The 104351-nt window shown below is 43.6% G+C and overlaps 1 protein-coding gene and 2 long non-coding RNA genes across 4 annotated transcripts; 1 reads left to right on the top strand and 2 right to left on the bottom strand.

Moving 5' to 3' along the window:
- Positions 1-7211: 7211 nt before the first annotated feature.
- LOC131274575 (uncharacterized) lies at positions 7212-9926 on the bottom strand. The gene is made up of 2 exons (XR_009181839.1): positions 9682-9926; positions 7212-7401 (listed from the first exon to the last, which is right to left on the bottom strand). It is a non-coding gene; the product is annotated as an uncharacterized lncRNA (long non-coding RNA).
- Positions 9927-11814: 1888 nt separating this feature from the next.
- Positions 11815-15639, top strand: LOC131274573 (proline-rich protein 36-like). The gene is made up of 5 exons (XM_058281437.2): positions 11815-12077; positions 12813-12858; positions 13464-13524; positions 13802-14826; positions 15143-15639. The coding sequence occupies exons 1-5, from the start codon at positions 11892-11894 to the stop codon at positions 15604-15606; spliced, it is 1782 nt and encodes a 593-aa protein (XP_058137420.1). The 5' UTR covers positions 11815-11891; the 3' UTR covers positions 15607-15639.
- A 9138-nt stretch (positions 15640-24777) lies between these two features.
- On the bottom strand, positions 24778-94210 carry LOC131274577 (uncharacterized). 2 transcript variants are annotated; one of them, XR_009181844.2, is made up of 5 exons: positions 94018-94210; positions 93171-93265; positions 87469-87527; positions 50688-50808; positions 24778-26389 (listed from the first exon to the last, which is right to left on the bottom strand). It is a non-coding gene; the product is annotated as an uncharacterized lncRNA (long non-coding RNA). The 2 variants fall into 2 exon arrangements; XR_011646509.1 differs by lacking the exon at positions 24778-26389 and having other exon boundaries at positions 48568-50808.
- Positions 94211-104351: the final 10141 nt, after the last annotated feature.

Here is a 104351-nt window from a genome sequence, read left to right as displayed (position 1 = left end):
GGATCCCCCCACAGCGGGGTTTCCCCACACTCAATTCACCTGGAGGCCGCCTGGGTCGGGCGTGTTTGTGTCCCTGATGCCGGGCTGCCTTTGGGGGAAGCGCGATCTGAAGGGGCTCTGGCCGGTTGCAGCCCGACCTAGGCCCTCAGCGGGACCAGGGCCCCCCTTCCTCCTCAGACTTGGCAGCTTGGCTTTTCTCAGGACAGTCCTCAGGATTGATTTCCCCTGGCGGGCGTTCTGAGAACTTTGTTTCTCCCAAAATGATTCTATTGATAAATATTAATAAATCCTACCATACGTCCAAAGAATTCAGTCAGTGCTTTGGTAACTCACCTAGTTGTGCATGCATCACTTCTATCATTAGTAGTGTATGTTCATTATTTCAATAATAATAAAGAAACGTAAAAACAAGAAACTTCACCCCTCAATCTGAGTCCCCTGCTGTACAGAGCTGCTAGTTCTGGCTATGATAATACTATTATTGATTTATTAAATGGTTTTATTCAGAAGTATTCACATATGATACTAAGGTGTATATTCAGTGACTTTTATTATACTGGCAAAGTTGTGCATTCATCATAACAAAAACCTTTAGAATTATTTCTTTACTCCAAGAAGAAACACTCCACACCTCTTAGCATGCCTTTGCTAGCCTAAGGTAACCATTAATCAAAGCTCATCTTTATAAATTGATTTATATTTATTTTATATAAATGGAATGATACAAGATCTCTTTAACTTTCTTTTGTACATTTCATAATTGAAATATAAACAATTAAAAAGGAAAAGGAAAACAATTGAATAAAAACATCCATTTCTCAATTAAATTTATCAGATACATATGGTTTTTTTTCAATCACACAACATGTTCCACAATAAATTGGGTTCATAGTATCACAATCATAGAGTATTTCTCCACTGGTGTCTGGCTTGCTTCGTTCAACATGTCCTGCAGTTTCATGCATGTTGGAAATGTTTTACTTCATTTCTTCTTACACCTGCATATTATCCAAATGTTTCACTCTACCCCAGGATGTTTACCCATCCTTCTGTTGATGGACACCTGGGTCGTTTCCAACTTTTGGCAAACCACTATAAATACAGGTGTGCAGGTGTCAGTTCTTGTCACTGCTCTCAGTTCTTCTGGCTATATGCCCAGTAGTGGCATTGCACGGTCACAGGGCAAATCTGTAGTCAACTTCTTTAGGAACTGCCAAAGGGACCTCCACAGTGGCTATATCATTAAGTGTTTCTCTCTCTCCACAGCCTCTCCAACACATGTAGTTCTCTGTCTTCTTAATAGTGACAATTCTGGTAGGTGTGAAATGATATCTCATTGCAGTTTTTAAAAATTTATTGTCTTTGTTTTGTTGTTTTATTACTTCATTGTTGCTTTGATTTGCATTTCCCTAATTATTAGTGATGTTGAGCATTTTTTCATATTTTATTGGTTGCCGTTTGTATTTCTTCCTTGGACAAATGTCTGTTCAAGTCTTTTGTCCATTTTTTATATTTTTTTATTAATTTATTGAAGTATAACACTCATACGTAAACATACGTAAACAATAAGTGTATAATAATCATTGTGAACTTACAAAACAAGCATATATAACATCTTACAAGACTCTCACAACTCACCCTACCACCAATAACTGCATTGTTGTTAAAACTTTTAACTAATAATTAAAGAGCATTCTCCTAATATTACTACTAATCAAAGGATTTTCCCCAAACCAATCCTATTATTGTCTTCATATCATATATAGATGAACATACATAAACAATTAAGTGTGTGGTAAAAGTTGTGAGCTGACAAAGCCAACATGCGTAACATCATACAGGGATCCCATACATCAAGCCTCCACCAACACCTAGCATTGTCGTGAGGCATTTATGACAAATTATGAAAGAATATTGATAAGATCTTACTACTAATCGTAGTCCTTATCTTACATTTGGTGAATTTTTCTCCCAAACCACCCTAGTATTATTTTTTAATATATTTTTTATGACAGAAGTTGTAAACTTATAAAACAAGCATGCACGTGTGCACAATTAACAAACAACAACCCTCCATCAACACACCACACTGTGGTGGAACATTTGCTACAGATGAGATAACATCATCTGATTGTTGCCATGACCATAGTGTACATTGGGCTCTCATTTTCCATCCTGACTCATTATCAACACAGTACATCTTTCACATAAGTGCTAGATTATTATTACTGCTAACCACAGTCCATAGGTCACTCCAGCTGTATTTTCCCATGCTTCTCCACCTTCCCAGTACCCTGCCGTACTGATGGCCATTGCTCTAGCTCACAAAGGACACCCTTGCATCTGTTCCCATCAACCATGATTCTTATCCACCTCTTGGATTACTATGCTATTCAGTTCCTAGATTATTCTCTAGCATTCTGTCAATTGGTATTTACATCCCTACATGACCATTTCAGCCATGTCCCCATTTAGACACTAGCTGTTACTCACTATGTGTTACCATCCACTCTATATATTTCTACACTTTTACAGTTATGCTAATTAAAAATTCTACATACATTAAACATCAGTAGTCCATCTCAGTCCTCCTCTTATCTCCTTTAAGGACCCACCACATACCACCAGGTCTTGAGGATATTTTCCTACAATTTCTTCCAGAAATTTTATGGTTCTTGCTTTTATTTTTAGGTTTTTGTTCCATTTTTTAATTAATTTTTGGATGAGGTGTGAGATAGGGGTCCTCTTTCCTTCTTTCTACTATGGATATCCAATTCTTTCAGCACCATCTGTTGAACGCACTGTTCTCCCCGAGCTGTTTGGGTTTGACAGGCTAGTCAAAAAAAAGACTTGACCATACATGTGAGCATCTGTTTCTGAACCATAAATTGGGTTGCGTTGATCTTTGTGTCTGTCTTTATACCAATACCATACTGTTTTTAACACTATACCTAGGTAATAAGCCCATATACCCTGTGGATCTCCATAGCCTTCAGACGAACCAGTACCTAGGGTTGTATCTACTTTGGCTTTTTCTGGGGTCTTGCTGTGGTGTGAGGACAACACCATCCCAGTGTCCACAGAATGGAGAAATAAAATATGGACTACACTGGACTTACTGATATTCCACTATAGAACTATTGTGATGAGTAATAGAAGAAATTTTAGCATTGAGGTGGAGAAAATGGCCACAGTATTTGCTGAGGGCAGGAAGAGGGAAAAATGATCACATCTGAGTCCAGCTCCATCACACAGAAACACCAGCTCCAAAGAAGGGCCAACTGAGATGGCACTGAACTCCATCTGCCATGACCACAGAACCTGTGGGTCTCTGTAGCCCTCAGAAGAACCAATACCCGGGGTTGTATCTACTTTATCTGTCTCTGGGACTCTGCTGAGGTGTGCATAAGGGCAACCCCTCTGATAACCTCCCTGCTCTTTTTTGGAGACTCATAGCCATATAAACTAATTCATCCTTTCCATTTCCCCCTTTTATTCAGGTCAAAAATCACTTTTAACTCCTGGTATTATATGTAGACTGACCCTTTTATTCGGGTCATTTTCTAGTTGATGATGTAACTAGAAAATGATTCTTACTTCTTGATAGATTTTTCCCTTTATTAATGTAGGGTTTTTTTTTATTCTCATCATAGTTTTGCATTCAAAGTCTCTTTTATCTGATATTTTTATGGCTAGTCTCACCCTTTTCTGATTATTGTTTGCATATAAAATAGTTTTTTTAATCGTTCACTTTTAGTCTTGTTGCAATTTTAGTCTAAGGTGAGATTCTTTTAGGAAGTATATAGATGGGTCCTATTTCTTTATTATTCTGCCAATCTGTATCTCTTGTTTGGAGAATTAAGCCTTTAACATTCAGGGTTATTTCTGTGAAGGAAATACTTATCTTAGTCAAATTTTCTTTAGTTTTGTGTATGCCATATGTTTTTATTTCTCTCTTTATCTTTTCAGTTGTTCTTATACTTCCTCCACCTTTTTTCTCCTGTTTTTCCTTTCATCCTCCCAAACTCCCTTTAGTATATCTTGAAGGCCAAGTTTCTTATTGGCATACTCTATTAATTTCTGTTAATCCATTAATATAGTGAAACCTCCCTCATTTTTAAATGCCAGCTTTGTTGGATAGAGAATTCTTGGCTGGAAGATTTTTTGTCTTAGAACCTTAACTCTGTCATATCACAGCCTTCTTGCCTCCATGGCTTCCAATAAGAAATCAGCACATAATCTTATCGAGCTTCCCTTGTATGTGATGGATATCCAGTCTCTTGTTTTTAGTATTCTGTCTTTGTCTTGAGTTTTGTACTACTTGACAAGTACATGTCTTGCCGTAGGCCTGTTAGGATTTGTACTGTTTGGGTGTGCTGCGCTTTCTGGACATGTACATCCATGTTCCTCAATAGAGTTGGGAAAGTTTCAACCATTATTCCCTCCAATACTCCTTCAGTTCTTTCTCCCTTCTCTTCTCTCTTTGGGATGCCTGTAACAGGTATGCTTGTGAATTTTGTGTTGTCATTCAAATCCGTAAGTCGTTGCTGGAGTTGTAATAAATATTTATCTTCCTGCCTAATTCTTTTACAACCACTAAGCCATGAAGTCAGAATTCTTTCTTTCCAGGTAGCCCTGTCTCACCCTTTAAAAGCCACTGCAAAGCCTCCACCTCTCAACTAGAGCAGGTCTTCCCTGCTTGTGGATGCTTGTGCTTCTCATGCTCCCAGGTCCTTCTGAGACTCAGTGGCTTCCCTCTGCTTCTCCTTGCACAAACATGAAGAGCAGGAACTGCTGGGAGTTACTGGTACTTTGTCCACTTTCTTGAATTTTGGAAATTCTTCATAATGCTTTGTCATCTCTTTTGGTCAGAATGTCATATGTTTTTTAAAAAATTCTCTCCTAGGGAAATGAACTTGGCCCATTGGTTAGGGCGTCTGTCTACCACATGGGAGGTCCGCAGTTCAAACCCCGGGCCTCCTTTTTTTTTTTTTTTTTTTGCTTCAAGCAAGAAACTTTATTTTTTTATTTTTAATTTTTTTATTTTTTATTGACTTTGTAATAATATTACATTAAAAATATATATGTGAGGTCCCATTCAACCCCGCCCCCCCCACCCCCCCTCTCCCCCCCCCCCAACAACACTCGTTCCCATCATCATGACACATCCATTGGATTTGGTAAGTACATCTTTGGGCACCTCTGCACCTCATATACATTGGTTCACATCATGGCCCATACTCTCCTCTATTCCCGGGCCTCCTTGACCCATGTGGAGCTGGCCCATGCGCAGTGCTGTTGCGCGCCAAGGGTGCCGTGCCACGCAGGGGTGTCCCCTGCGTAGGGGAGCCCCACGCGAAAGGAGTGCACCCCGTAAGGAGAGCCGCCCAGCATGAAAGAAAGTGCAGCCTGCCCAGGAATGGCACCGCCCACACTTCCCGTGCCGCTGATGACAACAGAAGTGGACAAAGAAACAAGACACAGCAAATAGACACAGAGAACAGACAACCGGAGGGGGGGGGATTAAATAAATAAATAAATCTTGAAAAAAAAATTTCTCTGCCTTTTCCCCTCCCTCCAGTTGTCTGCTCTCTGTGTCCATTCGCTGTGTATTCTTCTGTGACCTCTTCTATCCTTTTCAGCGGCACCGGGAATCTCTGTTTCTTTTTGTTGCGTCATCGTATTGTGTCAGCTATTCGTGTGTGCAGTGCCATTCTTGGGCAGGCTGCACTTTCTTTCATGCTGGGTGGCTCTCCTTACAGGGAACACTCCTTGTGCATGGGGCTCCTCTAGGCGGTAGACACCTTGCGTGAGGTGGCACTCCTTGTGTGCATCAGCACTGTGCATGGGCCAGCCCACACAGGTCAAGGAGGCCCAGGGTTTGAACCGTGGATCTCCCATGGGATAGCCAGAGGCCCAATCCATTGGACCAAGTCCGCTTCCATCATATGCTTTCTACTGCTATTGCTTCCTGTTCCTGTTAATTTCTAATTTATGAGGAAATTCTTAAACTATGCCACGATTTCTACCAATTTTTCAGAATTCATCATTCATCTTTGAAAGATAGTTGTTTGTTAAACAATTTTAATTGAAAATTTCCTTATTGTTAGCTTTTGAAAGAAATCATACATCTCAATTTAAATGTTGGCAATGCTTCAGTCTTCTCTTTCACTTTCTTATGTTTTGGTTCCACTATGATGTGAATAGAAATAAAGTTTTGAACTCATTTTGCTTCTGAAAACTGAGAATTCTTTTAATTTTTTTACACTTCTAAAAGTTAATAGATTACAAAGAATGTTATATTTAAAAAGATATAAAAACATGAGGTTCCCATATACCCCACTCCTCACCTCCCCCACTCCATCATTTTTTAAATTGTGTGTTTTTGAAGCTGTATACCTCACGAAAAAAGTTACATTAAAAAATATGAGTGCGGCAGACTTGATCCAGTGGTTAGGGTGTCTGTCTACCACATGGGAGGACCACAGTTCAAACCCCAGGCCTCCTTGACCCATGTGGAGCTGGCCCATGTGCAGTGCTGATGCAGGCAATGAGTGCCCTGCCTTGCAGGGTTGTCCCCCACATAGGGGAGCTCCTCGCTAAGCAGTGCACCACGTAAGGACAGCCACCCAGCGGGAAAGAAAGGGAGGCCTGCCCAGCAATGGTGCGGCACACAGGGAGAGCTGATGGGACAAGATGACTCAACAAAAGAAGCACACATTCCCATGCCATTGACAACAACAGAAGAGGACAAAGACGACGCAGTAAATAGACACAGAGAACAACCGGGGTGGGGGGGGTGGGGGAAGAAGAGAGAAATAAAAAAATAAATAAATCTTCAAAAAAAAATGAGGTTTCCGGATACCCCTCAACCCCCCCACGCCACTCCTCCCACACCAACAACCTCCTCCATCATTGTGGCACAGTCATTGCACTTGGTGAATACATGGTGAAGCAATGCTGCACTATATAGACAATAGTTTACCCTGTCGTTCACACTCTCCCCTAGTATGTTCACTGGGTTATGGCAGGATACATGAAGTCCAGCACTTGACCCTGCAATATCATTTAGGACAACTCAAAGTCCCAAAAATGCCCCCACATTACATCTCTCCTTCCCTCGCCCTGCCCTCAGCAACTACTGTGGCCACTTTCTACACCTCAATGCTACGATTTCTTTTATTACTAGTCACGACAGTTTTACAGTAGAATATCAGTAAGTACACTCTAATCCATCTTTTATTCCTCCATTCTGTGGACCCTAGGATGGTGATATCCACCCCACCTCTAGATCAAGAGGAGGCTTAGATTCCACGTGGATGATGGATGCAATTCCTCTGCTTGCAGTTGTTGGCACTCTTGGTTACCTGGTTGGCCATCTTCCCCTTCCTCTTAGCTGACCTGGTAAGTCCAAAGAACCAGAGATTAGGAGTGGCAACTCTGCTGAGGTTCAGGACCCAGTTGGCTCATGGGCAGCCCAGAGATTCAAATCCCCTGAGTATACGCCAACCCTAGCACCAACCACAGGTTCACTAAAAGTGACAGAAGAGGTATGTGTAAGAAGGTCACATCTGAGTCCAACTACATCATAGTCAGGAGCACAAATTCCAAAGTACGGCCCTCTGACATAGCACAGAACTGCAAATCCATCTGCCATGACCATATATACCTGTGGATTTCCATAGCCTTCTGGAGAACCAGCACCTAGGGTTGTACATACTTTGGTTGTCTCTGGGGTCCTGCTGAAGTGTGCTTAAGCATGACCCCTCTGATGACCTCCTGACTCTCTTTGTAAGACTCTTAGCCATATAAATTCATTTGCCTTTGCCATTTCCCCCTTTGATTCAAGGTCAAAAAGCAATTTTTAACACTTGTTCCAACATGTAGGCTGAGACATTCTGTTGGTCTGAGTTGACCCTTTTATCCAAGGTCTCTCTCCAGTTGCATCACCAGTTAGTGATTGGTAGTAATCCCTCAGTGGCAGGGAGGCTCAACCCCGGGAGTCACGTCTCATGCTAGGGGGAAGGTAATGCATTTATACGCTGAGTTTGGCCACATTTGAGCAACAGGGAGGCTCTCAGGAGGTAATTCTTAGACACCCTGTAGCTTTAGGCCTAGTTTACTACCTCAAGTAATGAAGATTGTCACTGTGGGTCCTGAGTGGAGGGGGAGAGAAGTGCAGAATAGATGGAAGCAGGACAACTTGGCAGCAATGGAAGTGCTCCACAAGATCATGCAATGATGGACATAGGGCATGTTAACTTACACCAAAAGTGTATAAAACTCTATAAGCTAAAATGTAAACCATAATGTAAATCATAAGCTAAAAATTTAGAAATTTGTACAGTCTAAAATATAAACCATAGTGGAAACCAAAATGGAAACATGTTTGATAGCTATGTTTCAAAATCTGTACATCAGCTACAGAAAATATAACATGAACATGTAAAAAGATCATTGCTGGGGAAAGGGGAAAAGGGTTTGATGTTGGATATATGGGAGCCCCCTATACTATGTATGTGAATGACTGTGATCTAAAACTTTTTTGAAGACAAAATTTAAAAACTAGGAAAAAAAAAAAAGGTGCAGACACTGAGGAAGAAATGAAAGAAAGTGCCTTGCCATATACATACAGGGCAACAGCTATTAGAGTGATGAAAATCAAAATGTTTGAAAAAAAGCTTTATAATATTTTTCATTTTATTAATACAACCGTTCATTTTTACTTTATTGTAGTATTTCTAACTTGTTATGTATTCTATTTCTAAACTTTAAACCCATCACTATATTTCATTTTGCTATTAATTGAAATTGGCACTATATTAGGCTTCATTGTTGTGAAGTTTTGGACCACAGAGAGGTTCAGCTCTGGCAGGGGAGGACACTGGTGTGGGGTGTTATTGATGGGGGGGCACGTGAGTGGGAGTAGTTCTCCAGGTCATGTGTATAGGGGACATAAAAAAGTTCTGATATATGTTGGGTATTTTTATAGTAGTTAGAATTACAAACATCAACTGAGGGAGTGCTGAGTTCCTACCCAGGGGAGCTCTGTCACATTCCCCCAATGGAACAACAGTAATCCCCAAGTCTAACAGCAAAGACCAACAAAGAAGAATGGTCCAAACTACGGGACATTGTAGATCCCCCCAGGGCCCACTGGATGGAATGTGGGAGAGTGTGGGCTATGATGTGGACCACTGACTATGGGGTGCAGCGATGCCCAGAGATGTACTTACCAGGTGCAAGGGATGTGTCATGATGATGGGAGAGAGTGTTGCTGTGGGGGGAGTGGGGGGTGGGGGTGGTGGGGTTGAATGGGACTTCATATTTTTTGAATGTAATATTTTTTAAAAAATGAATAAAAAAATAAAGCCCTTTGTAAAAAAAAATAAACACATTACTTAAATACTAAAAAAAAAAAAGAGGAATGGTCCAATCATGAGCCCTTGATACTGATGATTATGCTTATGAGCCTGTGTACCTGAAATATAAAGGAGGCCTAGAGCTGAGAATTCTTTTTAAACTCTTTAAGCATGCTTACTTTGTATACAGCTTCTGTATTAGTCAACCAGAAGGGTGCTGGTACAAAATACCAGAAATGGGTTGATTTTTATAAAGGGTATTTATTTGGGGTAGGAGCTTACAGATACCAGGCCATAAAGCAAAATTTACTTTCCTCACCAAATTCTGTTTTCATGTGTTCAAGCAAGATGGCTGTGGATGGCTGTGAGGGTTCAGGCTTCCTGGGTTCCTCCCTTCCAGAGCCTTGCTTCTCTCTGGGTTCAGGGTTCCTTTCTTCCCAGGGCTTGCTTCTTCCTGAGCTCAGCATTCCTCTCTTCCTGGGGCTGGCTTCTCTTTCCTCTGTGAGTATATGTCCTGAGGCCCCTGCTGAAGGCTTCAGCATCAAACTCTAACATCATAAACCATTAACACTGTCCTTTGCCATGCCTTTGATCTGTGAGTCCCCAGCCACCAAGAGGCAGGGACTCAGTGCCCTAATGACATGGCTGAATCAAAGCCCTACTCATAACTTAATCATGCCCAGGTACAGACCAGATTACAAACATAATCCAATATCTACTCTTGGAATTCTAACCATATCAAACTGCTCCATCTTCATCCATTTCTAGCATCTCCAGTTCATACTTAATTCCTGCTGCTTGCTCAAAGTCTACTTTCAATCTTGCTCAGGGTAAATGGTTTTCTCATCTATTTTCTAACTGTAAAATATGAGCAATATGTTTTTTAACTTTAGGAATCTTCAGAAGATGTCTAAAGGTGATTTGACTTGGTTTCTCCCAGATGCTATGGACTTAACAATTCGGATGGATTTTCATGCTCTTTCTTTCATTGGGATCCTCATTCTGTGAGAATGGTATAATTCAAATCTTTGGATTATATGAGGGAGAGGCTACAATTATACATTATTCAGGAAGGTTTTGATAGTAATTATCAAGTTCCCACCAAGTACCAACAAAAGCTAGATGTTTCACTCAGTTGGGCATCATCTAAATTTTTCTAAGTCCCTTTTTTCAATTAAAGACAAAGATCTTTTGTAGCAGATAGGTGGCATTTTGATTACATGGGATTACATATCAAGCTCCTCCAACTAGCCAAGTTGAAAGGCAGTTCCTCAGTGGGGCTCACATCCAATAAACCACTAGGATCATGCATTGGGCACAATTCCAAGGCTACCTGGACGCAGTGTGGTCTTTTCATTCTAGTTTCAGTCATAAGTTTAACACTCTTGATTTTCGTTGTTGAGATTTTTGTAGTGGTGACTTCTGTAGTCCATTGAGGATTTATTCTAAGTTCCGGAGAGCTCAGAAGTATTTTTCAAAATGGGCTCAATCTAAATAATCCGGCATTGTGATATTTTCAAGTGGGAGGCCATTTCTGAATGCCTTGTCATCTTAAATTGCATTTTAATTGTAAGAATTTTTGAAAAATAGTCTCTGACAATTTTGGTGAAATCATGGTTCTATGCTTACCCTAGTATGAGTGGGAAATGATTGTTCTCAGTATGCTAAATTTGTATAAATAGAGTCATTTTTCTAATACTTGATTTTAATCTAATGTTATCCTTCAATCCATTAAAATTTTAATCATATTAATTAAGTGAAACATTAAATGGCAAGTTTTCTGAAAAGACTTTAATGAAAAACCAAGAACCCTCCTGAAGTCAAGAGAGAGTAAATACAGGAACATGGCTTGAATTGTAAGTTCCCTGGGTAAAGACGCTGATGGGAAAGTTGATACTGGAGAAAGCTGGTGGAGAAAAGATCTGCCAGGTCTGGTAAATTCTCTACCTAAAAGAAAAATCTGACCAAAAACATTACAAACAGAAATATCTAAACCCAAATTTCAGTAGTGATCATGGGGAGAAACTCTGATACATGTTAGGGTATTTCACACACACTCACATACAAACAAGCAAGCAAACAAACAAACAAAAAACAGGCCACTAGGCTTGAGAGAAGAGGAGTCTCTAGGTGTAAATCAAGAGTTTTGGCAAAATTCCTGGGAGAAAGTCACATTGTCAAAGGCCATGATGGAATTGGTGAATTAGTACACTGGTCAGTATATATTTCTGCCCAGAGTGAAATGGAAAATTACACTTAAAGTATACCAATGAAGTGAGTTAAGTGTGTATTTGTAAAATAGGAAGCCACAGAAAACTATGGAGAGAACAATAGGATGAGGAAGGGTGTTGGTGGGGTCTGAGGAGAACGAGGGGGGATGGGCTGTGGGGACACCTTCCTCTGGTCATCTCCTCCCCCACCAACTGAACCACTGTGACTGTTTGAGGCCCTGTGATGTCACCTCAGAACTCTAGGCTGAAATGTGCTTGCTCAGGGCCAGTTGCCTGAGGCAGCGATTGCGTATGCAGTATGGAGGCATTCCTGTTCGTTCTAATTCTGTTCAGTACCCTGTGGCTGAGCGAAAGCACAGCCACAGCGGTACTCGGATCTCTCTTCTTCCTCTTCCTTGGAGTGGGGCTCTTCACCATCTTGGCCCACTCTAAGAAGAGGAAGGTGAAATTTCGGAGAGTCCAGCGACACCTGGACTTGAGTGAGGTAAGGGACCCTGGGATCAGTTAATGGTCGAGACTCACTGTTTTTGCCTATCCCACTTCTCACTTTCTAAACCCATTATGTAGGCCCAGAGGGACACCTTAGTAATAACCTCTCACAGAGTAGACCCTATCATCTAGGGAGCAGGTAGGGGAAGGCTGTTTTGAAGTGGGGCAACTGTTTCATTTCAAAACTCATAAATCGTCCATGTGGGTGTGGCAGAGGGCTCCAGGATAAATTCAGTCATACTTGGTGGCAACGGGTTGTAAGTTTTAAGAAGTTCAGGGTATTCAACTAAAGACAGTCTCTCAACACTTGCTCACTCTTCATATCCCTCAGCAGGTTTCCCTTGGACAAGCGGGTTCCATGTGGGAGGGTTGGTGTGGAGAGCAGTGCTGAGCCCTGGGAAGGCTCAAGGACATGTTCTTGTCCAAGTGGGGATATCAGGGACCAGCAGCCTTCTGTGAAGCCACACTTGCTCCTCTAGAGTGCAGATTCTGTGTCCTCTTCATAAGAAGGCTCTTCTCAAAAAAGACTCCACTAAAAATCAATTGATAGCTCATCCAGAAAAAAATGTGTTATTCAAAGATGAAAAGATAATCACTGGAATTAACTCCCTAAAAAGGTTTAGCAGACTAATACAAGGGATACGTTATTGATGGATAGGGTTCTGAAGGTTTCCTTGAAAAGACAGAGATTGTATCCCATGAGATCCTATCTTCTTTTTTGGTTTGACAGTGTCAGCACAGAGGCAAGGGACTCGAGGAAAAGGGTGAATTAACAGGTAAGGTTCTGTTCTCCCAACACATCTGCTCCAAGGGTGAACCAAAGCCTCAATCCTACACAGCCAAAGTCACCTTCCTAGTCTGAGCCCGTCAAAGTTGTTAAAGACCCTCTCAGAGAACAGAGGTCCCAGAGGGCATGAACACAAGGAAGACGCTCAGACCTTGGGACACTCTCACATCCTCCACACATCCTGACAAAGAAAGAGGGAAGGGGCTGGACATACAACGTGTGTGCGATACAGTGCAACAAATCTTGGTGGAATGGGAAAGCAGGAATTTGTAGCCTGCTAGGGGCAAAGAGTTTAAGCGCACTAAACCTGAGATTCCTCCCGTGAAATAGCTTTTTTTTGCAGGGAATGAACAGGCTATTTGTAGGGATCACATGATACAATTCATGGGAAAGTCCTTGAGAAATGATTGCCCATGAAGCGTGTGTGAGCCCCTCCATTGTTTCCCGTGACCATTGGACATGATCTCCCCATTCTTGGAGCTCCTAGAATCTATTTCTCTAGAAGCCTCACCCAACAGGCTATGGCATGCAGCCCCAGAGCAGGTGTTTTCCTCCTGCCCTCACCACGTGTAACCCAGTCTCCTGATTTCCCAGCTTGGAGAGCTTGCCAGGGAGGCGCCGTGGGGACACCAGGTGTGAGTCCTCCTCGGAAAAGGTGATTCCTGTTTATTCCCTCTTTCCTGCTCCCCCTCCTGAGCATGACCTGTGCTCTCCAGGTTCCCAGAGCACTCTCGGGGGGGATAAGAAATGGGACCACGGAGACAAAAAAATGCACAGGAAAGCCATGGGGATTGGGTGAAATGTCTGCGAGAAACCCGGGCTGCAAGCAATCAGTTGGGACGGAGGCAGCAGCAGCCCCTCCCCGGCCAGGCCTGCTAGGGCTCCCTGCCCCCTTCTTCCTCTGACTAAAGCCTCTGATTTCTTTCCTGCAGCCCCCTGCGCAAGGAACCTGGAGCGGCCAGACACTGTCGCGTCACCTGTCACCCGTGGGCCTTTCCACCTCCCCGGGATGACCGCCCGCCAAAGGGGGACCGTGCGGAGGGTGCTGCTCCATCTGGGACCCCTTTGGTGGCCTGGTGTCTGGCCGCCAGGCGACCTCCACACCCACAGAGTGACCCGCCTGTGAGATCTCTGGCTGGGTCCTCTGGGAGACTTGCCTCTGGTGGCCCACTCTTCCCTCCGGGGGCACAACCACCTGCCCCTCTGTGGGAGGCCCCAGCAGCACTGCTGGGGGTGAGAACCTCCCTCCAGGTGGTGTCTGGGGAAGCCCACCCTCCCTTTGCAGGCACCATCCTGGTCCTTTCATTTCCTTCCTCTTTCCCTCCCTTTTACTCCTTCCCCCCTTATTCCACCCTGGCCGCCCCCTCCTCCCCACCACTGGCCATTTCCCTCTTTCCACAATCCTCCCTGGCACTGCCCCCCACATTCCCAACCTTGTTTTTGACCTTTACCCCGAGCCCACTCACCCCTGCATCCTGGCTTCCCCCACCCCGCCCCTCTTTTTCCGTCTTCCCACTGTTCCTCTCATCCCCACCGGCAGCTCTTCCATCTCTGCCCCAGGTGGCTTGTGGCCCATTCCACCTGCCAGCCCTCTGTTCCTCCCTTTCCTGCCCCACAACCCTGTCCTGCTCCCTGCCCCTGCCCACCCCTTCCCTTGCCTTGCCTTGCCTCTCCGCTCTGCCCTCTGTGCCTTCAGGACATCTACAGAGGGCATGGGCAAGAGGCATCCCTGCACCCCACCCTTGTGCCCTCTCCCTCTCCTTAATTCAGCCCAGTGAAATCAGGGCCAACCCTAGCCTGTGCAGGGGTGTCCTGGGCAGTCGCCCTCTACCCCTGACCCCTGCACACCTGGCTGCTGCTGCTACAACTTCAAGCAGCACAACTAACCCCCTGTCCATTGGGGTGGACATAGAGCCACAAGTCCAGGCCAGCCCAGTGGACTTAAACCTGGAATCAGGTACGTTGGCTTCTGGGGCCTCTCAGGCCATGCCCAGGGAGGAGCCAGTGGGGGCCTGGCCACTTCTCAGGTGGTGGGTCCTGGAAGGAGACCAGGGAGAGCCACCTGTGGCAGGAGGACTTCTCAGCCCTCCGTACAAAGAAGCACTATAATCGGACCACGTTCCAGCCACTTCTCCAATTGGGGAACAATCTAAAGTCCTCCTTAGAAAACGTCCACCAGAAAAAGGGCTAAGGGATCCCCAAGGCCAAGGGAAGAGAAGCCCCTCACCCAGATCAGAGATTTTCCTGACACCCTTTCTTGATGATCCCATCAGGCCTGGAAAAAACACAGGATTTCCAGGAACCCAGAAGAAACAACATCGTACGGAGGGCCCTTCACTGGATTACACACCGGAAAAAGACCAAGGGGCAGGAAGGACCCCCAAAGGGAGCAAAAGGAAGACCAGCCCCTGGGATGTCCCCACGCACCAGAGAAAAACAATCTGAATCCAGCTGCTCCCGAAAGGGAGCTTTAGCTGCACCAAATGCACTCCCTGAACTTCAGGCTGGACCTGGGGGGGACTGGGGCCTCAGAAAGAAGCCACGGAAACCCCACCCCAGAAAAGTCCGCTTTGAGGCTTCCTCAGAGTGTCTCATTTATTATCCTGACTCTGCCCCCTGTGAGCTCCTGCCAGACGCAGTGGTTTGCCACGACAAAGTAAAAAACCCAGAACATTCGGGGAGACATTTCAAATGGGGGAAACTGTGCTGCATAGGGTGTTTCCCACACATGAACTAATGTGTTCTAGAAATAAAGTTATTCTTCCTTCAAGCCGCTGCTTTTCATGATAATTTGTTATTTCTCCAACAATTCACACACCAAGCACTAACCAACGGAAACAGCAAAATGCCACAGTAGCTCAAAACTCCCTTACAGTTTGGTAATGTAATCTGAGAATTACCCCCAATTGAGAATTCTTAAATGTGACTTTTGAGCGGGTGGTGAGTCAAGCCCAAGGCAACACATTCCTCTTGCCCAAAATGCGTCATCCATGGCAGCAATGTCTCCAGGTATTGGCAGGTTACTAACACTTTTATATAGCATCTAAGAAACTTTGTGCTTGATTTTTTTGAAAGAAATTTTCCCACACAACAGGGATGATGGAATGCCAGGATGTCAGGAGCTAAGTGGCAGCACTTGACAAAGACCAAGTAGGCGTGGCTAGTGTAATGACCCTAGACTCAAAGCAGCAGTCGCAAGAGTCTGCCCTGCAGAAACCTATGATATTGGGTAGGGGATTGTGGGATATGTGTAAGTGAAATAGAAAATCTACTCAATCCTTTCCTGATTTGTATAAGAGAAGGATTTTAGATCAAGTGCCAAAAAACAGAGTCATGCCCCCTCAGTCAATTCCAAAATCAGGATCATTTACAGACCTGGAAGCCCTGACTGAAGGGATGCCCGGGTCTTCTTCAGATAGCACCCTGCTGTGCTTCCCCATTTTATACTGTTCATCTTCCTCCCAGCTTTTCCCATGAGAAAAGGAAATGATCAGACACTCAGGGATTATTGGACACTGACTCAGAACTGACATTAATTTTGAGGCCCAAAATATCACTGTGACCCCAATCTGAACATGCATTTGGGGCAACCAAACTGGGCCATGTGGCTGCCCCGAGGTGGCTTTGTTTGTTTTGCTTGTTGTTTGTTTTTATTCTTTCAGGAGCACCAGGAACCAAACCAGGACCTTCCCTGCAAGGCTCAAGCACTTGAGACACATCCACTCCCAAACCAAGATTTATTTGACATATACACAGAATGTCGCTCCCTGTTGGTGGGTTTCTGTTCCTGTGTTTTCAAAGTAAACAGCTGCAGGAACCCTCTCTGCTGTCTGTGGTTGTGCGTCTGCCCCTCTGGCCCTGAGCTGTCCCCAGGGAACGGGTTCCCTTTGCCCCACCCCACCCACTGCAGCTTGACGCAGCTGTGCCTTACTAGCTTCTCACAGCCCTTCATGTGGCAGGCGAGGGCATCGTGGCACCTTGCCTCACCACTTGTGAACCCAGAGGTCCCTGACCAGAGCACAGTGTGCACCCTGGTTTCCTGAATCACTTTGTGTCCCATGTCTCGCCCTGGGGACAAACTGGGGACCTCACCCAGACATCTTCTGCTGGCCTCCAGGGAGGATGTTCATGTGGCGCCCCCCCAAATAAAGTGCCCCCAGGGGTCGGGTGTGCCTCCCAGCATCTCTTGGGGCTCCAGGACCACCCCACCTGGAAAGCAGGTGTTGTTCTCCTCACGCAGTGCCCACATCCACCTCCCCCCCAGTGCCATCACCCAGCACCACGTCCAGAACCCAACAGGTGCTGAAAAGGTTCTGGAGGGAATTCTCCCAGCTTCACAACCCTCCAAGGCATTGCGAGTCAGGTCTGGAGATGCCGCGTGGCCAAGAACTGGTACAGAACCCGGATGACACGGCCAAGAGCCAACACTCTACCCTGGGGAGGGGGCTGGGTGCCCCAGGACCTGCCCTGGCAGACCTGTGTGAATGGTGGGCTTGAGGCAGGGTATGGGGCTGGGGCAGGGAGGTGCCTCTAGGTGAAGCGGGTGCAAGAGGGGTGCCTGGGGGTCAGGAAGGAGAAGTGGACCCATGTACATACACATGTAGCTGAGGGCAGGTGCTGGGGGGGGCCCATGCAGGCATCGCGCCAGAGAACAGGGATCTGGTCCAATGTACCAGCAGTTCCCAGAGGAGTTTCCACAAAACGCTGGGTGTTAGCACATGAAGAAAGAGTGCTGTGGCCATAGAATTGTGGGAAACTCTCAGGAAAGCTAGTCGGGTGTTTTCCAGTAGGCAAAAATGGGCTCCATGCAGGACACGCTCAGGGAGTGGGTCATGGGGCACATGGGCAGAGAAGGGGAAAGGCCCAGAGCAGGGGTCACCCTGTGTCCTTGAAGTCCCTCCCATCTTACCATTCCAAACTATTCCTGACCCTCTCCATTCCCCCTGGCATCTGAACCCCCACGCCCCATTATCCCATTGGGAAGCCATCCAGCCTCCTCTCCGACCTCCCCCAAGTGGCCGCTCTCACTCAATGGCCAAACAAAAGCAAGAACACAGCCCTCTGACTTCCCAAACTCCTCGCCTCTCTGTGAAGGTTCCAGAATGCTCTATGTATGTTTCCACCGGTTCCCTGCCCGGCACGATCTCCCAGTGTCTGCTCGCTGGCAGCACCTCTGCTCCCGCTGAGGCTCCCCTTTGCCAGGCCAGGCAGCCTCACCCTGAAGTGGCATTGCTGATGGACTGAAGTCGGTGGTCCCTGGCCCAGTCCTGGTCCTGGTAGGAGGGAAGGAACGCAACGTGGCTCCTGCCTGCACTTTCTGCCCCCTTGGGAACTCAGGCTCCTTCTCATGTCCCTTGAAGTAAACACAAGGCCCAGCAGGATTGCCCAGCAGCAGGTGGGTGGACAGAGAACAGCCCCAACTGTGGGGAGCAGGGGCCTAAGTGAGGGTGACTGTCGGTGGCAGCTCAGACTTGCCAGCCCCAAGGTCAGGGGGCCCAAGGAGTCCTGAGGATTGGAAAATGGTCCCGTCATGCATCAGCTTCCCACCTAAGCCACATGGAGTTTTTGGGTTGAAGTTTTGCTCCAAAGAAACCAATTTTGGGTGAGATGGTGTTATGGAGTGAACTGCATCCCCCCAGAAGACACATTCAAGCTAACTCCCAGTCCTGGGAAAGGAGCCTTACTTGGAAATTGGGTCTTTGTGGATATGATTCGCTAAACTGAGGCAAACTGGAGGTGAGAGAGCCCTGATCCAAAAGGGCTGGTGGCCTCATAGCAAGAGGGAGAATGGACACAAATGGACACTGGGGAGATGGCCACACGATGACAGAGTGGAGAACCAAGGATTGCCACCACCACCAAGAAGCCTCCACGCTAAGTATTTCAGGGTCCTGCCTACAGGGTCAAGACCACGGATCTCTGCTCGTAAGTCCCCAGTTGGTGGCATTTGGATGCCACAGTCCTGGGAGGCTGAGATGCATGGACACCTCAGCTTGTTTGTCTAGCAACTGGACAAAAATTCCTCCCTTTGACACTCACTGCCTGTCCCCTTCCAGCTTCCCAAAAAATATCCAGGTGGGCCTCAGGGTGGCCTGCTGGCTGTGAGGTGCTGGTGGCTGGGGAGGCAGTCAGGGGTATGCCCACCCCTTCTGGACTGACTGGGGTCCCCCACGAAGACCAGCTCCAGGCCTAACCCAGGTCCCATAGGCGCGAACCCACCTGTGAGTAGGATCTTGGAAGATGTTATTGGTTAACTTGAGGCCAAAGAGAATCGGAAGGGGCCTTGACCCTGTGTGGCTAGGGCTTTAGAGCAGAGACTCTTGGAAGGAGGCAGATGCTGGGTGATGGGGGCAGGAGCAGTCAGGGGGCTGGCAGGCCAGAGCTAGAGCCATAGACCGTGGAGAAAGCACCCTTAGGTTTGGCCTTCTGGCCTCGGAAGCAGTGAAAGGCTAGATGCCTCCTGCCTGCTCCTGTATCCGTCGTGTTTGTTATGGCAGCGCAGGCTGAGCATTGGGGCCAAGCTCGCCTGGGTGATGGCGAGGGTCTGGTTCCCCACCTGGGTGCCAGCAGGGGTCTCCCCTGAGGTAACCAGCTGGCCCTGGTGCTTCTGACGTCTGCCACCAGGAGGCGCTGTGGGCCTGGGAGCCACCCAGGTGAGGTAGCCTGTGGACCTGGAGCTGCCCCATGGAGTATTGGTGTTGGGTGGCCTGCACCCACTACCTCAGTTTCCCCTCCTCTGCCCATGCCTGAGGTGATTCCAGTGTCGTGTCAGTGTTATTCATTCCCTAAATATGTGAGGAGGGCTTCCTGTGTCCAGGTGGCATCAGGGATCCTTAGGGACTTAATTCCCACCCCTGGGGAGGGGACATTCTCCTGAAGAGCCTGACAATGATAGGGAGCAGGTGTCATCCCCTCCTGGAGAAGAGAGCAGAGCGCAGTGAGGAGAGGGCCACTGGGGGCATGTGGGGGCAGTGATGGCACAGGCAGGGGGCCAAGCGGTCACAGCCACCAACCTGTCCTGCTCTGCTCTGAGGCCCCAAGGCATGGACATCCGAGCAGAATAGGGCCCACCACTGTCTGGTGACAGGGCTGCCAGGGGCACCGGGTGGCCTTGGAGCTGCTCATCCTACCTGCAGCTTTTCCAAGGCAGGTGAGGGCCATCAAACATGCCTCCCAGGCATTGCCCAGAGCCAATGTCCTGCATTCCATGCCAAGGACATGGAGGGCTCCATGGCCAGAGGTTGGAGCCCAAGTGCCCATGGTGGGGCCACCTCCCCACCACACTGTGGTCCCCCTCCCTGAGACTGACTGGACACAGATCTGCATAGGGCTGGGCCCTCAAGGTCAGCAAGCTATAGCCCCTAGCCTGAGGCTGAGAGTCCAGTAAAGGCTCCTGTACCACCTAGATGCTGCACAGGGTGTGACTGAGGAGTGGCCCCAGAGTCAGGTCTGTCGTCCCAGCTCCCAAGAAGACCCTGCATGGCTGCCACTGGACTGCCTCTTGAGCTCGGCCCTCCCCTAGAAAGGGGGTGTCACCTCTCCAAGACATTCTTCCTGCCATCAGGATGTCCCTCTGTCCCCTGGAATCACAGAAGGAAATCCCCACCAGGTCACATCCCAGGTTCCCTCGTCCACCAGGTTTATTTTCTGTCTCAGCATCTAGCTCTGCATCAAAAGCAAGGCCGGGGTGGCGGACATGGCCCAGTGGTTAGGGCATCCGTCTACCACATGGGAGGTCCACGGTTCAAACCCCGGGCCTCCTTGACCCATGTGGAGCTGGCCCATGTACAGTGCTGATGCGCGCAAGGAGTGCCCTGCCACGCAGGGGTGTCCCCGCGTAGGGGAGCCCAACACCCAAGGAACGCGTCCCATGAAGAGAGCTGCCCAGCGTGAAAGAAAGTGCACCATGACCAGGGACAGCACCACACACACGGAGAGCTGTATGATACAAGAAGATGACACAACAAAAAGAAACGCAGATTCCTGTGCCGCTGACAACAACAGAACCGGACAAAGAAGATGCAGTGAAATAGGCACAGAAAACAGACAGCCGGGTTGGGGCGAAGGGGAGAGAAATAAATAAATAATAGGAAACGGACTTTGGCCCAGTGGTTAGGGCGTCCGTCTACCATATGGGAGGTCCGCGGTTCAAACCCCGGGCCTCCTTGACTCGTGTGGAGCTGGCCATGCGCAGTGCTGATGCGCGCAAGGAGTGAAGTGCCACGCAAGGGTGTCCCCCGCGTGGGGGAGCCCCATGCGCAAGGAGTGCACCCGTGAGGAAAGCCGCCCAGCCTGAAAAGAGAGAGCAGCCTGCCCAGGAATGGCACCGCCCACACTTCCCGTGCCGCTGACGACAACAGAAGCGGACAAAGAAACAAGATGCAGCAAATAGACACCAAGAACAGACAACCGGGGGGGGGATTTAAATAAATAAATCTTTAAAAAAAAAAAAAAAGAAAGTGAGGTAGTCATTAAAGAAGTAAACAAGCAATTTCATTAAAAAATAAATAAATAAATAAATAAATAATAATAATTAAAAATTTTAAAAAACCAAGGCTGGTTGGTAGATCCTCAGAAAGTAAATGTAGCATAACCCTCTGACTTGGCAATCCCACTCCCCACTCTAAGGTTTCTGCCCAAGAGAATTGAGAAAAGGGGCTGGGGTGGATGCTTGGACCCCAAAGTTCACTTCAGCTTAAATTGAGTTAGTCCGGAGGTCGAAGCCACCCAAGCATTCCTTAGTACATTTTGGGGAACCAAAATGTGATCCAGCCAGCTGATGGAAAGTCACTCAGCCACACAAAGGAGGGGAGCAGATGTAGCTCAGTGGCTGAGCACCTGCTTACCATGTGCAGGGGCCCGGGTTTGATCTGCGCTACCTCCTAAAAACACAAAAAGCAGCAAAAACAGGAATGGAGTTCTGACCCACACTGCAATGTGGGGACACAATACTGAGGGATGGAACCAGGTGCAGGAGGCCACTATTGTGTGTGCTTTCACTTCTATAAAACATCCACAATAAGTAAATTCATGGGAATAGATAGTCGATCAGAGATATAGTCACATACCATAAAATCTATCTATCCAAAGAGTATAATCAGTGGCTTTTAGGATAGTCATAATTTTGTGCATTCATCACCACAAAAACTTTAGAACAATTTCATTACTCCAAAAAAGAAAAAGTCCATACTCCTTAGCAGTCCTTCCCCAGCCCTGCGTAACCACTAATCTAATTTCATGTTTATGAATTGATTTACCTTAGCATTTTATATCAATGGAATCATACAGTATGTTACACAATATAGTTCGTAATAGCTCAGTCCTACAGTATTTGTCCTTTTGTGTCTGGCTTGCTTCACTCCCCATAATACCCTCCAGGTTCACCCATGTTGTCATAGGCTTCACGACATGTGACCTACGTATTCCATCTGCATAATGTTCCATTGTGTGACTATACCACAGTTTGTTTATCCATTCATCGGCTAATAGACACCTGGGTTGTTTCCAACTTTAAGCAATTGTGAATAACGTCACTACAAACACAGGTGTGCAGATGTCTGTTCATGTCACTGTTCTCAGTTCTTCTGGCTGTACAGCCAGTAGTGGCATTTCCAGGCCATGTGGCACACCTCCATTGAAATTCCTCAGGAATTTCCAACAGTCTTGAGAAGATGTATGAGAATATTGAGATACACATGAACACATCTCAAAACTGCTCAAAGGAAGAAAAAATAAAGTACATCAGAGGTGACCAGGGGCTGGTGGTGGGGACACAGGGAGTGGTGATGCCTAATGAGGCCACGGGTCCATCTGGGGTGATGGAAGAGTTTGGGTGGTGGGTGGAGGTGACATGAATGAAATAAATGCCACTGAGTTGTGCATTTACAAATGGCTAAAATGGGAACTTTTGTGTGATGCGTATTTTACCAGAATACACTTCAAAGAACACCAATAAAGCCAAGAAGATAAGGGGATTATTTCCCAGGGGATTTTTCCAGCCTCTCCCTGGGTCTGGCCTGGCAGTGGGGACACCTGTGTGTCTGCGGGGTGCAAGGCCAGCAGGCTTTCCCAAAGACAGACTCCCAGTGTGGCCTCGGCTCACCTGGTGCACTGCCACATGGCCACTTTCCACTCTCTGCAATCTTCCAACCATTCCCGCCTCATCTGGGTGCTTCTCATCCCAAGTGCCGACAGGCAGCCAAAGTCTGCTCCCTCAGAAAACCCAGGATGACTTCTCTAAGCTCCCCTTGGAAAGGTCCTGAACCTAGATCTGCCCTGCCCCACCCCAACCCCAAGAAGCCAAGCATCTAGCTCCTCATGCACGAGTGACACAAGACCCCTTCCTGGTGTGGAAGGATGATCATTGTAGGTCATGGTCAAAGGAAGGTGGCCAAATGGAGGAGCCAGCTCAGGGTCACAAGCACGGGGCCAGAGGGGACTTTTGAAAGCCAGAGCACTCCCTCTACCCTCAAGGAACAAGACCCTCCCTCATGCTTTGGTGAGTGCCCCCCCCAGCTGGGCTGGGCTGGGGGCTTGTTATGAGTGGATTATTCCAATCCCAGATTGATGTCTAGCAGGGCCGTCATTGGCTCTCGAGTCTGACGTACTTATCCTAAACTCTAGTGCCCCTTGTTTACCTGAAATTCAAATCTAACTTGGCATCCTGGGTTTCTCTCTCACTTTTATTATATACCCTCAACCCTCCACCCCCCCCCCCCGCCCCGCCACGGAGATGGCTCCCGCATTGTCTACTCATTGTTTTTGCTTGCTATTGTTGTCTGCTCACTGTCTGCCCATTGGATCTGCCCGCTGTGTCTGCTCATCCTCCTTAGGAGGCACCCAGAACCAACCTGCTACCTCTCATGTTAAAGGTTGGCACCCTACAGCTTGAACCACATCTGTTCCCTGCTTGTTTTGTTTTGCTCATTGTTCATTGTTCCTGCCAGTTGTCTGCTCATGGTGTCTGCTTGCAGTATCTGCTTGTTTTCTCTGCTCACTGTGTCCACTCGGGTCTGCTCATCTTCTTAATGAGGTACCTGAAACTGAACCTGGAACCTCCCATGTGGGAGGCAGGCATCCAACTGCTTGAGTCACATCCTCTCCCCTCGTATTTTTTACCCCACCCTCCCCCCTGTGGTTTTTATTTTGTGTGTGCCGGCTCCTTCTCTGTGTCCATTCGCTGTGCATTCTTCTGTGTCTGTATTTATTTATTTATTTATTTTTAAACTTTTCCCTTCCCCCTTGTGGCGTGCTTGCTGTCCTCTCTGTGTGTCCATTCCCTGGGTGCTCTTCTGAGCCCTCACTTGTCTGCCTTTTTTTGTTGCATCACCTTGCTCAGTCGGTTCTCCACGGCCCTTGTGGGCCAGGTGGTACTCCGCAGCGTGTAGGTGAGCCTGCCTTCAAAAGGAGGCCCCGGAACATGAACCCAGGGCCTCCCATATTGTAGACAGGAGCTCACCTGACCAAGCCACAGCCGCTTCCCCCCTCTGTTTTTTTTGGAGGTACCAGAGATTGAACCGAGGACTTCGTACACGGGAAGCAGATACTCAACCACTGAGCTATATCCACGCCACTCTCTCTGTTTTTGTAAAATTTTTTATTTTGAAATAATTTGAAAATTGAAAGCTCAGTTGCAAAAATAATACAAAACTCATACAGAGAACTCCAACCACCTCCCCAGATACCCACATCCACCAGCCTAATATTTTGCCACATTTGCTGGATCATTCTATCATCTATCTGTCATCTGTGTATTTTCTAAACCCTCAGGGTAGATTGTACACATCATGCTTCTTGAATACTTATTTTTATTTTTTATTGATTTTGTAAAAATATTACATTAAAAAATATATATATATATATGAGGTCCCATTCAACCCCACCACCCCCACCCCACCGCTCCCCCCCAGCAACATTCACTCCCATCATCATGACACATTCGTTGCATTTGGTAAGTACATCTCTGGGCATCTCTGCACCTCATGGTCAATGGTCCACATCATGGCCCATACTGTCCCCCATTCCTCCAGTGGGCTCTGGGAGGATTTACAATGTGCGGTGATTGCCCCTGAAGCACCATCCAGGGCAACTCCGAGTCCCAAAGGCACCTCCACATCTCATCTCTTCCTGCCATTCTCCATACCCATCAGCCGCCATGTCCACTTTTCCCACTCCAATGCCACCTTTTCTCTGTGGACCTTGGATTGGTTGTGTCCGTTGCACCTCTATGTCAAGAGGAGGCTCAGATTCCACATGGATACTGAATGCACTCCTCCTGCTTTCAGTTGTAGGCACTCTAGGCTCCATGGTGTGGTGGTTGTCCTTCTTCAACTCCATCTTAGCTGAGTGAGGTGAGTCCAATAAATCAGATTGTAGGAGCTGGAGTCTGTTGAGGCTCAGGGCCTGGCTATTGAATATTTCTTACACCCATGTCCATTTCCGAAGAAGAAGATATTCATTTATGTAAACACAAGTGCAATTTTCTCTTCTTTCCTTTTTAAAGAAGGTTTAGATTACATAAGTGATATGTCAAAACTATAGGGGGAAAGTGCAAATTTCAAGTTCAAGAAATTTTACCTTGAAATAAAGTTGACATTCTATAATCCAACATTTTTTTCTTATGTCCCAGAATTGCCCCTTGAGGCTTTTCCCCTCTTTTGTTAGATCCCATCCAGGATCATGTATTGTATTTAATTGTCACTGTCTCTTCAGTTGCTCTTCCCCCAGTTGTGGAAACGTACAAACGACATCGACTTTCCCATCTCGGCCCTCTGGAGCATAGCATTCAGTGGGGTTGATCACACTCAGTGTTGTGCTTCCCTCATCACCACCCTTTACCACAACTGTCCATCACCCCAAACAGAAACCCAATACCCATTGAGCAATAACTCCTCCCTTAGACATGGCACTGGCTGTTCTACTCCCCTGGAAGGAGCGAACACCTGAAAGCTTACCCCAAAAGCATGGATGAAATCCAGTCTCGGTACTGCTTCAAATTTCTTCATTCCCAAAACCCTCTGGCCACTCACCTGGCCCACCCTTGCCTGCCCGTGGGGGAGGAGAGAATCAGAGCTAGAGCGCACAGCGTTCTCTGTGTCTGGTGGGTGGGCCTCAAGATCCCTTCCCACCCTCTTGTTCAGTCTGTGCTTCTGCAGGAATCTGGAAGAAAATGATCGGAAAGAGGGTGAGAGCCCTGGCGAGGCAGAGAAGATGGAAGTGGCTCAGCAGCAGGTGAGGCTGGGGCTGTCCTCGCAGAGGGAAGAGGCAGTGCATTCTGGGAAGCAGGTCCTTTGGTGGCTTCCCCGCAGACTGGGCTGGAGGCCAGGCCAAGGATGGAAACTTCCCTCAAGCAGGCACAGAGGTGACCTGCAGTGCATGGCCAGAGCTTTTGGGTTCCCTGAGAGGCACCAGGAGCCAGGAGCACAGCTGGTGTGCTCTGCCACCAGAGCTGAGCACCCAGTGGCTCTGTGTACTTGTTGCATCAGTCTGCTTGAGTCGCAACCTCTCTGGGGCTATCTCTCCTTTGGGAAGGCAAGAAGATACATTAGCTGGTTACGATTAACGTTTTAACTTCCTGTGGGCTCTGACATCCCCTGATATGGAATTAACAACCCGAAGATGAGAGAAAGAACTGGGCATTCTGGAAAGGCAGATAACCCCAGGCATTTGTTGTTTAAGAGTAATTGCCATGTGACTATTGAAGGTGTCTGTGCAGATACTTTGTGCAGAATGAAGGATGTTACTCTCGTCACTGGGAAGTTATCATCTAGCAGAGATTTTTTCCCCCCTCTATTTATTTATTTATTTATTATATAGTTACTTTATATGTATTAATTTATTTTACACTTTTTAATTAAAGTTAATAGATCAGAAAGAATGTTGCATTAAAAAACATGAAAACCATACGAGGTTCCCATACACCCCACTCCCCACCTCCCACCCCATCATTTTTGTAAATTGTATTTTTTGAAGATACATACATCACAGAAAAATGTTACATTAAGTTACCAGACACTGTATGTCCTCCCGTGGATCACTGGCTGGACTGTGGGAGAGTGTGGGCTATGATGTAGACCATTGACCATGATGTGCAGTGGTGCTCAGAGATGTATTCACCAAATGCAAGAATGTCACATGATGATGGAGGAGGTTGTTGTTATGGGGTGAGGAGTGGGGTGAGGGGGGTGGGAGGTATAGGGGGACCTCATATTTTTTTAGTGTAACATTAAAAAAATAAAGACAAAAAATGTTACTGTAAAAAATATAAGAGGTTCCTTTATACCTCCCACTCCCCCACCGCACAGGATTTTTTTAAAAGAAAGACTCTCAGCCTATTCACTTTGGGTTCATACAAAATACAAACTAATGAAGGTTAGAAACTGTGTAAGCAACTGCCATGCTCAAGGCCCAACAGGAGCCACAAAGACCTGGAATGCTGGTGCAAATGGAGCAGTTGGAGGACTTTGGGGAGGGTGAAGGTGAGAGCACAATGATCATCTTGTTGGAATTCCAACTTCAGTTCCACTTTTAGTCCTCAACAAACCTACCAAGTGCACGTTCATGGGACAAAACAGTCTCTTCAGCAAATGGTGCTGGGAGAACTGGATATCTATAACCAAAGAATGAAAGAGGACCCATATCTCACTCCCTATACAAGAATCAACTGAAAATCGATCAAAGACCTAAATATAAAAGCCAGGACCATAAAACTATGATTAAAAAATGTAGGGAAACATCCTAAAGACCTGGTCGGAGGTGGCAGATTCTTGGACCTTATACCCAAAGTGCATTCAATGAAAGGAAAAATAGATTAATGGGACCTCCTCAAAATTAGACACTTTAGCACCTCACAGGACTTTGGCAAAAGGGTGAAAAAGCAGCCAACGCACCGGGAGAAAATATTGGGAAATCACATAACCAATAAGGGTTTAATATTCATGACATGTAAAAAGATGTTACAACTCAACAATAAAAAGACAAATGACCCAATTGAAAAATGGGCAGGCTGGTGCCCTTCCTTCACTGGACACAAGCCACCTCAGGAGCTCTTCCATGACAGGAACTGAAAGCTCCACTTCCCAAAAACGGGGGAGGAAGAGACAGTTGGGCACCAACTGCAGCTACTGATGCGTAAACTCAGTGGGCTAAAGTTTAATCCTGAGAACAGCTAAAGTTTCAACATGTCCAAGTCAGAAAGGGGCCAGGGCAGACTGAGAATCCCAGTGCTGGTGGGGACCAGCTTCTTTCCATTGAGGTCGGAATGCAGCTCTAGCCTCCGCCCCAGTCCCACCTCCAGCAGGGAGGAAGCTGCCGGGACCTGTGCCAGCCTCTCTGGGAAATTACCGGCCAAGCCCCCGAGGCTAGTAATTGTCCTGCTCTGGTGGCCCCAGCCGCCCCAGGAGCTGTTCTGTGATGGGAATTGGAAGCTCCATTTCCCAAAAACAAGGGCTCAGGAGACGGTTGGCTGCCCACTTTGGCTACTGATGGAGAGACTCCAGGGGTTAAGGTATAACCCTAGGAACAGCTGGGGTGTGAATCTGCCCAAGTCTGAAAGAGGCTGGTGGCCGCCATTTGACTCCACCCCCAGCCTGAGGGGAAGCCTTCCTGACAGACTCTCGGTTTCCATAGAAACCGGTTTCTTTCAGGTGGAAAGGACTAGCCTAGGCTTCAGCCCCGCCTCTGTCAGGGAGGAGGCTAGTGGGCTCTGCACCAGGCTACCCAGGTAACTGCAGGTCCATTTTGGCTGGCCCAGACTGAAAATCAGAAGTCTACTGGGGAAGCTGAGGTCATCTTAGATCCGCACTGCAGAGATTGCTGCCCACACCTGGAGCTCCATCCCTGCTGCAGGCAGGGGAGAAGGGCACGAAGCTTCATCTGTCTCTCTGGGCAACTAGAGTCTAGGCTTGCATGACTTGGATTGTTCACACAGCTGCGACTCTGTCCCTATCCCTGGCAATGGAGAAGGTGGGGAGAAGGATCAGTCCCTGAGGCAATGAGGGCAGCTTGAGCCTCCACAGCTTATAGCGCCAACTACATCCTTGGCTCCTACTGCACAACCAGCAGGGAAGACAGGGCAGGAAGCCCTAAAGAGAAAAACTGCACCCAGAATAAATACTCTAGCAAACCAGATGCCAAGACACCAACAAAACATTACAATCCATACCAAGAAACAGGAAGCTATGGCCCAGTTAAAGGAACAAGATTAGCCTCCAGGTGATGTAAAGGAGTTGAGACAACTAATCGTAGATGTCCAAACAGTGTAAAGAGACTAGGGATAATAAGAACACATTGGATGAGCACAAAGAAGAATTTGAAAGCATACATTGAAAAGTAGCAGATCTTATGGGAATGAAAGGTGCAATAAATGAAATTTTGAAAACATTGGAATCATGTAGTAGCAGATTTGAGGAGGCAGAAGAAAGGATTGGTGAGCTTGAAGAAATGGCCTCTGGAAATGAACATAGAAAAGAACAGATGAAGAAAAGAATGGAAAAAAGTGAACAAGATCTCAGGGAACTAAATGACAACAAAAGGCAGGCAAGCCTAAGTATCATGGGTGTCCCAGAAGGAGACTAGAAGGGGAAAGGAGCAGAAGTAATATTGGAAGAAATAACGGTAGAAAATTTCCCAACCCTATTGAAGGACCTAGATATCCATGTCCAAGAAGCACAGCGTATTCCCATCTGAGAAAATCCCAATAGACAAACTCTGAGACACATACTAATCAGAATGTCAAAAGACAAAGACAAAGAGAGAATTCTGAGAACAGCAAGAGAAAAGCAAGGCATAACATATAAGGGATATCCAGTAAGACAAAGCGCTGAATTCTCACCATAACCACGGAGGCAAGAAGACAGTGGTCTGATATGTTTAAGATACTACAAGAGAAAAACTTCCAGCCAAGAAACTTATATCCAGCAAGACAGCTCTCAAACATGTGAGAATAAAATATTCACAAATAGAAACTGAGAGAATTTCTAAGCAAAAGACCAGATTTTCAGAAAATACTAAAGGGTGTGTTAGAGCCTGAAAAGAAAAGTCAGGAGAGTGAGGCCTGGAAGAGAGTCTAGAAATGAAGATTATACCAATAATAATTAAAAGTGTCAAAGGAGTGGTGAAAATATAATATGGCAGATAAAACTCAAATAGTCAGGAATAAACTTAACCAACGATATACAGTACTTGTATTCAGAAAACTGCAGCCTAGTGTTAAAAGAAATTTTTAAAAAGCCTTAAATAACTGGAAGAATATTTCATGCTCATGGATTGGAAGACTAAATATCATTAAGATGTCACTTCTACTCGAATTGATTCACAGATTCAATGCAATCCCAATAAAAATTCCACTAGCATAAAATTTTTTTGAAAACATCATCATCAAATTTATTTGGAAGGGTAAGTGGTCCTGAATAGCCAGATTCATCATAAAAAGAAAAACAAACCCACGTCTCCAGACTTTAAATCATATTACCTAGGTATAGTGTTAAAAACAGTATGATATTGTTATACAGACAGACACAAAGATCAACGGAACCCAATTTATGGTTCAGAAACAGATGCTCACATATATGGTCAAGTCTTTTTTTTGACTAGCCTGTCAAACCCAAACAGCTCGGGGAGAACAGTGCATTCAACAGATGGTGCTGAAAGAATTGGATATCCATAGTAGAAAGAAGGAAAGAGGACCCCTATCTCACACCTCATCCAAAAATTAATTAAAAAATGGAACAAAAGCCTAAAAATAAAAGCAAGAACCATAAAATTTCTGGAAGAAATTGTAGGAAAATATCCTCAAGACCTGGTGGTAGGTGGTGGGTACTTAAAGGAGATAAGTGGAGGACTGAGATGGACTACTGATGTTTAATGTATGTAGAAGTTTTAATTAGCATTACTGTAAAAGTGTAGAAATATATAGAGTGGATGGTAACACATAGTGAGTAACAGCTAGTGTCTAAATGGGGACATGGCTGAAATGGTCATGTAGGGATGTAAATGCCAATTGACAGAATGCTAGAGAATAATCTAGGAACTGAATAGCATAGTAATCCAAGAGGTGGATGAGAATCATGGTTGATGGGAACAGATGCAAGGGTGTCCTTTGTGAGCTAGAGCAAATGGGCATCAGTATGGCAGGGTACTGGGAAGGTGGAGAAGCATGGGAAAATACAGCTGGAGTGACCTATGGACTGTGGTTAGCAGTAATAATAATCTAGCACCTATGTGAAAGATGTACTACTGTGTTGATAATGAGTCAGTATGGAAAATGAGAGCCCAATGTACACTATGGTCATGGCAACAATCAGATGATGTTATCTCATCTGTAGCAAGTGTTCCACCACAGTGTGGTGTGTTGATGGAGGGTTGTTGTTTGTTAATTGTGCACACGTGCATGCTTGTTTTATAAGTTTACAACTTCTGTCATAAAAAATATATTAAAAAATAATACTAGGGTGGTTTGGGAGAAAAATTCACCAAATGTAAGATAAGGACTACGATTAGTAGTAAGATCTTATCAATATTCTTTCATAATTTGTCATAAATGCCTCACGACAATGCTAGGTGTTGGTGGAGGCTTGATGTATGGGATCCCTGTATGATGTTACGCATGTTGGCTTTGTCAGCTCACAACTTTTACTACACACTTAATTGTTTATGTATGTTCATCTATATATGATATGAAGACAATAATAGGATTGGTTTGGGGAAAATCCTTTGATTAGTAGTAATATTAGGAGAATGCTCTTTAATTATTAGTTAAAAAGTTTTAACAACAATGCAGTTATTGGTGGTAGGGTGAGTGGTGAGAGTCCTGTAAGATGTTATATATGCTTGTTTTGTAAGTTCACAATGATTATTATGCACTTCTTGTTTGTGTATGTTTACATATGAGTGTTATACTTCAATAAATTAATAAAAAAATATAAAAAATGGACAAAAGACTTGAACAGACATTTGTCCAAGGAAGAAATACAAATGGCAACCAATAAAATATGAAAAAATGCTCAACATCACTAATAATTAGGGAAATGCAAATCAAAGCAACAATGAAGTAATAAAACAACAAAACAAAGACAATAAATTTTTAAAAACTGCAATGAGATATCATTTCACACCTACCAGAATTGTCACTATTAAGAAGACAGAGAACTACATGTGGATGTGGAGAGAGAGAAACACTTAATGATATAGCCACTGTGGAGGTCCCTTTGGCAGTTCCTAAAGAAGTTGACCATAGATTTGCCCTGTGACCCTCCAGTACCACTACTGGGCATATAGCCAGAAGAACTGAGAGCAGTGACAAGAACTGACATCTGCACACCTGTGTTCATAGCGGTTTGCCAAAAGTTGGAAACGACCCAGGTGTCCCATCAACAGAATGATGGGTAAACATACTGTGGTAGAGTGAAACGTTGGAATAATATGCAGGTGTAAGAAGAAATTAAGCAAAACATTTCCAGCATGGATGAACGTGCAGGACATGTTGAACGAAGCAAGCCAGACACCAATGGACAAATACTCTATGATTGTGATACTATGAACCCAATATATTGTGGAACATGTTGTATGATTGAAAAAAAAACCATATGTATCTGATAAATTTAATTGAGAAATGGATGTTTTTATTCAAATGTATTTTCTTTTTCCTTTTTGTATTTCAATTATGAAATGTACAAAAGAAAGTTAAAAAGATCTTGTATTATGTATCATTCCATTTATATAAAATAAATATAAATCAATTTATAAAGATGAGCTTTGATTAATGGTTACCTTAGGCTAGGGAAGGCATGCTAAGAGGTGTGGAGTGTTTCTTCTTGCAGTAAAGAAATAATTCTTTTTTTTTGTTATGATGAATGCACAACTTTGCGATTATAATAAAAGTCATTGAATATACTCCTTAGTATCGTATGTAAATACTTCTGAATAAAACCATTCAATAAATCAATAATAGTATTATCGTAGCCAGAACCAGCAGCTCTGTACAGGAGGGGACTCAGATTGAGGGGTGAAGTTTCTTGTTTTTACGTTTCTTTATTATTATTATTGAAATAATGAAAATACACTACTAATGATAGAAGTGATGCATGCACAACTAGGTGAGTTACCAAAGCACTGATTGAGTTCTTTGGACGTATTGTAGGATTTATTAATATGTATCAATAGAATCATTTTGGGAGAAACAAAGTTCTCAGAACGCCCGCCAGGGGAAATCATTCCTGAAGACTGTCCTGAGAAAAGCCAAGCTGCCAAGTCTGAGGAGGAAGGAGCACAGGGGCCCTGGACCCGCTGAGGGCCTAGGTCGGGCTGTGACCGCCCAGAGCCCCTTCAGATCGCGCTTCCCCCAAAGGCAGCCCGGCATCAGGGACCCAGACACGCCCGACCCAGGCCAGGTGGCCTCCAGGTGAATTGAGGGAGGGCACGAGGGACGTGGAGTGGCCCGCGGCGTGAGGGCTGCGCAGAGCGCTGGGCCCCGCGCCTCGGGACCCCGCCCGCTTCCCCCGCCCCGCGGAAGCACTAAGTTGTACCCGGCGTGGCGTCCGGGCGGGCGCAGGCCGGGCGGGGACCCCCCCCAGGCGCGGAGAAGTGGGCGAGCCAGCCTCCCCGTGCTGCGCTGAGGGGGCGCCCGTCCCGCGCCCCTTCAAGTTTCTGCTCGCTCGCCTTGGCGGGGAGCGGGGTCCCGGAAAGATGTGCGCGGCTCCGCCACCGCGGGTCCAGCGCCCCTCAGGGCCCGGGTGGGGGCCGGGCAGGGCGGTGCCTGACTGGGGCGCTGCCTGCGCGGGTGTGGAGGGGACGGGCAGGGGGTGCAGGGTCCCGTCGGGGGTCCTCGCCCAGCCCTGCCGGCCTGCGGCGCCGGGCCCGGTGTCAGAATAAGGGTCCCGAGGCCCACGGGCAGGGCGGCCTGCCCTCCCCCCCACGGTCCCTCCTCCGCCCAGGGTCCCTCCTTCCCCTCCCCCCCCCCCACGGTCTATCCTACCCCCCATGGTCCCTCCTGACCCCCAAAGTGGCTCCACTCCTCCCTACAGTCCTTCCCCCACCACATTTCTCCCACGGTCCCTCCCCCACCCCCACTCTCCTTCCAACCCCCCAAAGTCCCTCCTCCCCCATACTGTCCCTTCCCCTTCAGGATCCCTCCTGCCACTCGCTTGTCTCCCCCTAAATAGACATAAATCTGTTTAAGGATTTACCACCTGTTGTTATCCATGTCCCAGCTAATAGACATTCGTGTTCGTGTTTTTTTTTCCCCCGTTTTGGCTGCCGTGGACTTACCCTAGGAATCGTCCCACAGACACGATTTCCTTGTCTTGGATAGTTTTCTTGGCGTGGAATTATCAAGAATTGTGGTAAGTTTATATTTAAGAAACTGACAAAATGTTTCCCCAAGTGGCAGCACCATTTTGCTTTCTCATCAGAAATGGATGAGGGCTCCAGTTTTTCCACATTTTCTTGAACAGTTGGTGTTATGTCTCTTGATTTGAGCCTTTCTAGTATGTAGAGCAGATTTCAACTTGTTTTTGCCTACTGAAGAAATGGATTGAACTTTTCTTCTTTGGTCACAGTGTATTCACATATTTTCCCATTTTTGAGTGCTGTTTGCCTTTTAAAAACAAAACAAAACAAGTTTATTGGCACGTATCAAGAAAGCATACAGGTCATCCACGGTGCACTATCAGTGGTATTTGGCACAGTCACATAGTTGTGCCTTGATCACCTCGGTCATCATTACAGTATTCTCGTTATTTCGGTAATAATAATGATAATGATAAATGTAAAGTAAGAAAATCCGCCCCCTCGCCATCTCTTTCTGCTTTCCCTGCTGTCCACAGATCCCATTTCTGGCTATTTTTGCACAAATATATTTTTTTCCTGTATAAATTGTTTCATATTCATTTTAAATACATGGAAGCATACGTTACATTCCATAATCCACATAGGTCGTAGCGACGCAAGCTTCCTGCATTTGCCCTTTTGTGTCTGGCTTGCTTCCTTCGACATGAGTCCTCCAGGTTCATCCATGCTGTCACATGGTTTACGTCTTCCTTTCTTCTTACTTCTGCATAAGAGTCTGCCGTGTGAACCCACCACAGTTTGTTTTACAGGTTCGTCGGCTGATTTCAGTTTTTTACAATTGAGAATAACGTCACTGTAAATGCAGGTGAGCAGATGTCTATTCGTGTTGCTACTCTCTGTCCTTCTGGGTATATACCCCATAGCGGTATTGCAGGATCCCGTCGCAAGTTTCTGTTCAACTTCTTTAGGAACTGCCAAACTCAGGAACTCCTCCACAGTGGCTGTGCACCATTCTCCGTTCCTACCCACAGTGAATAAGTGTTGCTCTCTCTCTCTCCACACCCTCTCCAACACTTGCAGTTCTCTGGCTTTTTCATAGTGGCCGTTGTGGTAGTTGTGAAGGTATAGCTACTTTGTTGTTTTGATTTGCATTTCCCTAATCATTCATGATGCTGAACATTTCTTCATGTGTTTTTTGCCATTTGTATTTCTTCTTTGGACAAATGTCTGCTCATGTCTTTTGCCCCTATTTCAATTGGGTTGTTTTTCTTTTTATTGTTGACTTGTTGTAACATCTCTTTGTATATCCTGGGTATTAAAACCTTCTCGGAGGCGCGATTTCCAAGTATTTTCTTCCGTTGAGTTGGCTGCTTTTCACCCTTTGGACGAAGTCCTGCGAGATGCAAAAGTGTTTACTTTTGAGGAGGTCCCATTTATCTGTTTCTTCATGTTTTGCGTGTGCGTTTCATGTAAAGTCTGAGAAACCACCGTGTGCAAGGTCTTTAAGATGTTTCCCCACATTTTCCTCAAGGAAACACTTGCTTTTATCTTTAGGTCTTTCATCCATTTCGAGTTGATTCTTGTGTAGGGAGTAGTTGCAGGGGCCCTCCTCAATTCTTTTGGTTATGGATATCCTGTTCTCCCAGCCACTTTCGTTGAAGAGATTGTTTTTTGTTTTTCCCCATTAACATGGAATTGGTAGGCTTGCCAAAAACGAGTTGACCGCAGAGATGTTTGTTTATTTCTGTACCCTGAATTCTCTTCCACCGATTGATGTCTCTCTCTTTGTGGCAGTATGGTGCTGATTTGTCCACTGTAACTTTGTAATATGTTTCAAGATTAGGCAATGAACTGCCTCCTATGTCACTCCTCTTGTTTAGAATGCCTTTTGCTACTCAGGTGCACATTCCCTTGCAAATGATTGGGTGATTGTCTTTTCTGTTTCTGTCGAGTAGGCTGTTGGAGTTTTGATTGGCATTGCATTGAATCTGTGGATGAGTTTGGGTAGGACTGTCATCTTCATGATATTCAGTCTTGCAGTCCATGACCATGGAGTGACTTTCCATTTGTTTAGTTCTCTTAAAATTTCTTTTAGCATTGTTTTGCAGCTTTTTGCATATAGATCCCATACTTCTTTTGTTGAAGTGATTCCTAGGAATTTGAGCCCTTTTGTTGCTACGGTGAATGGAATATCCCCCGAATTCTTCCTCAGATTGTGCTGTGCAGGTGTACAAGAACATGACTGATTTCTCCCTGCCGATATTGTCCCCTGCCGCTTCGCCGAACTCATTTACTAGGTGGAGTGGCTTTGTTGTGGGCATTTTAGAATTTTCTAAATGTCAGGTCATGTCATCCACAAATAGAGTTTTCCTTCCTCTTTTCCTATTCAGATGCCTTTAAATTGTTTTCCCTTCTACTTGCTCTAGTGAGAGCTCCTAGCGCAGTGTTGAGGAACAGTGATGCTGGTGGGCGTCCTCGTCTTGTTCCCGGTCTTGGAGAGAAAGCTTCTGACCTCTCCCCACCGAGTGTGATGTTAGCTGTGCGTGTTTGATTATGCCTTTACCATATTCAGGAATTTCACCTTCTGTTCGTGTCTTTTGCAGTGTTTTTATCAGAAAGGATGCTGGATTTTTTCGAATGCTTTTCTTCTGCCTGACTGGAGGTGATCGTGTGGTGGTGGTCTTTTTCCCCTTCGAGTTTGTTACTGTGGTGTGTTATGTTGATTGATTTTCTTATGTTAAAGCAGCCTTGCCTCCAAGGAACAAATCCCACTTGGTCATGAAGTAAAAGTCTTTTGATGTGTTGCTGGAGTTGATGTACCAATATTTCGTTGAGAATTTTTGCATCGCTGTTCATTAGAGAAATTGGCATGTAACTTTGTTCCTTATAGTGTCTTCATTGGGCTTCTGGTGTTAACAGTGATGTTGGCATCATAAAAAGTGTCGGGTTACTTTCCCTCCTCTTCAGTGTTTGGGAAGAGTTTAAACAGGATTGGTGTTCATTCTTTTTGAAACATATGGTAGAATCCACCTGTGAAGCCGTATGGTCCTGGACTTTTCTTTGTGGGGAGATGTTTGAAGACAGATTGAGTGTCTTTCAATGAGATCAGTTTGCTAAGTTCTTGGATTTCTTGTTAGCGTCAGTGTAGGTGGTTTGTGCATTTGGAGGAATCTGCCCGTTTGGTCTGGGTGGTCTAGTTTGTTGGCCTACGGTTTCTCATAAAATGCCCTTTGATCCCTTTTAGTTCTTTGGGGTCAGTCATAACCTCACCCCTTTCATTTCAGATTGTATTTAGGTGCCGCTTTTTTCTTTCTTTGTTAATCTTGCTAGAGGTTTGTGAATTTTGCTGATCTGCTCAAAAGAGCCCGCTTTTGGTTTTCATCTGACTGCTTATTTTTTTCTCAATTTCATTCATTTCTGCTTTAATCTTCATCATTTCTTTCCTTCTGCTTGCTTTGAAGATCAGTTTTCTGTGCCTTTCCTAGTTGCTGTCTTTCAGTGAAATCTTTGAGTTGAGCTCTTTCTTCTTTTTTAAATATAGGTGTTTGTTAGGGTGTAAAAGTTCCCTCTCAAGACTGCTTTTGCTGTGTCCCATAAGTTTTGATAGGTTGTGTCCTCGTTTTCATTTGTCTCAATACATTGACTGATTTTGTTTGCATTTTCTTTGACCCACCGCTTATCTAGCGGTATGCTGTTCCGCCTCCACACAGCTGCGAATTTGCCTTTCTGCCGTCCATTTTTGATTTCCAGTTTCATTCCATTATGATCCTAGAAGGTACTTTGTGTAAATTCAAACTTTCATATCTGTTGAGAGCGGGACCGTGCCCTACATGTGGTCTGTCCTGGAGAAGGATCCATGGGCACATGAGAAGAAGGCCTATCCCGGTGCATTTGGATGCAGTGTTCTGTGTGACCGTTAGGTCTAACTTGGTTTTTCCTATTGTTTACGTTCTGTTTCCTTGTTGGTCTTCTGTGTGGTTCCGTTCTGTCTCATGCTGTGAATGGTGTGTTAAAGTCTCCAGCGATTATTGTCGAGATGTCTATTTCTCTCTCCAGTTTTCCCAGAGTTTGTTTGGTGCATTTCGGGGCACTCTTGCATAGATATATCTTCCCGGTGGAGGGTCCGTTTTATTAATGTATTAATGCCTTCTCTATCTTGCATAACCTTTTTGCACTTAAAATCTGTTCCCTCTGATAATAGTATAGGTGCCCCTGTTCTTCTTTGGTTACTACTTGCATGGAGTATCTCAGGGCAACCTTTCACTTTCAGCCAGTTTGTGTCCATGGGTCTAAGGTGGATCTCCACCCAGTGTTATTACACACTGTGCCAAGATGAGCACTGACACTCTCCCTAGAAGCCTACCCCAGGTGCACCCTATGCCACATGCCCCCATCCTACCCCCTACACCAGCAACCCTTCCTGCTCATATTGCCAGAAGTTTTCTCAACAATGTTGTCAACCTTGTAAGCGCCAATTCCCCGTGTTCACCTGTTCCCTCCCCCATCCCATTTCTATGAACATCCAACCCATCCCCCCCACCCTAGCCCCCTGCCAAGCTTGTCCTGCCCAAGCCCCCTGTCATGTTCCTTCACTTGTACAGCTACTCAGTTCCACTTGATCATCGACTTGGCCTGTGTGAGTGTTTGCTCACATCCTCCTTCTATTTCCTCTAAATCTATCTTCCCAACTCTTAGCTCTCTGAGTTGGCTTGATTTGCTTAATTCATATCGGAGAGATCATGTAATATTTGTCCTTTAATGCCTGACTCGCTCACCCAGTCCTGCTGGCCTGTGGAGCAATCTGGTCCCCATGTCAGAATAATGGTCTCGCAATGCAGGGAATGGTGCCTGCCCTACCCTCAAGGTCCCGCTGTACCATTGTCCCTACCCCCCATAGTCTCTCCCCTCCCATGGTACTTCTGTTCCCCACAGTCCCTCCTGAACGACCAAGGTCCCTCCGGCCCACCCCAGGTCCCTCCCTGCCATGTTTCATGGCCTCCATGGTTCCTTCAAACCCAATGGTCCCACCTCCCCCTCCCCACAGTCACTCCTCACCCTCTTGGTTCTACGTCTCCCTCATGTTCACCCCCCTTCCTCGGTCATTCTCCTCCCCCCACTTTCTCTCCCCCTCCCAAGGTCCTTCCCCACTCCCAAGGCCCTCCCCCATACCCTTCCCCTCCATGCCCCTCCTCTCCATGATTTCCCAACCCACAGTCCCTCAGCCCAGGTTCCCTCCTCCTCCCCAAGGTTCCTCCTGCCCTCCCAGGGCTCCTCCTTCATCTCTAGCCCATATCCCTGGAATCCAAGGTCCACCCTCTTCTTTTGTCCCCTGCCATTCCCCCTGAGCTTCTAAAGGTGGTTTTCACAGGATTGCCACCCTGGAAGGGGAGCTGGGCAGGGCTGCTGGGTGCTCTGTCACTTCCACACAGATAGCATGTTTTTCTCCTAATGCACTGTTGCTCAACAGATCCTAAATATGATGAGGAAGAATATATGTTATCTGGAAGGCTACATACCAAAATCTTGGCAATTAAGTGGTTGGATGAGGATTAGCATTCCTTTTTTTTTTAACCAATTAATTTTACTGATACATGTTTGTATGTTTTTACGAAATCAATTCTATAGATGAATATTAATAAAGAATACGTTCATTCCAAGTGTACAACAAATGGTATTTGGTATAATCACATAGTTGTGCATTCATTACCTCAATCATTATTAGAATATTTCCATTATTTCAATAATAAATAAAAATAAACTAATAAGAAAATTCTTTACCTCTCTGTTTCCCTGGCTGGAAATACTTCTATTTCTGGTGGTTCTTATATAATTATTTATGCATTAAGCAGTTTTATTGAGATACAGTCACATACCATATAACCTTTCCAAAGTGTATAATCAGTGACTTTTAGTATAGTCGCAGTGTGCATTCATCACCACAAAAAATTTTAGAACATTCTCAGTACTCTAAAAACAAAAGCTCCACACCCCTTAACAGTCCTTCCCCAGTTCTGCATAACCACTAATCTAATTTCATTTTTATAAACTGATTTACATTTACATTTTGTATAAATGGAATCATACAGTATGTATTACTTTGTGTCAGGTTTCTTTCAATTAGCATAAGTGATGTGATGATATTAACATCTTGTAGTGTTAAACATATATTTGTTCAATATTAAAGAAAACAGTCTTATATATGCAGTTTTATCCATACTTGGTTTTACTGTGCTAAAAAAAAACCTTTTGGTTACTCTCTTGTTACTTCTTTTTCTTGAGTAACACCACATTTTAAAGTCTCCAACTCTCAGCTCTTCAGTGTAATGTCCTTTTTTTCCCAAATTTGTTTTTTACATTTAATAATTAAATATATAAACAGTAACATAAAAAGAAAACATACATGTCTTAATATACTGGATACATATAATTTTTAAAATCATACAATATATTAAACAACATAGTTGGTTCATAGTAGTGCAATCATATGGTATTTGTCCACCTCGATGCTAAAATTTTTTCTATTACTCGTCACAATAGTTCTATAGTAGAATATCACTAAGTCTACTCTAGTCCATATTTTATTCCTCCATTCTGTGGACACTGGGATGGTGCTGTCCTCACACCACAGCAACACCCCAGAAAAAGCCAAAGAAGATATAACCCTAGGTACTGGTTCTCCTGAAGGCTACAGAGATCCACAGGGTATATGGTCATGGCAGATGGATTTGGAGTTCTGTGCCATGTCAGAGGGCCCTACTTTGGAAATTGTGCTCCTGAGTGTGATGAGGCTGTACTCAGATGTGACTTTTCTACACATGCCTCTTCTGTCACTTTTTGGTGCTAGGGATGGCCCATACTCAGGGGACTTGTATTTCTGTACTGCCCATGTGCCAGCTGGGCCCTGAGTCTCAGCAGAGTGGCCACTCCTATTCTCTGGTTCATTGGACTTTCCCAGGTCAGCTCACAGGGAGGTGAAGATGATCAACCACTACACCAGGGAATCAAGAGAACTGCAAGCAGAGGAAGAGCATCCATCATTCCTATGGAATCTAAGCTCACTCTTGATCTAGAGGTGGAAAGGAAATTTTCTAATACTCTTTTTTTTTTTCTAAGCATGTCAGAATTTTATTTATTTATTTTTATTATTTATTTTTTTAATTCATTTTTTAAAATATTACATTAAAAAAATGTTAGGTCCCCATGTACCCCCCACGCCCCTCACCCCACTACTCCCCCCACAGCAACATTCTCCTCCATCATTACGACATATTCACTGCATTTGGGGAATACATCTCTGAGCATCACTGCACCTCATGGTCAATGGTCCACATCATAGCCCACACTCTCCCACGTTCCATCAAGTGGGCCATGGGAGGATCTACAATGTCCAGTAATTGTCCCTGCAGTACCACCCAGGACAACTCCAAGTCCCGAAAACACCCCCACATCTCATCTCTTCCTCCCATTCCCTACAAAGGACACTCCACTGAATGCCCTGCTCCCTTCTGGCTGTCTAATAGAATAAATAAAGCAATTGGGGGCTGCTCTCCCAACAAAGACCCGGGATACACGTAAAGGATCAATATCCTCTTTGGCTGGGAAAAAAAAAGGATCTAGACAGCTTTGTCCAAAGCATGGGATTTGTATCACAGCCAGGCCTGGGAGGATTCACATGGTGACATTACATGACAGTGGGGATGTCATTCTTTTTCCATTTTCCTCCAAGACCTATCTCCAGGGGAGTCTCAGCCCAGGGCTAGAGCATTTTTAAAACAACTTTCTACCCTCCATCTCCCTTTTGCATGACAAATGGAGCTGACCCCAGACTTGAGTCTTGGCAGGCATTAAAATTTAATTATATGACTTTGTTTTGGTAGAATATTTTCCATATAATAAACTTTGTTTTTAAAGAAGTTTTAGATTATAAGAGAAGTTGCACTGAAAATATAGGAGGGCGGCGGACTTGGCCCAGTGGTTAGGGCGTCCGTCTACTACATGGGAGGTCCGCGGTTCAAACCCTGGGCCTCCTTGACCCGTGTGGAGCTCCCCCACGCCCAGTGCTGATGCGTGCAAGGAGTGCCCTGCCATGCATGGGTGTCCCCATGTAGGGGAGCCCGACGTGCAAGGAGTGCACCCCATAAGGAAAGCTGCCCAGTGCGAAAGAAAGTGCAGTGTGCCTAGGAGTGGCACCGCCCACACGTAGAGCTGACATCAACAAGATGATGCAACAAAAAGGAACAGAGATTCCCATGCCACCAACAACAACAGAAGCGGATAAAGAAGACACAGAAAATAGACACAGAGAACAGACAACCGAGGTGAAGGCGGGGGTTTGGGGGGGAGGGAGAGAAATAAATCAATAAATCTTTTTAAAAAAGGGGAAAGGATAAAGACAAATCAGTTTATATGTCTAAGAGACTTCAAAGTGAGTCAGGAGATCATTCCAGAGGTTATGCTTATGCATATCTCAGCAGGATCTCATTGACTGCCACAGTAAATATTACCCAAATAGTGGGGCTCCTGAGGGCTCTGGAGACATCCAGACATAGGCAGGGCTACCAGCTCAGGAGTTCGGCACCCTGCCAGTGGGCCCTACTTTGGCAATTATGCTCCTAAGTGTGACAGAGTTGGACTGAGTTCTCAGTTGTGGTTTCCAAACACATGGCTTTTCTTCCCTTTCTAATTCAACCTATAGTTGGTACTAGACTTGATAGGTTTATGTCCAAGAGACTTCAATCTTTGGGGTTTCAATGTGCCAGTTAAGCCCTGATTTTCAGCATAGTGTCACTGCCTCCTCTCCGGTTCACTGGACTCACCAAGGACAACTAGCAGGGAAATGATGATGGGCAATGACCATCCCAAGGAAAAGACAGAGTCTACAACTGCAAGCAAGATAGTTCCATCTGTTTGCCCCATGAGATCTAAGCATGACCTCAATCAGAGGCTGAGTGGGTATCACCAAGAATTCTCAGGATTGGGGGATTGGACTAGAATAGACTTATTGTTATTCTACTATACACTTGTTATTCTAACAATGGAAAATCTTTTACCATTGATGTGCAGGCAATGGCCACCAAAGGTTCTAATAGGAGGGAGAAGGGAAAATATGTGTAATAAGGGGGAATTTTCTGGACATTTGAATTGCTCTGAATGACACTGCAATGACTTATTATGGCCAGTATATATCTTGTCATAACTTACAAAATTGTGGAGAAGATGCATTAAACTATAATGTACACTCTACTCCATACTTAGTGGCAATGTTTCCATATGTATTCATCAATTATAAAAAATGTACCACACTAATGAAGGATGTTAATGTGGGAAAGTAGAGGAGGGTTATGGGGTGGGTCATATGGGAATCTGCTACATTTTTTATGTAACATTTAGTAATCTAAGAATCTTTAAAAAAAAAAACAAGTATAAATTTTTTAAAAGATAAAAAAGTAAATGATTTCATGAGAGTTCATTAAACATTATTTTAAGAATAACTGAACTTATGAACAGAAATAATATTGTTGTCCAATATCAGGTTGACAAATACTTGGACATCTCCAAGGCAGTGAGCATATTGAGAAATGTCGAAGAACTTTATAAAACTTCTGGAATTACTATACCCATAACATTTCATCACATAAATTAACTAAAAGAATCTTAGAAAATCCTTTTAATTTGATACTATTTCTCATGCAGCTGATAACATATCAATAAATAAAACTAGTTTTAGCAAGGTGAAAGAAAAAATTCTTTGTGATTTTCCAGGGACTCTCTGGAAAATCCCAAGGATGGTAGGAGTTCAAGAATACATCATTGATGGTTTGATTGTGGGAATGCAGTATGTCACATTATCACGTTTTGTTTTGAGGATGGACTTTGAGGGCATTGTGTAGAATGAAATAAGTCAAACACAAAAACAAACATTGTATGGTCTCGCTAATATGAACTAAAACAATGAGTAAACTCACAGAGGTAAATTCTAAAGTATAAGTTACTAGGAAAGTGAATGGGACCTGATGCCTAATGTTTGTACAATTTTTAATAAGAATTATTGTAAATCTATGGTAATGAATAAGGTTGATGATAATACATTATAGTGAATATAACTACAGATTTAAAAATGTGTTTGGGATAGACAGGCGTAGTCTGTGGATGTAATATTTCAACTGAAAAGAAGCTAGAGAATAATGTAGGGATTATATAACAATGATTTCAGTGTTGTTGAAGACTTGTTAATAGTGTAAGAAAGTTCTTCCTTCACAAACTGTTAAGTATATGGCAGCATATGGGAAAATTATAATGAATGTAACTTGCAGCGGCTTGCTCGGTCGGTAGAGGTGGGGTCTGGCTGCGGACGAGGGGTCGGTCCAGCTCTGGACGAGGGGTCGGTCCCGCTTGGGACGAAGGGTCGGTCCCACTTGGGACAAGGGGTCGGTCCGGCAGCAGACGAGGGATCGGTCTCACAAGGGGTTGCGCGGTTCGGCTGACGGGGTCGCCCGGCGAAGCTGGCGACGAATTGGGGACAAGGGAGGCCAGGCCCTTGTCGGGGGCTCTCAGGACTGGAGGGCGCACGGCAGAAGAACTACCGCGGAGACAAGGTAAACACGCAAGTCCAACTTTATTGAGGGAGAGGCAACAGTTTTATAGGGGCTGGGGAAGGCTGATTGGTCGAAGCCACACCCTGTTCTGATTGGTTGCCGGTGAAAGGTCAGTGGGCGGTACTGGATGGGGGAGGGGTGGTGGTTAGGGATTGGCTGTCGCTGTTACTGGGGGAAGGGGCAGGGTTTAGGGATTGGTGGCTGCTGTTGCTGGGGTGGAGGGCAGACTTGAGTTTCCCGCCCACGCCTGGCTGTTGCTGCTGTCGGGGGAGGGGAAAAGGGCAGACTGGAATTTTCCGCCCTGTGCCTGCGCAGGGAGAAAGAAGAAGAAGGGTGCCGCCCTACAGGCATCGTGTGGCGCCATCCGGGAGGAGGGGCGGCCGCGGAAGCATGGCTGCCGAGAAGGGGAGACCCGAGGGCACTCTGCGCCCATGCGAAGCTCCCTTCAGGGGTGGCGGTGAGTCCGACCAGCCACCCCATCATGGGGGCAGTGGAACTAGGCCTACCGTGGCTGCTCCCCTGCCAGGCCAGCAAACCACACTTCAGCCCGAGGGGTGACCGCAGTAACTCTATGGATTAGAGTTAACAGTAATATTGTAAGAGTTTTGCAACAATGACAAAGATATTATATCAATTCTTAGAGATGACAATAGGGGTATAAGCAGATATGGGATTTTTCCTTTTGGAATAATGAAAATGTTCGGAAATTGACTAGTGATGACAAAACATCTCTCTGATGAACGTGAGAGCAACTGAGCGTATACTCTGAATGGACTGTACAAAGCATGAGACTGTATAACACAATGAATCCTGTAGTATAAGATGGACTATGACTAACAAAACAAATATGAAAATATTCTCTCATAAACTGTAACAAGTCTATAATACTAACAACAGGATATTATTAACTGGGTGAGTTTGGACAAAGTACACCAAAGGTGGAACCCAACTTATTTTTTACTTCATTTTAGTTTTTCTAAATTAGTATGCATTCTATTTCTAATCTCTAAACCTATCATTACTATTTTATTTTCCTACTAATTGAATTTGGCAATATATTTGGCTTTCTTATTGAAGAAGTTCTGGATCACACAGGGGTTCAACTATGTCAGCGGAGTAGCACTGGTGTGTGGTGTCGGTGATGGGGGATGCATGGGTGGGAGGGATTTCTCCAGGGCATGTATATAGGGTATATAAATATGTTAGGATATTCAGAGGGTATTTTCATAGTAGTTAGAGTTACAAATGACAACTGAGGGAGTGCTGAGTTCCTAGCCACGGGAGCTCTGTCACATTCCCCAATGGAACAGCAACAATCCCCCAAGTGCAAGGGCAAACACCAGTGAAGAAGGGTGTTCCAATGATGAGCCCTTGATACTGATGACTATGCTCTTGAGTCTGTATGCCTGAAATTTCAACTAGGCCCACAGCTGCAGAGTGCCTAAGAGTTACCACCTGAGAGCATCCATGTTGCTCAAATGTAGACATACTCTAAGCCAAACTGAGCATGTAAATGCATTACCTTCCCCCAGCATGGGACTTGACTATCCGGGATGAGCCTCCCTGGTGCTGAGGAATTACTACCAACCACCAGCTGGTGATGCAACTAGAAAAAGACCCTGAATAAAAGGGGGAAATGGTAAAGACAAATGAGTTTATATGGATAAGAGACTTCAAAAAGAGTTGGGAGGTCATCAGAGGGGTTGCACTTACACACGTCTCAGCAGGATCCCAGAGATAGCCAAATTCAATACAACCCCAGGTACTGGAGCTGCTGAGGGCTATGGAAATAAACAGGTTCTACAGTCACAGCTCTGGAGTTCAGTGCCTTGTCAGTGGGCCCTGCTTTGGAATTTGTGCTCCTGAGTGTGATGGAGTTGGACTCAGATGTGATATTTCTACACATGCGTCGTTTGTCACTATTACTGAAATTGTGATTGGTGCTGGAGTTGGTGTGTACTCTGGACTGACCATGTGCCAGCTGGGCCCTGAGCCTCAGTAGAGTTGCAAATCCTACTCTCCAGTTCATTGGACTTATCCAGGTCAGCTAACAGGGAGGGGAAGATGGTCAACCACCACACCAGGGAACCAAGAGTAGCCACAATTGCAAACAGGAGAATCACTTCCATCAACCATGTAGGATCTAAGCCCTCTCTCAATATAGAGGTGGAGTGGATATCACCATCCCAGGATCCGCAGGATGGAGGAATAAAATATGGAATAGAGTGAACTTCCTGGTATTCTACTATAGAACTACTGTGACTCTAGCAATGGAAGAAATTCTATCATTAATGTGGAGACAGTGATTATGGTAGTAGCTTAGGGCAGGAAGAGGGAAGAAGAGATGTGATGTGGGAGCATTTTGGGGACTTGGAGTTGTCTTCAATGATATTGCAGGGACAGATGCTGGACATTATATATCCTGCCATAATCCACTGAGTGGACTGGGGGAGAGTGTAAACTACAATGTAAACTATAATCCATAAGATGCAGCAGCGCTCCAAAATGTATTCACCAAATGCAATGAATGTGCCACAATGATGAGGTTGTTGATGCAGAAGTAGGGGAGGTGGGATGTGGGGTATATGAGAACCTCTTATAGTTTTTAACGTAACATTTGTTGTGATCTATGTATCTTTATTTTTTTAATAGCACTATTTTATTTTTTGTCTTTTTTTAGATCTATGTATCTTTAAAAAATGACAATAACAAAAATGAAAAAAAAAGATATGGACTATAGTTTGTAATAATGTTTTGACAATGCTTTTTCATCATTTGTAACAATAGTTTAATAACAATACAAGGTATTGGTGGTGGGGTAATACATGGGAGACCTGAATGTATGGTGATATTCATATTTCTTTTGTAAATTCACAACTTATACTTTATACTTATTGTTTATGGATGATCAAATATGAATGATAATTTCAATGAAAAGCTTAAAAAGTCCAACCTGGGTAAATCCAGTGACCTGGAGAGTAGATGTTTACTCAGGTCAGCTAACAGGGAGGTGAGGATGGACAACCACCACACTAAGAAACCGAGAGAGTCTACTACAGCTGGTGGCATGAGAGTCCCATCCACCAGCCATGTGGGATTGAAGCCCAACTCTCAATTGAGAAGTGGAGTAGGAACTGCCACCCCAGGGTCCTCAGAATGGAAGAATAAAACATGGACTAGAGTGTACTTACTAGCATTCTACTACAAAATTATTGTGACTCTTGCAATGGAAGAAGTTTTATCATTGATGTGGACACAGTGACCATGGGATTTGCAGAAGGGAAGGAGAGGGAAAAGGAGGTGTGATGTGGGGGCATATTCAGGACTTGGAGTTGTCCTCAATGATATTGCAGGGTCAGATGCAGGACATTATATATCCTGCCATAACCCACGGTATGGACTGGGAGTGTGTAAACTACAAATGCAAACTATAATCCATGCTGTGTAGCAGAGTGCTCCAGAATGTATTCATCAAATGCAATGAATGTACCACCCTGATAAAGAAGTTGTTGATGTGGGAAAAGTAGGGGGTTTGGGAAGTGGGATATACGGGACCTTGTATATTTTTTAGTGTAACATTCTGTGCGATCAATATGTCTTTTAAAAGTAAATAAAAATATATTTTAAAAGAAGATGGCATGATGGGAATAATTCACCTGTGAATTCACTTATATTGTGGAAAATCAGATCTTAAGATAAAGTAGAAATATTTTTCCATTTCTAAATTCAAAAATTGATCACTACGAATGCATACAAATTCAAATATATATAATTTGAGTAAATAATTTTAGTATATTGTCAATGAGATCAATGTATTCTCAGTGTTTTAAATAACATTTAATGAAGATAACTGAAAATGCAAAAAAAAAAATTGAAAACAAATCAAAATAAAGGATTTTTTAAAAGTAAAGAGTAGAGGTAGTGTGATTGTAAATTATACATAATTATTTCAAAACTGAGAAGAATTGTTCCCTAAAACAATAAAAGATGGTATGTAAAATATAAAGCAGAGGCAATTATTCTGATAAGAGACAGAATGTTTGCCTTCTAAGCAAGATATTCAGTTAAGGAAAACCTTTCATAACTTCTTATTAAGAGCAGACAAATAATTCAAGAAAACATTCCTATTAACAGAGAGAAAATAAAATTCTAGCATTGTATGAAGATATTCTTTGGTAAGAAAACTCCTCAAAATCTTATAAACCTGTAAAATCTTAGCCAACCAGGACCATGACAAAATCATTTTCTGCAAAACATCTACACATTTCTGTATCAATTCATGATTGTCCTACATAATCCTGTTTCTGATTCTGCAACCACCACTTATTCCACTTTGAGACAAAACTTTCTTTTCCCTTAACAAAACACATCATGCAAACCTTACATATTTAAATGAGCAAAAAGATCTTGGAAACAGTCTTCAAGCTAACAGTCTTCAAAACAATTATTCTTTCAATATGAATGTACATTTTCATCAACTTAAAGATCTATTAGATATAATGCCATCTTATTTAACCAGTAACTTCATAAAGTTGGGAAGAACACACCCAAGTAGAATGAAATGATATGTTTATATTGTACTTAAATTAATAATTCCAAAGACATGCCCATTATTATTTGACTAATAATATTAAATGAGCCCTGTTTTCCAAAGGTTTATCCCAATTTGTGAACTTTAATTTTCTTCAGAATATTTAGATTTAGGTCTAGCAACAATTTTTGCCCATTGGCAATATTAGATATTTGGTTTACTTGATTTCTGTAACATTAGGAGTGTTAATTTATATGTTATCTCTAACCCAACTGGAATAGAGCTCTTTGAAGGAGTTTTATAAGTTAATTTGGAAATGAAATTCAAAGGTAGGAAAACATCATACACCAAGCAGACAGACACAATTAGAGTTTATACTTCCAATTTAAAATTTAAACCACTAATCAAACATAAAAACAAAGAAATACAGAAAATATTGACATCTCATGAGCTTTTAATTTCTCATTTGCCTTTTTCAAAGAATCATTTAATGAAACTTTTAAAATACTGCAATTTCTTTAATTTTTTTATTTGTAAAGAAGCTTTAGATTACATAAATGTCACATAAAAAAATTATATTTATATGTATCTCTAAGCCAATTTGAATAGAGCTCTTTGCAGGAGAAATGTCCCATTAGGGAGCACATTCTTTGGATGAGTAATTTTGTCTACTTGAAATGTTTCACAGTGATATTAAACTTCTAGATTGTCAGAAGCGGCTGTGGCTCAATCAGATGAGCTCCCATCTACCATATGGGAGGCCCTCAATTTGCACCCCGGGGTGTCCTTGTGAAGGCAAGTTTGCCCACACACTGCGCAGTGCCGCCCAGCCAGCAGACGCCACAGAGAGCTGACTCGCCAAAGGTGACTCAACAAAAGAAGGGAGACAAGCAAGAACACAGAAGAGCCCTCTGCAAGTGGACAGAGAGAGCAGACGGCAAGCAAGCCGCAAGGGGGTAGGGAAAACTAAATAAATACAGACACAGAAGAATGTACAGCAAAATGGACACAGAGAGCAGACAGCACGCAAAAAAAAAGTCGCGACGGGGAATAAAAAAAATTCTCGATTGTCTTTGGTCAGATACTGCCAATTTGTTTGATATACACAGCTTCCAGTCCCGTAATATTGGAACATGTAAGACGCCAGTGTGCCAGAGGGTGAAGAATCAAAATTTTAAGAGTATGAGTATCCTATCTTTACCATTTCACTTCTGAACTCATGTACAGGTCAAAGAAACCAGCCACAGGAAAAATGAAACTGTGGACTGAACCTTAAGGCTAAAGACTCAGAGTCAAAATTTGAATTTTCTCATCCAAAAGACTGACCCATGACCTTTGCACTGAAAGCTTGTGAAGTTGGAGAGCTCAGACACAAACGAGTGGAGCTCAGATCCAAGAGGGACTCACTCATGAATCTTGGAGATGGTGGACAGGATAGAAAACTCAGAGTTCAGCAGGAACCTTCTTCTCTCTTTCTTGTCTCCAGGGCCCTTCATGGTGCATTCAGATTCGCTTCTCATCACCAAAACTGTGCAAAAAAATACCCAGGAGATTAATATTTTGGATCTTATACCTTTATTAACTGACTCCTGACTTAGGTAACATTCAACCCAAGAGCAAGGCTCATATACTCAGAGTAAGATAGTCTTAAAGAACATAGTTTTAAGGATAGTTCACCTTACTTGGCTTAGCTTTTATTTAGAGGAACTAAGCTACAGGAGGAAAAAGGAGCTGGTGAGTCATGACTGGGTATTCTCAGATTTCAGGTTCTGGGAGAAGAACCCTTCATAAGACACAGGAACTTAATTAGGCTTTGGTTTACTGATACAGACTTAGCATGAAGTCACCATGTTGGGCCTACTAAACTTATTTATCATCTGTTTTGCTTTTGTCTCTTACTTATTTTGATAAGAGCAATATTAGTTTCTCAAAATAAGTAGAATGAATTCCACGATATTCAACAAATGTATCTATGAAAGTACAACATCCCAAAGAATGAAAATTGATCTCTAAGAAGTTCAAGGACATCATACAAATGATTCATAAAATAAGATGGAGGGAAACTTCAAAAATTGGGAAGATATAACCAACATTCCCTACTCAAAAGAAATTAATACCAGAAAATAATGACAACAGAAAATATAATCTAAGAACTGAAACTTAAGGGAAATCTCTTCTAAATAATCTTGTCACAAATTTAAAAATACACATTATGAAAAATAATAGTGGAATATATTATGTAAAATTGTCAAAGTCACAAAAAATAAACAATTTTCCCAGGAAAATTCTCCACCTTACATAGTGAGAAATATTTATATTAATTAACAGAATTAAATGATATATACCCCTTACCTTAGGAGTTTAAATGAAAGACAATAAAAATAATTTGAGTAAATACACAGAAGGGAATGAATAGAAAGAAAAGTAAATGACTTATAATCATTTATAAATAGAAAAATAGAATACGTACAATTAAGATCAATATGCTTACTAGTAGTTTCTGCAATGAAGATAATGTACCTTATTGGCACAGTGCATTACAGAAGCCACTGGCCATATGTACCTATCGGATACTTTCAATTTGTATAGTTCTCCTGCAGGACTAAATTGTTAGTGTGAATTAAATTTAATTAATTTAAATTTAATAGCTAAATCTGGCTAGTGCTTACTGCAATTAACACCAAAGACCTAGAATCTTGGAAGAGGCAATTAAAGCAGTGAAACAGATTCAAGACAAAAGTAGGGAAACCACACGAACTGCCAAAATAGGACGTGAATATGGAGAGGCAGAGGTTCGCCAAAGAAAATGTAGGATGATCCTTCGATATTCAAAAAATCTGAATATAGTCAGGCTCATAAAAAGTATAAATAAATGAGGTCTTCTCACATCTATTGTTTGGAGAACTCATCAGAATCCAAAAATTGGAAGACAGGGTGAGGCCAACTAGGCAGTGACGCTAGTTCCAGAAGAGAGTAGCACTTTGCTCTTCTCCCTAAGTCCTGCCCTGTCCAGCTCCTTCTGCTCAAGGTGAATAGAACCTCTGCTGTGCATTCCATTGGAAACACAGTCCATAAATCTAATAAGGGCTATATTCCAGGGCTCACACCTTAATTACACATGTAATAAACCTAGTCAATGCTTCATCATTTGGGACAGACACTGTCCTTCTTGATTGGATTCACCAGATGATTGCAAAACTATAGCCCTCATCCAACGTTGGATATATAAAGCCATTGTGAAGGACAGATTTCCAAAATTAATTCATTCCTTTATACACTCATAAACCCTTTTGACTTCACGTGCATCCTGGAGAGTCAGCAGGGAACCTAATACACTGGGTCCCTACAGGTAAAAGAATGCAATTCTCTGAAATAAACCTGGAAATGATAATCAGTGGAATATGGATCAATACAAACATTTTCAACAGGCATAATGATGTGACAAAAATAAAATGGTAACACGGATCAAGAATGCAAGTGGGAGTATTATGGTAGAAACCACACACAACTCTCTAGAAGAGGTTTAAAAAGTAATTATCTTAAAGAAAACAGGAAGCCAATTTTACACTTATTTTTGATAAGGGGAAATTATATAAATAGTATAGTATCTTACACACAGTATGTGACATTATTTTATTGACATTTCATTTACAATTGAATTGGATATCTGAGAGGAATTTCTGGTGTTTCTAATTTAACATTTTAAGTTTATATTTCTCTCAATAAGGTATCTTTTTTGTTACTTTTTTGGGTAGACTTTAATCTTTGTTCATTTTTACATATAAAATTTGCATGTTTGAAATGTCTGCAGGTAGATGCCACTACTGCATAGGTTAGTTGGGGAATATCTATTAAAAGGTAAGATCAGGGAGGACGTGGGGCAGCTGGAGAGGGAGATGCTTCCCAGAACTGGGGTTCAGTTGAGACATGGCACATGCCTGCCCTTTTCCTGGCTTCAGCCACACCTGCCAGTTAAGCGCTGACTGCTTAAAGGGAACCAAATAATCTTGATAGTGTCTGTCTGCAAAGGATGATTTTCATGATCTCCTCATCCCAGGCCCCCAAGAAAGAAATCACAGCCAGGGCTGCAGCACTGAGCCATGGATTTTGACAACTCCTAGAGCCAAGAGGTGTCTTTTAATGAGACACAGGTGGGTAATCCCATCAGCCATCAGGTAAGGAACACGCAGTGCTGCTCACTCACCATTCTCATGCCACCAGTCACCAGAGGAGCTGACCTCCTGCCCCACTGGGGACTCTGCTGCCTGGCACTGGGCACTTCTGCTCAGACCACCGTGACAAGCTCCTGGAAGGGGAGGGCCCAGCAGGCCAGGAGCCCTGGTGCTCTGGGAATGGACACATGGGCTGTTCTGAATTAAGGGAAGGTCTAATGCCTACCCCACCACTGCCTCCAGCTTGAGGCTGAGAACAAGGAGGCCTGTGGACAGACCTGACAACAGACATGAACCTGCCTGCTGAACAGGTGGAGGTGGGCTGTGTTTTTGAAGGTGAAAGACAGCATTAGCATTTGCTTGTGTTACAGAGAAGACACCAAGGGTTTCTTAGAAAGACAGGGAGAAATTTAATTTGCACAACTCTAGGGCCCCGTGTGTACAGTGGCGTTTTGTATGCATACACACTCAGACAAATACACACACGGTGATGTTCAATAGCTGTGGCAAATATGTGAGGAAAGATGGGAAGGAAGAGGAAAGGGCTGAAATGAAAGAAACTACAAAAGAGCAATGAAATAAACAAACACCCCCGCAAACACAATATCATTAATAAGCCAGGAACTCCACACACACACAAATAAATGACAAGTTCTGGCCCACTGCTGGCAGCGCTCCTGCGAGAGGGGGATTTAACTGGCATTTTACAGATTTCCTCCCCTCTATATATAGTAAAAACAAGAGTAGGAAAAGAGCCCCGATTTTCTCCTTGATAAAATCTGGTTGAAAATCTATAAAGGACTCAAAGTGAGAGGGGTGTCTCTTTTTTAAAAAATCTGTCAAAATAATCAACACATGGTGCTTTCTACCTCTTCTTTGTTCTGTTTAATCTGGGCTGAAGCTGACTTAGATCCTGGGGAGGTGCTTGACCAAGTCCTAAACCCAGAGGACCTGACAATTCCATGCAAAAAAGGACAGGTGGGGCAGGGCAGGGAGCAACAGGAGATCCAGTTCCCCTGGATTCCAACTAGCCTGTGCCCCAGACAGGGGCATGGAAAGTTCTAGCTGGGCATTTTGGTGCTGCCAGCCCAGGGTTCCCGACTATGGTCTGGTATTCCACTCACAAAATGTGCCTGAGATTGTCATTCATCAGTGAGTGGTTTTTAACAAGGAGGATGGAAAGAGCACCTGCTCTTGAAGATGCTTTCCCCAGAGGAGAAAGAAAGCCTGTGGCGCCTGAGGAAAGCCATAACCTGCCAGCCCCAGGAGGCGCCTCTGCCCTCTGCACCCCAAGGGCCTCTGCTGGCGCCTTCCAGGGATGCCTGTCCTGCCTGGGGGGAGCTGACAGCACTGGCATGAAGGTCTGACGAGGCAGAGGAGCTAAGCTGGCCACACCAGGTGGGCACAAAGCAGGAGGGAAGCCCCGGGACTGGGAGGGAGCAGTGATGGCCCTTAAGGCACACAACAGAAGCAGATCAGGGAGACTGCGCCCAGGACAGAATGCTCCTCCACTCTCCTCTCTCTGAATTAACTCTCTCAAGAGGTACTGTCTCTAGCTCAGAAAACTTGAAAAGACTCTCTGCCCCCATCCTACCCCAGTGGACACAGGTGGTAGGAAGGACACAAATGGAGCCACACAGGAGGGCCTCACCTGACCAGTGGGCAGGTGCCCGCTCAGCCCCACAGTAGATATGGGGCTGGGGAAAGAGGAGGTGTGTACCAGGTCTGGAGAGCTGGAAAAGGGAACCCAAGAAATCAACAGCCACCAGTGAGTGCTTCCTACCTTTCAGTAAGCATCGGGATCACTGGTGTCAATAGGGAACAAAGCTCTGTGCCCTGAGAGGTGCTGCTGGGAGGATGACGATGACAAACAGGCACACAGTCTAAGGCTAACTCAGCCTCTGACCAACAAATTTGATCTGCTGTGTCCCATGAGCACTACTGGGCCATGTGGGGCCGTGCCATACTTTGCCTTGGGAGCTTACAAGGAACTAAGGAGATCTGACCCTCTCAGTCTCCTTCTCTACTAACCAGGAATGACTGTTGAGGACAGAGAAGGGAGTGGAATCATTTCCTACCCAGGAAAGGGGAGAGGGCTGCCAGAGAAAGCTGAAGAACTTTTCTGAGAAAGTGTCTATTACAAGGCTTTTACTCTCCAGGCAGGAACCTCCATCACATTCCTCCAGTCTGTGTTACAGCAAAAACACTCCAACCCTGCATTGAACTGGAAAGGCTGCCAAGGAGTGCCATCTGCTGGCAGAACTAGGTAGTACACATGAGAAAATAAAAAAGTTAGAGAGGGTTTTGCTGGCCTTTCCGCAGTCCCTCCCAAGGCCCTAGGAAGCAGGTCTGAAACCCATTACTGGGTGCAGCACTTTGATATTATCGATGAATTCAAAAAAGAACTATTGGATTATGTTTGAAAATGTCTTTTCCTCTGGCCATACTAGTTTATACTGGTTTCAGAGGATCACAGGATTAAAGAACGATCAAGGCTTTGACTGGGCCATGTCAGTAAGATGTTGCATTCCTACCCGCTTGGTGGGTGGAGACTCACACAGAAAACATGGCAGAAGTGAAGGTTGGAGTTTTTCAGCTGGAGCCCAGGAAGTGAACACACAGGAGAACACCACCAGAGAAACAGAGACAGCTCCTGAGACACAGCTCAAGTCCCAGGGAGAGGATATAGCTGTCTGCCTGACAGTCTACATGTGAGCTTGTAGAAAGAGGCAAAGCCTAGAGAGTCACAGAGTATACAGTGGACCTTGTGGAGAAAACAGAGGAGGAGATCCTGGAGAGAAACGAATCCTGGGAAGAGAGGAATCCAGGAAGCCTGAACCTTGGCAAATGTCGGCAGCCATCTTGCTCCAACATGGGGCAACAGACTTTGGGGATGGAAGTAATTTACGCTTTATGGCCTGGTAACTAAGCTTCTACCCCAAATAAATACACTTTATGAAGGCCAACAGACTTCTGGTATTTTGCATCAGCACCAATTTGGCTGACTAACACAGTGGGACCAGAGCCCAGTGTTGAGAAACAAACAGGGACAACCCTAACAATCCAGTTTGAACCAAGAATCAAAGACCAACAGTAACCCACAGCCTCCCTCATTAAATCCCAATAAAAGAAAAAGATATTGAGCATGTGAGTAAACTGCATCCTAATCAGATACTTACGCATCAGCAAAAATTTAAAAGCCAGACTAAGAAAATTCCAGGAAAAGGAACATACCAAAGCCCCAAAAGAAATGCACAATTGCAGAGAACTAATTAATGAGATTCACACAAATTTCTAAAATCAAATTATTGAAATAAAGGCAACAAGACTGAAGAAACAAACAAGATGAAAGAGATACTGAACAAGCACAAAGAAAAACTTGAAATCCAGAATAGAAAAGTAACAGAGTTAATGGGAATGAAAGACACAATAGGTGAGATCAAAAGCTCATTCAATATCTGTACATCAGTTGCAGTAAACATAGTATGAACATGTAAAAAGATTATTGCTGGGCAAGGGACAAAGTGTCTGATGTTGAATATGTGGGAGTACTGTATATTGTATATAAGAATTACTGTGCTCTAAAACTTTTCGGAAGACAACCTTAATAATTAGAAGAAAAAAAATAGAAAAAGGACGTAGACCCTGAGGAAGAGATGGAAGAAGTTGCCTTGCCAATGTGCATACAGGGCAACACTTACTGCAGTGATGGAAGGCAAAACATCAAAAACAAAGCTTTTTCATTTTTAAATTTTTTGATGCCCCAATTTACTTTTACTTGAATATTTCTAAATTAGTATGTATTCTATATCTAACCTCTAAACCCATCACTATATTCCATTTTACTATTAATGGAACCTGGCAATATATTGGGCTTCATTGTCAGGAAGGTTTTGGACAACAGAGGGGTTCAATGGTGGCGGGGGAGGAATACTGGTATGGGGTGTGATTGGTGGGGGGGCGCATGGTTGGGAGGGAGTTCTCCAGGGCATGTGTGCGGGATGCATAAAAATGTTTGGATATTTTCATAGTGGTTACAGTTGGGAACGATGGCTCAGGGAGTGCTGAGTTCCTGGCTGGGGGAGCTCTGCCACATTCCCTAATGGAACAGCAACAATCCTCTGAAAGCAATGGCTAAGACGAATAAGGAAGGATAGTCCAACAATGAGCCCTTGATGCTAATGACTATGCTTGTGGGCCTGTGGGCCTGAAATAAGAACTAGGGGAAACGGACTTTGGCCCAGTGGTTAGGGCGTCCGTCTACCATATGGGAGGTCCGCGGTTCAAACCCCGGGCCTCCTTGACCCGTGTGGAGCTGGCCATGCGCAGTGCTGATGCGTGCAAGGAGTGCCTTGCCACGCAAGGGTGTCCCCCGCGTGGGGGAGCCCCACGCTCAAGGAGTGCACCCGTGAGGAGAGCCGCCCAGCGTGAAAAGAAACTACAGCTGCCCAGGAACGGTGCCGCCCACACTTCCCGTGCCGCTGACGACAACAGAAGCGGACAAAGAAACAAGACGCAGCAAATAGACACCAAGAACAGACAACCAGGGGAGGGGGGGAAATTAAATAAATAAATAAATCTAAAAAAAAAAAAAAAGAACTAGGCCTAGAGCTGCAAGGTGCCTAAGAGTTACCTCCTGAGAGCCTCCATGTTGCTCAAATGTGGCCAGTCTTGAAGCCAAACTTAGTATGTAAATGCACTGCCACCCACCCCACCCCCACCCCAGCGTGGGACATGACTCCTGGGGATGAGCCTCCCTGGCACCAAGGGATTACTACCAAATACCAGCTGATGATGTGGCTGGAGAACAACCTTGAATAAAACGGTCAACTCAACCAGCAGAATATGTCAGCCTACATGTAATAACAGGAGTCAGAAATGTTTTTTGACCCTGAACAAAGGGGGAAATGGAAAGGACAAATGAGTTTCTATGGCTATGAGTCTCCAAAAAAGAGCCAGGAGGTCATCAGAGGTGTTCCCCTTACGCACACCTCCGCAGAGTCCCAGGGACAGCTAAAGTAGATATAAACCCAGATAATGGTTCTTTTGAGGGCTACAGAGACCCACAGGTTCTATGGTCATGATAGATGGACTTCAGTGCCATGTCAGTTGGCCCTACTTTGGAGTTTGTGTTCCTGAGTGTGATGGAGTTGGACTCAGATGTGATCTTTGTTCACAAGCCTCTCCAGTCACTTTTACCGGATCTGTGGTTGGTGCTTGGGTTTAGTGTATACTCAGTGGACTTGAATCTCTGGACTGTCCACATGATAGCCAAGTGCTGAGCCTCAACAGATTTGCAACTCCTACCCTCTGGTTTATTGGACTTACCCCAGCCAGCTAACAGGGAGGTGAAGAAGGTCAACCACCATACCAGGGAGCCAAGAGTGCCTACAACTGCAAACAAGAGAATTGCATCCATCATCCAACTGGCATTGACGCACCCTCTCAATACAGAGATGGAGTGGACATAACCATCCCAAGGTCCACAGAACGGAGGAATAGAGTATAGATTAGAGTGGACTTACTGATACTCTATTCTGGAACTAATGGGATTAGTAATGGAAGTAAATGTAGCACTGAGATGGAGAAAGTGGTCATGGTAGCTGCTGAGGGTGGGAATGGGAAGAAGAGATGTGATGTGGGGGCATTTTCAGGACTTGGAGGTGACCTGGGTGGTACCGCAGGGAAACTTACTGGACACTGTATGTCCTCCCATGGCAAACTGGATGGACTGGGGGAAAGTGTAATCTGTAATGTGGACCACTGACCATGTGGTACAGCAGTGCTCAGAGATGTATTCACCAAGTGCAATAAATGTCCCATGATGATGGAGGAGGTTGTGGTTATGGGAGGAGTGGGGTGAGGGGGATGGGTGGGACCTCATCTTTTTTTAATGTAACATTAAAAATTAATTTTTAAAAAAAGCTCATTAAAGCTGTACAACAGCAAACTTGAAATGATAGAAAAATAAATGACACCAAAGACAGAACACGTGAAATTGAAGAGAGAGAAAAGGATGGAAAAAATTTCAGCAGGGGCTCAGGGAGTTGAATGAAAACACAAAAAGCAACAATATATATGTCATAGGAGTTCCAAAAAGAGGAGAAGGGAAACGGCAAAAAAAAAAAAAAAGGAATATTTGAGGAAATAATAGCTTAAAATTTCTCAACTCTCATGAAAGAAATGAAACTGCATGTCCAAGAAGCCCATCATACCCCAATGAGAATAAATCCAATTAGACCTATTCAAAGAAACATGCTACTCAGAAAGTCAAATGTCAGAGATAAAGAGAACATTCTGAGAGCAGAAAAGGGAACCATCACTTATAAGGGATACCCAGTAAAACATAGTACAGATTCCTCGCCAGGAAACATGGAGGAGAGAAGACAGTGGTATGATACAATGGGGAGACTGAAGGAGAAAAACCGCTAGTCAGGAATTCTGCATTCCACATAATTTTCCTTCAAATATTCAGGTGAGTACATAAAATACTCACAAGCAAACAGGAACTGAGACAGTTCTAATAAAGAATCCATCTTGAAGGAAAGATAAAGGAAGCCTTAAGAACCTGAAATACAAGACAGGAGAGAGTCTTGGGGAAGAGTACAGAAGAAGAAATAGCAGAAAAGATAACCAAAGTCTGAAAAGACAGACCCAAATTTGATATCACACATGATAACCAAGGAACAAAATGGTGGAAATTAATAATTCATTTACAGTAATATCATTGATTGTGAATGGATTAAACTCTCCAATCAAAAGTATAGGCTGACAGGATGTATTTTTTTTAAAAAAGCATGAGCCATCCATATGCTGTTTACCAGAGACCCTCCTTAGACCCAGGGATACAAACTGCCTGAAAGTGAAAGGATGGAAAAAGACACTCCATGCAAATAGTAACCAAAAAACAGCAGGGATAGCAGGGATAATCCATATATATATATGGACAAAACAGACTATAAATGCAAAAAAGTTTTTAAGAGATACAGAATGCAATTAAGTATTAATAAAAGAACAATTGACCAGGAAGATAGAACAGATATAAATATCTATGCACCTAACCAAGGTTCCCAAAAACTCACGAGACAAACACATGGAAAACTGAAAGGAGAAATAGGCATCTCTACAAGAATCACTGGAGACTTCAACACACCTCTCACATCATCAGACTGAACTAGACAGAACATCAAGAAGGAAATAGAGAACTTAAACAATATGAGAAATGAGTTAGACCTAACAGAAAAATACACTATTGCACCTCCCAGGGCTTTCTCAAAAGGGTGAAAAGACAGCCGAATCAATGGGAGAAATTACTTGGAAATCACACGTCCGGTAAGGGTTTAATATGCAGCATATACAAAGTGATGTTACAAGTCACCCATACAAAGACAAATGGCACAATTTAAAAATGGGCAAAAGACAGTAATAGACATTTGTCCAAAGAAGCAACACAAAACACGTGAAAAATGTTCAACATCAGTAATGATGAGGGAAATGCAAATCAAAACAATGAGATATCATTTCACAACTACCAGAATGGCCACTATTAAAAAGCCAGAGAATTGCAAGTGTTGGAGATGTGAAGGGATAGGAACACTTATTCACCGTTGGTAGGAATGCAGAATGGTACAGCCACTGTGGAGGAGTTCCTGTATTTGGCAGTTCCTGAAGAAGTTGAACAGAAACTTACAACGGGATCCTGCAATACCGCTAAGGACGGAGTAGCAACACGAATAGACATCTGCACACCTACATTTACAGTGGTGTTATTCACAATTGCCAAAAGCTGGAAGCCACCCAGGTGTCCATCAGCCGATGAACGGATAAACAAACTGGGGTGGATTCACACAATGGAATATTACGCAGTGCTAAGAAGAAAGGAAGTCATAAACCATGTGACAATATGGATGAACCTGGAGGACTGTTGTTGACAGGCACAAAAGGACAAATGCAGGAAGCTTGTGTTCCTACAACCTAAAAGTATTTTGAAACATAATGCATGATTCCATTTATATGAAATGTAAATATAAATCAACTGATAGAGGAAAAAAGAAGTATTTGTGCAAAAATAGCCAGAAATGGGATCTGTCGAGAGCAGTGGAAGCACAGAGACTGAGAGGTGATGGACTTTATTTGTTTTTTCATTTATTATTATTATTGAAATGATGAAAATGCTCTAATGATGACTGCGGTGATCAATACACAACTATGTGATTGTGCCAAATATCACTGATGGTGCACTGTGAATGAACTGTATGCTTTGATATGTACCAATAAAATTGATTAAAAAAAAAAAACCCAAACAACACTTAAAAATGGGAAAATATGTGAATACACATTCACCAAAGAAGAAACATTCAATTCTTTTCTTTGCAAGGGAAATACAAGTTATAATCTGCAATACATACTAGAATGGCTAAAATCAAGAGACAATATCAACTGTTAAAAAGACGTGGAAAAACTGGAGCCCTCATACGTTTCTCGTGAGAATGCAAAATGGTGCTGCCACCTTTGGAAGTATTTTGTAAGTTTCTTAAAAATATAAACTTACCATAATTCTTGATAATTCCATCTAAGAAAACTATCCAAGAAAAAAGAAAATGTGCCCTTGCAATGATTCCTAGGGCAAGTGCATAGCAGCCAAAAGGGGAAAAAGAAATACGAATGTCTATTAGCTGATGCATGGATTACAAAAGGTGGTACATCCATAAATAGATTTATGTCTATGTAGGGGGGGACCATGGAGGGAAGCGGAGTTCACGGGAGGAGGAGTGACCAGGTGGGAGGAGGGACTGTGGACAGGGGTGATTCTGGGGGAGGGACCATGGAAGGACAGGAGGGTCCTTGCGGGGAAGCAGCAGGTTCCACTGAAAGGGAAGGGACCATGGGGAAGAGGAGGGACCTTGAGGAGGAGGAGAGCTCATGGGGGGGAGGAGAGATTGTGTGGAGTTGTGGGGGGTGAGTAACATAGGGATGGACAGACTTTGGGGGTCAGGAGGGACTGAAGGGGTTCAGGAGGGACAACTGGTGGGGACAGACCATTGGGGGAAGTGACGATGGGGGGTAAAGGAGGAACCAGAACCAGGGAAGAAAGGACCATGGGTGGGGGCTAATTGTGGGGGGAGGGACAGTAGGGGTGAAGGAGGGACTTCGGGGGGGGGCTGCAGGGACTGTGGGGGAGGAGGGACCGTAGGCAAGTGAGAGAAAATGTGGGGAGGAATCGTGGGTGGAGGAAAGGACCACAGGGGTAGAGGAAGGACTTTGGGGGTCAGGAGGGGCCCTGGGAAGAAGGACCATGAGAGGGGGAGGAGGGAACATGGAGGGAAGAGGGACCATGGAAGAGCACCAGGGACCTTGACGGTGGCAGCAGAGTCTACTGGGGAGGAGGGACCATGGGGCAGGAGAGAACCGACAGTAGGGGTCGCAGTAGGGACCATGGGCTGAGTCGGGCCTTGGGGGACCTGAGGGACTGTGAGGTGGGCAGAGGGATGGACACGTGAGGGGGCCGAAGGGACCGTGAGGGGGCCAGACAGACCTTAGGTGGAAGAAGGGAAACTGGGGGGAGGAGAGATGGACGGAGGAGGAGGGACCATGGGGGTAGGGACTGTTCCTCTTTCCTCGGATGCAGAGCCCTGCGCAGCATGCCAGCGGGGCTCGCCCAAGATCCTGCACTCCGCCCTGGCCCCCCACCTCGCCCCCGCCAGCCCCATCCTTGGTGGCAGAGGAAGTGCCCACAGCAAGGCACGACTGTCCCCGGCCACCTTCAGGGTCCTGACGGGCGCAGGACCGGTAGGGGCAGCGCCACGCACAACTTTCTGGGACCCCCGCGTGCCCCCAAAGGTGAGTGAACAGGATCTTTAAGGGGCAAGGGACAGGCACCCCCTCAAAGCAGCAAGGGGAGGCTCGCTCGCCCACTATTCAGGGTCCATGGGGGCCCTGCCCTGCCTATGCCCGGCCCCGACGCCAAGTCTGATCCCAAAATACCCCTAAGGCAGGGTCTGCGACAAGGGAGGGGGACCCAAGGCGCCGGGCCTGAGCACTCTACATAGCCCACCCACACCGTGGGCCACACACCACGTCCCTCGCTGCCTTCCTGGGCCCAGGGGGCAGAGCCGGAGCCTGTGCAGCAGGTCCTCTGGGTGCTCCCCAAGCACCGCGAGCTCTTCAAGGTGCCCCGGCTCCATGTACCAGGCGGGACTTGAGGGGCCTGGAGCATGTGCAAGCACTCTGGGTCACTGGGGTCCACTTTGGATCCAGGATTCCAACCCAGAAGAGGGAGTGGCCCTATTGGTGACAGACAGCATCCAGCAGGCAATCAATATGCTGTCAGGCATACACCTGGGAACCCACTGGTGCAAAAATCAGTAACATTTCTGTACACCAATAATGAGCAATCTGAGGAGGAAATCTAGAAAAGGTAACTTTTCCAATAGTAACTAGAAAAATAAAATACCTAGAAATAAATTTAACTAAAGACGTAAATGTTTTATACACAGAAAATGAAAACACTGTTGGAGGAAATCGAAGACCTAAATAAATGCAAGAATATTCCCTGTTCATGGAGAGGAAGACTAAATATCATTAAGATGTCTCTCCTACCCCAAAAATCTACAGATCTAATGCAATCCCAATAAAAATCAACACCACATTTTTTACTACATTGGAAAAAATACCTATGAAATTTATTTGAAAGGGCAAAAGGTCCTGAACACCCAAAGACATACTAAAAAAAAAAAAAATGAAATCAAAGTAATCACACTATCTGACTTTAAAACATACTACAAAGCTACAGTGATCAAAATTGCATGGCATTGGCACAAAGACAGACACACTGACAACTGGAACTGAATTGAGAGTTCTGATATAGATCCTCACATGCAGAGTCACCTGATATTCGACAAAGCCACCAAGCCCACTCAACTGGGAGAGAATGGACTCTTCAAAAATGCTGCTTGGAGAATTGGGTATCCATATCCAAAAGAGAGAGGAACACCATTTCACAGCATATACAAAAATCAACTCAAGATGGATCAAAGATCTAAATAGAAGAACCAAGGCCATAAAGACCCTGGAAGATAAGGTAGGGAAGCATCTACAGGATTTTGTAATAGGAAATGGTTTCAGGAACTTCACACACAAAGCATGAGCATTAAAAGACAAAATAGTTAAAATGGACCTCCTCAATATTAAAACCTTATTTTACCACAAAGGAGTTTTTCAAGAAAGTGAAAAGACAGCCTACCAAATGGGAGAAAATATGTGGTACCCATATAGCTGGTAGGAGCCTTATATTCAGATTATATATAAAGAAATCCTGTATCTCAAAACTGAAGAGACAACCCATTTAAAAACTGGGCAAGTGATGTGAACAGACACTTCTGCAAAAAAAGGAAGACAAATGGCTAAAAAGCACATTAAAAACACTCAACATCACAAACTATTAAGGAAATGCAAATCAAAACTACAATGAGATACCATCTTACACCCATGAGACTAGTGCCTATTAAAAAAAACAGGGGACTACAAGAGTTGGAGAGGATGTGGAGAGATGGGAACCCTCATCCACTGCTGGTGGCAATGTAGAAGGTTCCAGCCATTGTGGAGGACACAATGGAGGTTCCTCAAAAAACTAGAGTGAGATCTGCCATATGGTATATACATACAATGGAATGCTACTCAGCTGTAAGAGGGAATACAGTAGTAACATATGGGATAACATGGATGAATCTTGAGGACCTTATTTTGAGTGAAGCGAGCCAGGCATTAAAGGACAAATATTGCATGACCTCTCTGATATGAAGCAAGCAAATCAAGCCGACTCACAACTAGAGTTTGGAAGATAGGTTTAGAGGAAATGGAAAGGGAGAAGCCGGTTGTGAGCAAACAAAGGCAAAATCTAGGATAAAGTGAAAGGGAGTAGTTATGCAGTGAAGGAATATGACAGGAGGTTGGGCAGTGCAAGCTGGACAGGGGGGCTAGGGTGGGGAGAATGGGTTGACTGTTCATGGAACTGGGGGAAAGGTTGGGGGGGAGCAGGTGAACAGTAGGGATTGGCGGGTACATGGTTGAAACTACCATGTTGAGAAAACTCTTTTGGCAATAGGACAAGGAAGGGTTACTGGTTTAGGGTGTTGGATGGGGGTCATTTGGCAGAGGGTGCACCTGGGGCAGGCTTCTAAGTAGTGTGTCAGTGCTCATCTTTTCCTACTGTGCTATATTAGTGGGTAGAGACCAATTCAACGAGCAGGAACGTGTTGTATCCCCATCCTGGGGAGGCACGATGTTCTCAAACAGCGAGGAAGATGTCCCACAGGAGCATGGGTCGCTCCTAATGAGGGGGACCGCCTAGTGTGTCAAGCCCTCAGCACTGATGCAAGTATCTACGACTCTTGACCTTTAAGCAGTGAAGTTTGGTTGTCACTGTGGGAACCGAGGGGAGGGGAAAAGAGGAATAGAACAGATGGAAGAGGGGGTAATTGGGGGACAATGGAAGTGTTCTGTATGATTGTGAAAGGACAGATACAGGCCATGTTAAATTTCACCAAAATTGTATAAAAGTATGCGGTCTAAAATGTTAACCATAATGTAAACTACAGACCATTGTTATTAGTTATGTTTCAATATTAGTACATCAGTTACAGGAAAAGTAACATCCAAATGTAGAAACATCGTTGGTGGGAAAGGGGCAAAACGGGAGGATGTTGGGTATATGGGAGTGCCTATATTCTGTATGTGACTTTACTGTGACCTAAAACTTCTCTGAAGACAAAAGGAGAAAAGTAATACATGGTAAGAAATGGAGATCAATGAAAATATACATACAGGACAAGAAATATTACAGTGATCAAAGGTAAAAGAAAATAACATTGTTAATATTTTTCATTTCTAATACCCCCACTTTTTTCCCTATTTTAGCTTTAGTTTTCCTAGATTATTACGTATTTTAATTCTTATGTTTCAATCTTTCTTGACGATTTCATTTTCTTATTAATTGAATTTGGAAATATTTTTGGCTTCATTCGGAAGAAGTTTGGATCACAGAAGGATTACAACTATGGCATGGGAGGATCACTGTTGTGGAATTTCAGTGATAGGGGACACATGGGAGGAAGTTCACCTGGGGATACATATGAGGTATATAAATATGTTCAAATGTTCATGGGTCATTGCCACAGAGGGCAGAGAGTCACACAACTATTGCAAGAATACTGAATTTGATTCTTGGGAGTTCTGCCACATTCTCTAATGGTACAACGACAATCCCCCAAATAAAGGGGCAATGACTAGTGAAGGATGGTCCACTGATGTGCCCTTGATATTGACAACTATGCTTATGAGCCTTCTGCTCTTGAATTTTCAACTTAACCTAGGGATATGAGAGCTACCATGTTACTCAAATGTGACCTCCCTCAAAGCAAAACTCAGCATATAAATGCATTATGTTATGGCCAGTGTGGGACATGACTCCCAGGAATGAGCTTCCCTGGCACAGGATAACTACCACGCACTGGTAAAAGACAGTGAATTAAAAAAGGAAATGGTAAAGATAAATGAGATTTATATGCTAAGAAACTTCAAAATGAGCCAGGAGGTCATCAGAAAGGTCGCATTTATGAACATCTCAGCAGGATCTCATACAGTGCCAAAGTAGATACTACCACAAATATTGGGGCAACTGAAGGTTCCATAGAACCTACGTCCTATGGTCATGACAGACAACTCCAGAGATTGGTACCTTGCGAATGGGTCTTACTTTGGACTCTGTGCTCCGGAGTGTGACAAGAGTTGGACTCAAATGTGACTTCTCTACACCTGCCTCTTCTAACCCTTTTATTTCAACCTATACTTGGTACTGGAGTTGGTAGCTATACATCCTGGTATTTGAAATGTGGAAAAGAAAAACAACTGTCCTCATGGAAATGAAATACACAAAACGGGAGGATCAAAAATACATTAGAGGCATACTATAGCAGATCTAATCATAGAAGAAAAAATAAGTGATACCAAAGACAGAACAACTGAAAGTGAAGAATGCAAAGAACGGCGGGGGGGGGGGGGGGGGATAGAAAAAATCACACAGAGAATCAGGCAGTTGAATGAGAACACAAAACACAACAACATGTGTATCATGGGAGTTCCAGAAGGAGAAGAGAAGGGGGAAAGGGTCAAAATGAATATTTAAGGAAATAATAGCTGAAAATTTACCAAGTCTCATAAAAGAAATGAACCTACATGTCCAAGAAGCCCACTATATCCCAATCAGAATACATACAAAGAGACCTGCTCCAGGGCACATACTACTCAGAATGTGATTGTTAAAGATAAAGAGAAAATTTTGACAGTAGTAAGGGAGAAGCAAACCATCACATACAAGGATGCCCAGTAAGACTTAGTGCTGATTTCGCATCAAAAACCAAGGATATCAAACAGTGGTATGACACAATTAGCAGAAATAAAGAGAAAAACTGCCAGCCAAGAACTCTGCATCCAGAATAACTTTCCTCCAGATATGGAGGTGAGTATAACATATTCACAAACAAACAGAAACTAAGAGATTTTGTCAACAGCAATCCAGCTTGCAGGAAATAGTAAGGAAGCCTTAAAGTCTGAAAGAAAAAGATAGAAGAGAGAGGCCTGGAGGAGAGTATAGAAGAAAGAACAGCCAAAGATAAAAGATATATATCTTTTGGATAGCCAAAAGAGTAAAAAGACAGACCAAAATGTGATATGACATATGAAACCCAAAGACTAAAACGGTGGAAGTAAATAATGCATTTATAACAATATTGTTGATTGTGAATGGGTTAACTAACCAATCAAAACATGGAGATTGACAGAATGGATAAAAACACGAGCCATCCATATGCTGCCTACAAGAGATCCACATTAGATCCAAAGTTACACACTGGCTGAAAGGGAAAGGTTGGAAAAATATCCTCCATGCAAATAGTAACAAAAAAAGATCAGGGGTAGCTATCCTATTATCGGAGCAAACAGACTTTAAATTCAAAAAAGTCAGAAGAGAAGAAGGCTATTATCTATTAATAAAAGGGACAATTCACCAGGAAGATATATCTATGCACCTATCAGGGCTGCCACAAAATACCTAAGACCAACTCTGACAAAACTGAAGGGAGACACAGACATCTCTACAATAATCATTGGAGACTTTAACACACCATTCAAAGCATGAGACAGAACTAGATAGAAGATCAACAAGGAAAGAGAGATCTTAAACAAGATGATAAACAAATTAGGCCTAAGAAACATACAGAATGCTGCAAACAAATGCAGAGGGTTACACATTCTTCTCAGGTGCCCAGAACCTTCTCCAGGATGGACCACATGTTAGGGCACAATGCAGCTCTCAATAAATAGGAAAAGACTGAAATTATACAAAGTACCTTCTTAGATCATAATGGAATGAAACTAGAATCAATAATAGACAGGAAAAAGGTAAATTTGAAACTGTGGGGAGTCTAAACAACATACACCAAATAATCAGTGGCTAAAGGAAGAAAGAGCAAGCAGTATCAATAAACGCATTGAGACAAATGAAAACAAGAACACAGCTTATCAAAACGTATGGGATAGAGCAAAGGCAGTCATGAGAGGGAAATTTAAAGTCATAAATGCTTATATTAAAAAGGAAGAAAGAGCTAAACTCAAAGAGTAAACCGAATTCCTAGAGAAATTAGAAAAAGAACAGTAAACCAAACCTCAAAGCAAGCAGAACAAAAGAAATAATAAAGACTGGAGCAAAATTAAATGAAATTGAGAATAGAAAAAAATCAAAATTAGGCAGCTGGTCCTTTGAGAAGATTAGTAAAATTGACAAATCTCTAACAAGATTAACTAAACAAACAAACAAAAAAGAGGCAAATAAATACAATCAGAAATGAAAGGGAGGACGTAATGACTGACCCCACAGAAATAAAAAGGATCATAAGAGGATATTATGAGACACTGTATGCGAACAAACTACACAACATAGAAATGGTTAATTTTCTAGAAATACACAACCTACACTGATACTACAAGAAACATAAGAACTTACCAAACCAATCACATTTAAAGAGACTGAATTTGTCATCAAAAATCTCCCAAAAAAGAAAGCCCAGGACCAGATAGCTTCAGACATGAATTCTACCAAACATTTCAAAAAGAATTAACACCACATCTGTTCAACCTCTTTAAAAAAATTGAAGAGGAGGGAAAATTACCCAACATTTAAATGAAACCAACATTACCCTAATCCCAATGCCAGATAAAAATACTACAAGAAGGGCAATGGCAAAGATCAATAAAGAAGGATGGTCCAACAATGAGCCCTTGATACCCATAACTATGCTTATGAGCCTGTGTGCCTGAAATACCAACTAGACCTAGAGATGCAGCATGCCCAATTGTTACCTCCTGAGAGCTTCCATGTTGCTTAAATATGGCCACTCTCTAAGCCAGACTCAGCATGTAAATGCATTACCTTACCCTCTGTGTGGGACATGACTTTCGGGGATGAGCCTCCATAGTGCTGAGGGATTACTATCTAGCACCAGCTGGTGACGTAACTAGAAAAAGACCTTAAATAAAAGGGTCAACTCAGACCAGCAAAATATCTCAGCCTACATGAAGGAACGTGTTAAAAATTGCATTTTGACATGGAATAAAAGGGGGAAAAGGGAAAAACAAATGAGTTTATATGGCTAAGAGTCTTCATAAAAGAGTCATCAGAGGGGTCGCACTTACACACACCTCAGCAGAACCCCAGAAACAGCCAAAGCAGATGCAACCCCAGGTACCGGTTCTCCTGAGGGCTACGGAGACCCACACATTCTATGGTCATGGCAGATGGCTCTGGAATTCAGTGCCATGTCAGCTGGCCCTACTTTGGAATTTTTGTTCCTGAGTGTGATGGAGTTAGACTCAGATGTGACCTTTCTATACATACCTCTTCTGTCACTTTTACTGAACCTATGGTTGGTGCTGGGGTTGGTGGATACTCAAGAGACTTGAATCTCTGGACTGTCCATATCCCAGCTAAACCCTGACCCTCAGCAGAGTTGCAACTCCTACCCTCTGGTTCATAGGACTTACCAGATGAGCTAACAGGGAGGTGAAGATGGTCAACTACCTCACCAGGGAAACAAGAGTGCCTACAACTCCAAGCAGGAGAATTGCATTCATCAACCATATGGGTCTAATCTGCCTCTCGATATAGAAGTGGAGTGGACATCACCATTCCAGGGTCTACAGGATGGAAGAATAAAATATGGATTAGAGTAGACTTACTTTTATTCTACTAATGAACTATTCTGACTAGTAATGGAAGAAACTATAGCATTGATATGGAGAAAGTGGACATGGTACTTGTTGAGGGCAGGAAGAGGGAAGAAGAGGTTTGATGTGGGACAATTTTGGGACTTGGAGTTGTCTAAAATGATACTGCAGGGACAGAGGCTGGACATTATATATCCTACCATAACCCACTGAATGGACTGGTAGAGGCTAAACTACAATGGAAACTATTATCCATGAGGTGCAGCAGTACTGCAAAATGCATTTACCAAATGCGATAAATGTGCCACAATGATGCAAGAGGATGTTGATGTGGGAGGAGTGGGGTGAGAGGGGGTGGGGGATATATGGGAACCTCTTATATTTTTTTAACGTAACATTAAAAAAATGAAGAAAAAACTAAAAAAAAATACTTCGAGAAGAGTTAACTGCAGATGAAACCCTCTAATGAATTTAGATGCAAAAATTCTGAACAAACTATTTCCAAATTGAATCCAGCAGCATTATCAAAGACTTACACATCAGGTGATGTGGGGGCATTTTCGGGGGTTGGAGTTGTCCTGGGTGGTGCTGCAGGGACAGTTACCAGACATTGTATGTCCTCCCATGGCACACTGGGTGGACTGTGGGAGAGTGTGGGCTATGGTGTGGACCATTGACCATGAGGTGCAGCGGTGCTCAGAGATGTATTCACCAGGTGCAGTGAGTGTCTCATGATGATGGAGGAGGTTGTTATGGGCGGAGAAGTGGGGTGAGGGGGGTTGGGGGTATATGGGGATATCATATTTTTTCAATGTAACATTAAAAAAATTAAGAGATGGGGTGGCGGCGGTGGGGGAGAATGGGGGCTTCATATTTTTTTAATGTAATATTTTTTTTAAAAATGAATAAATTGAGTAGAATTTGAAAAAAATAAAGAAAAAAAAAAAGTCTTACATATCAGGACCAAGAAGGATTTTTCCTGGGATGCAAGACAGCTGAACATAAGAAAGTCAATCAAACTAATACACCACACTAACACAAAGGAGGAAAATAAGCACATGATCATCACAACTGACACACACACAAAAAGGCATTTAACAAAATCCAGCACTCTTTCTTGATAAAAAACACCTCAAAACATATGAATGGAAAGAAAATTCCTCAAGATGATAAAAAGCATATGTGAAAATCCCACAGCCAACATCAGTCAGTTGGGAAATGTTGAAACCTTTCCGCCTAAGATCAGGAACAAATCAAGGCTGCCCACTATCACTCGAAACTGCCATTTTCTCGCCTTGATCAAACAGGAAGTGAGGCAGGGAGACTGCCTTTGAGCATTAAAAAGAGGACTTTCTGGGAAGCGCATGTGTCTCAATCGATTGGGCTCCTGTCTACCATATGGGAGGCCCTGGGTTCACGCCCCAAAGCTTCCTGGTGAAGGCAACCTGGCCCACGCCTACGGAGAGCTGGCGCAGCAAGACGAACAACAAAGGGAGACACGCAGAAACAGGAGAACGCACAGCGAATGGACACAGATAGCAGACAGCAAGCAAGCAGCAATACGGGAAGGTAAATAAATTAAATTAAGTTAAATAACAGGGCTTTCTTTGTTGCAAAATGTCTGAAATCTGATGGAAAAAATTTCAGGAATGAATCCGCTGATATTTTGTTCTTCACAAAATAAAAAGGTAGTTAAAATGATCTCATGATCGCCTGGACCCCGGATATCTGTTAAAATAAATAGAACCATTTTCAGTAATTGAATTTCCCTGTTCATTGCGCAATTGAATTGCTGGGTTATCTGTCACCATCCTGGCAGGATCGCCTCTCCCTGCCATGGCTGGGAACCGTGGCTAACAGAATGCTCCATCCAACAGAGTTCAGGATTGGAATTTTGCGAGCGGGAGGAATGTGCATGGGGTTTAGAAAGCTAAGCCATCATTCCTAAGAGGTCGTGGTGGCCAAAGGCCTCGGCTTCTTGTTCACTCCAGCTTCCCTCGTTGCTCCAGTCGTTCAGGCTGAAACAGATAGTTTTCCTCACCCTCTGGCTCCCCTGTCCAGACCTTCCCTGCCTCTGCTCAGAGTCTTGCAAAACTTTGCCAAGGGAAAGGGGCAAACAGTAATTAGTGGAACAATGGGTGATGTTTCTCCCTTTACTAAATTTGATGGCTGAACTCACCTCGAAGTAATATATTTGAGCACTGGTGATGATTTTGTGTTAAGGCATCTTTGCTGATTAAAATCCTCAGTTTTACTTTTATTTTTACCTTTTTTTTTAATTTTTAAAGAAGTTTTAGATTAGAAAAATGTTACATAAAACATACACCCCACTCTCTCCCCCTCCTACATATACCACATTAACAGCATCCTTCATTCGTTAGGCACATTTGTTATGATTGATAAACACATATTGAATGAAGCATTGCTCCTAACAATGGACTACGGATTACATTAGAGTTTACACTCTGTCCCACCCAATTTTGTAAGTTATGACAAAATATACAATGGCTGGTGACTGTCACTGCAACGTCATACAGGACAAATATAATGTCCCAAAAATGCCTTCATGTTCCAACTCTTCTTACCTCTCCCATCCCTCAGAAACTCTGGTGGCCACTGCCTTTACACCAATGATAACAGTTCTTCCACTGTTCTTATGTCTATTTTTGGTGGTGGTAAGAGAAAAAAATCTAAAACTTTTTTGGGGGCAGTAATGAAAATAAGGCTGGGTAACACTGGTCTAGGAGAAAACACGCTGAATTGGAGAGTCAGGGGTATAATTTCTAATTCTGGCACATATAAAACTTAATCACTCTGAAATGCTTAGTTCTGCTTCTCACCTTTTGATTTCATAACTATGAATATATACACACACACACATATATATATATATATATTTTTACTGTGTCTTTGTGTTCAAGACACAAAGATTCCTTTATTCAATGCTTATTTACTTAGTCCTACTATGTACCATGCAGAGGTCTAAGCACCAAGATTACAACCAAAGACAGAACTAAACACACACACACAATCTTGGTGCCATGAGGCTTAAAAGCTATGGAAAGATGGGTAATAAAGATATAAATACCACATGATAAGAAGAAACAAAAGGCTGGATAAAATGAAACAGAGTAACAGGGTAGAGAGTGCCATTTTGAATAGAGTAGTAAGGTTAGGTGAAGTGAATTTGAGTAAAGGCATGAATAAAGAGAGGGTGAGATCATGTGACCACAGGGGAAGGGAGTTCCACACAGACTTGCAAGTGCAAAGTCCTGACCTGGCTGTGAGGTGGGGAACAAACTGAAGTAAGCAAAAGGAGAAGAAATTTGAGAGGTAACGGAGGGCTGGGTTGTATAGGTTTTGACAGTTCTAGAAAGAACTTTGGCTGTTATTCTTGGGAAATGGCAAACAATTGGAGGACTTTAAGTAGGGGTATAACAATCTAACATGGTAAATAAATGCTGGGTGGAGAATAGTTCATATTAGACAGAGAGCTTAAGTTGAGACACCAATTAAAGCAATGTAATATTTAGAGCTGCTGGTTTGAACTAGAATGAAAATGGTGATCTGTTGTTGGGTTCTGGACACATTTTGAGGGTAAAATCAATAAAATTTGCTGACGGAGAAAACGGTAAGACCAAGATTTTTTGGTGTGACAAAATGGAATCTTTCAGTTGCCACTTATTTAGATGGGGAGAAAAGCAGTGTTCCATTTTAGAAATAGGAGTGAAATGAGAACTGAAAATTGGCCATAGTATTTTTCAATGTAGAGATCTTTTGTGCATTGGTTAAGATGAGGGTTCGACATGTAACAGAGATTTCAAAATAACAATGACTGAAACATAAAAAGTCTGCAGGGTGGCAGTCCAGGGCTTGCATGGGGGCCCTGCACTCATCGGGGACCCAGGTTCTTCTAACTTTCAGTTTCCTTATCCTACTACATGGTGTGATGGTTAGGCTTATGTGTCAGCTTGGCCAGGTTATTGTGCCCAGTTGTTTGGTCAAGCAAGCACTGGACTAATTATAATACATGGGCATTTAAGAACTTTAGTCACCATTGAATTTACTGCAGTGTCACACACAGCTGATTACAATTACATCCCTGTCCCTGCTATCGGTTGAGAGTTGAGAAAGGGATGAACTTTGAGCAACCCCCACTCCACTGTCCACAGGTACTCTGCAGAGGCAAGGCTGGTTCTGGAAATGCTAGGTGCACAAGGGGCTGGTACAGGAAACCCCTTAGGCCATAGTTCCACGGCGTGGACACACCCTGCTCTCTGTGGCCCATGCCAGCCCCTTTGGCTGCCAGGAGCTGCACATGAGGAGGACAGCACCTTTGCAAACATGGTCTGAGCAGTGACTTCTGTGAAGATGCTAGTCCTTCCACCCCGGGGGGTTGCACAGGGATCCCTGATGGACAAGCTGGAGGGCCTGGGAGGGGCAACTTCCAAAGCACACTCTGCAGGGACACCTTGGAGCCTTGGGGATATGCCCTGACCCCCTGAAGTCCCAACCTCTCCTTCACCCTGGCCACGGAGGCTTAGCTGCACAATGGAGAGAAGGGAACGAAGCCTGAGTATGTCCTGGGGATGTTAAGGGATTCTCCATGACCTGGTCAAATAATTACTTGTAATTACTAAACTGGTAAAGTCCTGGATTGATATATCTTATATTAAATATGTGAATGGGAACCCTCCTGGTGAATACCAGTCTCTCCCTTGTGGAGCTTGCAGTTTCAGGGAGCAAACCAAAGGCTGGGTTTTGAGCATCCACAAGGAGGGAAGACCTCCTCTAGTTCAGAGATGGAGGCTTTGCAGTGGCTTCTAAAGGGTGAGACAGGGCTACCTGGAAAGAAAGAATTCTGACTTCATGGCTTGGTGGGTGTAAAAGAATTAGGTGGGAAGGTAAATATTTATTAAAACTCCAGCAATGACTTACGGATTTGAATGACAACACAAAATTCACAAGCATACCTGTTACAGGCATCCCAGAGAGAGAAGAGAAGGGAGAACGAACTGAAGGAGTATTGGAGGGAATAATGGTTGAGACTTTCCCAACTCTATTGAGGAACATGGATGTACATGTCCAGAAAGCGCAGCACACCCAAACACTACAAATCCTAACAGGCCTATGGCAAGACATGTACTTGTCACGTTGTACAAAACTCAAGACAAAGACAGAATACTAAAAACAAGAGACTGGATATCCATCACATACAAGGGAAGCTCGATAAGATTATGTGCTGATTTCTCATCGGAAGCCATGGAGGCAAGAAGGATGTGACATGACAGAGTTAAGGTTCTGAGACAAAAAAAAACTTCCAGCCAAGAATTCTCTATCCAACAAAGCTGGCATTTAAAAATGAGGGAGGGTTCACTATATTAACAGATTAACAGAAATTAATAGAGTATGCCAATAAGACTCTTGGTCTTCAAGATATACTAAAGGGAGTTTGGGAGGATGAAAGGAAAAAACAGGAGAAAAAAGATGGAGGAAGGATAAGAACAACTGAAAAGATAAAGAGAGAAATAAAAACAACATATGGCATACACAAAACTAAAGAAAATTTGACTAATATAAGTATTTCCTTCACAGAAATAACCCTGAATATTAAAGGCTTAATTCTCCAAACAAGAGATACAGATTGGCAGAATAATGAAGAAATAGGACCCATCTATATACTTCCTAAAAGAATCTCACCTTAGACTAAAATTGCAAGGAGACTAAAAGTGAACGATTAAAAAAACTATTTTATATGCAAACAATAATCAGAAAAGGGTGAGACTAGCCATACAAATATCAGATAAAAGAGACTTTGAATGCAAAACTATGATAAGAGACAAAAAAAAACCCTACATTAATAAAGGGAGAAATCTATCAAGAAGAATCATTTTCTAGTTACATCATCAACTAGAAAATGACCTTGAATAAAAGGGTCAACTAGGACCAGCAGAATATCTCAGTCTACATATAATACCAGGAGTTAAAAATGCTTTTTGACCTGAATAAAAGGGGGAAATGGAAAGGACAAATTAGTTTATATGGCTATGAGTCTCCAAAAAAGAGCAGGGAGGTTATCAGAGGGGTTGCCCTTATGCACACCTCAGCAGAGTCCCAGAGACAGATAAAGTAGATACAACCGCGGGTATTAGTTCTTCTGAGGGCTACAGAGACCCACAGGTTCTATGGTTGTGGCAGATGGAGTTCAGTGCCATGTCAGTTGGTCCTTCTTTGGAGTTTGTGTTTCTGTGTGATGGAGCTGGACTCAGATGTGATCTTTTTTCACAAGCCTCTCCTGTTAGTTTTACCAAAACTGTAGTTGGTGCTGGGGTTTAATATATACCCAGGGGATCTGAATCTCTGGACGGACCATATGATAGCGAGGCCCTGAGCCTCAACAGACTTCAGCTCCTACACTATGGTTTACTGGACTTACCCCACTCAGCTAACATGGAGTTGAAGAAGGTCAATCATCACACCATGGAGCCAAGAGTGCCTACAACTGAAAGCAGAAGGATTGCATCCAGCATCCATGTGGAATCTAAGCCCCCTCTTGATACAGATGTGGAGTGGACACAACCATTCCAAGGTCCACAGGATGGAGGAATAGAATATGGATTAGAGTGGACTTACTGATATTCTATTCATGAACTATTGTGATTAGTAATCAAAGAAAATGTGGCATTGGTGTGGAGAAAGGGGCCATGGTGGCTGCTGGGGGTGCTGAATGGGAGGAAAAGATGAGATGTGGAGGCGTTTTCAGGACTTGGAGTTGTCCTGGGTGATGCTGCAGGGACAGTTACCAGATATTGTACGTCCTCCCATGGTCCACTGGATGGAACGTGGGAGAGTGTGGGCTATGATGTGGACCACTGACCATGAGGTACAGCTGTGCTCAGAGATGTATTCACCAAATGCAATGAATGTCTCATGATGATAGAGGAGATTGTTGCTATGAGGGGAGGAGTGGGGTGAGCGGGTTGGAGGTATATGGGGACCTCCTATATTTTGAATGTAATATTAAAAAAATAAATAAAGACATAAAAAAGCATAAAAAAAGAAAAAAGAATCATAAGCATCTATGGACCTAACGAGGACACCTCAAAATACATGAGGCCAACACTGGGAAAACTAAGTGGAGAGACAGATGCCTCTATGATTATCGTAGGGGACTTTAATACACCATCATCTCCATTAGACAGAACACATCAACAGAGAATCAAGAAAGAGAGACCCTGAATAATATATTAGAAGACCTGAACCTGGTACACAAGTACAGAACATTACACCCAAATACACTGGAATTTGCATTCTTCCTGAGTACGCATGGACCACTCTCCAGGATAGACCACATGCTAGGCCACAGAACAACTCTTGATGAATTCAGAAAGACTAAAATTATACAAAGCAATTTCTCTGACCAAAATGGAATAAAAATGGAAATCAGCGAGGGGCAGAGAAGCAGATTAGGCACAAAGATATGGAAGTTAAACAACATTTGCTCCAACAATCAGTAGGTCAAGGAGGAAATTACAAAAGTAACCAGTAACTACCCTGAAACATGTAAATGACAGCACAATGTACCATAACCTATGGGATGCAACAAAAGCTGTACTGAGAAAGAAATTCATACCCAGAAATGGCTATACTAAAAAGGAAGAAAGTGCTAAAATCAAAGATCTAACTGCACACCTGAAGGAACTAGAAAAAGAACAACAAACTAACCTGCAAGGGAGTCAAAAAAAGGAAATAACAAGTATTAGAGCCAACTAAATGAAATTGAAAATAAATAAGTACTGGAAAAAATAAAAAGAAAGCTGCATCTTTGAGAAGATTAATAAAATTGAAAACTCTTAGGTAGATTAATAAAGAAAAAGAGAAGATGCAAATAGATTAAATAAGAAACTATGAAGCAAATATTACCACTGACCAAAATATTACACTGAAATTAAGAGTATTAGAAAATTTCCTTTCCACTTCTAGATCAAGAGTGAGCTTAGATTCCACAGGAATGATGGATGCTATTCCTCTGCTTGCAGTTGTTGGCACTCTTGATTCCCTGGTGTGGTGGCTGATCATCTTCACCTCCCTGTGAGCTGATCTGGGAAAGTCCAATGAACCAGAGACTAGGAGTGGCCACTCTGCTGAGGCTCAGGGCCCAGCTGGCACATGGGCAGTCCAGAAATACAAGTCTCCTGAGTATGGGCCATCCCTAGCACCAACCACAGGTTCACTAAAAGTGACAGAAGAGGCATGAGTAGAAGTCACATCTGAGTACAGCTCCATCACACTCAGGAGCACAATTTCCAAACTAGGGACCTCTGACATGGCACAGAACTCCAAATCCATCTGCCATGACCATATACCCTGTGGATCTCCATAGCCTTCAGAAAAACCAGTACCTAGGGTTATATCTACTTTGGCTTTTTCTGGGGTCTTGCTGTGATGTGAGGACAACACCATTCCAGTGTACACAGAATGGAGGAATAAAATGTGGACTAGAGTGGACTTACTGATATTCTACTACACAAATATTAGCATCAAGGTGGAGAAAATGGCCACAGTAGTTGCTGAGGGCAGGGAGAGGGAAGAAGAGATGTGATGTGGGGGCATTTTGGGGATTTTGAGTTGTCCTCAATGATATTGCAGGGTCAGATGCTGGACTTTATATATCCTGCCATAACCCACTGAATCTAATGGGGGAGAGTTTGAACTACAGGTAAACTATTAACTATGCGGTGCGCAGTGCCCCAAAATGTGTTCAACAAGTGCGACAAGTGTGCTACAATATTGGGGGAGGTTGTTGGTGTGGGAGGAGTTGGGTGGCAGGGTGGGGAGTATACAGAAACCTCATATTTTTTAATGTAACATTTCTTTTGTGATGTATATATCTTCAAAAAAACACAATTTTCAAAAATGATAGGGTGGGGAGTGGGTGATATGGGAACCTCATGATTTTTGTTTTTTTATGTTCTTTAATGTAACGTTCCTTGTGATCTATTAACTTTAATTTTAAAAAAGACGAAAATCTAAAAAGTAAAATGGATGAACTAAAAAAAATAAATTAAAAAAAAGAATATCAGAAGAGGACATTTTAAAAATTACATGCCAAGAAGATGGATCATTTAGAGGAAATGGACAAATTCCTAAAAACACACAAGCTGCCTACATGGATGGAAGAAGAAACCGATGAACTTAACAGACCAAGATGTACATGACTCAGAAAAATGCACAACACTCTTAAAGGAAATCAAAGAAGACTAAAGTAAATGGAAGAATATTCCGTCTTCATGGATAGGAAGAATAATCATTATGATGTCTATCCTACCTGAAGTGATTTACCAATTTAATGTAATACCAAGAAAAATTCCCATAGCATTTTTTACTGAATTGGGAAAACTTACAATGAAATTCATTTGGATGGGCAAGAGGCCCCCAACAGTCAAAGACATATTGAAAAAGAAGGATGCAATCAGAGGCATGACACTACCTGACTTTAAAACGTACTACAATCGAATTGAAAGTTCAGATATAGAACCTCATGTATATAGCCATATAATATTCGATAAAGCCATCAAACCCTCTCAACTGGGAGAGAATGGCCTATTCAACAAATGGTGCCTGGAGAACTGGATAGCCATATGTAGAAGAATGAAAGAGGATTACCATCTCACACCTTATACAAAGATCAACTCAAGATGGCTCAAAGACCTAAATATAAGAGCCAAGACCATAAAGACCTTGGAAAGCAGTGTAGGGAAACATGTCTACAGGACCTTGTAATAGGAAATGGCTTCATGAATATCACACCAAAAGTACGAGCAGCAAAAGAACAATAGATAAATGGGACTTCCTCAAAATTAAAGCCTTCTGCACCTCAAAGGAGTTTGTCAAGAAAGTAAAAAGGGAACCCACACAATGGGAGAAAATATTTGGCAACCATATATCTGATAAGAGACTTATAACTTGCATATATAAAGAACTCTCATATATTGAAAACAAAAAGATAAACAACCCATTTAAAAAATGGGAAAAACATTTAAACAGACACTTCTTCAAAGAAGAAATACAAATGGCTAAAAAGCACATGAAAAAATGCTCCAAATCTCTAGCTATCAGGGAAATGCAAATCAAAACTACAATGAGATACCATCTTACTCCCATAAGATTGGCAGCTATGGAAAAAACAGAAGAATACAAATGCTGGAGAGGATGTGAAGAAAGGGGAACACTCATCCACTGCTGGTGGGAATGCAGAAGGATCCAACCATTCTGGAGGACAGTTTGGCGGTTTCTCAAAAAACTAACCAGAGATTTGCCATATGACCCAGCAATTCCACTGCTGGGTATATACCCAGCAGAACTGAAAACAAGGACACAAACCGATATATGTACACCAATGTTCATAGCAGCATTGCTCACTATCGCCAAAAGTTGGAATCAATCCAAATGTCCATCAACAGACGAGTGGATCAATAAAATGTGGTATATACACATACACACAATGGAATACTACTCGGCTGTAAGAACAAATACACTACAATCACACGTGATAACATGGATGAACCTTGAGAATCTTATGTTGAGTGAAGCAACCCAGGCATTGAAGGACAAATACTACATGACCTCAATGATATGAAATAAGCAAACTGCCTCAGAGAGCTAGAGTCTGGAAAAGAGGCTTACAGGAAATCGGGGGGTGGAGGAAGGATGTGCGTTCACGTCTGCAGGGGTGGAATCTGTGATGAGCTGGCGGTAAGTATGAGCACAAAGAAGGGACAAAATGGGGGCAAGGGGTTGCCTTCGGGCGGGGCTTTGTGGGTTTGAGGGGGGCTGGGGATGGGAAGAGGGGTAATATTGTCCAAAAATTGGGGGGAGAGAGGGGCAACATACGAACATGGGAGAGTGTCAGGTGTCCGTTGAGAACAAAATGTTGAGAAAATCGTATCAAAGTATAAGTAGGAGGGTCACCTGGTTAGGATGCTCAGGGGGTATGGTCTGATGCGGGACGGACTCCGGGGGAATAGCTGAAGGCTCATTTTGCCAAGGTGGGTTGTACCATTGGGAAGAGACCCAAGAAGTGAGAGTTGGGGTGGACCCACATCCTGGGGAGGACTAATGCCGTCAAATAGAGAGAACTGTATCTCTCGTGAGAAAGGATGGCTCCCAGGGCATTAGGGCAGTTGAGAAAGTCAGGTCCTGAATACTGCTGCAAGTATCTCTGGACATGGCTTCTTGGGAAATGGAGATTGGCTGGCGTTGTGGGCCCCAAGGGGAGGGGAAAATGGATGTGGAATGGATGGAACCAAGGTAAATATGGGGGCAAGAGAGAAGTTCTGTGAGAGTACACGAGGATGAATATAAAGCATGTAATATTACACCAGAAACATATAGGGGACGACAGACTAATAATTGAAACCATAAGGCAAAACATAGGATAACTAAAAAATTTAGAAAACTGTACAATCTAAAGTATGGACCACATAGTAAACACAGATGTCACCCTGTTTGAAAGCTATTGTCTCGGAATCTGTACATGAGTTTCAGGAAATATGATATGAATAAGCTAAAAGATTATCGCTGTGGAAGGGAAAAGGTTTTATGGTGGATCTGGGGAAGTACTGTATATTGTATATATGAATTTCGGTGATCTAAGACTCTTGTGAAGCTGACATTATGTTGGGATTCACTTTACAGGAAGTTTTGGATCACAGAGTGGTTCAACAATGGCAGCAGAGGAATCCTGATATAGGATGTTATTGACAGGATATGTATGGCTGACAAGGAGTTATACAGGGCATATGCCCAGGGTATATAGTAATGTCTAGATATACTCATAGTGGAAACAACTAAAAACAACAGCTGGGGGGGTACTGGGCCCCTGCCGGGGGGTCACTGTCATGGACCCTGGGGGAGCAGCGGCAGTCCCCCAGGTGCAACGGCAAGAACCAGGAAGGAAGGAGGGCCCAACAGTGGGTTCCTGATACTAATGGCTATGCTTTTGAGCCTATACACCTGCAATAAGAACAAGGCCTAGAACAGCACTGTGCCTGGGAGTTTCCTCCTGACAGCCTTCATGTTACTCAAATGTGGCCACTCTCACAGCCAAACTCAGCATGTAGATGCAGTGCATTCTCCCCAGCATGGGACATGACACCCACGGATGAGCCTCCCTGGCACCAAGGGATCACTACCACATACCAGCGGAAGATGCAACTAGAAAATGACCTTGAATTAAATGTTCAATACAGATCAGCAGAATATCCCTGTCTACATATAATGACATGACTTCAAAATGCTGTTTGACCTAATGTAAGGGGGAAATGGAAAGGGGAAATGAGATTATAAGGCTATGAGTCTCTAAAAAAGAGTCTGGAGGTTGCCAGAAGGAATGCCCTTATGCACAACTGAGCAGAGTCTAAGAGACAGATAAAGTAGATACAACCCCAGGTATTGGTTCTTTTGAGGGATAAAGAGACCCACGGGTTCTATGGTCATGGCAGATGGGGTTCACTGCCATGGCAGATGGCCCTTCTTTGGAGCTGGTGTTTCTGCATGATGGAATTGGACTCGGAGGGGATCTCTTCTCACAGGACTTGCATGCTACTTTATTGGAATTGTAGTTGGTGCTGGGGTTTAAGATATATTTAGGGGATTTGAATCTCTGGACTGATAATAAGACACCCAGGCCCAGAGCCTCAACAGACTTCAGCTCCTACACTTTGATTTATTGGATTGACCCCACTCAGCTAAAATGGAGTTGAAGAAGGTCAACCACCAGACCATGGAGCCTAGAGTGTCTACAACTGAAAGCAGGAGGAGTGCATCCAGTATCCATGTGGAATCTAAGCCCCCACTTGACATAGATGTGCAATGGACACAACCAATCCAATGTCCACAGAGAAAATGTGGAATGGGTGTGGGAAGGGTAGCCATGGTGGCTGCTGGGTTTGGGGAATGGGAGGAAGAGATGAGATGTGGAGGTGTTTTCGGGACGTGGAGTTGTCCTGGGTGGTGCTTCACGGACAATTACGGGACATTGTAGATCCCCCCAGGGCCCACTGGATGGAACGTGGGAGAGTGTGGGCTATGATGTGGACCATTGACTATGGGGTGCAGTGATGTTCAGAGATGTACTTACTGGGTGCAATGGATGTCTCACGATGATGGGAGAGAGTGTTGCTGTGGGGGGAGTGGGGGGTGGGGGCGGTGGGGTTGATTGGGACCTCATATTTTTTGAATGTAATTTTTAAAAATAAATAATTTTAATAAAAATTTTTAAAAAAGCACTACATATCTACAGTGGTCAAAACTATGGTATTGGCACAGCAACAGATATACTGAACAAGAGAAACGATTTGAGAGTTCTGATACAATCCCTGCATATACAGGCAACTGATATTCAACAAGGTCACCAAGAACATTCAAATGGGAGACAATGGGCTCTTCAACCAATGGTGCTTGAATATCTGGACATCCATATCCAAAAGAACGACAGAGCGACACTGTATTAGTCAGGGTTCCAGGGACACAGAATCAACAAGGGATATCTATTGATAGTAACGGATTCATCAGAGTCTCTCACGTAGCCATGGGGATCCACAAGTCCAGGTTCAGCAGGCAGCATGCAACCAGGAGCTCTGATGAAAGTCCACTGAAGATTCTTGATGAGTTCTGGGAGATGCTGGCTGTCTAAGGATGAGCTGGGAAATTCTCTCTCAATGCTGGAATCACTTCCCCATTTAAGGCATTCAGCTGATTAGGCTGAGCATTACTCTTGCTGATGGCAATCTCCCTGACTGGTGTAATCATAAGCAGTTATCTAAGATTTACCACTGCAGTGAAGTCAATGCTCAGTAACGTCCATAAATGCCCTTGTATTCCAGTTACCCCAGTGCTTGCTTGACCAAACAAGTGGGCACAATTACCCAGCCGAGTTGACACAATAACCGAACCATCACAAACTCCACTCACACCAAATACAAAACCTGACACATGAAGGATCAAAGATCTAAATATATGAGCCAAGATTATATAGATCTTGGAAGATAATGTAGGAAAACATTTACAGGATCCTGTATTAGGAATTGGTTTTGTGAACTTTACATCCAAAGCAAGAGAAGCAAAAGAAAAAAACAGATAAATGGGACCTCCTCAAAACGAAAAACTTTTGTACCTCAGAGGAGTATGTCAAGAAAGTAAAAAGGCAGGCTACACAATGTGAAAAATATTTGGGAACCATATATCTGATTGTGCCTGGTAACGAGCATATATAAAGGCATCCTACTTCCCAAAAATAAAAAAAATAAACAATCCATTTTAAAAATGGATAAGTGATTTGGATACTTCTCCAAAGAAGCAATACAATTGGCCAAAAAGCACATGAAAAGATGTTCAACATCACTAGCTATTCAGGAAATGCAAATAAAAACTACAAATAGATATCCTCTTACACACGTTACACTGGCAGTGACTAAAAAAACAGAGGACTACAAATGCTGGAAAGGATGTTGAAGAATGGGAACTGTCACTGAGGGTGGGTATGTAGAATGATCCAGCCATTGTGGAGGATATTTTGGCTGCTCCAGAGGAAGCTAACTATATAGAACAACCATAGGATCAAACAATCCCACTGCTGGGTGGGTATATAATCAGAAGAACGGAAACCAGGGACACATATATGCACACCAATGTGGAGAGTGGCATATTGACTATTATCGAAAGTTGGAAATAACCCAAATATCCACAAACCGTAGAATGGGTAAACAAATTGTCATATATACAATGGAATATTACTCAACTGTAAGAAGGAATGCAGTAGGAACACATGGGATAATATGGATGAAGTATGAAGACCTTACACTGAGTGAAGCAAACCAGGCACAGAAAGACAAATGTTCCATGACCTCACTGATATGAACTAAATAAATTGAGCAGACTTACAGAGCTAGAATTTGGAAGACAGGTTTATAGGAGACAGGCGGGGAGAAGAAGGTTGTGAGCAAATGCTCATATGGGCAAGATCTATCGTAAGGTGGAAGTATGTAGTTGTGCAGTGGCTGGGCATGACAGTGGTGAAGTGATACTATAGCACTGGGCTGTGCTGGTCTTTGTGGGATAAGTAGAATGAGGAGGGTGGTTTGGCTATCCATGGAATGGGGGTGAGTTGGGGGAGGGACCACATACCCTCAAGGTACTTGGAGGTACATGGTTGAACTACAAAGTTCAGAATGTTCTTTTGGCAATATGGTAGGGGAGGGCTACTGGTTTAGGGTGCTGGTTGTGGGGGCATTGAGGAGAATGCACACCTGGAGCAGACTTCTAGGGAGTGTGTGCGTGTTCACTTTGTCATAGTATGTTCTATCAGTGGGTGGAGACCCCCATATCGAGCAGGAACGTGTGAGATTCCCACCCTCGGGAGTCCTGCTACGTTCTCAAATATAGGGGTGGGAGTCTCTTGAGAGCATAGGCAGTGCCTACCTAATAGGGGAGGACAGGAAAGTATGTCAAGCTCTCAATGTTGTTCCAAGTAACTATGAATCTTGTTCTTCAGGGAGTGAAGCTTGGTGGTTGCCGTGGGTCCTGAGGGGAGGGGGGAAGGAGGAACAGAATAGATGGAACATGGGGCATTTGGGTGGCCACTGAAGTGTTCTACACGATCTTTACTTTTCTTTTTCTTCATTTTTTTTCCCTTTGTTACTTTTCTCTACATGATCTTGCAATGATGGATACAGGCCCTATTAAATTTCATCAAAATTTATGTGTGTGTGTATGGTCTAAAAAATAAACCATAATGTAAATCATTGACAATGTTCAGTAAGAATGTTTCAATATTTGCACACTAATTGTAACAAATGTACCATCCACATGTAAAATGTTATTTAAGAGTGAAAGAGAAATTCGGGGAGAATGTTGCATACATGGGAATCCACACTATTCTATAAATGACTTCTCTGTAACCTAAAGCTGCTTTGAAGACAAAAAGCTCAATTCATACTTGTTAAAATAGTGATAAACACTGGACCTTTGTGCAACAAGACAGCTTCCCTGAGAAATTCATGAGCACAACCACCAATGTATTGAGCCTCCTGCCAGCCTACAGCTGAGATGGGAGGAAGCTGGGAGCATGGAGCCTTAAGAGAAGAAGGAAGGCTGAACCCTCGCACACATGCCCACCATCTTGTTTAAACACAAGGCAAATGACTTTGAGTGAGAAAGTACCTATTGAGAGGGACTCTTTAGGGCCTTCTGACTCTATACTTCCACCCTAAACCAATAGCCCTCAGAAAAACCAACAGATTCCAGGTACTTTGCCCACCAGCACCCCTTTGGCTGACTAACATACCTGAAATCATGCTTCCATATTTTGAAAAACTAAAACAGACTTTATTCAAAGCAGTTTTAGATTCATGTAAAAATGAACAGGTATTTCTAAAGTTCCTGCCTCTTCTCCTCCCATCTAGCCTCCTCTTGCTCAGCATCCTGCATTAGTTGTTTAGTTTGCACAATTAACAGGCCAGTATCAGTACATCTCTATGAAGGTTCAGTATCTGTTGAAATTCTCTGTGGGCTCTGACCAATGCATATTATCCTGCACTGTGGAAGACAGGTGGGAAATCCCTTAAACAGTTAAACAAAGAATTATCATTTTACAAGCTATCTAACAAATCTATATATACATACATATATACACATAGATATACATATGTATTGAAAACTGGGATTAAACAGATACTCACAATCCAATGTTCATAGCAGCATTATTCACGATAGCCAATGGTCACAATATGCAAGTGTCCTTCAACAGATATGAATGGAAAAAAAAAGAAAAAGTGACATATCCATATAGCAGAATCAGTTATAGAAGGTAAAAAAGTTCTGTTCTGAGACATCCTACTACATGGATGATATCAACATAATTATAGCGAGTGAAATTAGATGACACAAAAGACAAAGGGTGTATGATGGTGCATATGTGAAGCATCTAGAAAAAGAAAATTAATAGAGGAAGGAGATTAATTATTAGTAGGAATTAGGGATAAAGGACAAAGAGATTAATGGTTAATATATAAAGAATTTCTATTTCAGCAATTGAAATTGTGGACATTAGTGGTAATGTTAACAAAGACTGTTACTGTTAACTAATGTCAATAAACTGTACCAATAAAAAGAGTTAAAATGGAAATTTTCTTTACAGATAATGTCAACTTATAAATTTTAACAAACTCTTACAAAATTCAGAGGACAGGCAAATCAGTAATGAACTTCATGTCAAGGGTATAAAGGAAATTTAGTTGGCTTCAAAATGGGCAGTAGAAGGGTAGGGGATCTGTCTTTGACTCAGTGTGTAATTTAGCACCATTATTAGATGAACTGTTTCACATTAATTTAGACTGCCTTTAGCTACAAAGCCAAGGACACTATTTCCGATTATTTTCCTGTTCTCTTTAGCCTCACTTCCTCGTACAAAGGAAGCCTGAGTAGCATCACCTGTATGCTTTCGAGCCTACGAGTCCTGTACACTGTGCTCCCTTGTCCGAGTCAAGGAAAGTTCCACAGGTAATGCATGAACTCCCCCTCCCCCCCCCCAGTGAATTGATGGCTAATCTGTGTCCCCCTCCCTCCACACAAAACCTGATGGAGGGGCCTCCTAGTGACAGGGCAGACGAGGAGACTCCAACCAATGCTGAGGTAAGGCCACCTGTTTCTGTCTAAGATAGAAGTGTTCCTTTCTCTCATTCCTTTTCACATTGAGTACAGATCGTATTATATGATGTTATACCTAGAGACACTAGTTGCTGTTTTGTGGAAGGAAGAGCTCAAAGGAAGATCTGACACAAGAGGGCTTTAAAAATGGCAGCATCTGGCTATAAACCAAATAGAAAGGTTGTTTGAATGACCTCAGCACCATTTCCCTCGTTTGACTAAGACTTTTGTCACTGCCATCAAAATGGACTTGAGATTCACATCCTCCAGGAAGCAGAGCTTGAGCATTTCGCACAGGGGTCTGCCATGCTTAGTATTGGGGTCTTTTGCTTTAACACGGTTTACCATCCTTTTTTTCAAATCAACAAGACCTGAACAACACAATACAGTATGGTCCTATCCTCACTGTGATTTCTTTTCTGCCATTGCAGGTGACCTTGAGAGCAAATGAAAATGGTAGATATTCTGGGCCCATCCAAATATTGTGGGAAAAACTGACATAAAATACGAGGCTTCCTGCAAGCTTTAGGCTGCAGACTTAGCCTAATCCCAACTTCATTCTAAAAGGAGGATATGGACTATAAAGAAGTATTTTTCATTGAGCAGTTCTGTCCTTCCTTCCACAGTACACAAGAGTCAATCTGTACCCTTTGGGGGTTACAGGTTAGGCTGTGTGGATGCTTAAGGGAATCCATGTGTGCAAATCTGTGGTGTGACTGTGTGTGAACTTGTGGGGATTATTGTGTGCATTTCCCCCAGGTGAGATGGACTGCTCAAGCTCTTATGCTCCAAGGGGATGGGCCTTAATGTGAACCTAGACATGTGGCTCCAATGCTCTGCACTACAGACCTGTACAGTCATCACTCAGTCATGGGATCATTAGGAACCAGGCAGGGAAGTGGATGTGGCTCAAGAGACTGAGCTCCCACCTATGATATGGAAGGTCCATGGTTTAGTTAATCAGAGACACAATGAAGCAGGGAGAAGAGGTTCCCAGTGCCTCCTGAAGAAGACAGCAAGCTGGCACAGCGAGAAGCAATGGCACACTGACAAAACAGGTTATGCAACAAGAGACAAAGAGGAAAAACATAATGAGAGAAACAACAAAGGCAGGGAACAGAGGTGGCTTAAGTGATTGGTGCCTCCCTCCCACATCAGAGGTCCTGGGTTCAGTTCCTGATTCCTCTTAAAGGAACAAAAGAAGACAGGCAAAGCAAGTATAAACAATCAGGGGATGGGGAGAAAGGAATAAAGTAAAATAAATCTTAAGAACAACCAAAAGAAAGAAAACAAAACTTACCAACAAAAAAAGAAACCATGCAAGGGAGTCCCACCACCTGTGCATGTGCTTAAAATTACCTGAGTCTAGAGACAGACCAAACTGTCCATTTTCAGAAAGGGGTCTCCATGATCACAGGGCCTAGGGAAGGGAGCTACGCAGATAATCTCAGATTCTCCCAGCGTTCCTGAAGTCCAAGACTAAAAGAAAGCTCATATAACTCTGAGTTAGATCAAAATCCTAAGAGTTGTAAGGCATCACATAGAATGACCTATCAACCCTAATGATGTCACAGCCAGGACGTCTTCCAAAGTACATAGGCATTGGAAAGAAAAGCTAGTGAACTGGATTGTATCACCAACATGTACCCTCTAGAAGCTCACATGCTATGAGTCACACAGTAGGTTTTCTGACAAGAACTCAGATTCCATTTGGTTCTTAATGTGGTGTCCAAAACCTTTGTTGAAATGCAACTGGAGAGCAACGTTTGAGGGAGCCAGCATTGACCCTATGTGTCGCTCCATAATGACTGTCCCACTGTTAATGGCCAAAGATGGATGGCCCGTAATTCAATGAATAAATACACATGGTGGAGGAAAGGAAGACTGGAGGGAAAAATACACTATTCTTAAGTGATCATTTTTAAATGGTAAGATATCAATATTTTCATATCTATACTTATATATATATTTTAAAGATTTATTTATCTCCCCTTACCCCCCCACCTGGTTGTCTGTTCTCTGTGTCTATTTGCTGCGTTTTCTTTTGTTAGCGGGATTTGTTCCTTGGAAGCAAGGCTGCTTTAACATAAGAAAATCAATCAACATAACACACCACAGTAACAAACTCGAAGGGGAAAAAGACCACCACCACACGATCACCTCCAGTCAGGCAGAAGAAAAGCATTCGAAAAAATCCAGCATCCTTTCTGATAAAAACACTGCAAAAGACACGAACAGAAGGTGAAATTCCTGAATATGGTAAAGGCATAATCAAACACGCACAGCTAACATCACACTCGGTGGGGAGAGGTCAGAAGCTTTCTCTCCAAGACCGGGAACAAGACGAGGACGCCCACCAGCATCACTGTTCCTCAACACTGCGCTAGGAGCTCTCGCTAGAGCAAGTAGAAGGGAAAACAATTTAAAGGCATCTGAATAGGAAAAGAGGAAGGAAAACTCTATTTGTGGATGACATGACCTGACATTTCAAAAATCCTAAAATGCCCACAACAAAGCCACTCCACCTAGTAAATGAGTTTGGTGAAGTGGCAGGAGACAATATCGGCAGGGAGAAATCAGTCATGTTCTTGTACACCTGCACAGCACAATCTGAGGAGGAAATCGGGGGATATTCCATTCGCAGTAGCAACAAAAGGGCTCAAGTACCTAGGAATCACTTCAACAAAAGAAGTATGGGACCTATATGCAAAAAGCTGCAAAACAATGCTAAAAGAAATTTTAAGAGAACTAAACAAATGGAAAGTCACTCCATGGTCATGGACTGCAAGACTGAATATCATGAAGATGTCAATCCTACCCAAACTCATCCACAGATTCAATGCAATGCCAATCAAAACTCCAACAGCCTACTCGACAGAAACAGAAAAGACAATCACCCAATCATTTGCAAGAGAAGATGCACCTGAGTAGCAAAAGTCATTCTAAACAAGAGGAGCAACATAGGAGGCAGTTCATTGCCTAACCTGGAAACATATTACAAAGTTACAGTGGACAAATCAGCACCATACTGCCACAAGGAGAGAGACATCAATCGGTGGAAGAGAATTCAGGGTACAGAAATAAGCCCTCATCTCATCTCTGCAGTCAACTCATTTTTGGCAAGCCTACCATTTCCATGTTAATGGGGAAAAACAAAAAACAAACTCTTCAACAAAAGCGGCTGGGAGAACAGGATATCCATAACCAAAACAATTAAAGAGGACCCCTACACAAGAATCAGCTCGAAATGGATCAAAGACCTAAAGATAAAAGCAAGTGCTTCCTAGAAGAAAATGCAGGGAAACATTTTAAAGACCTTGCACACGGTGGTTTCTCAGACCTTACACCAAAGGCACACGCAAAACTCTAAGAAACAGATAAATGGGACCTCCTCCAAAGTAAACACTTTTGCACCTCGCACGACTTTGTCCAAAGGGTGAAAAGGCAGCTGACTCAACAGGAGAAAATACTCGGAAATCCCACCTCTGAGAAGGTTTTAATACCCAGGATATACAAAGAGATGTTACAACAAGTCAACAATAAAAAGAAAAACAAACCAATTAAAATAGGGGCAAAAGACATGAGCAGACATTTGTCCAAAGAAGAGATACAAATGGCAAAAAAACACATGAAGAAATGTTCAGCATCATGAATGATTAGGGAAACGCAAATCAAAACAAAAAAGTAGCTATACCTTCACAACTATCACAACGGCCACTATGAAAAAGCCAGAGAACTGCAAGTGTTGGAGAGGATGTGGAGAGAGAGATAGGAACACTTATTCACTGTGGGTAGGAATGGAGAATGGTGCAGAGCCACTGTGGAGGAGTTCCTGGGTTTGGCAGTTCCTAAAGAAGTTGAACAGAAACTTGTGACGGGATCCTGCAATACCGCTATTGGGTATATACCCAGAAGAACAGAGAGCAGCAACACGAATAGACATCTGCTCACCTGCATTTACAGTGGCATTATTCACAATTGCAAAATACTGAAATCAGCCGAGGAACCTATTAAAAAACTGGTGGATTCACACAGCAGACTCTTATGCAGAGGTAAAAAGAAAGGAAGGCGTAAACCATGTAACAGCATGGATGAACCTGGAGGACTCTATGTCGAGGGAAGCAAGCCAGACACAAAAGGGCAAATGCAGGAAGCTTGCGTTGCTACGACCTATGTGGATTATGGAACGTAACATATGCTTCCCTTTATATAAAATGAATATGAAACAATTTATACAGGAAAAAATATATTTGTGCAAAAATAGCCAGAAATGGGATCTGTGGATGGCAGGGGAAGCAGAGAGAGATGGCGAGGGGATGGATTTTCTTACTTTACATTTATTATTATTAATTACCGAAATAACGAGAATATTCTAATGATGACTGAGGTGATCAAGGGACAACTATGTGACTATGCCAAATACCACTGATTGTGCACCGTGGATGAACTGTATGCTCTCTTGCTATGTACCAATAAACCTGTTTTGTTTTGTTTTTAAAAGGCAAACAGCATTCAAAAATGGGAAAATATGTGAATACACATTGACCATTTCTTCCCTAGGCAAATACAAGTTGAAATCTGCTCTACATACTAGAAGGGCTCAAATCAAGAGACATAACACCAATTGTTCAAGAAAATGTGGAAAAACTGGAGCCCTCATCCATTTCTGGTGAGAAAGCAAAATGGTGCTGCCACTTGGGGAAACATTTTGTCAGTTTCTTAAATATAAACTTACCACAATTCTTGATAATTCCACGCCAAGAAAACTATCCAAGACAAGGAAATCGTGTCTGCGGGATGATTCCTAGGGTAAGTCCACGGCAGCCAAAACTGGGGGGAAAAAAACCACGAACACGAATGTCTATTAGCTGGGACATGGATAACAACAGGAGGTAAACCCTTAAACAGATTTATGTCTATTTAGGGGAGATGGGTTGGGGATGGGGGGTAGGGGGGGTGTGGGGACAGGAGGGATCCTGGAAGGGGAGGGACAGTATGGGGGAGGAGGGACTTTGGGGGGTTGGAAGGAGAGTGGGGGCGGGGGAGGGACCGTGGGAGAACTGTGGTGGGGGAAGGACTGTAGGGAGGGGTGGAGCGACTTTGGGGGTCAGGAGGGACCATGGGGGTAGGATGGACAGTGGGGGGGGGGAGGGACCCTGGGCGGAGGAGGGGCCGTGGGGGGAGGGGAGGCCGTCCCGTCCGTGGGCCTCGGGACCCTTATTCTGAACCCGGGCCCCAAGCCGCAGGCCAGCAGGGTTGGGCGAGGACCCCCAACAGGACCCTGCGGCTCCCGCCCGTCCCCTCCACACCCACGGAGGCAGCGCCCCAAGCCAGGCGCCGCACTGCCCGGCCCCCACCCGCGGCCTGAGGGGCGCAACACCCGCGGCGGCGGCGGTGCCGCGCACAACTTTCCGGGACCCGCGCCCCGCCAAGGGGAGCGAGCAGAAACTTGAAGGGGCGCGGGACGGGCGCCCCCTCAGCGCAGCACAGGGAGGCTCGCTCGCCCACTTCTCCACGCCTGGGGGGGGTCCCCGCCCGGCCTGCGCCCGCCCCGACGCCACGCCACGCCGGGTACAACTTACCGCTTCCGCGGGGCGGGGGACGCGGGCGGGGTCCCGAGGCGAGGGGCCCAGCGCTCTGCACAGCCCGCCCACGCTGCGGACCAGTCCACGTCCCTCGTGCCCTCCTGCGTCCGGGGGGCTCCGCCGGAGGCCGCGCAGCAGTTCTCCGGCGCCCCCAAACGCCGCGGTCTCTTCTGGCGCCGCCTCCACGTGCACTGGGCGGAGCTCCAACGGCCGCAGCGCCGCCAGCACCTCCGGCCAATGAGGTCTGGAGTCGAAGCCGGGACTCCACCCTGAAGGGGGCGTGGCCGCCCCGTGACGGACAGTTCCCGGGATCCAATCAATGCGCGGTCCGTCTGGCGAAGGTTGTCGTGCTGCTGGCGGGGTGGGCCTACGCGGTCGCGGGATGCGGTGACTGGCAGTACACCAGCCACCTGGAGCACGGGGTGAATCTCCGGGCTTGCGGAGGCGCGGCTCCAGCCACAGGGCAGGAACACCCGGAATGGCCGAGCCCCGGGCTTCGTCAAAACCTGGCCTGCTCGCTTAGAGCTTCAGCGCGAGGTTGTCTGGTCGCCTCATTGCTGGAGAGTGGCCGGACACGGGGATCCCCCCACAGCGGGGTTTCCCCACCCTCAATTCACCTGGAGGCCGCCTGGCCTGGGTCAGGCGTGTCTGGGTCCCTGATGCCGGGCTGCCTTTGGGGGAAGCGCGATCTGAAGGGGCTCTGGCCCGTTGCAGCCCGACCTAGGCCCTCAGCGGGTCCAGTGCTCCTGCGCTCCTTCCTCCTCAGACTTGGCAGCTTGGCTTTTCTCAGGACAGTCTTCAGGAATGATTTCCCCTGGCCGGCGTTCTGAGAACTTTGTTTCTCCCAAAATGATTCTATTGATAAATATTAATAAATCCTACCATACGTCCAAAGAATTCAGTCAGTGCTTTGGTAACTCACCTAGCTGTGCATGCATCACTTCAATCATTAGTAGTGTATGTTCATTATTTCAATAATAATAATAAAGAAACATAAAAACAAGAAACTTCACCCCTCAATTTGAGTCCCCTGCTGTACAGAGCTGCTAGTTCTGGCTATGATAATACTATTATTGATTTATTAAATGGTTTTATTCAGAAGTATTCACATATGATACTAAGGTGTATATTCAATGACTTTTATTATAATGGCAAAGTTGTGCATTCATCATAACAAAAACCTTTAGAATTATTTCTTTACTCCAAGAAGAAACACTCCACACCTCTTAGCATGCCTTTGCTAGCCTAAGGTAACCATTAATCAAAGCTCATCTTTATAAATTGATTTATATTTATTTTATATAAATGGAATGATACAAGATCTCTTTAACTTTCTTTTGTACATTTCATAATTGAAATATAAACAATTAAAAAGGAAAAGGAAAACAATTGAATAAAAACATCCATTTCTCAATTAAATTTATCAGATACATATGGTTTTTTTTCAATCACACAACATGTTCCACAATATATTGGGTTCGTAGTATCACAATCATAGAGTATTTGTCCACTGGTGTCTGGCTTGCTTCGTTCAACATGTCCTGCAGTTTCATGCATGTTGGAAATGTTTTACTTCATTTCTTCTTACACCTGCATATTATCCAAATGTTTCACTCTACCCTAGGATGTTTACCCATCCTTCTGTTGATGGACACCTGGGTCGTTTCCAACTTTTGGCAAACCACTATGAATACAGGTGTGCAGATGTCAGTTCTTGTCACTGCTCTCAATTCTTCTGGCTATATGCCCAGTAGTGGCATTGCACGGTCACAGGGCAAATCTGTAGTCAACTTCTTTAGGAACTGCCAAAGGGACCTCCACAGTGGCTATATCATTTAGTGTTTCTCTCTCTCCACATCCTCTCCAACACATGTAGTTCTCTGTCTTCTTAATAGTGACAATTCTGGTAGGTGTGAAATGATATCTCATTGCAGTTTTTAAAAATTTATTGTCTTTGTTTTGTTGTTTTATTACTTCATTGTTGCTTTGATTTGCATTTCCCTAATTATTAGTGATGTTGAGCATTTTTTCATATTTTATTGGTTGCCGTTTGTATTTCTTCCTTGGACAAATGTCTGTTCAAGTCTTTTGTCCATTTTTTATATTTTTTTATTAATTTATTGAAGTATAACACTCATACGTAAACATACGTAAACAATAAGTGTATAATAATCATTGTGAAATTACAAAACAAGCATATATAACATCTTACAAGACTCTCACAACTCACCCTACCACCAATAACTGCATTGTTGTTAAAACTTTTAACAAATAATTAAAGAGCATTCTCCTAATATTACTACTAATCAAAGGATTTTCCCCAAACCAATCCTATTATTGTCTTCATATCATATATAGATGAACATACATAAACAATTAAGTGTGTAGTAAAAGTTGTGAGCTGACAAAGCCAACATGCGTAACATCATACAGGGATCCCATACATCAAACCTCCACCAACACCTAGCATTGTCGTGAGGCATTTATGACAAATTATGAAAGAATATTGATAAGATCTTACTACTAATCGTAGTCCTTATCTTACATTTGGTGAATTTTTCTCCCAAACCACCCTAGTATTATTTTTTAATATATTTTTTATGACAGAAGTTGTAAACTTATAAAACAAGCATGCACGTGTGCACAATTAACAAACAACAACCCTCCATCAACACACCACACTGTAGTGGAACATTTGCTACAGATGAGATAACATCATCTGATTGTTGCCATGACCATAGTGTACATTGGGCTCTCATTTTCCATCCTGACTCATTATCAACACAGTACATCTTTCACATAGGTGCTAGATTATTATTACTGCTAACCACAGTCCAAAGGTCACTCCAGCTGTATTTTCCCATGCTTCTCCACCTTCCCAGTACCCTGCCGTACTGATGCCCATTGCTCTAGCTCACAAAGGACACCCTTGCATCTGTTCCCATCAACCATGATTCTTATCCACCTCTTGGATTACTATGCTATTCAGTTCCTAGATTATTCTCTAGCGTTCTGTCAATTGGTATTTACATCCCTACATGACCATTTCAGCCACGTCCCCATTTAGACACTAGCTGTTACTCACTATGTGTTACCATCCAGTCTATATATTTCCACACTTTACAGTTATGCTAATTAAAAATTCTACATACATTAAACATCAGTAGTCCATCTCAGTCCTCCTCTTATCTCCTTTAAGGACCCACCACATACCACCAGGTCTTGAGGATATTTTCCTACAATTTCTTCCAGAAATTTTATGGTTCTTGCTTTTATTTTTAGGTTTTTGTTCCATTTTTTAATTAATTTTTGGATGAGGTGTGAGATAGGGGTCCTCTTTCCTTCTTTCTACTATGGATATCCAATTCTTTCAGCATCATCTGTTGAATGCACTGTTCTCCCCGAGCTGTTTGGGTTTGACAGGCTAGTCAAAAAAAAGACTTGACCATACATGTGAGCATCTGTTTCTGAACCATAAATTGGGTTCCGTTGATCTTTGTGTCTGTCTTTATGCCAATACCATACTGTTTTTAACACTATACCTAGGTAATAAGACCATATACCCTGTGGATCTCCATAGCCTTCAGAAGAACCAGTACCTAGGGTTGTATCTACTTTGGCTTTTTCTGGGGTCTTGCTGTGGTGTGAGGACAACACCATCCCAGTGTCCACAGAATGGAGAAATAAAATATGGACTACAGTGGGCTTACTGATATTCTACTATAGAACTATTGTGATGAGTAATAGAAGAAATTTTAGCATTGAGGTGGAGAAAATGGCCACAGTACTTGCTGAGGGCAGGGAGAGGGAAAAAAGATCACATCTGAGTCCAGCTCCATCACACAGAAACACCAGCTCCAAAGAAGGGCCAACTGAGATGGCACTGAACTCCATCTGCCATGACCACAGAACCTGTGGGTCTCTGTAGCCCTGAGAAGAACCAATACCCGGGGTTGTATGTACTTTATCTGTCTCTGGGACTCTGCTGAGGTGTGCATAAGGGCAAACCCTCTGATAACCTCCCTGCTCTTTTTTGGAGACTCATAGCCATATAAACTAATTCGTCCTTTCCATTTCCCCCTTTTATTCAGGTCAAAAATCACTTTTAACTCCTGGTATTATATGTAGACTGACCCTTTTATTCGGGTCATTTTCTAGTTGATGTAACTAGAAAATGATTCTTTCTTCTTGATAGATTTCTCCCTTTATTAATGTAGGGGTTTTTTTATTCTCTTATCATAGTTTTGCATTCAAAGTCTCTTTTATCTGATATTTGTATGGCTAGTCTCACCCTTTTCTGATTATTGTTTGCATATAAAATAGTTTTTTTAATCATTCATTTTTAGTCTCCTTGCAATTTTAGTCTAAGGTGAGATTTTTTAGGAAGTATATAGATGGGTCCTATTTCTTTATTATTCTGCCAATCTGTATCTCTTGTTTGGAGAATTAAGCCTTTAACATTCAGGGTTATTTCTGTGAAGGAAATACTTATCTTAGTCAAATTTTCTTTAGTTTTGTGTATGCCATATGTTTTTATTTCTCTCTTTATCTTTTCAGTTCTTCTTATACTTCCTCCACCTTTTTTCTCCTGTTTTTTCCTTTCATCCTCCCAAACTCCCTTTAGTATATCTTGAAGGCCAAGTTTCTTATTGGCATACTCTATTAATTTCTGTTAATCCATTAATATAGTGAAACCTCCCTCATTTTTAAATGCCAGCTTTGTTGGATAGAGAATTCTTGGCTGGAAGATTTTTTGTCTTAGAACCTTAACTCTGTCATATCACAGCCTTCTTGCCTCCATGGCTTCCAATAAGAAATCAGCACATAATCTTATCGAGCTTCCCTTGTATGTGATGGATATCCAGTCTCTTGCTTTTAGTATTCTGTCTTCGTCTTGAGTTTTGTACTACTTGACAAGTACATGTCTTGCCGTAGGCCTGTTAGGATTTGTACTGTTTGGGTGTGCTGCGCTTTCTGGACATGTACATCCATGTTCCTCAATAGAGTTGGGAAAGTTTCAACCATTATTCCCTCCAATACTCCTTCAGTTCTTTCTCCCTTCTCTTCTCTCTTTGGGATGCCTGTAACAAGTATGCTTGTGAATTTTGTGTTGTCATTCAAATCTGTAAGTCATTGCTGGAGTTGTAATAAATATTTATCTTCCTGCCTAATTCTTTTACAACCACTAAGCCATGAAGTCAGAATTCTTTCTTTCCAGGTAGCCCTGTCTCACCCTTTAAAAGCCACTGCAAAGCCTCCACCTCTCAACTAGAGCAGGTCTTCCCTGCTTGTGGATGCTCAGAACCCAGCCTTTGATTTGCTCCCTAAAACTGCAAGCTCCACAAGGGAGAGACTGGTATTCACCAGAGGGTTCCCATTCACATATTTAATATAAGATATATCAATCCAGGACTTTACCAGTTTAGTAATTACAAGTAATTATTTGACCAGGTCATGGAGAATCACTTAACATCCCGAGGACATACTCAGGCTTCGTTCCCTTCTCTCCATTGTGCAGCTAAGCCTCCGTGGCCAGGGTGAAGGAGAGGTTGGGACTTCAGGGGGTCAGGGCAAATCCCCAAGGCTCCAAGGTGTCCCTGCAGAGCGTGCTTTGGAAGTTGCCCCTCCCAGGCCCTCCAGCTTGTCCATCAGGGATCCCTGTGCAACCCCCCGGGGTGGAAGGACTAGCATCTTCACAGAAGTCGCTGCTAGGACCACATTTGCAAAGGTGCTGTCCTCCTCATGTGCAGCTCCTGGCAGCCAGAGGGGCTGGCATGGGCCACAGAGAGCAGGGTGTGTCCACGCCGTGGAACTATGGCCTAAGGGGTTTCCTGTACCAGCCCCTTCTGCACCTAGCATTTCCAGAACCAGCCTTGCCTCTGCAGAGTACCTGTGGACAGTGGAGTGGGGGTTGCTCAAAGTTCATCCCTTTCTCAACTCTCAACCGATAGCAGGGACAGGGATGTAATTGTAATCAGCTGTGTGTGACACTGCAGTAAATTCAATGGTGACTAAAGTTCTTAAATGCCCATGTATTATAATTAGTCCAGTGCTTGCTTGACCAAACAACTGGGCACAATAACCTGGCCAAGCTGACACATAAGCCTAACCATCACACCATGTAGTAGGATAAGGAAACTGAAAGTTAGAAGAACCTGGGTCCCCGATGAGTGCAGGGCCTTCATGCAAGCCCTGGCCTGCCAACCTGCAGACTTTTTATGTTTCAGTCATTGTTATTTTGAAATCTCTGTTACATGTCGAACCCTCATCTTAACCAATGCACAAAAGATCTCTGCATTGAGAAATACTATGGCCAATTTTCAGTTCTCATTTCACTCCTATTTCTAAAATGGAACACTGCTTTTCTCCCCATCTAAATAAGTGGCAACCGAAAGATTACTTTTTGTCACAACAGAAAATCTTGGACTTATCGTATTCTCCATCACCAAATTCTATTGCTTCTGCCCTCAAAATGTGACCAGAACCCAACAACTTATCACTATTTTCATTCTAGTTCAAACCAGCAGCTCTAAATATTACATTGCTTTAATTGGTGTCTCAACTTAAGCTCTCTGTCTAATATGAACTATTCTCCACCCAGCATTTATTTACCATGTTAGATTGTTATACCCCTACTTAAAGTCCTCCAATTTTTTGCCATTTCCCAAGAATAACAGCCAAAGTTCTTGCTAGAACTGTCAAAACCTATACAACCCAGCCCTCTGTTACCTCTCAAATTTCTTCTCCTTTTGCTTACTTCAGTTTGCTCCCCACCTCACAGCCAGGTCAGGACTTTGCACTTGCAGGTCTCTGTGTGGAACTCCCTTCCCCTGTGGTCACGTGATCTCACCCTCTCTTCATTCATGCCTTTACTCAAATTCACTTCACCTACCCTGACTACTCTATTCAAAATGGCACGCTCTACCCTGTTACTCTGTTTCATTTGACCCAGCCTTTTGTTTCTTCTTATCATATGGTATTTATATCTTTATTACCCATCTTTCCATAGCTTTTAAGCCTCATGGCACCAAGATTGTGTGTTTGTTTAGTTCTGTCTTTGGCTGTAACCTTGGTGCTTAGACCTCTGCATGGTACATAGTAGGACTAAGTAAATAAGCATTGAATAAAGGAATCTCTGTGTCTTGAACACAAAGACACAGTAATATATATATATATATATATTCATAGTTATGAAATCAAAAGGAGAGAAGCAGAGCTAAGCAATTCAGAGTGATTAAGTTGTGTATGTGCCAGAATTAGAAATTATACTCCTGACTTTACAATTCATTGAGTTTTCCCCTAGACCAGTGTTACCCAGCCTTATTTTCATTACTGCCCCCAAAAAAGTTTTAGATTTTTTTCCCTTACCACCACCAAAAATAAACATAAGAACAGTGGAAGAACTCTTATCATTGGTGTAAAGGCAGTGGCCACCAGAGGTTCTGAGGGATGGGAGAGGTAAGAAGAGTTGGAACATGAAGGCATTTTTGGGACATTATATTTGTTCTGTATGACGTTGCAGTGGCAGTCACAGGCCATTGTATATTTTGTCATAACTTAAAAAATCGAATGGGACAGAGTGTAAACTCTAATGTAAACCATAGTCCATTGTTAGTAGCAATGCTTCATTCAATATGTGTTTATCAATCATAACAAATGTGCCACACGAATGAAGGATGCTGTTAATGTGGTATGTGTAGGAGGGGGAGGGAGTGGGGTGTATGTTTTATGTAACATTTTTCTAATCTAAAACTTCTTTAAAAATTAAAAAAAAACCGTAAAAATAAAAGTAAAACTGAGGATTTTAATCAGCAAAGATGCCTTAACACAGAATCATCACCAGCACTCAAATATATTACTTCGAGGTGAGTTCAGCCATCAAATTTAGTAAAGGGAGAAAAGTCACCCATTGCTCCACTAATTACTGTTTGCCCCTTTCCCTTGGCAAAGTTTTGCAAGACTCTGAGCAGAGGCAGGGAAGGTCTGGACAGGGGAGCCAGAGGGTGAGGAAAACTATCTGTTTCAGCCTGAACGACTGGAGCAACGAGGGAAGCTGGAGTGAACAGGAAGCCGAGGCCTCTGGCCACCACGACCTCTTAAGAATGATGGCTTAGCTTTCTAAACCCCATGCACATTCCTCCCGCTCGCAACAATCCAATCCTGAACTCTGTTGAATGGAGCATTCTGTTAGCCACGGTTCCCAGCCATGGCAGGGAGAGGCGATCCTGCCAGGATGGTGACAGATAACCCAGCAATTCAATTGCACAATGAACAGGGAAATTCAATTTCTGAAAATGGTTCTATTTATTTTAACAGATATCCGGGGTCCAGGCGACCATCAGGAGATCAGTTTAACAACCTTTTTATTTTGTGAAGAACAAAATGTCAGTGGATTCATTCTTGAAATTTTTTCCATCAGATTTCAGACATGATTTTGCAACAAAGAAAGCCCTGTTATTTTATTTTATTTTATTTATTTACCTTCCCGTATTGCTGCTTGCTTGCTGTCTGCTCTCTGTGTCCATTTGCTGCGCGTTCTCCTGTTTCTGCGTGTCTCCCTTTGTTGTGTCGTCTTGCTGCGCCAGCTCTCCGTAGGCGTGGGCCAGGTTGCCTTCACCAGGAAGCTTTGGGGCGTGAACCCAGGGCCTCCCATATGGTAGACAGGAGCCCAATCGATTGAGACACATGCGCTTCCCAGAAAGTCCTCTTTTTAATGCTCAAAGGCAGTCTCCCTGCCTCACTTCCTGTTTGATCAAGGCGAGAAAATGGCAGTTTCGAGTGATAGTGGGCAGCCTTGATTTGTTCCTGATCTTTGATTGATGTTGGCTGTGGGATTTTCACATATGCCTTTTATCATCTTGAGGAATTTTCTTTCCATTCATATGTTTTGAGGTGTTTTTTATCAAGAAAGAGTGCTGGATTTTGTTAAATGCCTTTTTGTGTGTGTGTCAGTTGTGATGATCATGTGCTTATTTTCCTCCATTGTGTTAGTGTGGTGTATTAGTTTGATTGACTTTCTTATGTTCAGCTGTCTTGCATACCAGGAAAAATCCTTCTTGGTCCTGATGTGTAAGTCTTTTTTTTCTCTCTCTTTATTTTTTTAATGTAACATTCAAAAATATGAGATCCTCACATACCCCCCACCTCCCTCACCCCACTCATCCGCCCATAACAACCTCCTCCATCATCATGAGACATTCATTGCACTTGGTGAATACATCTCTGAGCACTGCTGCACCTCATGGTCAATGGTCCACACCATAGCCCACACTCTCCCACAGCCCACCCAGTGTGCCATGGGAGGACATACAATGTCTGGTAACTGTCCCTGCAGCACCACCCAGGACAACTCCAACCCCCGAAAATGCCCCCACATCACCTGATGTGTAAGTCTTTGATAATGCTGCTGGATTCAATTTGGAAATAGTTTGTTCAGAATTTTTGCATCTAAATTCATTAGAGGGTTTCATCTGCAATTTACTCTTCTTGAAGTATTTTTTAAAAAGTTTTTTCTTTATTTTTTTAATGTTACATTAAAAAAATATAAGAGGTTCCCACATACCCCCCACCCCCCCTTACCCCACTGCTCCCACATCAACATCCTCTTGCATCATTGTGGCACATTTATCGCATTTGGTAAATACATTTTGCAGTACTGCTGCACCTCATTGATAATAGTTTCCATTGTAGTTTACACTCCACCAGTCCATTCGGTGGGTTATGGTAGGACATATACTGTCCAGCCTCTGTCCCTGCAATATAATTTCAGAAAACTCCAAGTCCTGAAATTGTCCCACATCAAACCTCTTCTTCCCTCTCCCTGCCCTCAACAAGTACTGTGGCCACTTTCTCCACATCAATACTATAGTTTCTTCCATTACTAGTCAGAATAGTTCATTAGTAGAATAAAAGTAAGTCTACTCTAATCCATATTTTATTCCTCCATCCTGTAGACCCTGGAATGGTGATATCCACTCCACTTCTATATCGAGAGGCAGATTAGACCCATATGGTTGATGAATGCAGTTCTCCTGCTTGGAGTTGTAGGCACTCTTGGTTCCCTGGTGAGGTGGCTGACCATCTTCACCTCCCTGTTAGCTCATGTGGGTAAGTCCAATGAACCGGAGGGTAGGAGTTGCAACTCTGCTGAGGGTCAGGGTTTAGCTGGGATATGGACAGTCCAGAGATTCAAGTCTCCTGAGTATCCACCAACCCCAGCACCAACCACAGGTTCAGTAAAAGTGACAGAAGAGGCATGTGTAGAAAGGTTACATCTGAGTCTAACTCCATCACACTCAGGAACAGAAATTCCAAAGTAGGGCCAGCTGACA

Source organism: Dasypus novemcinctus, chromosome 19 (assembly GCF_030445035.2).
Source record: "Dasypus novemcinctus isolate mDasNov1 chromosome 19, mDasNov1.1.hap2, whole genome shotgun sequence".
Lineage (NCBI taxonomy): Eukaryota > Metazoa > Chordata > Mammalia > Cingulata > Dasypodidae > Dasypus > Dasypus novemcinctus.
Note: the sequence above shows the minus strand (reverse complement) of the source record. Positions and strands in the feature narration are given on the sequence as shown.

Coding starts and splice junctions, on each gene's coding strand:
- LOC131274573 (XM_058281437.2), top strand. CDS start 11,892: ATGGAGGCATTCCTGTTCGTTCTAATTCTGTTCAGTACCCTGTGGCTG. Junction 13,525..13,801: donor GTGAGTCCTCCTCGGAAAAG/GTGATTCCTGTT, acceptor TCTTTCCTGCAG/CCCCCTGCGCAAGGAACCTG. Junction 14,827..15,142: donor GGACTTAAACCTGGAATCAG/GTACGTTGGCTT, acceptor TGATCCCATCAG/GCCTGGAAAAAACACAGGAT.